General features: G+C 43.6%; 2 protein-coding genes and 1 non-coding gene across 10 annotated transcripts; all 3 read left to right on the top strand.

Moving 5' to 3' along the window:
* Positions 1–36043: 36043 nt before the first annotated feature.
* ELMO2 (engulfment and cell motility 2) lies at positions 36044–98596 on the top strand. 7 transcript variants are annotated; one of them, XM_060190935.1, is made up of 22 exons: positions 36044–36124; positions 57656–57781; positions 58483–58523; positions 61440–61512; positions 61884–61934; positions 65826–66007; positions 67621–67714; positions 68536–68687; positions 73438–73516; positions 74800–74835; positions 76740–76790; positions 82568–82690; positions 83043–83177; positions 83766–83870; positions 83956–84064; positions 84854–84990; positions 88722–88885; positions 88996–89108; positions 89285–89392; positions 90483–90565; positions 95633–95710; positions 97134–98596. In XM_060190935.1, exons 2-22 carry the CDS (start codon positions 57704–57706, stop codon positions 97332–97334), a joined length of 2193 nt encoding a protein of 730 aa, XP_060046918.1. In that variant the 5' UTR covers positions 36044–36124; positions 57656–57703; the 3' UTR covers positions 97335–98596. The 7 variants fall into 7 exon arrangements, with proteins under 7 accessions (XP_060046918.1, XP_007533105.1, XP_007533107.1 ...); XM_007533043.3 differs by having other exon boundaries at positions 67615–67714; XM_060190932.1 differs by lacking the exon at positions 36044–36124 and adding an exon at positions 38393–38486 and having other exon boundaries at positions 67615–67714.
* Positions 98597–100189: 1593 nt separating this feature from the next.
* SLC35C2 (solute carrier family 35 member C2) lies at positions 100190–112214 on the top strand. 2 transcript variants are annotated; one of them, XM_007533047.3, is made up of 10 exons: positions 100191–100308; positions 103491–103862; positions 104705–104855; positions 105717–105780; positions 106377–106449; positions 106998–107166; positions 107253–107336; positions 110340–110515; positions 111209–111338; positions 111623–112214. In XM_007533047.3, the coding sequence occupies exons 2-10, from the start codon at positions 103743–103745 to the stop codon at positions 111757–111759; spliced, it is 1104 nt and encodes a 367-aa protein (XP_007533109.1). In that variant the 5' UTR covers positions 100191–100308; positions 103491–103742; the 3' UTR covers positions 111760–112214. The 2 variants fall into 2 exon arrangements, with proteins under 2 accessions (XP_060046921.1, XP_007533109.1); XM_060190938.1 differs by lacking the exon at positions 111623–112214 and having other exon boundaries at positions 100190–100308; positions 111117–111246.
* Positions 112215–135708: 23494 nt separating this feature from the next.
* Positions 135709–135816, top strand: LOC132542737 (U6 spliceosomal RNA). Its single transcript, XR_009553711.1, has one exon. It is a non-coding gene; the product is annotated as a U6 spliceosomal RNA (small nuclear RNA).
* The last annotated feature ends 8363 nt before the right edge of the window (positions 135817–144179 follow it).

Raw genomic sequence — 144179 nt, 5'->3', positions numbered from 1 at the left:
TATTTCAATCCCTGAGTTGGAGCTCAGTGGTTTAAAAGCCTCTTTTTTTTCTTCCCTGTAGGCTATGGGAGCCTGAGGGCTTTTAAACTATCAATAGGCTTCTTAGCTTAATCACTGACTCCTGACCAAGAGATAAAGCAGGGTGTGGTAGAGATAATCCAGTGGTTATGCAAAGAGACTTTCACAGCCCCTCAGCTATGCCAATGAGGTATAGGTCTTCTCCTGAGTTTCCTGGTTAGATCTCTGTCCCCTGGTGTCCCTCCCTGTCACTGCTCCAGATTCTGAGGGTAGTAGCAATGGAGACTCAGAGTTGCACTTGGTGAGTCTCTGGGGAGTCCTCTCCTCCCTTAAGCTGTCCCCTTGTTGGTGGAGCAGACTGGAGATGGTGTCTCAACTGATAAACTGCTGAACTGTTAGCAGTCACTTAATCTCTCCCTGGGCTCATCTTTCCTCTCTGTCACCAGCCAGCCACACGTGTTTGTACTCACCGGTGATTTAGTGGGTTCCTGTGGTCATTCTAGTCCTGTCTTGTTTCGGTCCCAGGTGGTCTCCTTTGGTATTCCCAGTTCATCCGGGAGAGGAGAGGAGACTAGATCTAGTATTTCTTATGATGCTCTTACATCAGTTGGGTGGTTCAGCTGGTCTTCCTTAGACTCAACGCCTAAAGCAGAAATGTGCTGAAATCTTGGCTGGATACTCAATTGCTGGGGATCAACAACAGGGTCAGTCCCTAGAGTAACAGCCCAACATCTCTGCCCTTCTTGCTCAATGTCTGTCCAGCTAGCAAACTGTTGATCCCAGGAGGACTCCTTCTACTCTCTAGTGCCTTCAGCAGGCATCCTTCTAGGGGAGAGATGATTTGACTCACTTGTTGAACCTTCTCTACCCCTATCACCCACCCTTCCAGCACACACACCCCTACCAACACCACCACCACACACATACATAAACACACAGCTTTATGAGCACAGGACCAATAAGCCCAAAGATCCTTCCTGGGGCAGATGTAGCCTTTCCCACTGTAAGTACTGGGGTATCCACAAGCCAAGTGTTCCCAGATTCCACCACTTCCTTTTAACTCTCTCTCCAGAAATCTGTTCCCAGATTTCACCACTTCCTTCTAACTCTTCCTTCTAACTCTCTCTCTCTCTCTCTCTCCCTTCTAACTCTCTCTCTGTGCTTCTAGCCCTGGGTTCTCACTGGACCCTGAGATGAAAAATTGCTCTGCAATCTCCCTTCCTCTGGACCCCAGAGATGTACTACATCTTGTTTCTGCCCTAAATCTCATACATCATTTGCCTCAAAAAAAGGTTCAGTAATGAGTTTTAAATTAAAGTGTGTATTTAATCAGTCATCTCTCTAGGATATGCAGAGAAAATGTTGCTATATCCCAAAAGGCAGAAATTCTATTGCTGCAGTCATAGCCACAACACAATGATACTAGAACTCACCAACCAAAATAGCCAAGAAAATCTCATCACTACCATCACCAAAACCCTTATAAAGATAACTATTCAAATGTTACTCTTTTAGGTATCTACTGGGTAAAAGAGTAAATCAAAATAGAAACTTGTTGTATGCTTCACATTGGTTTTGGTCTCACCCCCCCACTCTGCCTCTGGGAGATTGTGGTATGGCCCCTGCTAGTTTTGCGGGCCCTCTTCTCCACGCCCCCGGAACCCCTACAGACATCAAGAGTTCTGGCCGCAGCTGCTGGAGGAGAAGGATGTAGGACAGATCTGTGTGGTGATTAGTTTGGGGAGTCCCCTCTCTGCCACCGGAGCAGTGGAGCAGAAAGACAGGAGAGCACATGTTTGCCTGCTTGTTCTCAGCTCAGCCATGTGTCTCTGGTCATCTCTGTCTACCACTGCGAAGTTAGCCCGGCCTGCTAGAGCCCTGAACTTTAATGACAAACGGCGCCCACGTGGACCCGACCTGCGCATCCCCCCAGATAAGTGAAGATTTTGCCTACCTATCTACAATGGCCTTCTTTTCTGCTTGTGAAGAGGTTTCCAAAGGCCTCTGCCCTTTCTTCATGAGACTGTTTCGCTGTTTCTGGAACATTTATCTCTGGACCACTCTGTGGTTTACACCCAATGCCAGCCCGCAGGAGCCCAACGCCAGCCCGCATGAGCCGGCTTTCCGACGCATGGCACGGGGCATTGGGCGTGGGCTCCCTCCATGCTGCTCGGCTGCTGAGCGCAGGGCAGCAGGCATGGCAGGCAAGGCTGCAGCCCATCATGGCCGCCACCCCACGCCTTCTGCACGGCCGGCCTGCCCACCCTCCTGCTATGAAGTCTGGACAGATCCCGGACCACCCAGAGACCGCGGGCTCCCTGCCAAAACTGGGCCCCCTGGCAGAGATCCCAAACTTGGGTCTGAAGGCAGACGAGCTAGAATATGCAGAGATTCGTCCAGAGATCGCAACCTACAATTCCTACAAGTGGAGCTGCACGGGAGGCCACCTCCGGATGGTGACCCCCCCAACAACTAAGACAGCATAGATCTAAATTCGTGTTTAAAATGACATGTCTTTGTAACAAAGGCTTCTCTCCTTGTGTATTAAAGACCATGTTTACGTGTGTGTTTAAAGTTTGGTAAACATTAACTTTAAGGTTAAAAATGTAACTTTAAGGCTATATTCTTACCAGACAGAGTTAAATGAAAAAGGTTTTCAACATAATTCTCATAAAGATAAAATTAACTTACATTTAAAGTCTGAGGTAAAAATTAGTTAAAAATCAATATATTTTAACTAAGTTAGTCTATAAAAAAAAAAAAACCTGTGCACACCTGGGGTGTGTCTCCATCTTGAATGGGTGTAACAAAAGGTTAAATAGACTTTTTGATATGTAAAACTCTCAAATTCCTTCTCAATGAGAAACGTTCGATTGTGCTATGGTTATGCTAATGATTCTCATGCATGAGGCTTTTTTCTTTCCATGCTTCTTATGTTTACCTTTCCACATTCTATTGTTTAAACTTTAAACAACCTTAAAATCATACTAAAAAAGACTTCCAATTGTAATAGAGTTATCAATTGTGATAAACTTCTAACCTGCTACAAGTTTTGTTTCATAGTAAGTAAATTGCAGCTGTCAAGTTCTCTTCAGAAAAGCGGAATTCCAGCAGCTGACCTTCCTCATACAATGTTCCACCCCCTGGAAATTCTTCGGTGGACATCTGCTTTGGACTGGCACTTCTATTGGACTCACTGGTACACCTCTTGGACACTTTGCACAAAAATAGCAGCTTCCCTTTATGCTGCTGGGTTTCTCAAAGACTGACTGCAGCAAGCTGCCTTGGGACTCTAGGCCATTCCCTGCCCCCATGCTAGAAAATGCCTGTTGAGGCAAGTAACGCCCCCCAGAGGCAAAAAAAAAAAAGGTCCCCCTCAGGCCTTCCCTTGGCAGCACACTGGTTCTTGTTGCTCACTTACATGTTCCTCCATGTTTGTGCCAGTTTCTTTTTTTAAAAAAAAATGCCTGTATGATATAGGTTTCTGTTCACCCCACACCCCTGATACTATGGTCATTTAGTTAAAAAGAAAAGAGAGAATTGTTGTATACTTCACATTGGTTTTGGTCTCCCCCCCCCCCCCCGCCTCTGGGAGATTGTGGTATGGCCCCTGCTAGTTTCACGGGCCCTCTTCTCCATGCCCCTGGAACCCCTATAGACATCGAGAGTTCTGGCTGCAACCGCCTGAGGAGAAGGATGCAGGACAGATCTGTGTGGTGATTAGTTTAAGGGTCTCTGCCTCCAGAGGAAAAAGATGGAGAAGCACATGGTGTGGTGATTTGCCCGCCCGTGAAAAAAGATTAAACTGCGTTCTCAGCTCAGCCGTTTGTCTCTGGTTATCTCTGTTACCTGCCCGTGAAGCCAGCCCCAGTTAAAACAACAGAAACTTTTAATTATTTTAATAACAATGAAAGCACAAAGATGAAAATATATAAGCTATGACCAAAAAAATTCAAGGAAGACATAACTAACCATTTTAGTCATTTAACTTAGTAATTAGTAGCTCTTACTAGCAATTAATAACTATTAATCAGTAATTAATAGTTATTTAGATAACTATTAGAGATGGCCCACAAACACATGAAAAAAGAGCAATTAATAACTATTAATCAGTAATTAATAGTTATTTAGATAACTATTAGAGATGGCCCACAAACACATGAAAAAAGACTCAATGTCCCATATTCTTAGGTAGATAAAAATTAAAACCACAAAGAGATATTACCTCATACCAGTGAAAAATGACCTACATCAAATACTGAAAACAACAAGTGTTGATAAGGATGTGGAAAAAAAAGGAAATCTGCTTCACGGAAAAAAGGAAATCTGCTTCACCGTTGGTGGGAATGCAAACTGGTGCAGGACCTATGGAAAATGCTATGGTGAGTCAAAAAAAAATACCTTATAATTTTGTGAGGCCACTTCAAGGTATTTATCTAAAGAATACAAAACCACTAATTCAGGTTAGATATACCTCTATGTTTATAACTATAGTTCACAATAACCAAAACATGAAATCAGCATAAATACCCACTGCAGATAATTAACTAGAAGCTGTGAAATATATTCTCTGTGGAAAGCTAATCACTCACTAAAAAAAAAAAATGGTCTTGCATCAACAACAGCAGAGAATGTTCCATCCTCTGAAGGGAGAATGGACAACATACTCTATCCTCCACCTGAGAAAGATGGGTCCTGAAATGGGGGCAGTTTGGAACGTTCTTACTCATGACCACAGAGTGTGAGCTCAGATCTACAAGAATGCAGAGGTCACACAGGCTCTTAAGCTGAATATGGGCCCTAGATCAGATCAAGTCGATGGGGTTTACAGTCAACAATATTTATAGACCTTTCCTATATTTGGGAGCTATGCTCTTTCCTGATCCAGCTTTTTGGTCCTTTTTCTAGCCATGACATCATCTCCCCAGACAATAACTTGGATCCACCTGCATATCAGATTTCAGGCTCAGGGAGAAAAGAAAAAACAACTAGTATAGTCACAGGACCTTTGGAATACAACTAAAATAGTCCTACTAGCTATCTACAAAATGGAGACCCCCAGCTCTTCATCTGCTTTATTCCAGCCTTTAGGTTCATGATCAGTCAACAACTTGTTTGGCTTTATATGTTAACTCTCTTTTCAGCCACCAGGTTCCAGGTGCCAGCATGATGCCAACCAGACTTCCCTGGACAGACAACCCCATCAATGTGTCCTGGAGCCCCAAATCCCCAGAGCTCCACCCCACTAGGGAAAGAGAGAGGCAGGCTGGGAATAAGGATCGACCTGTCAATGCCCATGTTCAGCAGGGAAACAATTACAGAAGCCAGACCTTCCACCTTCTGCATCCCATAATGACCCTGGGCCTATACTTCCAGAGGGATAAAGAATAAGAAAGCTATCAAGGGAGGGAATGGGATACAGAGTTCTGGTGGTGGGAATTGTGTGGAGTTGTACCCCTCTTATCCTATGGTTTTGTCAATGTTTCCTTTTTATAAAAAAAATAATAATAATAAAAGAAAAATGTAATAGGAAAAAAATGATATCATGCCTTTTAGGATAAAGTGGATGGAACTTCAAGTGATAATGCTAAATAAATTAATAAGGATGTGAAAGACAATAGCAGATGGTTTTTGCTCAAATGTGGAATGTTAATAACTAAAGCAAATGAACTTGCAAAAAACTTTTTGCAACTCTTAGGCTCAAAAAACAATGGTGGTCTTTTTCAGGACATGAGGAGGGGGTATTGGAGGGATAGGTCAAAGGATTTCACTGGAACTTTGGTGGAGTATATAGTGAGTCTTATATACATGTATATAGGTATGAAACTATACCCCCCAAAATTTTAATATTGTAAACTAATATTAAATCAATGAAAAAGAACACTTCAAATAACTATTAGAGAATAAGGAAAAATTGACAATAATGAAGAGATTTCAAGTAAAGGTAACAGACTGAATATTCAGGTCTAATTTTGCTCCCATTGAGATACCTACTAAAAAGGAAATATAGGAGGGGTCAGGCGGTAGTGCAGTGGGTTAAGCACACATGGCACGAAGTGCAAGGACCCGCATGAGAATCCCAGTTAGCTGGAGTAGGGCAACAAAGTAAAAACCCTGGGGTGAAGGTGAGGGTGGATATTTGGCTTGCTGGCATGGCGGGGGTGGTGGGTAGTATGGGACACAGTCTTTTGGTGGTGGGAATGGTGTTTATATACACTCCTATTAATTTGTAGTCATATAAATCACTAATTAATATGAGAGGGGAAAACTGATTGTATGTCTCAAACTTTTTAAAGCACAGACTGAATCTTTTTAATACATAGGCTGAGTCTTTGATATGTTGACTCTCTCAAAAACCTAGACCAGGGAGAATAGAAGCAACTGGTGGCACAAATGTATACAAATACTTTTAAAGGACATAAATTATGGTGATGTTGAGTATGATACAGCAAATCCTAACAAAGGGATTTTTCAAAGTTAACCCAATTACCAAATAATGTGATGATAACAATAACTATCCATTGTCTTCTTGAACCCTAAGACAGCAAAACCTCACATTTCCACTATAGAGCCTATATTTTCCCCAGTCCTGGAAACTTAGGGTGGGGTGTACTTTCCTACATGATTCTCTTAATTCATACCAAATAATACTGCATCCGCTGATCCCAACCTAATCAACTCAACGAGTGCCACCTCAGCATGCTTCACTTCAGACTGTGTCCAGAAACTTCAGGTGTGGAATGACAACCCTTGAGCATCATTACTCAGGTGACAGCTTTCCTTTCATAGTATTCTCTAATTCCATTCCAGGTGGTTCACTTCCTAACAAAGTCCCAAAACCTAGATATAGACCAGGTCCCCTGAGATAGAGCATATGTTCACATGTATCCATAAACTAGGGCAAAATATATACCTGAAAGCAAAAGTACACAATAGTCTGCAGTGAGTACCCTCCAACACTTCATCTGCACTATTCCAGCCTAGGTCCATGACTGGTCAACAATTTGTTTGGCTTTGTATGTTACCTCTCTTTTCAGCCACCAGGTTCCAGATGCCAGCATGATGCCGACCAGACTTCCCTGGACAGACACCCCACCAATGTGTCCTGGAGCTCTGCTTCCCCGGAGCCTCACCCTACTAGGGAAAGAGAGAGACAGGCTGGGAGTATGGACCGGCCAGCCAATGCCTATGTTTATTGGGGAAGCAATTAGAGAAGTCAGACCTTCCACCTTCTGCATCCCACAGTGACCTTGGTTCCATAATCCCAGAGGGATAAAGAATAGGATAGCTATCAAAGGAGGGGATGCAATACAGAAATATGGTGGTGATAATTGTGTGGAGTTGTACACCTCCTAGCCTATGGTTTTGTTACTGTATCCTTTTTTAAATAAATTTTAAAAAGTTAAATAATAATAATAATAATGTCAAAGTAAAAAAAAAAATCCCAGTATCCCATTTGGAGCCCCTGGCTGGCTTCCCACTTGCAGGGAAGTTGCTTCACAGGCAGTTAAGCAGGTCTGCAGGTGTCTGCCTTTAACTCCCCCTCTCTATCTGCCCTCCTCTCTGTCCTATTCAACATCAACAGCAATGACAACAATAATAATAATGACAACAATAAGGGCAATAAAATGGGAAAAATTGCCTCCAGGAGCAGTGGATTTGTAGTGCAGGCACCAAGCCCCAGCAATAATCCTGGAGATAAAAAAATATATATTTTTAAAGGAAATAGAGGAATCTTTTTTCACCTTTAGATTTTGTAAAATTTCAAATCCTCATTTAGGTATATGTGAAACTATACAAAGACTTTTTGTAAAACAACATTTGCCCCATAAAAATCAAATGAAAAAACAGACAAAAAACAAATATTTCTGTCCCCAGAAAGACAGAATCAACATCTATATATGAATTATCTAAAATCCAATTGTTATGACATTGCCACATTTGCTTTATTTCTGTTTCTCTTTATTCATATACAGATTTCTGAATCATTTGAGACAAATTACTAATATTATGACATTTCACTGTTGTATCCTAAAGAATAAGGATAATTTCCTATTGTTATAGCTGGGAAACCAGACAAAAGACTCTTAACAGGGAGTGCTATCAGGGCAAGTATTTAGGTGTGAAGTTGGTGAATCTGAAAGCTGGAAAGTGGTTGCTACATAGTGCATAAATCTAGTCTTGTACATCCCATTTCCTACACCTTTTAGATCCACTTTTACTTCCTTATATCAGAACAAGAAGCTTTCATTTCTCCCCTAGGAAGAGAGATGCAAGTCAGTCCTCTAATATGGTAGCTTATTACAGCTCTCAAAAAATAAGGAAAAAAAAACTTTAAAAAGCATTAGCAAACCAAGATGCTGGCTTCTGCAGCTGTAACACATCAGGATAATGATTTATCTGTAACACTGTTTTGTCACCCATCCTAGATAATTTTCTTTTCTGGAGACAATCATTTTAATTGATAACGTATTACTTGCCTGGTAGGGTAGCCCAGGCATTCCTCCTCAAAAGACCTGAGCTCTCACTTATAACACCCTTGTCCCAAGTCATATCTAGAGCTGGCTTGATGCAGAATCCTCCATTGTGCCTCTGTTGTCACTCCCATCATCACTAGTAACACAATCTTGATCTTGCAACTTTCATAGGATTGTCACTTTCAAAACCCACTGCCTGTGCCACCTGGGTCGATGGAAATGACAACCCTACATAGAAGTTGAGTCCTCATATAATTCATTTCCAGTTCATTCACAATGGTCAAGTACATGCATCTTTAACTGTGAGGGAGGCTGGGGATTCGAGTTCTTATTCTTACTCTAGAGATAGGACTCTCAAGATTATGCATTTCTTCAAATATAAAAGGACTGTTCAAAAGATGATGGGCAGTGATGAATAAGACAGATGTCTACTATATGCCATAAAATAGATATACTTCCCATGAGGGAGATAAAAGATAAGTGGAAAAGAACAAAAATGTTGAAGAAACAGTGCTGGTACATCTAGAGTGATGCTGTTTGATAAAAATAATGTATTCTGTGTATAACTTTTTCTAAAAGCCACATCAAAAAAAAAAGTAAAAGAGAAAGATGCAAAGTTAGTTTCATTATTTTATTTAATCCAATACCTCTAAAATATTATTTAAACATGTATCAACATGAAAGTTATCCATAATACATTTTAGACTCTTTTTTTTTCATATCAAGTCTTCAAAATACAGTGTATATGTTAGGGTCCATTTCAAGTCATAACACTTACATTTTAGGTGCTCAATAGTCACATGTGAGAAATAACTACTATGATGTGAGTGTCTAGATGAAAAAATAAAATCAGAACCCTAGTTTGCATGACTTCAACAAAAATAAATTCAAAATGAATCACAGATTTAAATTAAAAAAAAAAAAGGCCGGGTGATGGCACACATGGTTGAGAGCACATGTTACAATGCTCAAGGACCAAAGTTCAAGCCCCCCGTCCCCATCTTCAGGGAGAAAGCTTAGTAAATGGTGAAGTAATGCTGCAGGTGTCTCTTTGTCTCTCTCCATCTCTATCTCCCCCTACTCTAGATTTCTAGTAGTCTCTATCCAATAAATATAATTAAAATATTTTTTAAATAAATAACTAAAACTATCAAACTCTTAGAAGAAAGCATGGCACTATATGTACTGGATATGACCCCCTACCAATCTGCATGCAAATGGCAGGTGAAGGATTATAGTCTTAAAGACAAACGTTTTTTTGAATTAGTTAAGAATAAAAATGGTCAGAAGTTATAAATAGAGTATTCATAAAAGAACACACCCAAGATTGAATAAATGTAAAATGATATTTAGCTTCCCTCGAAGTCAGAGAAATGTAAATTAAACAATGAGCTATCACTATTCATATCCAACTAGCAAATCAGGAGCATGATAATATCTGCTACCACATCACAACAGCTATGACCTTGTTGGACAACAATCTGGCAATGTGTATCAGAGTAAAACAATCCCACATGTCCTTTAACCAAGCAATCCCACGCCTGGGAATCTATCCCATAGAAATAAAAGCAACAGAATACATGTGTGAATACTCACATCCAAAGTGAATTTATGGGAATTCTAGAGGCATGGCTATGGAATAGCAGCAACCACTTTTTGCTCTCCCCAGTCATCTAGGAAAAGCAACACAAATCACCTGAAAACTCAACAAAATACAGCCAAGATTTCTTCTCAACCTCACCAAGCCATCCATAGGTGAGTACAGACATGTGTGGCTCATGGACAGAAAAGGAGTGAAGGATAGATTCCTGGGACTAAAAGGCTGTACTCAGGGACAGCTGGCACCAGACTGTGAGAGTGACAGCTGAGGCACACCATTTCCAGGTCTGAGTCAAAGAAACAACTGTGAAAGAAAGAAAGAAAGAAAGAAAGAAAGAAAGAAAGAAAGAAAGGAAGGAAGGAAGGAAGGAAGGAAGGAAGGAAGGAAGGAAGGAAGGAAGGAAGGAAGGAAGAAAGAAAGAAAGAAAGAAAGAAAGAAAGAAAGAAAGAAAGAAAGAAAGAAAGAAAGAAAGAAAGAAAGGGGGAGGAAGGGATGTAGGAAGAGAGAGAGAGAGCGCTACCTAAGGCACACGTATCTTGTGGATAGAAAGTGAGTGAATCTCGGGGGTTGGGCGGTGGCGCAGTGGGTTAAGCGCATGTGGCGCAAAGCATGTGGTGCAAAGCATGTGGTGCAAAGCAACCACGGGCCTAAGGATCCCGGTTGGAGCCCCTAGCTCCCCACCTGCAGGGGAGTCGCTTCACAGGCGGTGAAGCAGGTCTGCAGGTGTCTATCTTTCTCTCCCTCTCTGTCTCCCCCTCCTCTCTCCATTTCTCTCTGTCCTAACAACATCAACAATGGCAATAATAATAACCACAACGAGGCTACAACAACAAGGGCAAAAAAGGGGGAAAAAATGGCCTCCAGGAGCAGTGGATTCATGGTGCAGGCATCGAGCCCAGCAATAACCCTGGAGGGAAAAAAAAAAGAAAGAAAGTGAGCGAATCTCAAGACTAAAAACCAGTGCTCAAGGATGGTTGGCACTGAATTGGGAGACTGTCAGCTGAGCCGCACCATTTCTGGATCTGAGTTTAAGCAAGAGAGAACTGTTAAAAAGAAGAAAAAAAAAAAAAAAAAAAAACAAGGGCCAGGTGGTGGCGCACCTGGTTGAGCGCACATGTTACAGTGCTCAAGGACCCGGGTTCAAGCCCCCAGTTTCTACCTGCAGAGGGAAAGCTTTGCAAGTGGTGAAGTAGTGCAGCAGGTGACTCTCCTCTCTCCCTCTCTATCTCCCCTACTCTCTTGATTTCTGGCTGTCTCTGTCCAATAAATAAAGATAATAAAAATTTTTTTTAAAAAAGAAAAGAAAAAACTGCCTAAAAACTCACCAATTTACAACTGACACACAGAAGTGGAAGAACATTCCTTGATCCTGGATTGGAAGAATAAACATTATTGAAATGGCCATTCTACCAAAAGCAATCCTCAGTTTTAATGCAATCCCTATCAAAATTCATTCAATGGCATTTTTTAAGCAAATTGAACAACTTGTCTAAAAACATGTGTGGACCCACAAAAGGCCATGAATTTGCCAAAGCACTCCTGAGAAAAAAGAAAAAATATGGAGGTATGGTGGATGTGGTGTGCACTGTAATCATACAATCTTGTATCATACTATCAATAACAAATAAAAAATGATAAATAAAAGTAACTTGTAAATTTTATTAGTGATTGAATATTGTTTTATAAAATTGTAAGATAATAGGGATATAACTCCATACAGTTTCCACCACTAGAGTTTTGTGTCCCATTGGAAACTGCAGTAGTTTACTCAAGGTAACTGATAAAGGCTGATTCTATAACTATGTAATCTATACATATATATTTTTTTTCAACTTTCCTGCCTTCACTTCCTTTCTAGTTCATCCCTACATCTATTACTACTTTCAAGTGTCTATCCTTTTTCCTCTTCTCTCTCAAGTTCTTTTTGGGGAGCAGAAGGTAGGAGTTCTGATTTCTATAATTGCTTCTCTGTTGGACATGAGATTTGGCAGGTCAATCCAAATCCTTAATCTGTTTTTATCTTTCCCTAATGAGGTAGGGATCTGAAAAGGTGAGTTTACCAGGACACATTTGTAAAGTTATCTGTCCAGGGAAGTCAGGATGGAATCATAGTGGCATATGGAACTTGGTGGCTGAAAAGCAGTAAGATGGAAAGCAGGACAATATGTTTAATAAACAGGAACCGTGCTTGAGCCTGATAGTTAGCATGGGGATGGACTAGAAATGTATCTGGGAAGATGGTATCAGAGTTGAGAATAGAACTAGAAAGCAGGATTATGGCAGAGAGTTGCTCCCAAACTTGAAGATAATACATAAATGCAATGAACTGTTTACCACAATGCTCTAACCTGGAGCCCATATCTATTTATATTTAGCACAAGAACCTGTGTAACCTCCAAGTCCCTGTCAGTCTGAGATTGCAGTGCATAGTCACAACTTAGAACAGTCTAGACTACACTCATTTCAAGACCAGTCTTCCTTGAATAACAGAGTAAGATGACCCAGCCTCCCTTCAGAGTGTGGGGCAGTCCCTACCATTGCAAGTTCATAGGGAGATCCTGTAGAAGCCCACAAAAGGGCTTATGATGATGTTCCCAATGGATGTGACCAGTGATGGTAGAGAGAGGAATCCATTAGAGGTCTAGGCTCAGATTATAAAGAAAATTTTTGTAAGGTTATCATATATGCTTGGAAAGAGAATTATTTTCTCTATTAATCTATTCAATGAGGCTTGCTTTTCAATGTATGCAAGTCCTCTGTGTTCCTTACTTGATTTTTTAAAATCTCTTTGCTCTATCCTATTGTTTTCTTTCTCTCTCTCTCTCTTTCTTTCTTTTTTTCTTTTTTTCTTTCTTTCTTCTTTCTTTTTACCAGAGCACTGTTTAGCTCTGGCTTATGGTGGTTCAGGGGATTAAACCTAGGGTTTTGGAGCCTCAGGCATGAGAGTCTCTGCATAACCTTTATGTTATCTACCCCTGCCCTCTAGTCTGTAGTTTTCTAACAAGTGTATTACAGTTCACTAGAGAGCTGTGGATTTAGCATTTTGTTCTTAAAAGTCTCTATTACAGAGTATAGTCTAATATTCTAACATTATAGTTTTCAATTTGATTTTACTAGACATATACATGCAGGCTACACTTATTAAAAAATTGAGTACTTTATCTGTATATATATTTTTTTCCAACTAATATTATTTTGCCTTAAAATTCAGATATCAGGTACTATGATTTATTTTTTTAAGATTTTTTTTTTTTACTTTATCCATTTACTTTGGTAGGACACAGAGAAGTTCAGGGGGGAAGAGGGGTAGAGAAGGAGAGACACTTGCAGCACTGTTTCACTGCTTGTGAACTTTCCCCTTGAAGATGGGGGCCAGGGGCTTAAACCCAGGTCCTTGAGTACAGTAATATGTGTACTTAACCAGGGGCACCACCACCTGGCCACTTACTAAAATTTCTTTTCCTAGTACGTGCCAGGTATAGCTATATCCACCCCAGTATTTTCAGTCCTTCTGCATTACTCTGACTTTTAAAAAATATATATTTACTAGGGAAAATATATATTATATTATTTTAGTTTATTTTAATGAGAGAAGGAGATATAGAGAGAAAAACACAGAATGATCAGAGCACTGCTCTGCTCTGGCTTATGGCAGTGCTGAGGATAGAACTAGGACCTGGGAACCTCAGACAAGAGAATCTTTTGCATAAACATTATGCAATGTATCCCCAGCTCCTGTTTTTTTTTTTTTAACATTTTCTTACCCAAATTATTTTTTTATTGCCACCACAATTATCACTGGGCTTAGTGCTGACACTACAAATCCATTGCTCCCAGCAGCCATTCTCTCCCCCCTCCCCATTTTCTTTTTTTTTTTTTTAATTCTTTCTTGGGAAATTAATGTTTTACATTCAACAGTAAATGCAATAGTTTGTACATTCATAACATTTCCCAGTTTTCCATATAACAATACAACCCCCACTAGGTCCTCTGTCATCCTTCTTGGATCTGTATTCTCCCCACCCACCCACCCCAGAGTCTTTTACTTTGGTGTAATATGCCAATTCCAGTTCAGGTTCTACTTGTGTTTTCTTTTCTGATCTTGTTTTTCAACTGCTGCCTGAGAGTGAGATCATCCCATATTCATCCTTCTGTTTCTGACTTATTTCACTTAACATGAATTTTTCAAAGTCCATCCAAGATCCGCTAAAAATGGTGAAGTCACCATTTTTTATAGCTGAGTACTATTCATATATATATATACCACAATTTGCTCAGCCACTCATCTGTTGTTGGACACCTGGGTTGCTTCCAGGTTTTGGCTATTACAAATAGTGCTTTTAGAACATATATGTACACAGATCTTTTTGGATGGGTGTATTGGGTTCCTTAGGATGTATCCCCAGGAAAGGAATTGCAGGATCATATGGTAGGTCCATTTCTTCCGAGAGTTCTCCAGACTATTCTCCACAGAGGCTGGACCAATTTACATTCCCACCAGCAGTGTAGGAAGGTTCCTTTGACCCCACAACCTCTGCAGCATTTGCTGCTGTTACCTTTTCTGATATATGACGTTCTCACAGGAGTGAAGTGGTATCTCGTTGTTGTCTTTATTTGCATTTCTCTGACAATCACAGACAGGGAACATTTTTTTCATGTGTTTCTCTGCCCTTTGGATCTCTTCTGTGGTGAATATTCTGTCCATGTCCTCCCCCCATTTTTGGATGGGGTTATTTGTTGTCTTTTTGTTAAGATTTGCAACTCTTTATATATTCTGGTTATTAGCCTCTTGTCTGATGTATGGCATGTAAAGATCTTCTCCCATTCTGTGAGGGGTCTCTAGGTTTGGGTAGTCATTTCTTTAGCTGTGCAGAAGCTTTTTAATTTGATGTAGTCCCATAGGTTTATACTTGCCTTAGTCTTCTTTGTAATTGGATTCATTTCATTGAAGATGTCTTTAAAATTTATGTGGAAAAGAGTTCTGCCAATATTTTCCTCTAAGTATCTGATAGTTTGTGGTCTAACATCCAAGTCCTTGATCCACTTGGAATTTACTTTTGTATTTGGTGAAATATAGTGGTTCAGTTTCATTCTTCTGCATGTTTCAACCCATTGTTTCCAACACCATTTGTTAAAGAGACTCTGCTTTCCTCATTTAATAGTCTGGGCACCTTTGTCAAAGATTAGATGTCCATAAGTGTAGGGGCTTACTTCTGGGCTCTCAATTCTATTCCACTGGTCAGTGTGTCTATTCATGTTCCAGTACCAAGCAGTTTTGATGACAATGGCCCTATAATACAATTTGAAATTTGGGAATGTGATACTTCCGGTTCTGTTCTTTTTTTCTCAAGATTGTTTTAGCAATTCTAGGTCTTTTCTGGTTCCAGATAAACATTTGTGGCATTTGTTCTATTCTCCTAAAAAATGTGGTTGGAATCTTGATGGGGATAGCATCAAATTTGTAGATAGCTCTGGGTAGTATATTAATTTTGATGATGTTAATTCTTCCAGCCCATGAACATGGAATATCTTTCCACTTCTTTGTGTCTTTTTCAATTTCTTTGAGTAGTGGCTCATAATTTTCAGTATACAAGTTTTTTACTTCTTTAGTTAGGTGTACTCATAGATATTTTATTGTTTTTGTTTCTATAGTAAAAGGAATTGATTTCTGGATTTCAATTTCTTCTAACTTAATGTTTGCATAGAGGAATGCCATTGACTTTTGAATGTTAATTTTGTAGCCTGGCACCTTACTGTATTGCCTGATGATTTCCAAAAGCTTCTTGCTGGATTACTTAGGTTTTTCTATGTATACTATTATGTCATCTGCAAATAGGGAGAGTTTGACTTCTTCTCTTCAAATCTGTATGCTTTTAATTCCTTGCTCCTGCATGATTGCTATGGCAAGAACTTCGAACACTATGTTGAATAATAATGGTGATAGTGGGCAGCCCTGTCTAGTACCTGATCTGAGGGGAAATGCTTCCAGTTTTTCACCATTGAGTATGATGTTGGCTGTAGGTTTGATAGATAGACTCCACTATCTTCAGGAATTTTCCATCTATTTCCATTTTTGTAGTGTTTTGATGATAAAGAGATGTTGTAGTTTGTCAAAGGCTTTCTCTGCATCTATTGATATGACCATGTGGTTTTTGGTCTTGCTTTTATTGATGTGATGGATCACGTTAATTGATTTACATACATTAAACCAACCTTGCATGCCTGGGATAAACCCCACTAGGTCATGATGAACAATCTTTTTAATATACTGCTGTATCCGGTTGGCTAGAATTTTGTTCAATATTTTCGCATCTATGTTCATCAGAGATATTGGTCTGTAGTTTTCTTTTTTGGTTGTGTCCCTGTCTGCTTTTGGTATCAGAGTGATGTTGGCTACATAGAAACTGGAAGGGAGTATTCCAGTGTCCTCAGTCTTCTGGAAGACTTTTAAAAGTAGAGGTATTAGTTCTTTTTTGAAGGTTTTGTAGGATTCATTTGTAAAACCATCTTTTGGTATGCTTCTAGTTCTGCTTCTGGGATCCCTTCTGTTACATTGCTTGACGTTGTGGTCTATTTACATGGTCATTCTGTTACATTGGTTTGTTCTCACTCCCAGCGGCTGACCTTCCTCATGCAACGTTCCACCCCCTGACAATTCTTCAGTGGACATCTGCTTTGAACTGGCACTTCTATCGGACTTAATGGTACACAACTCTACAGTAGCTTCCCTTTATGCTGCTGGGTTTCTCAAAGACTGACTGCAGCCAGCTGCCTTGGGACTCTATAGGCCATACCCTCCCTCCTTGGTTGGTAATGCCCACAGAGGCAGGAAATGCCCGTCGAGGCAAGAAAAGCCCACAGAAGCAGGAAATGTCCTTTAGCTTGATAAAGCCTTGCCCACAGAGGCAAGAAACACCCCCCTCAGGCCTTCCCTTGGCATCACACTGGTTCTTATTGCTCGCTTACTTGTTTGTGCCTCCATGTTTGTGGCAGTTTCTTTTTTGAAAATGCCTGTATGATATAGGTTTCTGTTCACCCCACACTCCTGATACTATAGTCAGTTAGTTAAAAATAAAAGGGGGAATTGTTGGTATGCTTCTAGTTCTGCTTCTGGGATCCCTTCTGTTACATTGCTTGACGTTGTGGTCTATTTACATGGTCATTCTGTTACATTGCTTTGGTCTCACTCCCCCTGCCTCCGGGAGATTTTGGTTTAGTCTATGCCTTTTCATGCTTCTTGCTTCTCACCGCCCCCTATCCTATATACTTCCTGGGTTCCGGACGCTGCTGCAGGAGGAGAGAGATGGAGGAGACCATTGTGTTGTGATTAGGTTGTGGGACTGCTTGCCTGCTCGTGAATAAAGATTAAACTGCGTTCTCAGCTCAGCCATCAGTTTCTGGTCATCTCTGTCTCCCACCCGTGAAGCCTGCCTGGAGAAAACAACAACCATCTGGTCCAGGACTTTTATTTTTGGGAAGATTTTTGATAACTGTTTCAATTTCATTAGCTGTGATGGGCCTGTTCATGTTATCTACTTCCTCTTTACTTAGTTTTGGAAGTTGGTAGGTATCAAGGAAATTGTCCATTTCTTCCAGGTTCTCTAGCTTGGTGGCATATAGTTGTTCATAGAGCCCTTGTTTATTTGCTTCATCTTATTAAACAACATGCATTTTGGGCTAAGAAAGTAGGTTATCAATAGAGAGCATAAAAGACAGAGACAGACCATCATAAATGGTGAAGACATGCCTCTCTCTCTCCCTTTCTTTCTCTAAGAAAACATAGAATTTAACTTTTTCACACAAGAGTCTTAGTATTTTACCAGTGAAGTTTATATTGACACCTACTGTGGATAATGATAAATCTGCACATCTTGTGCCAATTTACCTTGTGTTTTCTACTGTATATGCTGTTCTCATGTTTATTTTTCATCCTGTCTTTTGTTACTTTTTTTTCACCAGAGCACGGCTCAACTCTGGTGCCTGGGATTGAATCTGGGACCTTGGAGGTTCAGACATGAAAGTCTTTTGTATAACCATTATACTATCTCCCCAGCCTCATGATTTTTGTTATTCGAGAACAATTTATTTGTTCCTTATTAATTTTTCATCTAATGACTTGGAAAATATATATTCTGTTCTTATTATCTCTATTTTTAAAAATATTTATTTATTTTTTAAATTTTTTAATATTTATTTATTCCCTTTTGTTGCCCTTGTTTTATTGTTGTAGTTATTATTGATGTCATTGTTGTTGGGTAGGACAGAGAGAAATGGAGAGAGGAGGGAAAGACAGAGAGGGGGAGAGAAAGATAGACACCTGCAGACCTGCTTCACCGCTTGTGAAGTGACTCCCCTGCAGGTGGGGATCTGGGGGCTCGAACTGGGATCCTTAGGCCAGTCCTTGAGCTTTGCACCATGTGCATTTCTCCATTTTTTCATTTCTCCATTTCTCTCTGTCCTATCCAGCAACAATAACATCAACAACAACAACAATAATAATCACAGCAATGATAAAATAACAAGGGCAACACAAGGGGAAAAAGAATAGCTTCCAGGAGCAGTGGATTTGTGATGCAGGCACAGAGCCCCAGCAATAACCCTGGAGGCAAAAATAATAATAATAATAATAAAGAAAGAAAATGTCTTGAATTATTGCTTATTTCAAGGACTCTGATCCTTCTGTTTTCTCCCTCCCTATAATGTATATTAAGCAGAAGGCAGAACAATTATATCTCTCCTTCATGTCTATTTAACAATTATATCTCTCCTTCATGTCTAAAAATTGCTCATATACACATTCTCTGAGCTTCAGTCACTTCCCTTGAATTACATTCTGGGAGAATCTCATAGCTTGATCTTCAAGAAAAACTATGATTCAATCCATTTGGAATTGAGACTCCTTGGGGTCCCAAAGGTGTCTCAGCAGTTAGAGTGCATACCTGGAATCAGTCCCCAACACCATATTAAAGCACCATATAAAAGCAGATATAACCCTCTTCCTCCTCTTCATCCTTCTCTATCTCTCTCTCTGTCTCTCTCTCTCTCTTTCTCTCTCTCTCTCCCTCTCTCTCTCACACACACATACACATAAATCAAACTTTTTGTCTTACAGAACACTTTTGTGTTTTTAAAAGTGAATGCAGTAGGGGCTGGGTGGTAGCACACCTGGATGAGCATACATGTTACAGTGCACAAGGATCTGGGTTTGAGCCCCCAATACCCACCTGCAAGGAGTTTTGCAAATAGTGAAGCAATGCTGCAAGTGTCTCTCTGTCTCTATCTCCCTCTCAATTTCTGACTGTCTCTATCCAGCAAATAAAGATAATTTTTTTAAAAATTAAGTGAATGCAATAGATCTTTTTTTTTTTTTTTTTTTGCCTCCAGGGTTATCTCTGGGGCTCAGTGCCTGCACTACGAATCCACTGCTCCTGGAGGCCATTTTTCCCATTTTGTTGCCCTTGTTGTTATCCTTGTTGTCGTTATTATTATTGTTGTTGTTGTCATTGTTGATGTTGTTGGAGAGGACAGAGAGAAATCAAGAGAGGAGGGGGGACAGAGCCGGGGAGAGAGAGAGACCTGCAGACCTGCTTCACTGCCTGTGAAGCGACCCCCCTGCAGGTGGGGAGGCAGGGGCTCGAACCAGAGTCCTTACGCTTTTCACCACCTGTGCTTAACCCATTGCTCTACCACCAACTCCCTCAATAGACCTTTTCATTTATCCATGATACTAATTCTCTAGTCTGGTTCTATTTGCTCTCTTAACTCAGTTTCATCATTCATTAAACAGGAATAATAATACCCACCACTCAGTCTAATGACGATGATTAGAGTTAACATGATGCCTTGCCAGTTGTGCATTTACTACCTATTTGATGAACAAAGCAAAATAATATATGTAAAATACTTGGCACATACATAGTAGGCATTCATTAAATGGAAGCATACTGCCATTATCTTCATTATTAACATTCATGGAGACAATGACATTCAAGGATTTTACAGACTTGGTTTCAACTGTGTGAGAACAGCACCAATCCTCCCACCTCCAGATCTATGACACAGACTGCCTTCTAACTGCGAGCACGAATTTGAACTACAAATCACAAGGCTGGTGAGTAGGAGTGAGAATGTGCCCAGCATCTGTCTCCCAAAGTGGCTCTCTGTTTTTATTTAATGTATGAAGTCAGTTAACCCTCAGTTAACCCTCACAACCACCCTGAAAGGCATATGCCATGATCTCAGGTTGTTTTTTCTTTAATTTCTTTATTGAGGGATTAATGTTTTACATTTGACAGTAAATACAATAGTTTGTACATGCGTAACATTTCTCAGTTTTCCACATAGCAATACAACCGCCACTAGGTCCTCTGTCATCCTTTTTGGACCTGTACTCTCCCCCCCCCCACCAGAGTCTTTTACTTTGGTGCAATACACCAACTCCAGTTCAGGATCTACTTGTGTTTTCTCTTCTGATCTTGTTTTCAACTTCTTCTTGAGAGTATGATCTCAGGTTTTGTTTTTTTTTTTAAATCACTTTCTTGGGGGATATAATGATTTACAAGAGACCAGTGGCCAACATGAGTACAGCATCTTATCTCCCCATGATAGGTGCTTCCACACCACTCCCACGGCCAATTTGAGTCTTCTTCCATCATTGTGCACTGGGCTCCTACATCCTCCCAGCCACCTCCTGCCCTCCATCTCTAGAACCCTTGACTGTTGCAATAAACCACGTCTAGTCTGACTTTCACCCTGAGTTTTCCTTTCTTTGTTTCTTAAATTCTTTCCATGAGTGAGGCTATTATCCCAGCTTTACAGGCTAGGGCAAGCTGTAATTTCAGGGTAGTGGTTTGAGAATCTGGGCTAGGCAGTGAGCTGGGCTACTGACTGACTCTGTAAATGACTCTGAGTCTTGCTTTCTTCTATAAAGACCAGTCCTTTTTGCTGATTGTATTGGAAAGAATTGTTAACTAGGTTTAGAGCTGTTAAGTAAGTGCCTAAAAAAGGACTGGTGATCATAAGTAAATAAAACATTACAATGATCTCAGATGCTGGAAAGAACAAAGGCAAGACTTTGGAATTACTACAATTTAGGGAATAGGAGAGTGAGATAAAAGGATTCATTCTCACTTTCCCCACCCTAATGGACACACACACCAGTGGCCCAGGAGATGCTGAACCAAACAGCACATCAGATTTGAAAACTTGAGGTCCTGAGTTTGATCCCTGGCGCCACATATTCCAGAATGGTGCTCTGGTTCTTTCTCTCTTCATCTCCTAAATAAATAAATTGTCAAAAGCACACAGGACTAAATTCCTAGTCTACTTGTTTTACTCATGTAACTCCCTCATAAGCATCATGTGTAATTTCCACTATTCTCCTTAGTCTACACATCAGGATAATGAATTTGAAAGAGGTCAAGCCAGATGTACAAGGGCCCCCAGTAAAGATGCAGTAAGCTGTCGGCCACCAGAACCATACCAACTGTTATTGAAAGTCTTCCCTATTAGTTCTGCACTGTGGCTGCCTCAACCCCCTGTGCATTTTCCCACTTTGTCAGCAGCCTTGACCTCTCCTTCTATTCCCAACCCTTTCTCCTCTCTACACTCCGGTAGCTGTAAGGGTTAGCATATACAGGTAGAGGAGAAGCAGGGAAATCCCCTAGGAATCTCCCTAGGAGTTGTTGGTTCTGAACTGTCAATACTCATGCTTCACTGGTTGCCAAATACTTTGCATTATTATCTAGGATTCTCCACTTCTATTATAACCAAGGTCTTCCTGATGGAGAAGCAGATCCATGGGGGCAAGCTTAGTGCTTATCTTTGACTCAGACAGATGCAGTGGGCTGAAAGATCAGTCTCCGAGAGCAACCTACAAGCCTCAGCACCCCCTACCTCTTTTGCATTCTTAAATTATTAACCACCAAATTATAGCTCACTTGACATTTTCTAAGAAATTATTGAGCTATTGCTGTGTTTCTGCTGTGATATAGCTCCTCACAAGGGTACTTGCCAAAGGCTTCTCCAAACATAAAAAATGGCCATTTAGTACTTTGCAGAGCAAGGATATGAAGGTTAGAGACATGTTCAAGTCCCAGAGCTGCCACTTAATAGCTATATAGCAAATGACTCAAACTCTCTGCTTTATGAAAAATAGGAGTAATAATTAGGAATAAATAAATTAGTAATAAATAGGAATAATAATTCCTACTTCAGAGGGTTCAGGTGAGTGTTAAATTAGATACAATATGTAAAGTCCCTAAGACTAAATAAAATTAATATAAACCCCTTAAAACAGTGTCTGTTCCCTACTTATCTGGGTAAGTGGTGGCATTTATTTCTATTTACTGGGTGTGCTAGACATTTAAAACATCACATTGAATATGCTCCCCATATCCCACTCACCCCACTTAAACAGAGAGAGAAACAGTGTTTTGGGTTAAGAAGATGATTTGCTATGCCAGCAGGTGGCACTGGTCTCACACAGGAGGTTTGAGTCCTCTGCTGGGGCTGACAGCTGACTGCTCATAGGGGCTTCCAAGTCCCATGGCCCTCTTTCCTCTTCCACTGACACAAATACATGATAAACCCCAGTTCCTGGAAGAACAATCTCTACAAATTAAGTTATCATGAGTTATGTGAACCCCCAACCTGCAAGAGCCAATACTAGACTGGCTGTCTGCCTCCTGTCCTTTGCTTCCTACTTAAAGAACCAAGTCATCATGAATTTTCTTAATGATACTTTATTCGCTCGTTTTAGTCATTTTTCCTCTTTTTTTCCTCTCTGAGGCAGAGTTGTCTTAAGGTAGACAACAGAATATTGAAGAAAAGACCCAGGCTTTGCAAATAGATGGAATTGGATTTGAATACTAGAAATGCCACACCACCTAAATGCCAGTGCAAATGTCTAAACCTCTCTGGACCTCAGTTTCTTCACATGTATAAGAGAATGAGAGGATCACATAATATGAATTATATAAATACCTCAGCACAATGACTCATAGGTATTCACACTTAATAAGTGCCTGGGAAATAAGAAGAAAAAAAAGATGAAATGCCAGGTACTATTTTCATCAGATAATATAAAGAGAAAGACATGTGCACTAATGTCAGACTGACTTGGGTACCAAACAAACTACATGACCTCGGCAAGTTTCTTTGCATCTCTAAAACTCAATTTTCCTCATCTGCAAAATGGGCATTTTAATTCTCCTTAGAGAGAAAGAAGTGAAGAGGAAAAGCACTTTCCTGTTCTTTCTTTTTTATTCTGTTTTCTTTTTATTGGATAGAACAGAGAAAAGTTGAGAGGTGAGAGAGAGATAAAGAAGGAGAGATAGAGAGAAACACCTGAAGACCTGCTTCATTGCTTGTGAAGCGACCCCCCTTTAAGTGAGGAGTCAGGAGCTAGAACCTGGATCCTCGCACAGGTCCTTGCACTTAAATGGTGTGCCACTGCCTGGCCCCAAGAGGCACTTTTTTTTGGGGGGGGAGTGATTTCCCTGCTCCCTGCTCCATACTAATAGTTTTAAAAGAGGTAGTTTATGCAGTAGTCCCCAGCAGAGGTCTTGGAGTGTAATAGACTCACAATAAATGGTGACTCTTACTAATTTAGCAGATAAGTGTAGATTTTAACATTTATGCATCACTATGTCAGATGTCAGAAATCCTGATGTGATGGCAGGAGTTATATTTTAGGAGTAACTGAGAGAAAGGCATGTTTATCTTTATTTTTTAAATTCATTTATAAGGCTGAGAAGGAGAGAATAAAAGAGAGAGAGCAAGGACCAGACTTCCACTCTGGTACATAGGATGCCAGGGATCAAACCGGGGATCTCATACTTGATAATCCACTTCTTTATCCACTGTGCCGCCTCCCAGGCCACAGCATGCTTATCTTTTTGAGAACTTAGGAAATTTCAAACATAACATGAGTCTAGTTCATATAGATCCTCCATTTGCCCACAGTTTCTTTGTATTTGTTATTCAATGGTATAATCAATGAAATACTGACCACCTACAATGTGTTTAGTGTTAAGGATATTGCCAGGAACAAGACTGTGAGCATTCTTGCTGTTGTGGAACTCATACCTAAAGTAGAACTGATTTAAAAAAAAGAAAAAAGAAAAATGGGGCAGGGAGGAGAGGGAAAGGTTAAAGGTGGTGCACTGGGTTAAGTGCACATAATATGAAGCACAAGGATCCATGCAAGGATCCTGGTTAGAAGCCCCGGTTCCCCACCTGCAGGGGGCTAGATCACTTTACAAGCAGGTCTGCAGGTGTCTATCTTTCTCTCTCCTTCTTTAACTCCCCCTTCTCTATCTTATCAAAATAGCCTGGTACTGGAACAAAAATAGGTACACAGACCAGTGGAACATAACTGAAAGCCCAGAACTAAACCTCCACACCTATGGAAATCTAATTTTTTATAAAGGGGCCCAAATTATTAAATGGAGGAAGGAGGCTCTCTTCAACAAATGGTGCTGGAGAAGCTGGGTTGAAACATGCACAAGAATGAAACTGAACCACTTTATCTCACCAGAAACAAAGTCAACTCCAAATGGATCAAGGACATGGATGTTAGACCAGAAACTATCAAATACTTAAAGGAAAATATTAGTGGAACACTTTCCCACCTAAACCTCTTTGATGATACAAACCCAATTGCAAGGAAAACTAAAACAAAAACAAATCAATGGGACTACATCAGATTGAAAAGCTTCTGCACAGCAAAAGTAACCATCATCCAAACAAAGAGACCCCTCACAGAAATGGGAGAAGATCTTCACATGCCACACATCAGACAAGAGTCTAATAACTAAAATATATAAAGAGCTCACAAAACTTAGCAACAAAAAAGCAAATGACCCCATCCAAAAATGGGCAGAAGATGTGAACAGAATCTTCACTAAAGAAGATATCTAAAAGGCCAACAAACATATGAATAATTGCTCCAGGTCACTGTTTGTCAGAGAAATGCAAATATAGACAACAATGAGATACCACCTCACCCCTTTGAGAATGTCATACATCAAAAATGACAGCAGCAGCAAATGCTGAAGAGGTTATGAGGACAAAAGAACTCTCCTGCACTGCTGGTGGGAATGTAAATAGTCCAACCCTTGTGGAGAGCAGTCTGGAGAACACTCACAAGGCTAGTAATAGACCTCCCATATGACCCAGTAATTCCTCTCCTAGGGATATATCCTAAGGATTCCATAACACCCAACCAAAAAGATATGTGTACATCTATGTTCATAGCAGCACAATTTGTAATAGCTAAAACCTGGAAGCAACCTAGGTGTCCAATAAAAGATGAATAGCTGAGAAAATTGTGGTATATTTACACAATGGAATACTACACAGCTATTCCTTTTTCTATTTCCCACCTTTTCTGACCCATATTGGATGGAGCTAGAAGGAATATGTTAAGTGAGGTAAGTCAGAAAGAGAAAGCCAAGTATGGATGACCTCACTCATAAACAGAACTGAAGAAAGAAGAATAGAAAGGGAAACCCAAAGCAGAATCTGCCTGAGTTTGGACTACGGCACCAAAGTAAAAATCTCCAGGTGGAGGGTGAAGGAAGATGGTTGGCTTCACTGGGGATGTGGGGGTGGGGGACACAGACCTTTGGTGGTGGGAATGGTGTTAATATACACTCCTATTAATTTAGTCTTACAAATCACTATTTTATTAATATGAGAGGGAGAAAATGGATTGAATGTCTCTTTTTTGATGCGTAGTTCCCAGTTCTGAGTATATATTCCTTCAATCTAAGTACTTAAGACTTCAAATTTGTAATCAGATTGAATTTTAACAGTGGGCTCAAATCATTAGTACATTCATAATAATGACTTACGCTTTGAAATATTTAATCACTTATAAGCTTAGACAGGGAGAACAGAAACAACTGGTGGTGTTACTTTATAAGATACAGCTATATGTAAATAGTATTAAAGGACATAAATTATGGTGAGGTCTTGTATGATACAGCAAATCCTAACAATGGGATTTTCAAAGTTAACCCAATTGCCAAATAATTTTGTTATAGCTATAACTACCAATTGCCTTCTTAAACCCTAAGACAGCAGGAACCTTCCCCATTCTCTACAAAACCCATATTTCTCCCAGTACTGGAACATCTGGGGTGGGGCTTGCTTCCCTGCATGTTTCTCTCAGTCATACCAATTAATACTGTATCTGCTGATCTCAACTAAGTCAGTGCAACCAGTATCACCTCAGCATGTTACACTTTGGACTGTGTCCAGAGACATCAGGCGTGGAATGTCAACTCTTTAGCTTCATTACTTTGGTGAGACCTTTCCTAGCTCATAGAACTCCTTAATTGTATTTCAGGTGGTGCACTTCCTAACAAAGCCTCAAAACCTAGATACAGAGAAAGGCCCATGAGATAGTGTATTTGTACATGTATCCATAAGTGAGGGGAAAATATATACTTTAAAGCAAAAGTGTGCAATAGTTTGCAGTGAGTCAATAAATGCAGCAAGTAGAAAGACCTAGAAAATGACACACAAAAATACTATCAAATAGTTTCTACTCAGACCTAGATACCCTACTCACCTACTTCCTATTTAACTTCCTTCACTCACTCCAAAGCTAACCTTGTCAGACAAAGTAAACACTACAAAAATTGGATAAGGTCAAGAGACTGGCATACTTTGATGATGACTATTTGGTCACTACCAGGCTACCCCATCACCAGGGGCCCTAGTCAGGGAGTCCTGGGATTCCCACACAGACATGATGGGCTTAAACCTCTAACAGATCCTTCTCACCACTGTCACAGGTCATCTCCATCAGGAATAACATAATGGACCCCTTTTTGGGCCCCTATAGGAACTTGCCCTCAATGTGAATGAACAATGGTAGGGTTAGGGAACCGAAGGGAGGTTGGGCAACATACTCTATCACTTGAGGAAAATGGATCCTAAAATTATTGCAGCCTAGAATGTTCCTAGCCATGACCACAAAATGTGAGCTCAGACATACAGGGATGCAGAGGTTACACAGGCTCCTGTGCTGACTATGGGCCCCAGATCAAATCGGTGGGGTTTACAGTTAACAATATTTATATACTTTCCCCATATTTGGGCGCTACCCTCTTCCCTGATCCAGCTTTCTAGCCCTTTTTTTAAAAAAAATATTTTTACTTATTTATTCCCTCTTGTTGCCCTTATTGTTTTATTGTTGTAGTTGTTGTTATTGATGTCGTCGTTGTTGGACAGGACAGAGAGAAATGGAGAGAGGAGGGGAAGATAAAGGGGGAGAGAAAGACAGACACCTAAAGACCTGCTTCACCACTTGTGAAGTGACTCCCGTACAGGTGGGGAGCCAGGGGCTCTAACCGGGATTCTTATGCCAGTCCTTGCACTTCGCACCATCTGTGCTTAACCCGCTGCCTGACTCCCCTTTATAGTCCTTTTTCCAACTATAACTTGGGTCCACCTGCATGTTAGCTGTCAGGCTCAGGCAAAAACCAGTAAATTCATTGACCCCTTGGAATATATCTAAAATAGACCTACTAGCTTTTTCCAAAATGGAGACCCCAAATCTCATCTGTAGTATTCTTGCCTTTAGGTTCATGATTAACCAACAATTTGTTCTGATTTATATCTTAATTTTTTTTAGCCACCAGGTTCCAGATGCTACCATGATGCCAACCTGAGTTCCCTGGGCAGACAACCCCACCAGTGTGTCCTGGAGCCCTACCTCCCCAGAGCCCTGCCCCACTAGGGAAAGAGAGAGACAGGTTGGGAGTATGGATTGGCCTGCCAACACCCATGCTCAGCGGAGAAGCAATTACAGGAGCCAGACCTTCCACCTTTTGCACCCAAAAATGACCCTGGGTCCATACTCCCAGAGGGATAAAGAACAGGAAAGCTGTCAAGAGAGGTGATGGGATAATAGTGGTGGAAATTGTGGTGGTGGTGGGAATTGTTTGGAATTGTACCCCTCTTATCCTACAGTCTTGTCAACATTTCCATTTTATAAATTAAAAAAAAATAGAGCTGATTAAAAAAAAATGGGACTGGGGGTTGGGCGGTGGCGCAGTGGGTTAAGTGCATGTGGCACAAAGCGCAGGGACCGCCTAAAGATCCCCACCTGCAGGGGAGTCGCTTCACAGGCGGTGAAGCAGGTCTGTAGGTGTCTATCTTTCTCTCCCCCTCCTCTCTCCATTTCTCTCTGCCCTATCCAACAACGAACAAGATCAACAATGGCAATAATAACCACAACGAGGCTACAACAACAAGGGCAACAAAAAGGAAAAAAAAATGGGTGGTGGGAATTGTGTGGAGTTGTACCCCTCCTACCTTATGCTTTTGTTCACTAATCCTTTCTTAAATTAAAAATTTAAATAAAAAAAAAATAAAAATAAAAATAAAAAAAAAAGAGGTCACAACTTAATTTAAATTTTAAATTAAAAATTAATTTTAATTTTAAAAAAAAAAAAAAAAGGAAAAAAAATGGCCTCCAGGAGTGGTGGAATCATGGTGGCAGACACCGAGCCCAGCAGTAACCCTGGAGGGAAAAAAAAAAAAAAAGGGACGAGGGGAGGGGCGGACGGTGGTACACTGGGTTAAGTGCACATAGTTAAGGACCTGTGCAAGGATACCAGTTCGAGGCCCAGGTTCCCCACTTGACAAGTGGTGAAGCAGATCTGCAGGTATCTGTCTTTCTCTCCCCTTCTCTGTCTCCCTCTCCTTTCTCAATTCCTTTCTGTCTGATTCATTAAAAAAATGGGGAAAATAGCCACAAGGAGTAGTGGATTCGTAGTGCCGGTAAGGAGACTCAGCAATAACCCAGGAGGCAAAAAAAAAAAAAGAGATGGGGGAGCTGCGCATCTGGTTAAGCACACACAATACTGCGTACAAGGACCCAAGTTGGAGCTTTCTGTCTTATCATATAAAGAAATAAAAGATGGCTATTAGGATCAGGGAGGTTGATGTGCAGGCACTGAGCCCCAGTAATAGCCCTGGTTGCAATAAAAAAATTTAAAAAATAAAAAGGACCAGGCAGTGGCACACCTAGTTGAGTATACATGTTACTATCCTCAAGGACCCAGGTTCAAGCCTCTGGTCACCACCTATAGGAGGGAAGTTTCACAAGTAGTGAAGTAGTGCTGCAGGTATCTCTGTTTCTCTCCTCTCCCTCCCCCTCTTCTTTCAATTTCTCTCTTTCCTATCAAATATAAGAAAATAAAATACTATGAGAATATCATACATCAAAAAGGATAGTAACAACAAATTTTGGAGAGGTGGGTATGGGAACCCATCTGCACTGCTGGTGGGAATGTAAATTGCTCCAAACCCTATGGAGAACAGTCTGGAGAACTATCAGAAGACCTGACCTGTAGCCCAACAATTCTTCTCCTGGGGATATAGAATCAAACACACTCATCCAAAAAGATGTGTGTATACCTATGTTCATAGCAGCACAGTTTGTAATAGCCAAAACCTGGAAGCATCCTAGATGTCCAACAACAAATTAGTGTCAGGAAATTGTGAGGATGTGGTAGAGCCTGGCAGGGCTTGACCTGAGGATTGTGTCTATCCTATCAGTCTCTCTATCTACCAAGAGGCTGAGCAAGGAGGGATAGGAGTAACCCCAAAGGTTTTCCCCGTCTTATCAGACTCCCTGCCTTACAAAGCACCCCACATTCCTGATACTATGGCCATTAGATAAAAATAAAGGGGGAGATGTCGGGAAATTGTGAGGAGCCTCACACAGCACCCTGCATTTTTCTGCCTCCAGGAGCCTGGCATTCCTTAAAACATTAAGCCAGCTCCCCCTGCTCCACCCTGCATTCCTGATACTATGGCTTATCTACATAATCATTGCTTTGCCTGAAAGATCCCCACCCATTTCATTCCTTTGATCTATCTTCTTTCTACTCTCAAGACCCTCCCTGCCTGCAGGGTAGTATTAATCCTACCAGTTAAAACCCTCGCAACAGTTGCTAAGGAAGTTTCTACCTTACAGCCCCCTTTTGCTTTTCTCCGCCCCTTTCCTAGACATTTCCATTTCTGACTTCCGGGTCTGCCCTTTAAAAGCCTTGGCTCTCTGATCAATAAAGAATTGCACTGCCTTGCCGCCATGTGTTTGGTTCCTGAGTCATTTCCCTCGCGTTGCTGAGTGAGTAGCAGCCCAGGCTGGCTCCAGTCGAGTTCTCTCCAACCCAGAGAGTATACGCCCAGGAAGAGGCACCCCCATGCTAGTCTGGCAAATGAGTAGTACTGTGATTTAAAAATAAAAAGAGTAGGAACATTCCATGCTGCCCCAGTATCGAATGTTCCTACTCATGACCACAGAATGTGAGCTCAGATCTAGAGGGATGCAGAGGTCACACAGCCTCCTAAGCTAATTATGGGCCTCAGATCACACCAAATCGCTGAGGTTTACAGTCAACAACATTTATACACTTTTCCCATATTAGAGAACTACTCTCTTCCCTGATCCAGTTTTCTGGTCCTTTTCCCAGCCATGGCATCATCTTCCCAGACAATAATTAGGATCCACCTGCATATCAGATTTCAGGCTCAGGCAAAAAAAAAAAAAAGAAGAAAAAAAAAAACATTAGTATAGCTATAGGCCTTCAAAATATAACTAAAATATGTCAAGAATATATCAAAAAATATATCAAAAAATATATCAAAAATATATCAAGAAGGCTATGATAGGGAGAATTTAAAAAAATATTTATTTATTTATTCCCTTTTGTCACCCTTGTTGTTTTATTGTTGTAGTTATTGATGTCGTTGTTGTTGGACAGGACAGAGAGAAATGGAGATAGGAGGGGAAGATAGAGAAGGGAGAGAAAGACACCTGCAGATCTGCTTCATCGCTTATGAAGTGACTCCCCATGCAGGTAGGGAGCCAGGGACTCAAACCAACAGGGATAATTTTTTAGGAGAGGAAGTATCAAGTGCAAAGATACAGGTGGGAAGAATACATCCAAGGAATGAAAAATTAGATCTGTAAGACTCAAGCAAAGTGACTTTGGGGGTGATGAAAATAGAGTAAATCAAAGTAGCCAAATACCAGATTATCTAGGGTCTTATAGACTGTGATGAAAAAAAAAAAAAAGTCTTTCCAAGCTGCCCACCCGTCTATAACAGAGGTGGATGCTGATGAGAATGACAAGAGTGCTGATACAGCAAACTTTCTGAGTAAAAGAGAGAAGATGAACATAACCTGAAGATGAACTGTAAACTGAAGCTGTTGCAGAGGATCAGAAGAGGTGCTTATCCCATATTATTCTGGGTCCATGCTCCCAAAGGGGTAAAGAACAGGAAAGTTTCCAGTGGAGGAAATGGGATATGGAACCCTGGTGGTGGGAATTGTGTGGAATTGTACCTCTCTTATCCTAGGGTCTTGTCGATCATTATTAAATCAATTTAAAAAATAAGGGGTGCTTAATAAGTGCTGAAGGGGGCAGGGAGAACAAAATGAAGACTTAGATGACCAGATGTTTTTAGTGTGTGGTATAAAGAAAAAGATGTATGTTGGCGTTCAGGAAAATAAGGTAGGATGCAAGATCATTGATGACTGATGAACTTGGAAATGAGAAAAGGAGATAGTTTCCTTCTTTCTTTATTTGTTAGAGAGGTAAGAAGGCTATCAGCTGAGAATGAGGAGCTGAAGGCAGAAGAGAAGATACAAGCTAGCCTCTGGGCAAAGGAGAGTGAACTGCCAAGGTAAATAATTCTGTAGGATTGCTTCCACAGCAAAATGATCCATTCTAGTCAGAAAAGTTCTGTTTTTTTCTTCAGCCGCATGAATTTCTGGACATTGGTGGTAAGCTGGAGCTAAGTAGAATTAGGCTTTCCCAGGTGGATAGATGGAAACAGAAGGAACACAGGAGCTGAAGATGAACATAAGGGGGTGGTTTTAGTGAAGACGGGGGTTCTAAACTGAATAAAGAAGGAAGTGAAGCCACAGAGGGGACAACAGACTATAAATGTGGAAGGTCAGTGGATTAGAGAACTGGAAGGGAGGGTATTTCTACATATTCCACTTTCAGTTGTGATTTCAGAGAAACTCAAAATGTTATAAATAGATCAACTTAGGATCTATAATTTATTGAGTACTCATTATGGGCCAGGTACTGCACCATGTTCTACATTTATTGTGTCTTATTTCACTTCTTTAATAATCCATCAAGGTCATGGTGTTATTACTCCCACTGTGCAGAGGAAGAAACTGAGAGGTGAGGGTAGATATCATAATGGTTATGCAAAGACACTCTCATGCCTGAGGCTCCAAAGTCCAGGTTCAATCCCCTGCTCTATCATAAACCAGAACTGATAAATGTTCTGGTAAAAAAAATAAAATAAAATAAAAACAAGGGAGGAGACTTAGGTTCACGGAACTCTGGTAACTGACACAAGAATGAATAGCTAGTAACTGCATGATTAAAAAGCCTTGGTATCCCATTGATTGATTGACTGATTGACAAGAGCCACAGAGAACCAGAACATCACTACAGCACATGCAATGTTAGTTTAAGGGTTGATCTGGGAACCTCATGCTTGAGAGTCCAATGCTGTATTTTTTTTTTTTTTGCCTCCAGGGTTATTGCTGGGGCTCGGTGCTTGCATCACAAATCCACTGCTCCTGGAGACCATTTTTTCCCCTTTTGTTGCCCTTGGTTTTTTTGTTTTTTTTTAAATCATCGTTGTGGTTATTGTTGTTGTTGCTGTCGTTGGATAGGAAAGAGAAATGGAGAGAGGAGAGGAAGACAGAGAGGTGGAGAGAAAGACACCTGCAGACCTGCTTCACCACCTGTGAAGCAATAGCCCCTACAGGCGGGAAGGGGGGGGCGGGGCGTGGGGGTGGGTGGGAGGGGAGCTTGAACTGGGATCCTTCAGCAGGTCCTTGCACTTTATGCCACGTGCACTTAACCCACTGCACTACCGCCCGACTCCTTCAATGCTTTATTTTCTTTACACCTCCAGAGCTGCAAGTCTAGGGAATCTTAACTACTATGCTCTACAATGTGTCAGGTTCTTGTCATCATGATATTCGGCTTTAAGTCCTTCTTCTACTTGATCCCAGCAATAGTTGCTCAGGGATAGCAGTGGGGAGTGGAGGTGGAGGCATTTGGAATTCCCTGCTTATGTGTAGTCTTAGTGTAGTTGTCAACCAAGTCACCTGCCCTCTTTAGCTAAAGGGAGATATGCCCTCCTTAGCTATAGGGAAACAGAACTCAAACAAAAATACTCTTGTTCCAGGGACTTTGGCTCTGATTAAAGAAATATCCAATCAATAAAAGAGAAAAAAGGCTGGAACTGATTCAATTTGACCACTTAAACAACTCAAGGCATCTCCAGACCTTCTCTAAGCCTAGTTCTCCAGACTTCTGTCATGTCTGTGAATTAGCCACCAGCATGCCAATAAACTTCTTTTGTGCTAATATTAGCTAGAATTTGTTTCTGAGACATGCAATTAAAGAATTTGCTCTAGCTTATGAAGGGGCAGGGCAGGGGGTGAGGTGGTGGGAGGGAGAGAGACAGTATTGTTAAACTTGAATGATTTATTTCTGGGCCAGAAGGAGGATGAGGGAAGTGAGGCACAAAATTCAAGGAGGTGTTCATTTGCCTTAAGTGATTGAAGGGCACAATAAATAGTTGCCTCCCTCCCTCTAAAAAACATGCCTTAAAGAACAAAAAAGACTACTTCTCTTTTTGCACAAGACTATGAAATGCATATTCCAAGTCACTAGGCAGCTTTCTACTATGTGACACATGTGCACATGTCAAGGGATCCTGACAGCATCTGGGTGGTGGCATTGACATCCCCCTACACATCCTCATGATCACAAGTTTAAGACTGGAATCAGCTGGTAAGAAAGAGAAGGAGCAGAGAGGAAGCAGACCCAGCCAACAGAAACTGCAAACTACTGGATAGAAGTGAGGCATATCTGGACATCCTATGCCTGTGGGAGGCAGAGAAAAGGGACAGTCACCAGCCCGTACTACAGACTCTGCCTACATGAAGCCTGTATCTCAGCAGATACTATGCTAATATGAAAGGCAGCAGGATGAAAACAGCATGGACTCAGAGCGTAAAGTGTTCATGAGTTGCAGTAGAAGAGGGCAGAGAGGATGGAAGATTATTCCTGTGGGTGGGAATTACAGAGAGAATCCTGAAGTCAAGGAAAGGTGATACGAACAAGACCCCTGTTTTCTGTTTACTAGAGCAAGATCAGCTTGAGGGCAGAGGGCAATCATGGAATCTCACAACACAATGTGATCAAATGAATTGAGGAAAGAGAACCTAAGCACAGGTGAATCTTGGGTAAATCCTTAGCCTAACCACCCCTTAGATTCCTGCTTTGTAAGTGGATGTTAACACCATCAACAGCAACAACAGTATGAATAATAACAAAATTGCTATTAGGATCACACAAAGCTAAAGCCTATAAAAGGCTTTGGTATCCAACCAAGCTAAGATCAGGGTTAGGTAAACTACAGTCACTGCCCCCAATATTGGGGGGAAAAACATATATCCACAGTGCAGCAGCAGAAGTGATTAAATAGTGAGGAAGACAGATTGTCTGACCAAAAGTATTTTTACTACCTGGACCTTCATAGAAAGCTTGCTGACCACCTCTACAAGAGCTGTTGTAATGACACTAGATTTTCGTTAAACCTCAACCTCCCTGAGCAGTGACTTAATTGGCTGGCCAAGTAGGACTAGTGTTAAAACTGGTCTTAGGTCAAATGGACTCAATGTCTGTAGTACTTTTTTTTAAAAAAATTTTAATCTTTTTTTAAATCTTTATTTGTTGGATAGAGACAGTCAGAAATTGAGAGGGAAGGGAGCAATAGAGAGGGAGAGAGACAGAGAGACTCCTGCAGCACTGCTTCACCACTTGTGAAGCTTTCCCCCTTCAGGTGGGGACCAGGGGCTTGAACCTGGGTCCTAGAGCACTGTAACACGCGCGCTCAAGCAGGTGCACCACCACCTGCCCCCCAGTAGTACTTCTTTGTAGACACTTTGCAGACTGAAGAGCCATACCCATGGTGGTTCTTATTTAGTCTCTTTGATAAGTATCTAAAGCCGCAGATTCCTATCTTTTGGAATTGCAATGATTTGTAAGGTGAAATGGTTACAGCACAAACTTAGGAGTTGTATAAAAACAGGCTGGTGTCCCACCGGGCCTGTCTGTCACAAATTGTGTAATCACCAGCCCTCTGGAGTCTCAGTTTCCTCATCTGTATCGCTGAGATCAGTATAATACCGACACCAGGGTTGCCGCGAGTCTAAAGGGAACTAGCACGAGCGGGGCCCTGGCTGGATGCCTGCTTTGTTCCCATCCGCAGGTGCAGTGACGAATGCCACCTCCCACGGGTCTTTACCAACAGTACATCTGAGCTGCACCCCTCTGCCTCTGCTCAGCGCCCACGGTCAGACCCGGGTGCCGGTATAATTAGCTCCATCTCGGTGGTGAGCAGTCGAGCGGCTGCTCACAGCCTGTGACACGACTGTCACCTCCCACTCAGTCCCCCAAGCCACAGGCACCCCACTGTGGAGTGTGCCTTGCATGCCTGCTGGGCACGAAGCTGAGCATCACCAGAAGACCACTCAGCTCTCTGGAACTACTGATTTGTCACAAAGAACCAGAGCCTTCTCCTGAATTCCAGGGCTGCACCAAAAGAAAAGTTTGAGATGGAAAGCGATGCGGGCTTTTACCTTTGTTGAGAAATTCTTTACCTCCTGTCCACTTATAGCCCGCGGCGGGAAAAGCAGCCTGTTTCTTTAAGAGCTTGAGGCTATGGAGGCGGGGACCACAGACGTTTCCCCTGGCAGCTGGACCCGCCCTCTCTTGAGTGACAGGCAAATGGCCCAATTAAAAAAAGAATTTTCACCGTGATGGCGGAACAGAGCAATAAGAGCTCGGGTTAGCCTGCGTGGGGCGGGACCTTGGGAAGGCGGGGCCAGGAGTAGGCTGGAGCTCTGGGGGCTGTGAGACCTGGGCGCGGGAGTTGGGCCTAGGTCTGCACCCTGGTGAGTGCCGGGCGCTCCGGGGACTGGGGTGCGTTGAGCTCGGAGAGGGTTCTGATCCGAGGGGTGCTGGGGGGAGAGCCTGAGCCGGGAGGACCCTGGCGACTGCGCCTGCATCAGCCCTGGGAACGGAGGGGCTGGAGAGGGCGGGCCTGGGTTGCTCCGCTATGCCTCTCGCAGGGGCCAGGCCACAAGGGTGCATAGGGTGCCCCTCCTGGAGGGCGGTCGAGTGGGGTGAGGATGGGTCGGGCAGGTCTCAAAGAGGGGATGCTGGAGCGGCCAGAGGTCCTTGGGAGAAGGGTAGGAGGCCAGAGCCCGGGGGCGCGACGAGAAAGGGGGGAGGGCAGGGGGGAGCGGGTGTTCGGGGCTGTGAGGCACATTCCCACACCCGGGTGGGCGGGGCGGGCGGGGATCTTGATATCAGCTCCCTCCCCAGAGAAACACTCATCACCCGGTCATCCAATCCAGTGGGCCTTGAGTCCCCGGTCCCATCTCATTCTCAGCTCACTTTCCATCTCTGTTCTGGCCACTCGCCTCTGGCCTGGACGCTGCCTGTGCCTTATCGAGTCTGTCCATTGGCCATTCATCTGTCGGCTTTGCACCGGGGCTAGAAGCATCTTTTTCATAATAGAGAACCGATCGGGATCTCTGCTGCTTAAAACTAGCTGGCCTCCCGCTGCTTGCGGGTTCTTCTCCAGATCCACACCCTACACCTAGAGGTCTGACCCACTGACTTCTCCCTGGTCTCAGCCTACTAGTACTAACTTTCTCAGTACTTTTTTGCACACTGGATTGTGTCCCCTTCCTTTTACTTAGCAAGTTCTGGTCTTCCTCACGTTCTGTACATTTGTGCTCCTTCTCCCTGGCCTGTTTTCTAGTAAACTCCTCTTCATCCTTCAACATCCCACTCAAGTATCACTTCCCTGGGAAGCAGCCCTACTCTTTTGCTCCCTGATGGAGTGATTCCTCTACTTTTATCGTCTTGTCTGTCTCACCTTCTCAAAACTTGTACAGCTCTAATATCTCTCCAGATCATCATGGTAGATAGTATCTGACTTTGCCTCTCTTGTATATTTGCTTCTTTCATCTTGCACAAGACTAGACACTGTAAATGCTAGAGAACTGATGAATAGAGAACCTGAATTTGGCAGGAGAAAGGAGATGTGAGTTGTGGTCCCCAGTGCGGGAAGGGATACTTTTTTGTGTGCTAGAGTGATGTTATTCAGTAGCAATATAATGTAAGATATATATCATTAAATAAATTCTTAGTAGCCACATTAAGAAGTAAAAAAGAATCAGTTGTATTTTTGTCACACACACACACACACACACACACACACACACACACACACACACACACACACACGATACAGAGGTAGAGAGAGTGAAAGAAACCATAGCACAGCACTGAGACTTCTTTCAATATGTTGGTGGTCAGGCTCCAACCTGGCTTGTGCTCATGGCAAAACAGCACACTATCTAAATGAGTTATTTCACAGGTTTTTTGTAATGTATTTACTTCACCTAACACTTTCCAAAATATTAGCTTGATATGTAATCAGTTTAAAAACACCATTAATGAGATATTTTATATTTTTGTGTGTACTCAGATTTGACATCTGGTGTGTGCTCTGCACTTAATACAGTTCTTAGTAGCCACATATCAAGTGCACAATGCATTGATCACAATGGACTAACTCTTCAGTGCTAGACAATTTAAAGCCTATTACATTTAATTCCCCTCTAGAGTCTTTTGATGTTATTATTATTATCTCCATTTTACTCATAAAAATAGCAAGCTCCTAAATTCCTAAATGGAATAGTCAGGATTAGGACCAGGATCCTCCACTTATACACTTGGAATCTGGTATTTTTATACCTTATACTGTCTCTAGGAGGTGCCACAGAAGTTTGGAGGTTAAACAGTGTAGGGGCTAAACTTGGAAACAGTGGCTCCATTGGGTATATAGCATATTCTAGCCTGTTCCGTGCCAAAGTAGCATCAGTAGCAGCTGCCCACATAGCTCAGGAACAACCATACTAGATGCCGAAGAGAAAATCTGCAAGATAAGTTCTCTTTAACCCAGATCCTGGGTAGAAAAGATTACATGCTCTGCAGCTCAAAGATAATAGAAAATAAACTTGAGTTAACAGCCTGACTGTTTTAGTACAATGCTTGCGGGTTGCCAAGTGAGGGAGACCAACCCTATCCTGAGTCAGTTAGGGAGTTTAGGGAGTATAAGTTACAGCGCTATCTTCCTTATGTTTCCAGTACCTGGGAAGATAAGACAAGATCACCTAAAATGATTAGGTGATTTTCAAGACACCCTGTGGTGTGAAGAACCTGAATCATGGTGAGCCAGAGGCAAGTGCTTTTAGATGTTGAATTTGAACTCCTTCAAGCAGAATGACTATTTTGCAGTTTGCCCAATTTTTCACTTGCCTGCCTGCTCATGGCATCAAAATGTATAACCCCATTAGACATGCTGGGTTTTAAAAATTTTTTTTATTTTCCATTTTGTTGCCCTAGGTTTTTTTTGTTGTTGTAGTTATTGTTGTTGTTGTTGATGCCATTGTTGTTAGATAGGACAGAGAGAAATGGAGGGAGGAGGGAAGACAGAGGGGGAGAGAAAGATAGACACCTGCAGACCTGCTTCACCACCTGTGAAGTGACCCCCCTATAGGTGGGGAGCCGGGGGCTCAAACCAGGATCCTTCCACCGATCCTTATGCTTTGTGCCATGTGTGCTTAACCTGCTGTGCTACCGCCCAACTCCCAGACATGCTGGTTTTGTTCTAGTTACTAAAAAAAGTCTTGTTGAGTACCTACTATGTACTAACCACTATATTTACAGCTACTGTGGAATTAATTATAAAACTTTTTTTTTCTTCCTGATAGAGAAGTTGAGAGGGAAAGGCGAGATAGGGTGAGAGAAAGAGAGATACCTGCAGCACTACTTCACTGCTTGTTACATTTCCCCCTCTACCGAGAGGGGTTGGGAACTTGAACCCAGGTCCTTACAAATGGGTGCTTTACCAGGTGTGCCCCTGCCTGACCCTATAAAACTCTGTAAGTTTCTTCTTCGGAAAACAATAATAAAGATGATAATAACAATGGAACTATATCACTAGTAGTGGTTTTCCCCCCTTTTTCTTTTGATCTTTTTTCCTGATTGTCTTCTTATTCTCTTACTTTGCAGTCAGCATACCCCAGCCTGGCAGGTAGGGTTTCTTCACACTGGAGAAATATGGTTATTGTGTTTTGTAACTTCTTCAAGTTCACACAGTTGAAATTTTGCATATTCTGTGCCAGATACTATGCATAAATGCTTTACCTATATTATCCCACTTAACGTATATAGCAACTTTATAAAGGAGGAGTGATTCATATCGCCATTTTACATATAACAAATCTGTTAGAGCTAGGATTCAAATCCAAGTCTGCTGCATGCCAAAACACAAGCTTTTAATTGTTAAGTTATATGGTTTCACTAGAGAACCAAGGTAGGAAGAGAATCTAAAAGCATCTAGGATAGAGGAGATAGCATAATGGTTATGCAGAGACTTTCATACCTGAAGCACTGAAGTCCCAGGTTTAATCCCTGGTACCACCATAAACCAGAGTTAAGTAGTGTTGTAGTCTCATTAAAATAATAATAATAAATAAATAAATAAATATATTTGTACAAAGTCTAGTCCAGGGCCAAGAAGATAGTTCACTTGGATAGTGACCTTGCATTGTCATATGCACGACCCAGGTTCAAGCCTAGCCCTCACCACACTGAAGGAAGCTTCAATGCTGTAGTGTCTTTCTGTTCGTTTCTCAATCTGAAAAAGCTGGTCTGGATCGATGAAGCCTCAGTGACAACAAAAATAAAACATCTTGTCCAACCTTACATAAATCACAACCTGAGGTTCAGAGAGGCTTGTGCTCATGGCAGTTGGATCATCAGGTCTCTTGTCCTCCTGGGGGTGAAGGTGGGGAACAGAGCTAGAGTGGTGAGGTGGGGGTGGTAGACCTTTTGTCCCTGACAAGTGGTGTGTTCTTGCCAGCCTCTCTGAACCTCCGATCCCTTATTTACAAAATGAAAAGCCTTGGCCTGATTTTATAAGAACAATGTAATATTGTTAGGATATGTATTGAAAGTCAGGCCCACAGTCAGTGGGGCCTGATTCCAGTTATAACCATGACCTCTTCTTAGTTTGTCACACTTGCTCACTGAACAAACTCTGCCTCCCTAGTAAGACCATATAGTAAACCTATTGTAGGGGAAGAGCTTATTAAATGCCGTCTACGTTTCATCTCTGTTTCTGTTTCCTTTCATTCATAACCATTGAGGCTAGTGGTCTGTCAACACCAACCCCATTTGAAACCCATCTCCCTGATGGTTATAGTTAGGGATTTGTGCAGTTCTAGGTAATAGATAGTCCTTTGTGACTAGTGTTTTTGTTCTCTTTTTGAGGCAGTTAGTTCTGGAGACATCCTGGAGGGTAGTTTTGGTATGGAACTCAATGGGTACAATTATGTGCCAGGCTCTATTCTTCAGACTTCATGGGAAAGTGGGCAGGGAATTGACACTATTTTGTTGGGTCTTTCCCCATATATTGCTAATGGTCCTGGAATTACAGCCCTCAGTCCTGTCGAGGACCACTCTTTGGAGTGGCCTGGATAGGTACTTAACAATACACAAGCAGGCCTAGTGTCTGCTTCTCAGACTGTAACATGTTTGAAGACCAGTTCTGCTGCTATAGGCCTGGATTAGAGATGGGGATTCCGTATAGTGCAGGTTCCAGGCAGTACTGATACTGCTGGTGTGCGGGTCCTGCTTGCTCTGGCAAGGGGAATGACTTGCCACAGAACATTATTACTCTATGAAAGTTTGTATGATAGGGTATAGTTAATTTTGCCTCAGGTGAAAGAATAACTTACAAAGAGGAGTGATTGAGCTGAGCCTTAAAGAAGAGTAGTAGTTTGTCAGCTTCGTAAGTTAAAAGAATAATGTCACAGACCAGATACAGAGTTAGCGGATCTTGATGTTTGAGGGGAAAAGATAGATGGTGTCAGAGGGTCTATAAGAGTGTTTCCAACTGTGGAACTGGAGCACACGGAATATTGTGTTAGGGAGCTAAAGTTCTTTTCTGTCGGTACAGGAATGCCACAGAAGGTTTCTGTGTAGGCTAAGCAGACTCCTACACTGCTCTTTGATAAGTGTTAAGGGCTGAAACCCAGATAGTTAGTAAGCTTGGACATCCTTCTTTACCGTTACCTCTGGCTCCACTTAAGTACACTTTCAATCATACACATTTGGGTGAGTTCTGTCTAACAAATTTCAACAAATAGAAGAAGCTTCAGCTGTTATTGCTGTGATGATCAGTCTCGGCCTTTCTGACAATAAGTGGATTGGTTCTCTGCTAGCCAAATTCCCCTCTTCCATATCTCACAGCTTCATCCTTATTCTGAGGTCTAAACTAAGGGAAGTTGAGTCACTTCTGAGGTGAGAAGATTTCAGAGGGAGAAGCCTTTATTTACTGAGATGGTATTTCTGATTAGAACCACTACTTGCTTTCCTGGTATGATATATTCTGTTGCAGGAAACACAAACCAGATTTACCCATGTTGTCCCCACTAAAGAAGTAAAAGCAAAAGTAAAAAACAAAAAGTGTCTTAGTCCTGTTATTAAAGGAATGAGGGGACTGGAGGAGCAGGAAATCTGGCATTCTCCATTCTGAATTCCTTACTAATATGAGGGGATCATCTTTCACACCCTTTCTTAAGATGAGTTTCTACCCTGATAACATAATCCAGCTCCCAGCAGTCTCTCCTGGGCCAATTGGTTGACAAAACTCTGTGGTGCCTTTTATAAAGTGTAGATTTTAGAAGCACATCTACCAGAAGCCATTAGAGAATGCTCTGTTCTATTTTTCTCCTGCTTACTTTGAAAACCTGGGCTTTCATTCTCATGCCTGATGGTAGAATTATCTTCTTCAGATCAGTGTATGCCTCTTTTCTGTTTAGGCATTTTCGAGTTGCCAACTCTTTGTATCTGCTATTCTTTTAAGAGAGTGGGAGGGTAAGGGATGGAGAGTTGTTTAATCTAGAAGGGGTATATTAGTTCTTTGCTTCCTGGACCTGCATGTGGAACTCCTAACTTCTGTCTCTTGGCTGTTTGCAGGTTGAATTCTGTAGTACTGCTGAGTGGTGAAGACTATAACCCTGAGAATTTTGCAATGTTATTGAATTGCTTCGACCTAATTTCCACTTCTTTTCTAAAATGAAAATGGAAAAGGATAAGTAAGCAAGTGCTGGAAGGAAGGATTCCCCACTAGGAAATCCTTTACCCTGGGGATATTATCTGGGGACTGTTCTCTATTCTCCTGTTTCTTGGTGTTCCCATAAGGAGAAAAGCCAAGCAGTATTACACCCTTTCTTTTAGTTAGTCAGGAAGTTCTAAATCTGATTTTCCAGTGAGAAACAATCTAATGTTAGATAAGAAAATAAAAATGTAAGTACTGAAAATACTGAGTAGTTGGAAGGTGACGGCATATGCAGAGAACAACAGGCAACTAAGACAATTCCTGCTAGTCCTTTTCCACTTAGAGACACTGGTGATTCATGTAGGATTTGACAAAGTCAGAGTTGTTGGGTTTGAGTATACAGAGATGCTTACTGAACCTTGATGGTATGCTAAAATTATGAAATTATGGGGTTGTACCTTCCTTGGAGAAGCTAATGAAGAAAAGCAATGTGAAAATGCATAATTAGAACACAGTAGGATAAGAGTCTTCATAGTAATGAACAGAATTCTCTGGGAATACAGTGGACCTTGTCCTATTTCATTTTGCTAGAGAAAGGTGGGGAAATCTAAGAGTGTCCCAGAGAGGAAGTAGAATCTAAACTGGGCTGTGAAACTTGAGTAGAGGAGAATTTGTACAGTTTTTTTTAAAAAAAAAAAAAAAAAAGGAAGAGGATGCACAAATGGACAGAAGATATGAAAGAACATAATCTGCTTCAGAGAAATAATAGTTCAGTGAGATCTGACTAGACTACCTGGTGAGGAGTATCACCTTTGTTAGTGTTGAGTAGTGAGCTCTTGTTTGCTGTATGTGTGTGTCTTGGCTTTGGTGTGTTGTGCTATAACATACCAAAAATCCCCACCAAGCACTTGCTATGGGCAAAGTATAGGCCATCTGCTTTCATGTGTTTTTCAAGTAGTATAAGACTATATGGAATCAAATTCTGGCTGTCCTGTGTATTAGTCATGTGACTGAGCATGTTATTTTTTTCTGCACCTCTATTTTCTTATCTGTAAAATGAGGCAACAATATACCACACAAGATTGTTGTGTACATTAAGTTGTTACTTATACTACACATATATGTATGTGTTAGTCTGTGTGTGTGTGTCAGAGAGAGGGAGAGGGAGAGAGAGATATCCTTAGAACATACTTTGGACTATTAACTGTTTACTATCATCATTATTGAAGTGAATATCGTTTAGAGAGAAGAAAGTTAACTTTGAAAGCATAGGACCCTGCCTAGAGACCAGCTCTGATGTGATTTCTCTCCCTTTTAGGGGAACTTGAATTGTGGGAAGGATGTATATGGAGGACAAGTCTCTTGACTCATTGAGCTCTAACTGGCTTACCTCTGCAGTGGGGATGATTTTCAGGGTTCTTGTGAGTGTCAACAGTGATGATGTTAAAGAAGTGAGTGATTAACTATAAAGAGGCTATCTTGTGGATTACTGTTAACAGATATGGTGATTACTCAAAGTCACCATAGAACTGATGAGTTTTTAACCATATTACTAGGCAGCTTTTTGAAAAAAAAAACAAAAAACTTTTTTTTATTTACATATTATTGGATTATAGACAGAGATAAATTGAGAGGGGAGGGGGCAGGTAGAGAGGGAGAGACAGAGAGTCACCTGCAGCCCTGCTTCACCACTTGTGAAGCTTTCCTCCTGCAGGTAGGGACCAGGAGCTTGAACCTGGATCCTTGCACACTGTAATGTGTGTGCTTAACCAGTTGCACCACCCAGTTGCGCCACCTCCTGGCCCCACTAGGCAACTTTTGCTCATTAATTCAGCCAGCCTTAAGGGATTGTTTAGTGTCATCATCATATCCCTACTATGCTACTATGTATTCAGACCTCCATTTAAAGTTCTCCCACAGTTTATAGTCAGTCTTAGGCTCAGGCATTTTAGTTGCAATGAATAGAAACATGACTAGGAATATTTGTTGACAGGATACAAAGAAATTCATTTCAGATACCCTTCATAAGAAGTATAGCCGGGGGTCGAGCGGTGGCGCAGTGGGTTAAGCGCATGTGGCACAAAGCGCAGGGACCGGCATAAGGATCCCGGTTCGAGCCCCCGGCTCCCCACCTGCAGGGGAGTCGCTTCACAGGCGGTGAAGCAGGTCTGCAGGTGTCTATCTTTCTCTCCCCTTCTCTGTCCTCCCCTCCTCTCTCCATTTCTCTCTGTCCTATCCAACAACGAATTGCGTCAACAAGGGCAATAATAATAACCACAACGAAGCTACAACAAGGGCAACAAAAGGGGGGAAAGAAAAAATGGCCTCCAGGAGCGGTGGATTCATGGTGCAGGCACCGAGCCCAGCAATAACCCTGGAGGAGGAAAGATAAAAAAAAAAAAAAGTATAGCCATGGGTGGCTGGGCAGTAGCACACCAGGGTAAGCACACATAGTACGAAGCCTTCGCAACCACTGGATCCCGGTTTGAGCGCTCAGCTTCCCATCTGCAGGGGGTCGCTTCGCAAGTTGTGAGGCAGGTTTGCAAATGTCTGTCTTTCTTTCCCCCTCTCTGTCTTCCCCTCCTCTCTCAATTTCTCTCTGTCCTATCCAACAATAACAACAGCAGCAACAACAATGGAAAAGAGATGGCCACCAGGAGTAGTGGATTCGTAGTGCAGGCACCAAGTAGTACAGTGATAGCCCTGTAGACAAAAATAGATAAATAGATAGATAGATAGATAGATAGATAGATAGATAGATAAAATAGTCCTGGACTCTGGAAATTCAGCACTTTTTTGTTTGTTTTTTTTTTCTTCCCTCTTTCTGGGACTTGGCATCTGGCCTAAACATTTCTTTATCTGTACTACGGAACAGCTTCCTCCACAAAGCTCTTGGTTTCCCATGGTACTATGTAACTGTGACCTTTCTGTGATAGGAACCTTCTCATCTAACTCCACCAGTTTGTGTCTTTAAAGTTCAAGAGAAACAGTTGGATTTAATCCAGCTAAGGTTGGGTGTTCCCCTGGTTTCCATCAGCTGTGGTAGGGTTAGGGCGACTGTCATTTTATAGGCTACTTGGGCCGAGTCACTAGTAATGGCTTATAATATCTCTTGCTTAGACCTGGCAGTGTCAAATTCGGAGACTTTAAAGAGGATATGAAGTTTTGCAACAGCCAAGAATTACTCAGGGCTTACTTACTAGAGAAAGATACAGTCAATACAGGAAAAGTAAACATGTGATTTGGGGTTATAGTGATGAGCTTTAGCCAGTTTATCTATGAACAGTGTCCAGAATTGACTTCCAGAAATATGATTTGTTTCTTAGTAGTGCCCATGAAATAATCCTGTAGTTTCTTTGATAAGGACTTTGAAAGAAGCAGTCCTCATGAGAATTTTTTTTTCAATTTCTTATTAGGGGTTCAAAAGATTATAAGATAATAATGGGTATAATTCTATACCACTCCCACCATCAAAGTTTCATGTTCCCACTTCTCATGTAAATTAATTTGCATGGTTTCATTATTTAAATCGTATAAGAGAGAGAAACCAGAGTACTACTCTGGCATATAGGGTAACAGAGATAAAACTGGGAATCTCAGGCATGGAAGTCCTGTACTCTGCCAGCTGAGCTGTTTTCCCTGACCACTTTCCTGAGAGGAGAACACCACAGCACTGTTTCACCATCCATGGATATGTTGACATGTGTCGTCCATGGTTTTCCCATGTGGTTCTGGGTCTCAAACTCATGCATGGTAAGGCATAAACTCCACCAGGTGAGCTATCTCCAGGCCACCTCATGATATTTAAATCATGGATATTTAAACTTAGAAGGCACCAACACCCATGTCCAGTGGAGGAGCAATTATGAAAGCCAGAACTCCCACCTTCTGCATCCCATAAAGAATTTTGCTCCGTACTCCCAGAGGGGGAGAAGTGTTAGGGGAAGATGACCAGAGGGCTCTGAACTCCAATTTCATCAGGACCTGGAGAGAGAAAAGCAAAAAAGGAAGGACATTCAGAAATAGTAATAGGTGTAGGTGTGACTTAGTAAGGAAGAGAAGGCAGGACCATAGAAAAAAATGGGCATATATAGTCATAGGAATAGTCAACCCATATCTGTGACCTTGGGAGAATTATTGTATTTTCCAATGTAGGGAATAAGGACGGGTACAGGACTCTGGTGATGGGAATGGTATGGAATTATACCCCTATTATCTCATAATTTTGTAAATCAATATTATGTCACTAATACAGTTAAAAATAAATAATAAAAATGCTTTTGGCAGTTAAAAAAAAAGACATCTCAGAAGGTACCTGCACATATTTTAGTGAAAAACTCATCTTTTACTACAAAAGAAAATTGGGTCTTGGGTGGGGGTAGATAGCATAATGGTTATGCAAATAGACTCTTATGCCTGAGGCTTCGTCAAGTTCCAGGTTCAGTCCCCCGCACCACCATAAGCCAGAGCTGAGTAGTGCTCTGGTAAAAAAAAAAAAGAAAAAAAAAAAGAAGAAAAAAAGAAAATTGAGTCTTGAGTAAAGCCAGGCTATAGACATTACCCAGATACTTGGGGTAGAACTGTAACTAGGTCTAGAGTCCTATGGCTCTAAATTCAGCTCTTGTCTTAAACAGGAAAAGTTATTTTCCAACCCAGCCCATTTTATATTGTACCTACACTGCCTCGTTTTATTTTATTTTATTTTATTTTATTTTATTTTATTTTATTTTATTTTATTACCAGAGCATTACTGAGCTCTGGCTTATAATCCTGTGGGGGAAACTGTACATGGGACCTCAGAGCCTCAGGTAAGAGAGTCTCTTTGAGTAACCATTATGCTATTTCCCCTGCCCTACCATCTTATTTTATAAAGTAGAAAAAAGTTGAACTAAGCACCAAATTATCTATAAAGTCATACAGAAGCAAGTAAAACTCATGTGCATTGTAGTCAGAAAGAAGTTGCCTCGTGGAAGACTAGAAAGTAAGGAATTGACCTGAAGGAGGTATGAAGGAACTTTCTGGGATGATGAAAATGTTTAAAGTAAGAACTATCTGGAGGCACACCTGGTTGAGAGCACATAACACTGTTGTTGTGGTGGTCTGGTGTCGGGCTGCACCGCGGAGAAGAGAGCGGACGTCCAGAGCAAAGGGGTACACAAATCTTTATTATAGGATGGGGGGGGTTGGTTCAGACCACGTGGAGCCAGCCAGCAATGGCCGTCCCCACTACCTGACCACGGGGGAGAGCAGGGAGCGAGACCTCAGAGAGGGAGAGCTGAGAGCCCAGAGAGGGGGGGGGGGTGAGGGGGCTTTTTATTGGGCGACAACCAGGGGTGACGTGTAGGGCCAGGATTGGTTGAAGGGGCACTCTAGGATTTCGCGGGGCGTAGAAAAACCTGGGGGTGGAGACTGCATCAGAATAACTCCTCAGCAACATCTCCTATCCCTTTATATCTAAATGGACATAGTAAAGAAAAATGGAATGGAGCAGGCTTAAATGTTTTAGAGGAATGCCATACTCAGGTGGGAAGATGTAGGACTTTCTGTGGAGGAGGGAAGGCTTAAATGGCTGCAAACCTTGTGAGATTTATGCGTCCTCCTGTGCTCAACCCCTCTTTAGAGAGAGAGACTTACCTGGAGAGACTCATCTCATAGGTTTAAGCGCAGCCTGCTCAACCATCTCTTCACAATATCTCTACATCTTTTCTATCTTTCTATCTAGTAATTGCATAAGATGTACAAAGTCTGTAAAAGACTATCATGGGGCAGAAACCTTTTGGGCATAAGCCTAAATGATATAACAAAATAGGAAGGGACAAGTAGGGGAGTAGTAAAAGCCAGTGTGGTGTGAAGGGAAGGATTGGTGTTTAAAGGAACATTCCCTGCTTGGGTGGGGAAAGGGGCAAGGGTACATAATTAGGAGGAGGCGGGAGGCATGACCCACCAAACAGAGGGGCTATTTGGCATTGTATAGTCCTCAAGGCAACAGTCTGTAAAGTCTATGAATTACTCAGGATCAGTCTATGAAAAACCAGCAGCGTGAAGGGAAATAAACTGCTTCAAAATTGTGTAAAATGTATATAGGGTATGTCAGAAAGTCCGATACAAGTCTCAGTCCGAAGTAGATAGCTAGGGGAAGAATTGGCAGGGGATGCAACGCTGCATGAGGGAGGTCAGCCGCTGGAATGTTGCTTTTCTGTAGATAGCCAGCTGGAACTGCCAACACATGACAAGCAGGTCAGAAGCAGGAACGGTAACCAGGCATGAAGAAAGTTCTGTCCTTGGAGTCTGTGTATCAGGTTCTTCAGATCGCGTTGAGTGACATCTAGGGTTTCGGGGGGTGTGCCACGGTAGTCGTGCCATCTAGTGGGTGACGTCAGGGTGTGCAGGGGTTCAGATGGTTTTTCCGGGATTCCTGTGAAAGAAACACAAACAATCTGCTTCTCGTGGTTAATTTGAACTTGTAACAAGTTATAGGTTTGTTATAGTTGATACCTCGATGATTATAATTGGTTTAGAATCTCTTTATGATTTTATTTAAAGGCCATCTAATGTGACCTCCTGTAGCAGCCTCTACCGCAGGATCTTGAGACCAATTTTAGCTAAAATATGTATTTTAAACAGACTCAAATTGCTTAGAGAGTTAACGCATATTCGTGACAATGATTTTAACGTTTACAGTGCCAGATTGATGCCAGATCTGTTGTGGATTAATTTCCACAAGATAGTTTACAGGGCACCTTTGGGGGCCCTTCAAAGGTGTCCTGTATATAAAATTTATATAGTTTAGTTTTGGGAATGAATAGTCACGTTGAACATTTAGACTTTTACCTAAATAGTAACTTACCTTAACAAATTAATTTTTACCTTGTCTGGTAAAAGTGTAGCTGTAGGGTTACACTTTTGACCGTTAAGTTAGTGTTACCAAACTTGAGACATACCCATAAACATTTAGTTATAACAAACTGGAGGAAAAAGAACTTTTGTTATAAAAACACATTATTTAAAAACAAGTTTAAATCTGTCATTAGTCACACAGTTTAAGACTAAACACTTACATATACACCAAAACTATATATAAAATTCAAAAGAGGGAGAAAGAAAAAAATCTTTTGGAATGTTTCTGGACATCTCCAGAAACTTTGGCTGTGTCCAGCATTTTTATATAAAGCCAATTACCTTTTAGAGTACTCCAAGCAGATGGGTCATGCAAAAAATTTTTTTTTGTCATTCAACACACTCACTCACAAAAACAACTGGCCAGTTATAACATAAGACATACAGGGAAAGGGTAGGAGAGAGGTCTCTGTGAGCCAGATTTTGTAGGTTCTGCCATGTCGTATTACGGGTCCTGGGATGTATCCTGCATCTGGTCCTCTTGTAGTATTTCTTGTTCTTCAGGAATAACAGTGCCATCCTGTGGGTATTGTTGGGCATGGCGGGCAGGAACCCAGACAGGTTTAGAGAAATTTTGAGGAAAAATGCATGCGAAACCCCTTCCCATGGTCAATAATTGGTCAGGCCCTTTCCAAATTTTATCGAGTGGGTCTCTCCATTTGACCTTAATAGATGGGAGGGTAGATGGTGTTTGCCAGTGAAGAATAATAGGGGGTAAGGCCGAGTTATTGTAAATATTAAAGAGATTTAACGTAGTTAAGGCTTTTGCTAGCTGGATATTGGGGGGATATGTTCCTCCTTTATCTTTATTTAGTTGAGCCTTCAGAGTTTGATGGGCCCTCTCGACAATGCCTTGTCCCTGTGGATTGTAGGGAATGCCCATGGTATATTCCAGAGGGAACAAAAATCTTTAAATTATTTGCTTGTAAACATAGGTGTATTGTCTGTTTTCAAAAATAATGGGACCCCCATAATGGCAAAACAAGAGAGCATATGGCTTACAAGCTTTTTAGCACTTTCTCCTGTCTGAGCTGTAGCCCACATAAATTTAGAAAAGGTATCAATTGAGACAAACACATATTTTTGTTTACCAAAGTTTGGTATGTGGGTGACATCAATTTGCCAAATAGCATTAGCTTTTAAACCTCGGGGGTTAACCCCAAGGGTCTGGATAGCAGGTGTCTTTATGAGACTTTCACAAGAAGAGCATGTAGCGAGGATATGTTTTCACTGTGTTACAGGAACATCAGGGAATCAAGCTCGAACGCCTTTAAGATTAACATGGGTTAGAGAATGAAAATTAGCAGGATCAGAGACAGAGACTGGGAAAGTTCCTGTGGAGGCAAGGTGGTCAACTGCGGCATTCCCTTCAGACAGGGAACCAGGAAGAGGGCTGTGGGAACGAAGGTGTTGAATATACAGTGGTTGGGTTCGAGAACAGAGCATAGAGGCAATTTGAATCAAGAGAGGGGAAAGTGGGTTGTCATAAATTTTCACATAAGAACGAGCAAGCCATGGAAGTAAGTTAACAGTATACACACTGTCAGAAAAAAAGGTTGAAGGATTCTGGTACAGCTTTTAGTGCAAGAAAAACAGCATAAAGTTCTTTGTACTGAGGGGAATTATCAGGAAGCTCAGCAAAGAGAGGTTTAGGAGATTGTTTGTCTGGGTAATATATAAGGGCAGCAGCTCCCCTTTTTCCGCCATCAGTAAAGATTGTAGGAGCAGAGGGAATGGGATCCCGAGAGAAAAGTTTAGGTGCTAGTAGAGGCAGAAGAGGTAAAGAAGCTATCAATTTATTAGAAGGAAAATGGTTATCTATTTGTCCTGGAAACCCCATGAAGCTTATGGCAAAGCGGGAATGATGGCGTATAAGCCACTCTGTATCTGTGAGAGAAAAGGGCAGAATGATTAAATCTGGTTCCTTCCTTAAGACCTGCACAGACCTATTTCTCCCTTGGCGAACCATGAATGCTAACGCGTCTATCTCAGTGAGGAGTCTTGGAGCTCCTCCTACTGGCGTGTGAAGCCATTCGAGAACCCCATGGTCTTGCCACAGTGCCCCTACTACTGTGGGGGTGGAGTTGAAGATTAGAAGGTTTACTGGAGAGGAGGGGGAGAATCGAACAAGGTGCATGTCCTGGAGGGCCTGGTTAACCCTTTCCAGTGCCAAGGAGGCCTCAGGAGTTAACTTACATTTTGAAGAGGGCTGTTTGTTTCCTTTCAACAGGTCAAACAGTGGTTGGAGGCAGCTTGTGGGCAGATAGAGATACTGCCTAAGCCAATTTAAATTTCCTAGAAAACTTTGTAAAGAAGCAAGAGTAAGGTTAGAAGGGAAGGTAACATTAGGTTTTAAGGGACGAATTTGCATTAGAGAAATCTCTGAACCTAGGAAGGATATTGGAGGGATTAGCTGTATCTTCTCAGGGGCTACATTAAGGCCGCTTTTCTTTAATGCAGGAATGAGAAAATCACGTAAGGCATAGAGATCTGTATCTGATTTTCCCCATATTAAAATATCATCTGTATAATGAAAAATATTAAGGCCCTTATGAATATATGGGACAAGGGCAGATTTAACAGCCTCCTGACAAATTGTAGGACTATTGGCCATACCCTGGGGCAGCACCACCCATTCAAATCAATCAGCAGGGCTGGCGTTATTAATAGATGGAACAGAGAAGGCAAAATGTTTACAATCTCGCGGATGCAAGGGGATAGAGGAAAAACAATCTTGTATATCAATAGCTATGATTGGAATTCCCATGGGAATTGCAGAAGCAAGAGACAAACCCCTTTGGGGGGAGCCCCAGACCTGCATGGTTTTATTTACTGCACGGAGATCTTGAAGGAGGCGCCATTTTCCCGAGCGCTTTTTAATCACAAAGACAGTAGTATTCCACGGGCTTTGAGAATGACGAATGTGTCCCAAGGACAACTGCTCTCGGACGAGCTCTTTTAAAATTTTTAGCTTATCCCTAGGTAAAGGCCACTGTTCCACCCAGACAGGCTCATTAGAAAGCCAGCTTAAGCGGGGTGTTTGGCTACGAATAGTGGCATTTAGTATTGGGGGTGCTGAATAGACCTGGTATCTCGGGAATGAGTTTTACGCTCTGCAGAGGCGTCTGTGGATATCCTACCATCAAGACATTCCAGAAGATCCCTGCCCAGTAAGTTGGTGCTAATATTAGCTACCAAAGGGCGGAAGTGTCCGGTAGAACCTTCTGGGTCTTCCCACATGAGCGAGTCTTGTGTGCAAAATGCTCTGGTCATCCCTCCTATTCCATGTAAACTGGGTCCAGGGATAAGTTCCCAATCTTGGGGAACCTCTTCTTGCCTTAAAATCATCTTTTCTGCCCCCGTGTCAATCAATAATTTAAAAGGAATATTGCCAATCTTTACTGTCATAGAAGGGTGGCCCCATTCTAAAACAGGAGTGGTCCACAAAATCTCAGGCCCCGAATTTGTACCATTCAGGGGCGAACCATCTTTATGAAATTGGGACCAACACTCTCTCTTCCAATGAAACCCCTTACGACATTTTGGACAAACAGTACGTGGTCTCTGGCTCCCTGACTGAAAGCGGGGTTGCTCTGGCTGGAGGCATGGTTTCCCTGACTGGAGGCATGGTCGCAACTTATCAGGACATTTGTTACACCAATGTCCTTGGCGACCGCACTGAAAGCAGGCCCCATTTTGCTTACGTGGGGCAACTGCATAGACCTGCGTCGTAGCGGGTGCCCCATAATTGCCTGATGTAAGTTCCTGTGTCACTAGAATCCAATTATCTGGGTGTAGGTGTTTAAGATTAAGGCATACCTGACGGAATTGTGGTGTCATGCCTTCCCAGACAATAGAGCGCAGGAGTAGTGTGCGGACGTCAGGATTATAAACCTTTCTCTCTAAGCTTCTCTTCATCCTTGAGATGAAGCTCGCCAATGATTCATCAGAGCCTTGGTGAAAAGAGTTAATGGGAGCTGACGGATCTACATCGGGTGTGGTCACCCTTTCCCATGCTTGTGTTGCACAGATGCGTACCTGTTCAAAATAACCGGTTGGAAACCTGGCTTCTGCCTGATGAGCTCCAGATTCATAAGCTCCTGCTCCAAACAAAGCATCAGAATTCCATTCTACCTGTTTGTTACTATTTTCCTGCGATTGCCTAGAGCACTCATCGCGGAAGCATGCCTGCTACTGAAGATAGAGTGGGTCTGGGAGTGCAGCAAGAGCCAGATCTTTCCAGTCTTGTGGTGTATTTAAATGCTGGTAAAAACTCCTCAAGACGGACTTGGTCCATGGAGAATGCATTCCGTCCTCCCTGACTGCTTGTCTGAGTGTTCTAAGATCTAGAGGAATATGGCTGCCATGGCTGAGGGTTTTGTTTAGAAGGGGTCAAGTTTACCGGGAATGTGTGGATTTGGTCCGATGGCGCCGGAGAGGGAGCTACAGAAGTGGAAAGTGCCGTAGAAACTGATGTAGTGGCTGCAGGGGAGACTAAACGCATAGCTACGGGGACGGAGTTCCCGGGGTGGACTGCACATGGTTTAAAATCCTTAAATGCTGAAAAAATATCCTTTAGCTCTCGTATCTCAGCCACTAGGTCCTTTAATGGTGACGTATCAGCAGGGGGCGGGGTCAGGGACGAGGAAGCCTCAGGCAGAGCTGAAACCGCAGTGGCAGGGGCCGGGGGCGGGGTCAGGAACGCAGAAGCTGCAGGCGGAGCCGAAACCAGGGCAGCAGGGGCGGGGGGGGGGGGGGGGTTCAGGAACGCAGAAGCTGCAGGCGGAGCTGAAACCGGGGCGGCAGGGGCCGGGGGCGGGGTCAGGAACACGGAAGCTGCAGGCGGAGCTGAAATCAGGGCGGCAGGGGCAGGGGGGGTTCAGGGACGCAGAAACCTCAGGCGGAGCTGACACCGGGGCGGAAGGGGGCGGGGTCAGAGGAGGAGCGTCCAAACACGTGTGCGTGTCTGTGGGAACGGAATTCTTGGGTTTAGCCGCTGATCGCTTAGGATGTCTAAGTCTTAAGCACATGTGATTTAACTCTCGTACCTCAGCCTCAAGGTCACTTATCCTTATGGCATACCACGTTTTACATATCTTGAAAGTGGCGACCACAGTTAAAAAAATCCAAGGGGTATCTAAAATTAAACCGTTTATGACAGCGCGAATCTGTCCCAGGTCAAGAGATAATGACTGGGACACCTCCTCATAAAATGAGAAATTTCCCATGGTGGAGGGAAACGCAGGGCCACAGAAGTGGGCGGATGCCACTTACCTGTGTCTGGGCAGTTTCGGAGACCTCAGGCCGGGCGTGGTGTGGGTACGGAACACGATGGGCGCCAGATGTTGTTGTGGTGGTCTGGTGTCGGGCTGCACCGCGGAGAAGAGAGTGGACGTCCAGAGCAAAGGGGTACACAAATCTTTATTATAGGATGGGGGGGTTGTTCAGACCATGTGGAGCCAGCCAGCAATGGCCGTCCCTACTATCTGACCATGGGGGAGAGCAGGGAGCGAGACCTCAGAGAGGGAGAGCTGAGAGCCCAGAGAGAAGGGGGGGTGAGGGGGCTTTTTATTGGGCGACAACCAGGGGTGACGTGTAGGGCCAGGATTGGTTGAAGGGGGGCACTCTAGGATTTTGCGGGGCGTAGAAAAACCTGGGGGCAGAGACTGCATCATAATAACTCCTCAGCAACATCACACCATGCACAAGGACCCAGTTCAAGCTCCTGGTCTCTACCTGCATGGGAAATCTTCACTAGTAAGGAAGCATGCTACAGGCATCTCTCTCTTTCCCTCTTGATTTCTCTCTGTCTCTGTCCAGTAAAATAAAAACATCTTTTAAAAAAGAAAATGTTTAAAGTCTTTTTTTTTGGGTACTGTTTACTGGGTTATGTGAGTATTAGATAAGATAAATGCATACATGTATATTGTATGGTTTATTGTATGTAAATATACCTCATTTATTTGTTTATACTTTTCTGCTGATGAGTCAAATGTTTCATCCACTGTGTCTTAGACTTATTTACATAAAAGTTTTTATGGAAGACCAAATCACTATTCATCTCTCGCTTATGGTGCCATCAGGGATTGAACCTGAGGCCTCATTCATGTCTCTTAAAAGGACCTCACAACTGTCCAGTTATACCTCCAAATTGTGGCAGGTTTATCAATTTGGATAAGAATTCCTCTTATTTACTGTGTCACCAGAACAGAATATTTCAATTAATATTTATTTTAATGCTACCAATTTCTTTTCAGAAGTTTGTTTTGTGTCTAGGTACATAAAAATTACACAGGGAAAAAAACAGTACCTGAAGCCGTAGACGAGTGTGTGTGTGCGTGTGTGTTCTAGGGTAGCTAGCCAGTCCACTGCAATCCCTTTGAATATGATTTAGTTGCAATGAGCAGACACCCTGGATTTCTTGGTGGGAGGTGAAGAACACTGACCAAAGTTGGCTCCAAGTTCTGTACACTTTACTTAATAGCTGAATGAACTTGGCTAACACAATCAAACTCTGAGCTTCAATTTTGTCTTATTTCATAAGCCTGCTGATAGAAGTCAACAAACTTAAGGCACTTTGAAGGCCATCTATTTTACATTTGTGCATTCTGGAACTGATGCTACTTAAAAATTTTTTTAATTTATTTATAAAAGGAGACATTATCAAAACCATAGGATGAGAGGGGTACAACTCCACACAATCCCACCACCAGATAACCATATCTCATCCCCTCCCCTGATAGCTTTCCTATTCTTTAACCCTCTGGGAGTATGGACCCAAGGTCATTGTGGGTTGCAGAAGGTGGAAGGTCTGGCTTCTGTAATTGCTTCCCCACTGAACTTGGGCGTTGACAGGTCGATCCAAACTCCCAGCCTGCCTCTCTCTTTCCCTAGTAGGGTGGGGCTCTGGGGAAGCAGAGCTCCAGGACACATTGGTGGGGTCGTCTGTCCAGGGATGTCTGGTCGGCATCATGCTAGCATCTGGAACCTGGTGGCTGAAAAGAGAGTTAACATACAAAGTCAAACAAATTGTTGAACAAACATGGACCTAAAGGCTGGAATAGTGTAGATGAAGTGTGTGTGGGGGGGAGTCCTCCATTTTGTAGGTAGCTAGTAGGCATATTTTAGTTATATTTCAAAGAGCCTGTACTCTGATGGTATTTTTAACAGTTGACTTCTGAAGCAGGCCTCCCTGATCAGGTAATGGTCATAAATTCTCCCCTCTTTCTGAAACCTATGGGTTTGTGAGAGAGGGAACTTTTGCCTCTTTTCACCATAAAGATTTATATTTACAAGGTTGAGAGAACTAGCATCATATTTGGGCTGAAAAATTGAGAGCATTCATGAATAACAGCTTAGGAGCAGCTATGCCACATATTCTTGGAGAGGCAAGGCAGTCTATTAGGCATGAATGCAGCTGAGTGGTTAAAGCTGAAGAATGTGGGGAGAAAGGTCTTTTTTATTGAGAGACTTCTCCTGAACCTGTAGGCAAGGAGTGTAAATATACATAGAAAGAATTCATCAGTTGAGTGACTTCCCTTCATCAGACCTTGGAAAGATTTGTTAGCTACTGCTTGGAGTAGCACTAAAGCTAGCAGAGTTGCCTAGGATACCAGTCACATGAGCCCATCTTCAAGACATGTTTGTTCATAAATTATTTGTTTTTCTTTATTTTGGAGAGTAGTGTGGGGGAGGGGGTCAGAAGTACTTCCTAAGACTTTTTCCTATAGAAGGGCCTTTGTATGTGAGTGCCCACACCTCCCTACACTCCAACTCTCAGTAGCCCTTGCCGTTGGCAGTTGGGACTAAAATAGCATTTCCTGCCCCAGTTCTCTTCCCAATTTTCTGAACTCTGCCTCATCCCACACAGAAAAGGCTCCACATTGTGCCCTTTGAGGGGGAAGGAATTGCAGCAGTAACTAAGGAGGAGGCAAAAGAACATAGCTGGGCCCTGCTGATTCTGGGATCTTAAAATGATGGCAGAACAGAAGTAAGCCTACTCCTTCAGCTAGCCACTCAACCAAGAAAAGATTGTGTCTATTCTTATCTGTCTCAGAACATATGGTTCTCCCTCTCAAGGTCCCAAGACGGGAGTTTGCAATAAATAAGCTCTTTTCTCTTCTACTACAGAGTCCTCTTGACCCTTAAACCGAAGTGTCACACTGGTTGATCTTAATTCCTTACTTGCTGATTTAATCTTAAGAGACAAAGACAAAACACATAAGGAAAGGTTCTGGTGTCATACAGAAAAATTCAAGCCTAGTAGTCCCAGGTGTTCTCTGGACACTGCCTTCTTATTCTCCAAAATAAAAATAAAGAATGAAACATGAAGGCAAATTTGTGATTTTTCTTTCCTTTTTTTTATTTCTCTCTTTCTCCCCAGAGAGCTGTGTCTGTGTGTGTGCTGGAGAAGTAGGCCCCATTGGGAGCAATGCCACCACCATCAGACATCGTCAAAGTGGCCATTGAGTGGCCAGGTGCTAATGCCCAACTCCTTGAAATTGACCAGGTAAGCTCTTGAAATGAAAATCTGTGAGAGGGATGTGGGCAATTCACAGCAGAGAATGTCTTTAGGGATAAGGAATAAGAATAGCAGCAAGAGGACTGGCAGAATAGCTCACTTGAATAGTGTGCTGCTTTGCCATGCATACAACCTAGCCCCCACTGCACTGAAGGGAGCTTTGGTGCTATGGTCCTTCCCTCCCTCTTTCCTTTGCTGTCTCTAAAAAAAAAAAAGAAAAGAAAAAAAAATCAACAATAAAGCTGAGGCCTTGTCCTACCCTCTGAAAAGTTGGTCACCATAACTTGGGAGAGGCTTCCTCTTCAGCCTCATACATGGAGGAAGAAGGCCATACTTAGGGGCTCAAGTTGATCCCATTTGGCTTCCCCTTTCTTTTTCTTCTTCTTTTTTTATTATTTGTTAATTTTTATTATCTCTATTTAGTTATTGGATAGAGACAGCCAGAAATCAAGAGGAAGGGGGGGGCGGTGATATAGACAAGAGAGAGACACCTGTAACCTTGCTTCACCACTTGCAAAGCTTCCCCCCTGCAGGTGGGGACTGGGGGCTCAAACCTGGGTCCTTGAGCATTGTAACATGTGTGCTCAGCCAGATGCACCACCACCCAGCCCCTTGGCTCCCCCTTTCATCAGAGCCTTGATATGGATAAGATATGGTGCTACTGAATAATATCACTCTTTTTCTTTCAGAAACGGCCACTGGCATCCATCATCAAGGAAGTTTGTGATGGGTAAGTTGAAACTGCCCTGATTTCAGACAATGGCCAGCCACAGACTAAAGGAGAATTGGCAGACCTTGAAAAGGATCTTCAGTTAGTCCTGCTTTTCGTTAGATTGCCTGACTGAAGGAAGCAGTTGCTGATGAAGATGCCCCTAGGCCTCCAGTCAATCTTTTATGTTTTCCTTTTAGCCCAGGAATACCTTAACTGAGGTCCTAGTGGGATCTGACACCTACACTTAACTGTATGTGCCACCTTTTGAGGTGCCAATCTGTAGTAAAGGCTGAGGAGCTTGTTTTTTCAACATGTTTGATTTTTAGTAATATACATTTGAAATCTGTATGCTGTTATCAACATAATGCAATGATTCTTCAATTAAAAAAAAGTGCATTTTTTACAGTTTTTCACAATTTACAGTTTTTAACTTACTCTTTATTTTTTATTAATAATATGTTACAAGGTTGGAAGATTACAGTGTATAGTTCCACACCACATCTACCACCAAAGTTCTGTATCTCCACCCTCCCAAAGATAACCACTGTAGTTCTCACAAGTCTTACAAATAGTTTGCTTACTTCTGTCCCCCCTCCAAGTTTATGTGTATCTGTTTAGATCCCACATACAAGTGAAACCATCTGGTAGTTGTTTTTCATCTCTTTATTTATTTTGCTAAGCATAATCACCTCCAGTTCCCTCCATTTTGTCCCAAAGGAGACAATACCATCTTCTTTCATTGCAGAATAATATTCCGTGGAGTATATGTCCCATAAATTCTTTAGCCATGATAATCATCTGTTGATGGGCATTTAAGCTGCTTCCATTCTTTGGCTTCTGTGAATAATGCACCTATGAACATAGGGGTGCATATGTCCTTTCAAATTAGTGTTTCAGTGTTCTTTGTTTAAATGCATAAGAGTGGGACTGCTGAATCATAAGGCAGTTCATTTTTATTTGTTGTTTTTTTGTTTTGTTTTGTCTTGTTTTTTGCCTCCAGGGTTATTGTTGGGGCTGGGTGCCTGCACTATGAATCCACTGCTCCTGGAGGCCATTTTCCCCATTTTGTTGCTGTTGTTGGTGTTACTGATGCCATTGCTTTTGTTGTTGCATAGGACAGAGAAAAATTGAGAGAGGAGGGGAAGAGTTCCTTTTTCTCCACAACCTCTCCAACATCTGTCATTTCCTGGTTTGTTGATGTAAGCCATTCTCTCAGGTGTGAGATGTTATCTCCCTAAGTGTAATTTTAATTTGCATTTCTCTAATGATAAATAGAGCATTTCTTCATGTGTCTATGGGCTATGTGTATCTCTTCTTTGGAAAACTGTTTAGTTCAGAAAATGTGTGTGTGTGTGTGTGTGTGTGTGTGTGTGTGTGTGTGTGTTTATCTCAACCTAAAGCTTTGGTTTAATTCCTCTGTACTTCATGCCTATTTTTTTTATTTTTATTTTAAAGTCTGTTGTGTCAGTGATGAGAATAGTGTTTCTGCCCTTTTTTTGTTGTCCATTAGCTTGTATGATAGTTTTCCATCCTTTCACTTTGAGTTTGTGTTTTTCTTACTGGGTCACATGGGATTCTTGCAGACAGCATATGGTTGGGTTGTATTTTCTGATCCATTTTCCTATTCTGTGCCTTTTAATTGTGAATTTGAGCCATTGAAATTTACTGATATTATATATTTAAGGTGTTGCAGTGCCATTATTCAACCGTTTTTTGTTTGTTGTGATATATGGCAAGTTTCTTGGTGATTTTGTTCATGCTTATAGGAGGCCTTATGAAACCTCTTTCAGGGCAGGCTTGGTGATAGTTGCCTCCTTTAACTGTTGCTTGTCTGAGAAGGATTTTATCCCTCCATCTAATCTGAATGACAGTCTAGCAGAATATACTATACTTGGTTGAAACTGTTTTTCATTGAGAGCTTAATAAATATCTTGCCATTCTCTTCTGGCTTTTAGGGTTTGTGTGGAGAAGTCTATATGTGACTTTTTGTTTTTCTCTTGCAGCCTTCAGGATCCTTTCTTTATCCTTACTTCTTTCCATTGTAACTATGATGTGTAATAGTGTCTTCAGGTCTGAGTTGATTCTGTTTGGGACTCTCTGGGTCTCTTGAATCTTAATGCTTTTTCTGTTGTTTGGGGCTGGGAAGTTTTTTTCTATTATTTCCTCTAGGATGTTTGTCTTCCCCTTTCTCTTCTTCCTCTGATAGGCCAGTTATGCATATGTTACTTCTCTTGAGGTCATCCCATATGTCTCTATTGCTGTTTTCAGCTTCTGTTTATGAGTGGGATCATCCCTTACTTGACTTTGGGAACATCCCATACTTGTCTTTGTCTTTCTGACTTACTTCACTTAACATAATTCCTTCTAGCTTCATCCAAGATGGGTCAGAGAAGGTGCATTCATTATTCTTAAAAGCTGAGTAATATTCCATTGTGTATATATGCCACAACTTTCTCAGCCATTCATCTTTTGTTGGGCATTTAGGTTGCTTCCAGGTTTTTAGCTATTACAAATTATGCTGCTATGCACATAGGTGTACATATATCTTTTTGGGTGAATGTGACTGAGTCCTTAGGATATATCACTAGGAGAGGAATTATTGGGTCATAAGGTTCATTTATAGCCTTATGAGGGATCTCCAGACTGCTCACCACAGATGTTGGACCAATTTACATTCCCACCAGCAGTGCAGGAGGGTTTCTTTGTCCCCCCAATCTTTTAAGTATTTGTTGCTGTTATTGTTTTTGATGTATGACATTCTCACAGGGGAGGGGTGGTATCTCATTGTTGTCTTTGCATTTCTCAGTGACCTGGAGCAATTTTTCATATGTCTGTTAGGTCAGTTAGTTTCTTAAACAGCATATATATATTTGTAGCTTCTAGACAATCTCTGAGGACAGGCCAAATGGGCTGTACTACTTTTCTTTTATATAGGTGGTCATTGCCAAACCCGGAATATTACACCCTCCGTTATGCAGATGGTCCCCAGTTCTACATCACCGAGCAGGTTAGTACAGGGAGAAGTACAGTCAATCCCAGCATTGCTTTGAGGTCAAACCTCACGAGGACTGTTTACCTTAACTGTCATGCAAGTAACTTCTACTTATTGGGTAAATGACTGCTTCTTGGGCAGATCAGGGGATACCAACCCTCATTCACCTCTATTGAGTAGGGAAATAGAGGAAGGAGGGTAATTTAAGGGCCCAGGTGTTTGAAGAAAATCTTAGAAGTTCTTTGGCAAGAAATCAACACAAAAGGACCTTAGTGACGAGTGGGTTATGTCTCCTTCAAAAATGACAAAAAATTCTTATAGACTCCAATTATTTGTACAATTTAATGCTTTGTCTTAGTTTTTCTTTTTCTGTCTTTGCTGTCCAGACTCGTAGTGACATTAAGAATGGAACAATCTTACAGCTGGCTATCTCCCCGGTAGGTATCCTGCTTTCTTTAACAGTTCATTTACATAACATCTATGAGCACCCATGGGACAGAACAGATTATTGATACTGAAAAGTCAATCTTTGTTTTATAGCCTATTTATAAATAAAGATACAGATGGGATAAAAGAAAAAAATGTTGTTTAGGAGTTGGGGACTCAGAAAAAAAAAATAGCTAACTCAACTTGAAGATTTCTAGGAAGCTTTCACAGAGAAGGGAGCCTTAGATAAGATGTTGAAAGATAAGCAAGAATTAGCCAGAGAGGCCCAAGAAGTAACATAGCATGTAGAATGTTAACAGGTTGAAGGACCAGGTTCAAGCTTTGATTGCATATGCCATCAATCCTTTGGTTCTCTCTCTACCTTGTTAGATAAGCAAATTAATTTTTTAAAAAGCTAACCAGAGGAATTGAAAGTATAGTAAGTGTATTGATGTAATTTGTTGGAGGAAACAGGAGAGCTGGGTGACTGAGATCTATGGGAGTCAGTAAGAAGCTAAATAGTAAAAGTTCCTGGATCTATCTGTAGGTTTAGACTTTATCCTTTATGGATAAAGTCTAAACCTACAGATCGATGAGGATATTGAAAGTCTTTAAGCAGAAAGGCACATATACTTAGAGCTAAATATTAGTAATTGTGGAAGATGGTCTGAAAGAAAAAAGTAAGGTTGGCAGTAGGAGGAATCTTTTAGAAACTAGTGGAAATGTTGATAGCCCATGGAAGCAAATGGCATTAGAAATTCAAGAAGATGGGAGTTGGGAGTCGGCGGTAGCGCAATAGGTTAAGTGCACATGGCACAAAGTGCAAGGACCGGCGTAAAGATCCCGGTTCGAGCCCCCGGCTCCTCACCTGCAGGGGAGTCGCTTCACAGGCGGTGAAGCAGGTCTGCAGGTGTCTGTCTTTCTCTCCTTCTCTCTGTCTTCCCTTCCTCTCTCCATTTCTCTCTGTCCTATCCAACAATGACATAACAATAACTACGACAGCAAAACAACAAGGGCAACAAAAAGAAATAAATATAATAAATAAATAAACTTAAAAAAAAAAAAGAAGAAGATGGGAGTTGGGTGGTAGCACAGCGGGTTAAGCGCATGTGGCGTGGACCGGCGTAAGGATCCCAGTTCAAGCCCTCGCCTCCCCACATGCAGGGGTCACTTCACAGGTGGTGAAGCAGGTCTGCAGGTGTCTATCTTTCTCTCCCCCTCTCTGTCTTCCCCTCCTCTCTCCATTTCTCTGTCCTATCTAACAACGACGACATCAACAACAACAACAATAATAACTACAACAATAAAACAACAAGGACAAAAGGGAATAAATAAATAAATAAATATTTTTTAAAAAGGAATTAAAGACGTTGGTCATGAAAAATATATAGGAAGTAACTTGGATGGTGTGTGAAAGTAAAGGGTAGAATCCAAAGTGAATCCCTGGTTTCTGTAATGTGACTAGGAAGCAACCCAAATGATACAAGGAAAATCAGGAGCATGAAATGACTTTAGACCTGAAGATAAGAAGAGTGTCAGTATAGAGGAAATTTGATCTGCAGTGACAGAGAACGTAGAACAGAAAAGCTGGGAAGTTGAGAGGTCTCTGCTGATCATGAGGGCAGCCATTTTGTGGTGGGTTAAATAAAAGAATGAGGGGAAGAGAGGACCTTGAATCATAATGCAGTGGCATTATGGAGAAATATGGTTATCAGATGAAGTAGAAAGGGACGGTAATAAATAAGTCAGGAATGTGGAATCAGAAAGATGTATCTTTTGAAAGAGAACAAAACACTCATGGACTTCAAAAAATCAAATGAGTTAACGATGATGTAATGAAAAGTTCCCACTTCTATCCTTCATCCACCTAGTTCTGCAACTCCTTTTGCCCTTTACATTTGTGACTTTTGTTGAGATTTGTTATGTGTCCTTGAGAATATGATAAGATAGGAGAGAAGACTGAAGGTGCAGAAAAGAGAGATAACTAATGGAATAAGACTTTACTGGATGATAACAGGAAGGAACTAAAGTGCAGGTATAGAAATTCAACATAACTGCTTGACCCCAGGGAAGACAGTCATTATGGGAGCAAATTTGTAGAATAGCTGCTTTAAATTTAAGGACACGATGACACCTATTTGTTGAGATGAAGGAAGAAAAGGCAAGGAATAAAAGAGCTGACATTTACTGAACACCTCTATTTTGCTAACTTTACATGTATTGAATCATTTAACCCTGGCAAACACCCATTTTGATGGTTTGTCTTGATGGTTTCATTTTGCAGATAAAAGGACAAAGACAGGGTAATATAAATTCTCATTCATTACACAGCTAAAAATGTGGCAAAGCTTGCTCTCAAACCCAGGTCTGTCTGACTCTAGACCAGTGTTCTTACCACCAGGCTCATCTCCTTCCTTCTCTCCTCCTGAACTTTGTCATCCTAAGGATTTCACTTCCCCCCTCCTGAGCTCTCCTAATATGGCAGATGGGAGTTACTTTACTCACTTTTATAGAAGTGCTGAAGCATTTTATAGACCTTGTGTGCACAGAGTAGTTAATTTTCCCAGAAGCACATCTCTGGAGCAGTAGGCAACAGCACAGAATGCTGTCCTGGGAGAAAAATAAACATTTGGAGCTAGAAGTTTCTAAGTGTGATACAGACCAGCACTCTTCAAATTATTCTATCCTGTGACCTTTTTTTGTGGAGCAAATTTTCTCTGCATTAGATATTTCTTAGGATTTCTGTGTCATCACAAGCAGTGTGCTGTTTAAGAGCCATTTGAAAAGAGGAGAGGTGGGGCTGGGTGGCAGTGCACCCAGTTAAGTGCATATAATACAAAACACAATGACTTGCACAAGGATCCAGGTTTGAGCCCCCAGATCCCCACCTGCAGGGGGGACACTTCACAAGTGGTGAAGCAAGGCTACAGGTGTCTCTTTTTCTCCCTTTCTATCTCCCCCTCCTCTCTCAATTTCTCTCTGTCCTATACAATAAAATAGAAAAAATGGGGGACCGGTGGGGCACACACTACAATGTGCAAGGATTCAGGTTCAAGCCCCTGGTCCCCACCTGCAGTGGAAAGGCTTCATGAGAGGTGAAGCAGCACTGCAGGTGTCTGTCTCTTTCCCTCTCTATCTTCCCCTTCACTCTCAATTTCTAACTGTTTCTACTCATAAATAAATAAAGATAATAAAAATTATTTTAAAAAAGAAAAAATGGCCACCAGGAGCAGTGGATTCATAGTGCTGGCACTGAGCCCCAGCAATAACCCTGGAGGCAAATAAATAAATAAATAAATAAAAAAGAAGAGAGGAGAGGCAAGGATAAGAGATATTCAGGCCTTCTAGAGGTGTAGCAATCATCAGTGACAACCATGGGAACAGCTTCTGTGGCACAGGGGCCAACAGATGCCAATGAGGTAGGAAGTGGGTTCCACTCCATTTATCAGTTGTAAGAAAAAATAAAGATGACTAAAGTGCTTTTTGATTTTCAGGATTTTCCATGCCAGCAGAGAATATCAGATTAACACACAATGTAGAGAAAGAGAGAGAGAGAATGGCAAAATGATAAATTGTGAAACATTGACTATAAAGTTAAAAAGTTCAACAGAAGGAAGACTGCATGAAAACTAGAGAAAGAATTGTGACTCTTGCTTACAGAAAAGTGGCTATCATCCTATTAGGAAAAAAAAAATTATGTACTTTAGTCAGGTGGCTTTGCCTTTACCAGCCATCATTTTTCAAAAAATGATGTATAAACAATTACTTAGCAAATCTTAAGCACTGTGAAAAAGTAATTCTGCTTCAGGCTTGGGTCCACAGAATGGCCTCTTTGAGCTACCCATAAAACAGTAACCTGCTGCAAGGAGCAGGTGACATAGATTTTGTCCCTGGTCTCCTAGTCTCGGGCTGCAAGACAGCTGATGGAGAGGATCCAGTCATCCAACATGGAGACACGGCTAGATGCTATGAAGGAGCTAGCCAAACTCTCTGCTGATGTGACCTTCGCCACTGAGTTCATCAATATGGATGGCATCGTTGTACTGACACGGCTTGTGGAAAGTGGAACCAAGCTCTTATCCCAGTGAGTTACTAAGGTCTTGTTTGGGACTTTCAGAGACTTTTTTACACTCCACAGATCATCCTGATCTCGTTTCCATTGAGTCAAATGAGTTAATTTGTACAAGCACTTTTTGCATACATAACAGTGTGCTAACCACTAGATTCCTACAGAGGGGTATAATTTGCTTTTGTGGCCCTAAATCATGTAGTCAATTTGAGCTCTTGTGAACTGTCAGTACAAAGCAGTACTTCATGTGAATATAAAAGGAGGGGGGGTTATAGAAGTCAGGACGAGAGAGGCTTCAATTCCTCTTAATTTATGGAAAATAATTGGCCTACTAGAAGTTAGTTCATAATCCACTAGAACATGCATCTGTCTATTCTTATCCATCTATTTCCCCTGCCTTTTCAGTGCCCACCACCACCACCACTACACACACACACACACACACACACACACACACACACACACCCTTTTATGTTCACTATAGTTTACCACTTACTCATTCACCATTTCCTCATCATCCATTTTCACAGGGAGGAGGTGATCCAGAACTTTGTGATGCACAAACATCTTTGTGAAACTCCAATTATGCACTGTGATCAGCAGTGAATAGAAGATGTTTAATTTGCCTTCTAAACCTGTGGAGCACTAACTAGAAGAGAGGGGCTCAGATATATTTTAGCTAGTAGATCATCTATGGAAATTTTCAACCAAACCAAGCAACTAATCATGGGTATTTGTTTTTAAGTCTTGGATTTCCAGCTGTGCTGAAATCCTAAAGTCTTTGGCTACATCAAACCTGACCCAGGAGTTTTATACTCTCCTGGGAGTACAGGATTATGGATTATCCTACCCTTCATTTCCTCCTCTTTAAAATAGAGATAATACCTAAATGGCTATGTTGTTGTGGGGAGTGCATTAATTAGAAAGGATCTCAAGGTGTTTTGCATATGTGAATTTAAGTAGTACATTAATTACAAAGTGCCACACAGAATTCATTGTATAAATAGGAACAACCAGGGAGAGAACTCATTAATCTTTACTTTCTTCTCTATCTACATTATGGCAAAAGCTTTGCACATATTGTCATCTTGTCCCTCTCCATAACCCAGTGAAATTAATGAAGTGAGATTAACTTAGTTTTACAGAGAAAGAGAAGTTTGCAAAGATAAAGGTGGCACAGTTACTAATAGTCAAATACAAATTGAACCAACATCCAAAATACATGCTCTTTCTTCTTCACTCTGCAGTCTCTTGGCCTAAAGAATAGCCAGAAAGACAAGCTTTACTAGATACCCCCACAAGGTGTTAGAGTTTGACAGAGGTTTGATATCCTTTTTATTCTTGGGAAGTAGGTAAGTGATTGTTTACCTGAGATGAGGTGATAGAGAGAAGGAAAGCCTGGCCACCCAGTGGAACCCCCCCTCCCCTGCCCTGTCCCTTGGGCAGAATCTGCTGCACATATTGCTAGATGTACAGACAAGTGCTTACAGCTGCATCAGGCAGCTTTCACATTGGGTGTTTGCACTGAAATTTGCCCCTATTGTGACTGCCTTCACACCTGTGCTCCCCAGTTCTGAATCTTTGTGTTGTTTTGTGTGTGTTGTATTTTGCACGTGTCTCAGCTACAGCGAGATGCTGGCATTCACCCTGACTGCCTTCTTAGAACTCATGGATCATGGCATTGTCTCCTGGGACATGGTTTCAATCACCTTTATTAAGCAGGTAAGGCCTCCAACATTCTATCTTTTTCTCCCTCCCTCAATTGCCAAAGTTCTCAGGCTTAAAGATCAGGCAGTACAGCCAATCTAGTGAGGGTTCACTTTAAGTTCATTTTATTTACCTTGTTACACAAATCTTTCTGTTTGCAAATCTACAAATAAGGTAGCTGATTTCAGTTATCATACAGAGCTCAATGGTTGAAGGGAAGGTACTTCTGGTTTTGTTCTCTTACTTCTTGCAGTATAAGACTGTTACTTTAGGAAACAGAACTAAAACCAATGAATTCTATACTTGCTGGCCGAGAATTTTAGCTATCATTAATTTAGGACATTGAAAACTTCCTGATGCAGAAGGTACTTGGGCAAAAGTGAAATTATCATGTGTTGAGGATATTATAATTGTTTTTAAGAAGAGGAATTAGATTACACAACCTCCAGATTCTTTCTGCTTGTTAAAGTCTCTGCTGTTATATGTGTGTATAGGGGGAAAGTGTATGTCAGAAGAAGAATACATAGAGATAAAATGAGATCCCAGTATGAGTAGAATTCTTTGCTTCCTGCATTTAACTTTATTACAACTGAGACCTGATTTTGAATAATTAAGCCCTTAAATTTTGAGAAAGCATAATTGATTAGATCCTGTAATTTGAAATTGAGTTACCCATGCCTGGGAATTCCTAGCATAATGGTAACATTATCTGGATTCCACTGTTCACCTGGAGATAGCTGTCCAAATGTGGGTATCCAGCTTGCATCAGATACCTAAGCCAGCCAATTTTCTTGGCCTCTGTGCTTCTTGATTTATTTGCCCGTCTCTGGCTACAGATTGCAGGGTACGTGAGCCAGCCCATGGTAGATGTGTCAATCCTTCAGAGGTCGCTGGCCATCCTGGAGAGCATGGTCTTGAATAGCCAGAGTCTGTATCAGAAAATAGCAGAGGAAATCACCGTGGGACAGCTCATCTCTCATCTCCAGGTGTGAGTAAGAGACCCTGCCCCAACCTCCATGCCCTTGTTTGTTCTTTTCTCTCCCTTTACTCTGTTAAGTTTTCTAATCCTACTTTTGCTTTGCTATATTCTAAGCTGCTCATTCATTCATCATCTCTTCCACAATTCTACTGTCACAGTTCTACCCATAATTTAGATCTGATCATGTCACACTCCTGTTTAAAATCCTTTGTAGCTCTCTTTGCCCCTTAGGATACAGCCTTTCTTTACCATGTGGTATCAGACAGAATTAGATGCAGTCTACTCTATGGGCCAAAAAGACTGTATATACCTATCATAATGATTATATTTCTATATAGTTACTGTATTTTTATTATGAAATTCATTTTAACTTTGACCTCTCTGGGAATTAAGTTTTGTGGCATACCCTGCTTTGAAATAAATAACATACTCTCTTAGTCTTCATTGAATGAACACTTAGTTAACAATATACTGTGTAGTGAAGCAAGGATATAAATTACAGCACAGGCTAGGGCCGTGTGGTGGCATACCTGGTTGAGCACACATTACACTGCACAAGGATCTGGGTTCAAGCCCCTGGTCCCCACCTTCAGGGGGAAAGCTTTGCAAATGGTGAAGCAGTGCTGCAGGTGTCTTTCTCCCTCCCTATCTCCCCTTACTCTCTTGATTTCTGGCTATCTCTATCCAATAAATAAAGATAATAAAAAAGTAATAATAAAAAATAAATAAGTAGTATGGAGTTGTGCCCCTCTTGTCCTACAATCTTGTCAATCATTACTAAGTCAATTAAAAACAATTAATTAATTAAAATTCAGGCTCTACTGTATAGTGAGTCTCTTCAGTGAGTTGACTAGTCTCTCCTGGTCTTAGTTTTCTCATCTCTAAACTGGGGTTAACCATCACACCGCCCAGACTTTTGAAGACTAAATATGCTTTTATAAAAGGTTCAACAAGGGGCTGGGCAGTGGTACACCTTGTTAAGCACAGATATTATGTGCAAGGGCCTGGGTTCAAAGGGGGGTGTTTCACAAGTGGTGAAGCAGGTCCGCAGGTTTCTTTTCTTTCTCTACCTTCTCCCCTCTCAATTAAATTAAATTAAATCAAATTAAAACAAAATTTAAAAGGTAAAAATGGCCACTGGGAGCAGTGGAATTGTAGTACTGGCACCAAGCACCAAAGATAACCCTGGTGGCAATAATAATATAAAATAATAATAATAATAAAAGGTTCAACATCAGTAGTCAGTAAATTCAGCTTTTTTTAAACTTTTTTTTTTAAAGCTAATTATATTCTGGGCTGGGGAAACAGCAAAACACTTTTCATGCTTGAGGCTCCAAGATCCCAGGTTCAGTCTCTAGCACCACCATAAGCAAGAGCTGATTAGTGCTCTGGTCTTTCTTTCTTTTTTATTTATTGTTATTTATTTTCCCTTTTGTTGCTCTTGTTGTTTTGTTGTTGTAGTAGTTATTATTGTTGTTGTTATTATTGATGTCGGTGTTGTTGCATAGGACAGAGAGAAATGGAGAGAAGAGGGGAAAGCAAAGAGGGGAAGAGAAAGATAGACACCTGCAGACCTGCTTCACCACTTGTGAAGCGACTCCCCTGCAGGTAGGAAGCCAGGGCCTTGAACCGGGATCCTTATACCAGTCCTTGTGCTTCTGCGCTTAACCCGCTGTGCTACCACCCAACTTGGTCTTTTTTTTCTGTACCTACCTATATCCCCCACACCCCACTAAAATAAACAAAATATTTTAAAAGTGTATTATATTATAAAGCACTACGCAATAATAAAGCCAGAGGACAGATGAACCTTTGCAGCATTATTTTCTCTTCTCCATTCTTCTTATTTTCACTTTCAGACATTCAGTATGTTTAAGGAGACTGGACTTAAAAGAACAAATGCTTATACTTTTGAATCCTTTTGTTACTATTGGTATCTTCTAGCATATTGGATATTACCAGAATGCTGCTAGAATCTATTGCCTGCCCCAGGGGAAGCCATGACTCCCAGATCTAGTTGTTTATAGTAGACTTATCTTCACTCATCTGTGCTTCCTACCTATTCCTCTCCATTAACCCATGTAGAAAGAAGGCAGTTTTGAATTTTCTTTATCACTTTTTAAAAATTTTTTAAATTTTTTATTTATTCCCTTTTGTTGACCTTGTTTTATTATTATAGTTATTATTGTTGTTGTTATTGATGTTGTTGTTGTTGGATAGGACAGAGAGAAATGGAGAGAGGAGGGGAAGACAGCAAGGGGGAGAGAAAGACGCCTGTAGACCTGCTTCACCACTTGTGAAGCGACTCCCCTGCAGGTGGGGAGCTAGGGGCTCAAACCAGGATCCTTATGCTGGTCCTTGTGCTTTGTGCCACCTGTGCTTAACTTGCTGCGCTACCGCTTAACTCCCTTCTTTATCACTCTTAAGGAATTCTTCCTTTAACCTTCATCCTTATATTCCAAAAGCCAAAAATGTTAGTGCATTATAAACTCTATCTGGGGAGTTCTGGTTTCCCTGACCTCTTCTTAGCTCTGTTAGTCTTTGACTTAGGAATATCTAGTAGCATCTCTAAGGATGACAGAAGATCATGACATTTCTTAGGGTATGGTCCATAAGAACTTTCTGCCCATAACTGTCACCAGAAGTTTGTGTCCTCTGCTGTTTGGGCTGAGACACACTTAATGCCCCACATTAGACATTCAGTGTGCCTCTGCCTGCCCAGAAAGCCCATATGCACCTCTGTAAAAATCCATAGAGTATGAACTGGCAAAATAGCTCACTTGGGAAGGAGCCTGTTTTACATTATGTATAGCTGGGTTCAACCCCATCTCCCAACACACTGGGGAAGATTTGAGTGCTGTGATGTTTTCCATGTTTCTCTATCTCTGCTCTGTCTGGGGGGAAGGAAGGGGGGGAGTTGGTTCAAAGTCCTGAAGCCAGCCCCAGCAGCAGCAACAACAAGAAGGGAAGGGGAAGGAGAAGGCGAAAGAGAAGAGGAAGAAGAATATACCCATGCCATGCATGTGGAGACATCTTGTCAACATTATGTCAGAGAATATTTACAGTTACTTTGTGTTTGCAGGTCAGGAGACTATTCTGTGTTTTCAAAGTCTTTGAACCTGCAAACACAAAGGAAAAAAATGAATGGTTTGATCCCCTGACATAATTAATATCTCATCTCCAGACATAAACTTTGCTAACACTGGCTGTCCTGATAGAGTTTGAAAAAAAGATTAGGCCCACAATGACCCTGGTTCCATGCTCCCAGAGGAATAGAGAATGGCAAACTATTGGGAAGGGGTTGGGATATGGAGATTGGGTGGCGGGAATTGTGTGAAGCTGTACCCACCCCCCATCCTATGATTTTGTTAATGTCTCCTTTCTTAAAAAAAAAAAAAAAAAAAAAAAAGATTAGGGTCTTACTATGTATATTATGAGTACCTTGTATTTTTGACTGAATATTATATCCTGAACTGGGCTAGGGAACCTTGCCTGCCATGCTGAGGCCCTGGTATCCATCCCGGCACTGGAAACAAATAGAGGACATCATTATTTTCTCTTTGGTCTTTCCTAAACAAAACAAAACAAACAAACAAAAAAAGGTGAAAATATATATATCTTGAACATATTTCCATTTTTTAAATTTTCTTCTGAAGGACTAGTTCTCAATCTTCTTTTACATCCTATGTGCCTTTATTTTTACCAGAGCACTGCTCAACTCTGGCTTATGGTGCAGGGAGTTGAACCTGGGACTTTGGAGCCTCAGGCATGAGAGTCTCTTTGCATAACCATTATGCTATCTTCCCTGCCCCTACATCTCATATGCCTTTGAAAAATCCAATAATACAGATTCTCATCCCTTAAGAAAGACTATTACATACTCAACTACATAGAAAATTTTATGGACCATTTTAATGATTCACAGATACTCAACTCTTCCTCCTGAATTCCAAGTTAAGAACCTTTCCTCTAAAACATGGTTTTTAGTTATATATATATATATATATATATATATATATATATATATATACACACACACACACACACACACAAATACACACAATGACAGTATCAACATTTGGGTTAGTGAAAAACCTTGCCATTAAATCTGCTTTTAGAAAATTGTTGGGAGTCAGGCGGTAGCACAAAGCACAAGGACTGGCGGAAGGATTTCGGTTCGAACCCTGGCTCCCCATCTACAGGGGAGTTGCTTCACAAGCGGTGAAGCAGGTCTGCAGGTGTCTATCTTTCTCTCCCCCTCTCTGTCTTCCCCTCCTCTCTCCGTTTCTTTCTGTCCTATCCAACAATGACAACATCAACAACAACAACAATAATAACTACAACAACAATAAAAACAACAAGGGCAACAAAAAGGAAATAAATAAATATTTTTTTAAAAGGAGACATTAAAAAAATTGTTTATTTCTCTTATGAGAAAGAGAAAGATGCCAGAGCATCATCCTATCATATGTGGTGCTGAGACCTTAGTTTGCAGCACCACATATGATACTTTGAAGCACTCTATCCACTGAACCAACTCCCTAGCCTCATTGCCATTAAATAAGTATAGCACAGTTCTCTTATTATTGACTTCAGATAAATTCCTATTAGTGGAACTACTAAGTCAATGCATATACCACTTTTCAGGATTTTGAGGCATAACTCCAGATGATAAATTGATTACAGTCTGTGAGTGATTGTTTTAAACCATTGCTAGTATCGGTCTCCTAATCTTCTGTTTCTTTCTTCATTGATACAGCTCCAACCAGGAGATTCAGACCTACGCCATTGCACTGATCAATGCACTTTTTCTGAAGGCTCCTGAGGATAAGCGACAGGTCTGTGGCTGCCTTTTTAAATGTTTCATTTGAAATTTTCCAAGAGAATTTTCACCCACCCACCCTTCACTGTGGAGACAGGAAAACTCACCCATTTTCTTTTCTTTTTTCAGAGCAGAGCACTGCTCAGCTCTGGTTTATAGTGGTGTGGGGGATTGAACCTGGGACTTTGGAACATCAGGCATGAAAGTCTTTTTCTTTAGAGTCCTTCTGTCCTTAAGCATAGCCTGCCAGTGTGACTCTGCCGAAGAAGTAGAAGCAGGAGTCCTACAAAGGTTTTCCTCTAGAAGACAAGACAGTAAATATTTTTCACTTTGAATGAAGCAACATTACCTTGCAATTATAGCCTAAAGCAGCGTTAGGCAGTGAATAAACAAAGGGCTATGGCTGTAAGATCTTATCTACCCACCCTTCACTGTGGAAACAGGGAAAACTCACCCATTTTCTTTTCTTTTTCAGACCAGAGCACTGCTCAGCTCTGGCTTATAGTGGTGTGGGGGATTGAACTTGGATCTTTGGACCATCAGGCGTGAAAGCCTTGTAACAAGCCTAACTTGACCTTAGTTTGCAGATCCTTGGGCTAAAAGACAAACGAATGAGCCCTTACTTAATGAAGTAGGAGTGGAAGGCACAAAGTTTCTTTGGTCCAGGTTCTAAATTTTTTTCTTCCCAGATTAATTTGCTACATGTCATTATATAAATCTCTACCCCTCTGAACTTTAGTTTCCTTGTCTGTAACATATGAGCAACAGTGTCTGCAATGTTTACTTCAAGAGGTTTCCATGAGGAAAATTAAGGTCCCTGTTTTACAAGTGAGGAAACTAGGTATCAGATGGGCAGTGAACCAGCTGGGACCTAGAAGCCAGGGCCCCAGGGTGAAGATTTCCTTCTGCTGATGGGGAAAGTGCTTTAACTAACTCTCTGGGCCTCAGTTTCTTTTTCTGTAAAGTTAAAAGGCCAGATAAAGCTATCTCTAAGAGCCCTTCCAAAACTAACATTCTATATTTTTCTGGCAAAAGCCCAAGTGGCATGCAAAAGAAAGGCTTTTTTAAATTTGTCAATATCCTTGTCTCAGTAAGTGGAAATTCATGTGGGATCATGTACCAAGGCTCTTGGTAGATTCCAGTGGGAGGATCAAGAGCATCTGTGGTTCTGTGTGTCCTTGTCTTCCTTGGATTGCTTTGCTCTGTTAATCTCTTCCTTCCTAGTCCTGTGTTGAATGTAAGCTGAAAGCTCATTCTTCCATCTGCTTCTCTCTGTGCTTTTTTGCTTTCTGCCAGCAGGACAAGCACCTTAATCCTCTAGACCTGCCTGTCACTGTAAGTAGCACTACTGCGTGAATAGTGCTCTGACTCTCTTGTAGGTGGGGAGGTCAAAGTTGGGCAAGACTCTTACTATATCTGGTCTAGATGTTCAGAGAACTCTAAGACAGAGGGAAGATTATATGCCAAAAATCTCATTTGTCCAGACACTTAGGGAAGGGTAGCAGGTAAGAGCCACATAAAGGATTAAGGGGCTGCCTGTCCCAGGGAATATGGCCCAGTCCTTTCTTTGTAACTTGTGTTTACCTGTGTTCAGGGAGGGTCAGATTCAGAAATAGCCTGTGGGTTTCCTCTAGACAATCCTAGGATGCCTTACATTTCCAGTTTATAGCAAGGAGTAAAGGTAAATTCATGACCTTTTGGATGCTTGCTATAGCAAGGAGTAAAGGTAAATCCATGCCCTTTTCGATGCTTACCAGACCAAAGGAATTTGAAAAGGTTTAGATAAGTTAACAAAGGCGAGTTTAGATCATCGTTTCTTGGCTAGAAGGGGCTTTAGAGAGGTCAGCTTTATGAGAATATGAAAAAAGAATGAGTGCTTTCCCCCAGCACCACAGAAAAGCTTTTGGTCTAAGACATTTATATTGTACTAGCACTGCCAATTACCCACTTTGTGAGTTGTCTGCAGCAAGATTTAACCTCAGGCCAACTCCTAGAGCTATCAGAGTTTCTAGCCACCTTCATCCTCTGCTAACCAATGTGTGCTTGAGGGTTGCAAAGTAAAACTTAATGTTCCTAGCATTGTCAGCCTTTTGCATTGTGGCTAGATATCTAGGAGAGAGAAAGACCTTTTGGTTCTGGAAAAAATTACAGAGCTTATGGATATTGCTCCATTGTAGAGGTGTGACAGCTCCCTCAGGCCCATTGATTTAAAATTATCTATAAAATTAAATTAACACAGCAATTTAGAAAGTGAAGTCATACTAATTAACATTAGTAAGAAGTTATGGCTGACATTGGAAGAAAGAGACAAAAAGAATTATGAAAAGCTGTCAGAAAAATTAAAAGCATAGTAATCTGGGGCCATTTTGTTTGCGGGAAAATGGCTTCACATTTCAATAGTTCCTTAGGGTATTAATAATGTCATAACAGAATAATAACTTGATGTTCTTTTTGATGAAGCCAAGTCCTTGGCAGTGATTAAATTACAATCATTGTAGTCCTTTCAGCAATAACAAATGCATATAATATATTTTTAGAAGATTTGCATAAGAATGATCAAAATAATGATTATGAGAGGACCCTTAAAGCTGTGTTCCCTGGAATATGCACTTATGTAGGATACATTATTTCCTGAGTGTGCTAAATAAATAAAGCATTACTGTCAAAATCTGAATTAAATATAATTTAAAAAATGGCCCCACTATAAAAAATTACCCCAAAGTACCCAACACATTGTCCTCTGAACCAGTCAGTGGGAATCATGTTGTCAGGTTTTCTGCACCGCAGCTCCATGTGCTAGTACAGGAGGAGGGAGGAAGGCACATTGACCCTCTTCTCGGTTTGGTGTCTGTGCTTCACTACAGTCCCATCCAGCCTTGGTGGTATCTGCCTGGGTGGATATGGCTTGGGAACCATCATGCCACCCTGTGCTCCATGCGCATTGTGCATTGCCTGGTATCCTGTAACACTGGTGTCTCGTCCTAAACAGTCTGTGTTCCTCTTTGAAGATAATGCAATTGATTGTCATTGGAAAGAGAACTCATTTGAATTAATTTACACTAAAAAAAAATAGGGAATTTTTCAGGGTACAAAATACATTTAATGGTCAGTGAGTTGTTTTTCCATTTGCCTTCTTTGTGAAGGGAAGCAATATTTTTTTAAAAAGCTATAAAGCTGTGACATCCTTTCCTCTTTGATAGTTGCTACCCTGCCTTATATTTGCTTACTTTTCTCAATAGGATATGGCCAATGCCTTTGCACAGAAGCACCTTCGGTCTATAATCCTGAATGTAAGTTCCTGAAACAAGCTGTATTTTGTTACTATTACTGTTTTGTTACTATTCGTAGCAATTACCACTACTATTGTTGTTGAAATTCCATTTGAGTGGGAGGTTCTCAGAGGGAATTTGCCAGCATGTATTAAGCACTTCTTAGGCTTGAAACTTTTTAAAAAAATTCCTTCTAAGTATAGATGTCTCTAGAAAGCTGTCCCAGTAGAAGTTGCAGAGCCTCTCAGGAATTTCTAAGGTCTGTTGTGCTGTTTATTGTCCTGCAACTCTAAAATTGTCTGTCCAGTGTTAAAATATTAAAATAGACACTAAAGGGGAAAATAATTCATTCAACTAACAGTCATAAGTCTGAAATAAGTGGGACTGCAGCAGAAAAGATAATGTCTTCATTCCCAAAGAACTTCCAGTCAGGTTAGAAAAGTGAGTGGTGGGTCTGGGTGGTGGCACACCTGGTTGAGCACACATGTTACAGTGTGGAAGAACCCAGGTTCGAGTCCCCTGTCCCCACCTGCAGGGGGAAAGCTTCATGAGAGGTGAAGGAGGGCTATAGGTGTCTCTCTATCCTCTCTCCCTCTCTATCACCCCCTTCCCTCTCAATTTGTGGTTTTCTTTATCCAATAAATAAATAAAGATAATAAAAAATAATTTAAAAGTGAGTGGTCATAGCTCTGTATGGTTGGGGGTTCCAGGGAGAGGAGCAATCCAGGAGCAGTCAGTCTTGCCTACAAGGAAGAGTTGGGAGGCCTGTAGAGGAATGAATGTGATCAGGGAAACCTGGGGATGAATGCAGACCAGGAAGAAAAGGAGTTCCAGACAGTGTGACTGAACCCCTAGAAATAGATGGTTGTGTCAAAGACAGATTTATAATAAGACTGGAGAGGTTGCAGACACCAAATCACAGAAAGTCCTCATTTTCCTTCCCGGGGCAGCTGATGGAATTTAATCCAGATTGTGAAATCATCAAACTGGAACTTTTTTGAGTGATCTCATTACAAACTTCTGTTATTTGAAAGGTATATAAGGAATGAAAGCCAAGTAAGGGTTGGTAAGTAGGGAGGGGGGAGAATCTGAAAGGAGGTCTAGTTCCCTGTTACCAGTGTGGGATATAGAGTACAGAGTCTAAGGTGAGGGGTGTAACAGTGGGAGCCCAGAGGAGATCCAGTGTTTCATCTGCTATCAAAAATAATGCAGAACTGAGAGACCACAGTAAAGGGAGTAACATGATAAATCAAGAGTCATGTGTGAAAGACTTCATTCTGAACACGAATTTCAGACTCACTAGCACCCACTCTACCATTAACCAGTCTTTCATCTTGAGCAATTCACTTAACTTCTGTGGGCTTCAATTTGTTCATCTGGATGAGAAGACTAAATGAACTAATATATATACAGCTCTTAGCAGGATACCTGGCACTTGGTAAGGGCTTCACTCATATTGGCAGTCTTGTACTGTGAATAGGATACAAAGGTGATAGAATTCAAGAAGTAAGCTTGGAGCACTTAAAAAGGATTTGCTGCTGTAAACACACAGAACCTGCTAAATATCACCTTGCTCTTCCTTGTTGGCCACTTCTCAGGTCACAGTCCCACTGACAAGGTCCCTCCTCTGGCAGAGAAGTGCTCAAATGCTTGAACACTGCATACAAGTGAGAGGGAGTTCAGAGTGCCCATGCAATCTTGTCTACATTCCTGAGCAGCTGTCCTGAGTGATGTCCTCTGAATGCATGGGAGTAAGGGTACCCATCTGAGGGATATATAATTAATTCAAGGCTTATTACCACCTGAATAGGGTCAGAAGTTAAACTCATGCAGCCTAGAAGGTGCCACAGTAGATAAAAAAGCATTGAACTCTCAAGTGTGAGGTCCTGAGTTTGATCCCCAGCAATACATGTGCCAGAGTGCTGCTCTGGTTATCTCTGTCTCCCACTTAATTTCTCATTAGCAAATAAATATCTTTTTAAATAAGTCAAACTTATTTCTGGACAAGTCTTGTGAACAAGCAAAGATCCACTATAGAAGACAGTTTAGTGTTAGGACTCATGACTAGAATGCTCTACTAAGAAGTAGTTTTGTCAGGGACTTAACTCAGTCAAATTAAAGTATAGACCTTGAGATATTTGAAAGTCAAGTAAGACTTTTTTTTTTACATTTTTTTTTCAAGTAAGCCTTTAAAACCTCTGAAAGTATAACTCACTATACTGGAGCTGTAATAAGCTGTTGGTGACTTCAATAATAATAAAACTTCTTGATCTAATGTCTCTAAATTTGAGAGAGAGAGAGATTAAAGTGAATGAAACCCAATATGTTAACTTCTCTTCAAAGTGGTTTTATGACTTATATAGAAAAGTGAAGATGGAGAAATTGGAGATAGACATGTGGGGAGAAATAAGAATGACAGAAAAAGGAGCAGATTTGGAGTGAGGCAAAAGAGATATAGCAAAAATAACCATGGCAGAGAAAAGACCCTGGTTGGTGAGGATCAGGGGAGAAGATCAAGGGAAACCAAAGAAGGATGAAGAACTGTGCTGGGATAGCCTGAGGGTGCTTCTTCCTGAGCAAGTGCTCTCTGGGTTGGAGAGAACTTGACTGGCACCAACCTAGGCTGCTTCGTGGGAGAGGGATCAGGAACTCGTGCTGGGCTAGCTTCGCAGGAGAGAGACTCTGGGACTCTGGGAGCCGGAAGGCAATCTAATGTTTAATCAGAAGAGCATCTGTATTTATGCTCGCCAAGAAGGAAATAGTAGGGTGGAAAACAGGATGTGACATAGAGAGGGTGGAGCAAAAAGAGAGTGCAAACTAGTGGTGGAAAACAGGGTGTGACTAGGAGAGGGGGCGGAGCAAAAAGAGAGTTCGAACCAGTGAGATTAAACCAGTACCTGCAGGCAGGGCGGTTCTCAGGTAAAACAGTGATTATGTAAATAGACCACAGCGTTAAGCAGGGGGGAGCTGGCACAATGCCCAACAGAACGGAGCAAAGAATAAACATGTAAGCTTGGGGAGAGAAGCACAGACTGTGCTAAGAGAACAATCTCATGCTCACCAGAGAGCATGTCTGACAGAGAGCTAAATTGGATTGGAAATAGTCACCATTCAGAGTGGATGAAGGCTGAGCACAAATGGTCAAGAAAGCAAGATCAGCAGTCAAGTAGGACATTGTGTGACTCTGAAATTGCTGTCCAGAATGGTAGTCAATGGTTATGTTTGGCCATTGTGCACTTGAGATGTGTGTATTGTCACTTAGGAACTGAATTGTAGTTTTATGTAATTTCAGTTTAAGTTCAAATCCCCATATGTAGCTACTCTATTGGACTGCGCACATCTAGAGAAAAACTGAGTAGTGGATAGTACTCCAGAGTTTCACAGTAAGGAAAGGAGGCCTAGAACACTATCGTCCAATGGACATAAGATGTGAACCACTTATTTTCTGGCAAATATTCTAATAGTGGCATTTAAAGTAGCGTAGAAGAAACTAATTTCAATGATAAATTTCATTTAGTTCAGTATATCAAAAAATACTATGATTTAATTGACAGAATAAGTCGCTTTATGAAACTTTTTTTTAATACTAAGGCTTTGAGATCTGGTGTATATTTTCCATGTATAACACATATCAATTTGCCTTAATCATGCTGCAAGTATTTAGCAGTTTCATGACTAGTGTCTACCAAATTAGACTGTACAGGCTTAAAAAGATTGATCTGGAACCACAGCAAGCTCTAGGGAATTGATAGGAAGAGAATAGGAAAGCTATCAGGGGAGGGGATGGGATACGGAGATCTGGTGGTGGGAATTGTGTGGATTTGTACCCCTCTTATCCTATAATTTTGTCAACGTTTCCTTTTTTTAATTTCTTTATTGGGGAATTAATGTTTTACATTCGACAGTAAGTACAATAGTTTGTACATGCATAACATTTCTTAGTTTTCCATATAACAATACAACCCCCTCTAGGTCCTCTGTCATCCTTCTTGGACCTGTACTCTCCCCCTCCACCCACCCCAGAGTCTTTTACTTTGGTGCACAATGTTTCCTTTTTATAAATTAAAAAATAGAGAGAAAGCAAACAAAGAAAGTCCAAGAACTGAATGGAGAATTTCAAGAAATCTAGAGGAACAAAAGAACGATAAATCAGACAAGCAAATTTTGTAAATAAAAATAAAATTTTAAAATTATAGTACTAAACAAAAATAAAATTGTATTACACATTGAAAAAATACTGAGAGAGAGAGCTCTAGAGTAGTGTTATCTGCTAGGACTTCATGTGAAAATGAAAATGATCTATATCTACCCTATCATTGGATGATTGCCACATGTAACTTTTCAGCTCAAAATGTGGCTTGTGTGAGACTAGGGATATACCTCAGTGATAGAGAACATATGCTGGACCTGGTTCCCTGGCATTCCCAAAACAAAACAAACAAAAAAACAAAAACACATGGCTAGTGTGACAGAGGACCTGAATTTGTGATGTAAATTGATTTTAAGTCACTTAATTGCCAATAGTCACTATAGCTGATAGCTCCCTCCCATACTGAACAGCATAGCTCCTGAAACAAACAGCTGAACATGAAGGACATTATACATGTGGGAAGGTAGTCGAGAAAAGACTAATGTGACAGGATTCAAAGTGGTGGAGATGGAGCAAGAAATACAAGGAAGCAAGCAGGGAAGAGTGATCTGTCGTGGAAGTGAGAGCAGGATAACAAGAGACCAGAATAAAGCCAGGCATTGATCAGAACAGGGAATCATAGCTTTCAGGAAAATTTCAAAATAGAGCATAAGACAAGGAAAAGGGATGCTAATTGGGGGAAGGGGAGTAAACATCAAGGGGACAAAAGGAAGAGGTGATGAACTGAGAAGGAGAGATGTGCAGCCATGGAAAGAGTCAAGAGAACAGAGGAGAGGGAGTAGCATGGTGTGGCACAGAGGAAAGGAGACTTACTCAAAGTGACAGGAGACAAGAAAATGCACAATGTAGGAGAGAAAGGAGTGGGTAGTGAGGGGTTGGAAATTGCACAAGGAGCTTTAGATCCCTCCCCCCTTTGTGTCTCTATGACACTGAAGGAAAATGGCCTTGTCTAAAGCCTCTAATGAAGCCATTCAAAATATTTTATTTTTGCTAATGGGGGACAGAATAGCCTGATTCTGCAAGTGAATATTTTTTTCATATAAAATTTTTTATTATTTTTATTTATTGGATAGAGACAGCCAGAATTTGAGAGGGAAAGGGGAGATCTAGAGGGAGAGAGACAGAGAGACACCTGCAGCACTGCTTCTCCATTTGTGAAGTTTTCCCCCTGCAGGTGAGACCAGGGGCTTGAACCTTTGTCCTTGTGCATTATAACATGTGCACTCAACAAGATGTGCTACCGCCAGGGCCTCTCACATGAATCTTTTACCATGCACACTATCTATTGTTTTGGATTCAGGGGTCTTTGGGGTTCTAATTGGAGTCATTCCTCACCACTGACTTTCCATATCATGACCTCAGCCCTCGTCTGTGGCACAGCTGGCAATAGCTTCCACTCCTCATTCCATTTTCTCTTTCCCAGAGGAGTACATAGAAAGGGATGTTTCCCTTCAGAGCTGCATTGGATTATATCTGAATCAAGCCCCTTCTTGCTTCATCCCCTTCTAGAACATGGGGTTCCTGTATAAGGGGAGGGAAAAAATCCCTGTTCCCTGTCTAGCATACTTTCTTCTTTACCAGCTGATGTGACTCCCCAGTAAAAGAGAATCAGTTATGTATTATTATTATTATTATTATTAATTTCCAGCATGTGATTCGAGGGAACCGCCCAATCAAAACTGAGATGGCCCATCAACTGTATGTCCTCCAAGTCCTGACCTTTAACCTTCTGGAAGAAAGGATGATGACAAAGATGGATCCCAATGACCAGGTAGGCACTAAGTGGGGCAGAGCTTTCCTGGCTTAAATTGTATGCTGTTTTCTCATGGGTGTAGTGTTTTCTAGCCTTAGTCTGTGTCTTAAGTACCTGCTATGCGCTAGGCACTGTGCCTGATTATATCTGCAGAACTGTTTTCTGTCTGCTCTGGCAAAGCTAATCCAGTGCCTCACCACAATCTCTTTTGCTGGCTAACTAGGCCACACCCATTTCTGTCCTGTGAAAGTAGAGATGCTATTTCCTGAGAGCCATTGAGCCTAGAGTTCTTCCCAGAAAAGCCTGACCCACTTCTTTTCTTTGCTTCCCTTCGTCAGCTGATTTATCTCTTATTCATTTTGTCTTTTAGGCTCAAAGAGACATAATATTTGAACTGAGGAGAATTGCATTTGATGCAGAGTCTGACCCTAGTAATGTGCCCGGAAGTGGGACTGAAAAACGCAAAGCTATGTATACCAAGGATTACAAAATGCTGGGGTTTACTGTAAGTTTCCCAGTGCACAGATGGTGGTAGGTCTTACCCCCCCAACAGGAAATCAGATGCCCCACCTAAACAGAACCCCTGAGAATCCCTCCTTTAGACTGGTAGCCTGAAATAGATGACTAAGAAGCTGGAGGGACATTGGCACTTGGTTGGCTTCAGCAATGGGAGGTTCACAAGTTTATGTTCAGCATTTGACACTATGAAATAAATGACCTGTAGGCTAACCCGGGGGCTCAACCAAACAGGTCTAGAGGGTCTTGTCCTCTTGCTAAAACAGTTAGGTTCTTTGATAATCTGGAGTGGGTATATTGTGATGGGACAGAGCTTGAGGGTGAATTTAATTCAAATAAATATTTTTTACTCACCTACACAGTACCCAGCAGTGTGCTAGACTCTGAAGAGACAAGATGAATCAGCCACAGTCTAGTGATCAAGACCTCATAGTCTCTAAACAAAGGTGTATATGAGAAGAGCCATGTTTGTGGGAAGTATAAGGTTCCAGGGCATATAGGTTAGGGGCTTCTCTTCAGGTAGTACTACACAAAGGGAGACGACCTAATCTCAAACCTGGTTTCTTTATTTCTCCAGAACCATATCAACCCAGCAATGGACTTTACTCAGACTCCTCCTGGAATGCTAGCCTTGGACAACATGCTGTACTTGGCTAAATTCCATCAGGACACTTACATCCGGGTAAAGACTGAGGGCCAGCTATCGCATTGCCAGGGAAAAGTTGCCTGCCTCCCTTCCTCACCTCCCTTTTCTCTCCCGGCCACAGATTGTCTTGGAGAATAGCAGCCGAGAAGACAAGCATGAATGCCCCTTTGGCCGCAGTGCCATTGAACTCACCAAAATGCTCTGTGAAATTCTGCAGGTTGGAGAATTACGTGAGTTTGCTTAGCTCTCGCTCTTCCTTCAGACATCCTTATAATTAATTAAGAGCCCAATGTCAGTGAGGCTGGACCTTATTGTATTTTTGTTTGCCATCACTGAGTGAGCTATAATCCATCTTACCATTATAGCTATTGCTTTTTTTTTTTTTTTTGCCCCCAGGGTTATTGCTGGGGCTCGGTACCTGCACTATGAATCCACTGCTCTTGGAGGCTATTTTTACCCTTTTGTTGCCCTTGTTGTTTATTGTTGTTATTTTTATTATTCCTGTTACGATTGTTCGATAGGACAGAGAGAAATTGAGAGAGGAGGGGGAGACAGAGAGGGGTCAAGAAAGATAGACACCTCCAGACCTGCTTCACCGCCTGTAAAGCGACTCCCCTGCAGGGGGGCAGCCAGGGCCTCCTACAGGGATCTTTATGCTGGTCCTTGCGCTTCGCGCCATGTGTACTTAGTCCGTTGTGCCACCGCACGGCGCCCAGCTATTGTTTTTTTATGGGTTGGCAAGTTAAGCTGTGATCAGAAGCTTCACCACTATCCATTTGCTCTCACATATAAGGGCTAGAGGAGTAACAGAATAGAGTCAGACTAATAACAGTGCTCTAAAGCTAAGCAGGTGGAGAGAGACCCATCCCACACTCCTCATTGAACCCTGGCTTAGATCTGGTTTTGGTCCTAGTACACTAATGCCGTGAACCCAAAGTTTCAGTATGTGAACTCTCAGCTTAATCTTTTCTCTGTTTCTCTCTCTCTCTCTCTCTCTCTCTCTCTCTCTCTCTTTGTAGCTAATGAAGGACGCAATGACTACCATCCCATGTTCTTTACCCATGATCGAGCATTTGAAGAGCTCTTTGGAATCTGCATCCAGCTGTTGAACAAAACCTGGAAGGAGATGAGGGCAACAGCTGAAGACTTCAACAAGGTCAGTGTTACAGAAGTACTGCGAGACCCACAGGCTCAGACCATTGAAAGTCTGTGACAGCTGTCTAGAGCCTGGGGAATCCCTGAACTGGAAAACCAGCTTTGTCTGCAACACTGGTTACAAGGCTGAGGCATTGGCAAACTTCAAGGCCATCTGGCTGTGTGCATGAGCAACCTTGAGTAGGAGGCTTTGTCTTGGTGCTCTGGGCCTCTCTTTTGCTCAAGTCTTTCTTAAGGGACAGAAGAATAAGTTAATAGTAATGCTTTTGCTTATTGAACTTAACTGTGTACAAGAACTGTTGTAATTTCATGAACAAGGAAATGTGGAGGAGAGGTAGAGAGGATCAGCATGTCATGGGTGCTTAGTCAGGAGTCACTCTTCAGTACTTTCTGAGTGTTCATTCTATAGCACTGCTAGGCCCTCTATAACTGGCAGTCTAGGAATTGAGTATACTAAAACAGCTTATTTCATTTTTTTATTTTTATTTATTTATTATTGGGTAAAGACAGAGAGACATTGAGAAGGGAGGGGGAGGTAGGGAGAGAGACAGAGACACCTACAGTCTTGCTTCACCACTTGTGAAGCTTTTCCTCCTACAGGTGGGGACCAGGGGCTTGAACTTGGGTCTTTGCATACCGTAATGTATGCGCTTAACCATGTGTGCAACCACCTGGCCCCTTCAGCTTTTTTCACTGGGGAAAAAAAAAGCCAAGTATAAAGAAGGGAATTTATCTACAGTGCTACAACCCAGCAGCAACCGTTCTTATAAGTTTACCTATAGTAGTCTTTCTCCCTTTACTGGTATAGATGGATTTGGATGTGCAGTAATGCAGTATGGTATTCTGTTTTTGTTTTCTTTTTAAACTATTGTTTTAGGGGAATGAATCATTTTTAACACATAACAGTGTGCCAAGAACTACATTCATCGAGCATCTCATATTCTTTTTTTCTTTTTCTGTATTTATACTAATGTTTATTGCCTTTTTCTTTTTATTTATTTCTTTATTGGGGGATTAATGTTTTAAGTCGACAGTAAATACAATAGTTTGTACATGCATAATATTTCTCAGTATTCCACATAACAATACAACCCCCCCTAGGTCCTCTGTCATCCTTTTCCAGGACCTGTACTTCCCCACCCATCCACCCACCCACCCCAGAGTCTTTTACTTTGTTGCAACACACCAACTCCAGTTTAGGTTCTACTTGTGTTTTCTCTTCTTATCTTGTTTTTCAACTTCTGCCTAAGAGTGAGATCATCCCATATTCATCCTTCTGTTTCTGACTTATTTCACTTAACATGAATTTTTCAGGGTCCATCCAAGATTGACTTAAAATGGTGAAGTCACTATTTTTTATAGCTGAGTAGTATTCCATTGTGTATATATACCACAACTTGCTTAGTCACTCATCTGTTGTTGGACACCTGGGTTGCTTCCAGGTTTGGGCTATTACAAATTGTGCTGCTATGATCATAGGTATACACAAATCTTTTTGGATGTATGTGTTGGATTCCTTAGGATATATCCCCAGGAGAGGAATTGCAGGATCATAGGGTAGGTCTATTTCTAGCCTTTTGAGAGTTCTCCAGGTTGTTCTCCACAAAGGATGGACCAATTGACATTCCTACCAGCAGTGCAGGAGGGTTCCTTTGACCCCACAACCTCTCCAGCATTTGTTTCTGCTACTTTTCCTGATGTATGACATCAGATTGTTGTCTTTATTTGCATTTCTCTGACAATCACAGACATGGAGCATTTTTTCATGTGTTTCTCAGCCTTTTGGATCTCTTCTGCAGTGAATATTCTGTCCATGTCCTCTCCCCATTTTTGGATAGGGTCATTTGTTTTCTTGTGGTTGAGTTTGGCAAGCTCTTTATATGTTTTGGTTATTAGCCCCTTGTCTGATGTATGGCATGTAAAGACCCATTCTGTGAAGGGTCTCTTGGTCTGGGTAGTGGTTTCTTTTGCTATGCAGAAGCTTTTTAATTTTTAATTTAGTCCCATAGGTTTATGCTTGCCTTAGTTTTCTTTGTAATTGGATTCATTTCATTGAAGACATCTTTAAATGTTATGCAGAAAAGAGTTCTGCCAATATTTTCCTCTAAGTATCTGATAGTTTGTGGTCTAACATCCAAGTCCTTGATCCACTTGGAGTTTACTTTAGTGTTTGGTGAAATATAGTGGTTCAGTTTCATTCTTCTGTATGTTTCAACCCATTTTTTCCAACACCATTTGTTGAAGAGACCCTGCTTTCCCCATTTAATCATCTGGGCACCTTTGTCAAAGATCAGTTGTCTGTAGGTGTGGGGGCTTACTTCTGTGCTCTCAGTTCTATTCCACTGGTCAGTGTGTCTATTCATGTTCCAGTACCAGGCAGTTTTGATTACAGTGGCCCTATAATACAATCAGAGCATCTCATATTCTGAGCAGCAGCGTGTTCAGGTTGTGTCTTCCTTTCACTCACTTTAAAGATGGCAGGTGAGACATGGCTCAGTGATTATAGCACAGGACTTACATGTGTGACATGGTTCAGTCTCTGGCACTGTATATGCCAGAATAATACTGTGGGGTGTGTGTGTGTTTGTGTGTCTCATAAAAATAAACAAATAATTTTACATTCCTATACAAATAAACAAATACGTGTTTGTTTTATTATTTTTCCTCCAAATCACTGTATTGGAAAGTAGTGATTTATAAAACAGTTTTAACAGGAGAACATTTTATTTCCTCTTGGTAAATGTCTGTGATCCACTCCCACCACTCACCTAAGTCTTCCTCTACTATCATGCCCTGAATTCCCAAAACCTTCTCAACCGCTTCCCTTCTCCCTTTACCCCCAGTACAGTACTTGTCTCTACAGCAGTAGACCACAGTAACCTTGAATACTGCTCAGCTATAAGAATGAAGAGAACTTCTCTTTGACACATCTGGGTTGGAATTTAAAGGAACCACTTTTTTTTTTTCTTTGTTTGTTTGGTTGGTTTTTTGTTTTTTTTCCTTTTTTTACCAGAGCACTACTCAGCTCTGGCTTATGGCAGTGTGGAGGACTGAACCTGGGACTTGAAAGCCTTAGGAATGAAAGTCTCTTTGCATAACCATTATGCTATACCCCCACCCAAGGAACTATGTCAAGTGAGACAAACCAGGTCAAATACCTCATCACCTCACTCATAGGTGGAACTTTTATATATATATATATATATATAATTTATTGTTGTTATTGACGTCATCGTTATTGTGTAGGACAGAAAGAAATGGAGAGAGGAGGGGAAGACAGAGAGGCAGGAGAAAGACAGACACTTGCAGACCTGCCTCACCACTCATGAGGCAACTCCCCTACAGGTGGGGAGCTGGGGGCTCGAATCAGGATCTTTGTGCCGTCCTTGTGCTTTGTGCCACATGCACTTACTCCACTGCACTACCGCCCGACTCCGAAATATTTATATTTTTTAAAATATGAGTAGACATAGGCCTAGGAATTTTAAGTAGCTTCCTTAAGGAACTTAATTCATTTCTCTCTGACTCCCAGGACATGCTTATTGTACCCCAATACTAACTCATTGAAGTATATGAGACAGAGTTTTTCACTGTCAGCCATTTGTCCCAAGAAACCATCCCTGAAGGTGTGTATCAGAAAGGATACTCACACTCACCCAACATTCATACTCCAGGACAGACCTCTTTGACCTCAGAAGCAGGATGAGATGACGGCCTTCTTTCTATCCTTAGGTTATGCAAGTAGTTCGGGAGCAGATTACTCGAGCTTTGCCCTCCAAACCCAACTCTTTGGATCAGTTTAAGAGCAAACTGCGTAGCTTGAGCTACTCAGAGATTTTGCGACTGCGCCAGTCAGAGAGAATGAGTCAGGATGATTTCCAGTCCCCACCAATTGTGTAAGTGCCGTTATGGAGGGAGAAGTGGGGAAGGTAGCACCATTTTTCCCTATCTTTAGAAACTCTGCCAACCCCATGCACTTCTTAACTCCTGTGCATGTTCAACCCAGGGAGCTGAGGGAGAAGATCCAGCCTGAGATCCTTGAATTAATCAAGCAGCAGCGCTTGAACCGGCTCTGTGAGGGTAGCAGTTTTCGAAAGATTGGAAACCGCCGAAGGCAAGGTAAGAGCAGGCAGGGACACTGGTTGGTCTTTCTGTCTAGCATCACTGTTCAGGGAGGGGGTCAGTCTGCATGGTCCCTGTAGGGAGTAGGGACCTTTTGTCTTTCATCTTTTATGTGCCTGTGCCCTTTTTCAGAACTGCCCTTACTTACTTACCTGGATTCTGTTGTGTTCCAGAACGTTTCTGGTATTGTCGCTTGGCATTGAACCATAAGGTCCTGCATTATGGTGATTTGGATGACAACCCTCAAGGGGAGGTGACATTTGAATCTCTGCAGGAGAAAAGTAAGTTCATTCTGTTGATGTTCTAGTCCTGACTTCTAGTCCTGGCTGTTTAAATTTGATTATCTGGTCTTGGACCAGTTATCTCTTTGGACCTGTTTCCTTATATCTTAGAGGTTATTTCTACCTGGCCTACTTCACATAACTGTTGGTAAATTTAATGAGATCACAAGTTTGAGGTGGTTTTTGTTGTTATTGTTGTTTGTTTGTTTTTGTTTTGTCTCCAGGGTTATCGCTGGGGCCTGGTGTCTGCACTACAAATCCACTGCTCCTGGCGGCCATTTTTTCCATTTTATTGGATAGGACAGAGAGAAATTGAGAGAGGAGGGGGAAATAGAAAGGGAAAAAAAGACACCTGCAGACCTGCTTCACTGCTTATGAGGCATTTCTCCTGCAGGTGGGGAGCCGGGGGCTCAAATCCAGATCGTTGCATGGGCACTTACTCTTAGTACTAGATGCACATAACTGGGTACACCACCACCCCAACCCCTAGGTGTGATTTTTGTAGATGCTGAAGATAATGATGCAAAGTTAAATGGGAAGGTGATATTTAAGAGTCAATGTTGAAGTCAGACTGCTTGAATTCAGCCTGACTTCATTCCTAATTAATAGTTAATTCTAATTTGCATTCTAATTCTAATCTTTTGCAGATTAATTCTTCCCCCTCTCTCTGAGTTTGTCTCCATAAAATGGGTATAATAGCTACATTTCCCTTGACAATAGGATTGAATGGATAATGTATGTAAAGCTTGTAGAGCTGAGGCTCAAGAGTACCACGCAGACCTGTTAGCTGGAACCATTGCCATTGATTATGGTGGCATTGCCACCTCATTACTGTGCAGTCAATGTGAGACGAGTGCCCACAGACTCATTCCTTAGGGTGATAATCCAGAACCAACCTCTTGTTAGACTTGACACAGCCTGATAGGCCATGGTTCATGGAAGTGATCTTAGAGGAGGGAACAATACAAGGTCATCCTCCGTGAACTAATAGAACTCTTAGATTCTGGGGGCTGGATCTCCCTTTTGGGAACTGATACAAGGCCCATCTTGCAGCATGAAGTTTCAGAAACTAATTGCCTTCATTTATCAGTTCCAGTTGCAGACATTAAAGCCATTGTCACTGGGAAAGATTGTCCCCACATGAAAGAGAAAAGTGCTCTGAAACAGAACAAGGTGAGTGGAGAGGTAATCCTGAATCTGAGTCTTTTGTCTTCTTGGTCCCTGGAGAGCATAGATTTTCTCTTCTAAATTTTCTGTCTTTCTTTAAATGACTCCTGAACATTTGTTAAGAATTTTGAACATAACGGCCAGGCATTGGCACACCTCACATCACAATGCACAAAGACCCAGGTTCAAGCCTCTGGTCCCTACCTGCAGGAGGAAAGCTTAACAAGTGGTGGAGCGGGTTGCAGGTAAAATCTACCCATTCACTTCTCCCTCTCCTTTTATACTTATAAGAAAATCCTAGGCCAGGTGGTGGCACACCTGGTTAAGCGCACGCATAACAGGGCGCAAGGATCCAGGTTCAAGCCCCCAGTCCCCACCTGCATTGGGAAAGATTCACAAGTGGTGAAGCAGAGCTGCAGGTATCTGTCTCTTTCCCTCTCTACCTCCTCCCTCTCTCTCAATTTCTCTTTGTCTTTATCCAACAATAAATAAAAATATAATTTAAAAAAGACAGAAAAATCCTAAAAATTAAGCCATTTCATCTATAAGTATTTAGAATGTATCTCTAAACTTTAATGATTCTTTTAACATAGTCACAATACAATTATTACACCTAAAAAGGAACAAAAAGTTATTTGCTATCAAATATCCCTTTCATATTTGACTTTGTGCTATCTTATAAATATCATATCATCTGTGCACAAATGAAAACCCTGACAGGGTCTGCAGGACATGATTAGTTTCTTAATTCATAAGTTCCTTCTCTATCTCTTTTTCTTACTATTTGCATTTTTGTTGGTTGAAGAAACCAAATTGCTTGTTTGTTAGTTTCCCAGACTCTGAATTTTGCTTTGCCTCCCCATGGTACATAGTTCAACTTGTTCCTTTGTCCCAGATCTGTAAAGAACTAGAATGATTTAGAAGTTTGACTCAGTTTGGATTTGACCTTTATTATTGGATTTTTTTTCCCCAGTGTATTAAGATGAAGTTTACTAGAAAAGGATACATCCTTAGGAAAAAGAGAGTCAGCAGGAAGAGCGTCTACTCTGGTTTTGTTGTTGTTTTGTTTGTTTGTTTTTACCTTTTAAAGACTATTTTCTAGATTAAATTGTGCTATAGTATTAGAATGTGTGGGTATCTTTCTCTTATGATAGTAGTAGATTGTTGGACTGACTGCTGATGCTCAATATCTCATTCCATTAGTAAATTAAGATTTTATTTTATTTTATTTATTTGTGATTAATAGTAGGCTACATGATTGTAAGATTATACCCACCATCAAAGTTCTGTATTCCCATCCTCCCACCTTCCAATGATAACCACTATAGTTCTCATGAGTCTTAGAAACAAATTGCTTGCTTCTGGGGTCTTTTTTTTTTTTTTGGTGGGTGGGGGTGTTTGTTTGTTTTTCAAGTTCATATGCTTCAGTCTCTAGATTCCACATATGAGTGAAACCATCTGGTAGTTGACTTTCTTCTCCTTACTTATTTCGCTAAGCATAGTCACATCCAGATCTGTCCACTTTGTCCCAAAGGACACAATATCATTTCTTTTTATTGCAGAGTAATATTCCATGGAATATATATATCCCATAAATTCTTTAGCTAATCATCTGTTGATGGGTATTTAGGCTGCTTCCACTCTGGCTATTGTGAATGTGAATAATGCATCTATGAACACAGCAGTGCATATGTCCCTTCAAATTAGTGTTTCAGTGTCCACTGGATAAATGCCTGAGAGTGCTGTTGCTGGATCATAAAGTATTTCCATTTTTATTTGTTTAAGGACGGACTCTCCATACAGTCTTCCAAAGGGGCTGCACCAATTTGCATTCCTACCAGCAGTGTAGCAGAGTTTCTTTTTCTCCACAACCTCTCCAACACCTGTTATTTCCTGGTTTGTTGATGTAAGCCATTCTCTCAGGTGTGAGATGTTATCTCCCTCAGTGTAGTTTTAATTTGCATTTTTTCTAATGATAAGTGAAGTAGAGCATTTCTTCACGTAACTGGGCCATGTATATCTATCTCTTCTTTAAAAACATTAGTTCTTTGGTCCACTTTTTTATTGGATATTTTTGCTTCTTTTGTAGATGTTTGATATCAGTCATTTGTCTGATGTATGAGGTGCAAATTTCTTTTCACATTTATTAGGTTGCCTGGTTATCCTTATGTAGTTTGTTTTCAATGTGTAGAAGCTTTTTAGTTTCATGTAATCCCATTTATTTGCTCCTGTTTTCATTCCCATGCCCAGGGGGTTGAGTCTCAAAAAAACCTCTCTGATGTGAAGGTACAGAAAAGTTTCACCAACATTTTCTTTGATACATTTTAGTTTCAGGTCTAATATTTAGAACTCTAATCCATTTTGATTTGACTATGGTGTTAGGTGATGGTCTAGTTTCACTTTTCTACATGTGACTGTCCAATTTTCCCAGTGCCATCTGTTGAAGAGACCTTCTTTACCCCTATTGAATGGTTTTGGCCCCTTTGTCATATATTAGGTGGTTGTATATGTGTGGGCTCATTTCTGGGCTTTCAATTCTGCTCCATTAATCTGTCTTTTTTTTATTGCAATACCATGCTGTTTTGATTATATTATTTTTTAATATAAAATGAAGTTAGGAAGCATGATCTCTCCATATTTTTCCTTTTTTCTCCGTGTTTCCACAGAAATTTTTGGACAAGTTGTTTGATTTTCTTGAAAATATGCCATTGGGGTCTTGATAGGAATTGTATTAAAATTGGAGATTGCTTTAGGTAGAATGGCCATTTTAATATTGTTTATTCTTCCAATCCAGGGACAAGAAATGTTACTCCACTTCTGTGTATCCTTCTTTGTTTCTTTTAGCAGTGTCTTATAGTTTTTGTTGTAAAGGTCCTTCATTTCCTTTGTCCGATTTACCTCAAGGTATTTTATCTTTTGCGGTTCATTTGGAAATAGGTTTGACTCTTTTCTTTCCCTTTTGTCTGATTGCTTGTTTGTATATAGAAATGCCACAGATTTATGTGTATTCATTTTGTATCCTGCTACTTTATTGAATTTATTAATTATTTCCAGTAATTTTTTGGTGAGTCTTGGGGCTCTCTAGGTATATTATCATATCATCAACAGATAGTGGTAGTTTGATTTCTCCCTTCCCAATATGTATGCCTTTGATATCTCTTTCTTGTCTTACTGCAGTGGCAAGGCCTTCAAAGACTATGTTGACTAATAGTTGAGGTAGTGGGCACTATCCTTATCTGGTTCCCGATTTTAGGGAGAAAACTTTCAGCTTTTCTCCAAGCCCCTGGTCCCCATCTGCAGGGGGAAAGCTTTGCAAGTGGTGAAGCAATGCTACAGGTGCCTCTTTCCCTGTCTCCCTTCCTTAATTTCTGCTTCTATCCAATAAATAAATAAAGATAAAAAAAATAAACTTTTAAAAAATGATGTTAACTGTGGGTTTGTCATAAATGGTATTTATTATGTTGAGGAATTGTCCTTCTACTCCCAGTTTCAGGAGGATCTTTATCATAAATGGGTGTTGGATTTTGTCAACTGCTTTTTTTGGCATTAATATGACTATGTGATTTTTATCTCTCTTTTTGTTGATATGATGAATTATATTGATTGACTTGCAGATGTTGAACCATTCCAGCTTCCTAGGGACAAATCCCACTTAGTCTTGGTAAATTATTCTCTTAATATGTTGTTGGATCAATTTGCCTAGATCTCATTTAGGATCTTTGTATCAATGTTCATCAGGGATATAAGCCTATAGTTTTCTCTTCTTATAGAGTCATTTCTTGCTTTGGGATCAGAATGATGTTATCCTTGTAGAACAAGTTTGGGAGTGATGTTTGGGAGTTGCTCTTCAATTTTCTGGAAGTGTTTGAGGAAGGGGGCTAGACAGTAGTGCACCAGATCATGGTTTGAGCCCCCAGCTCCTCACCTACAGTGGGGGTCACTTCACAAGCAGTGAAGCAGGTCTACAGCTTTCTCTCTTCTTCTCTATCTTCCCCTCCTCTTAGTTTCTCTCTGTCTTATCTAAAAAATTGAAAAAAATGGCCACAGGAGCAGTGGATTTATAGTGCAGGCACTGAGCCCCAGTGATAACCCTGGAGGCAAAAAAAAAAAAAAAAGAAAAAAGAAAAAAGGAAAAAAAGGAAGAAGGAGGAGTCGAGGAAAATCAGTGTTAGTTCTAATTTGAAAGTCTAAATTAAGATTTTCAAATTAGTGGCTTTCTAATGCAGTCATTTATTTGCATTTATTATCTGAGTTCTTCTTTAAACAGAAATTTACTATTTCTAAAGAGAGACTTGCCATCATCTGCTGCTGGCTTTCCACTGGCACAGTTTCCTAAAAGAAAGGAGGATAAATACTTGATTCTTTCCTTATGTACCTTCTTTAAAAAGAATAAGTCAGTTTCCTGATATAATCTAACAGTGACCAATTGTGTGTATGTTTTGTTTTGTTTTTCTGTAGTATTAAGAGCTCATGAATCTAAGCAGATTATATTTATTTCAGCCCTTTACAGTTATGTTGTTGATATTCATGTTGTCCTTTGGCCACAACTTACTTTTACTATGGCAGTTTAAATTTTTTTATTAATTTATTTTCTATAGGGAGACACCGGAACACTGCTCAGCTCTGGCATATGGTTATATCAGAGCTTGAACTCTAGACCCCTGGAACTACAGGCATGCAAATGTAGTACACTACCACTCCATGAGCTCTCCAGCTCTGTTGTGTTTTTTTTTTTTTTTTTCAAGTTCAGACCTTCAGCTTAATTACCATGATATATTTAACATAATTATATCCATGACATTCAAAAGGTTCTGAGTGTTGAGAAGTAACTTTTCTCCAGTCTTAAAAGCACCACTACATTTCAGGCATGACTTTGGCAGGGAGCATAAGGTAAGGTTGACTACTATGGAGCCTCACCTCTAGCCACATACATTCACAAGCCATTGCTGACATAACACCTGAATTAGTGCATGTAATGGTTTGGCCACGCTAGTAGGCCTTTGCCCAAGGTCTTGCTGTGCAGAACCCCAGCCATTCCAGTGCTACTAGTAATTGAAACCCTTTCTTCTTCAGGAGGTGTTAGAATTGGCTTTCTCCATCCTGTATGACCCTGATGAGACCTTAAACTTCATTGCACCTAATAAGTATGAGGTGAGCAATGTGGCTCTGCTTTGAGCATCTGAACCATCTCTACACTCCTTAGCCAGTGGGGAGGAGTGGGCTGAATGGAAGCATCACCCTAAGGTAGTGGCCACCACCTGCCATGAGGCTGTTTGACATTGTAGATCTGCTGCAATCTGCCCTTCCCCATAAGCTGCACTCTCCCAGTTACTCTTTAGCAGCTATACATCATCATTAGAAAGACGGGGTCAACTAGAGATAACATGCTTGCCTGGGGCTAGGAGAATTTTCTCCTGTTTAGTTTTCCTGTGACCACTTATTAAGTAAACTTGACAGATCCTCCCTCCTCAAGACTCCTAGTCACATGTTATAATGAACACAGCCTGAGTGTTGAAACCAGCTGGATCTAGTGCTGCTCCCATGGGACTGACAGTTTTGCTGCCCAACTGGAAGATACTTGACAGCAGGTGTCACTTGAATATGGTTGAGACCATACATGTCTGATGAATTCTAAGAGCCATCCAAGGGACCTAGAGATAGAGTTTCAAGGAGAGGTGGGAAAACATGAGCAAAAGCAGGGGAAATGAAGATAATACTGGAGGATATGTGGACTTATCAAGGGGTAGGATGAGAATTCTCTTGTTGTTCCCTCTGATGCGACCCTTGTTCACTTTCTCTAGTGTTTGTTTTTAACATTTATCAACTTCTTATTTTAATTTACTTTTTAAAACAAAATTGAGATCCTACAGTGATTCCTTGTGTGCCTTGCTTTTTTCACCTAGTAAACATTTGCCACTACCATTACTAATGCAACTGATATCCGGCACTCAAATTTTGTTTTTCTGTATTAATTTTTTAAATCATATTTCATATTACCTTAAGTTTTTTTTAATGATTTTATTTATTTATTAATGAGAAATATAGGAGAGAGAGAAAGAACCAGACATCACATGTACTGCCGGGGATTGAACTCAGGACCTCATGCTTGAGAGTCCAGTGCTTTATTTACTGTACCACCTCCCGGACCACATTACCTTAAATTTTAAGTGTGAATTCCTTATAAAACCTGAAAACTCTCTGGGAGGTAGGACTGGGGGGAGGGGTATGTGTATCAAGGCCTAGCAAATATATAATTTTATTATTCCCTTGCTGACATTTTCACTCAGAGACAGGGAGAGATATCACAACATGAGAGAGTCCGCTGGTATTACAGTACTCCCATGTGGTCCTAGGATATGCTCCCTATTCAATAAGCTATCTGTAAGCCCCTGGAAGATCTTTTGAGTAATATCACCTCTAAGTTTAACTTTGCTATCCTACCCCCCACTGCATCTTACCTGTTCTAAACAGTGCCAAAGAGACTTGTGAGATTCCTTCAGAAGAAGGACCATGACAGCATTTCCTGCTGACCTCAGGAACCATCATATAACATTTTTCAACTTGTTCTCCACAGTACTGCATCTGGATTGATGGTCTCAGTGCCCTTCTGGGAAAGGATATGTCCAGTGAGCTGACCAAGAGTGATTTGGACACCTTGCTGAGCATGGAGATGAAACTGCGCCTCCTAGACTTGGAGAACATCCAGATCCCCGAAGCCCCACCACCAGTGCCCAAGGAGCCCAGCAGCTATGACTTTGTCTATCACTATGGCTGAGCCTGGAGCCAGAGACAGTAGTACCCAGGAAGGGATTTGGGGCCCAGGAGAAACACTCACAGTCTGGTGCCTTGTCTTTTGCTGTATAGAATCTATAGTGATCTTGGTGGCCAGTAAATGCCAGTCATTCCTCCAGCCCACCGTGGACCACCCAGAGCTTCCTTCTAGTCCCTGTTCACTAAGTCATGAAGGCAAGGTACTCTGCTCTCCCTATCACCAGGGAGCCTGGGTTCCAACCTTGAGGAATGAACATACTCTTTGCCTTCCAGCCCAAGAAACTGCTTCTGGGGGTCTGGATTTAACAATAGCCACTCACTTTTTCTTCCTGAGCCTGCTTTCCAGTTCGCTGGATCCCACTGTGGGCAAGAGCTGACCCAGGAAATACTGCCTGCAGAGAACTAATGTGTTGGGCATGTTGAGAACCTTGAAGAGACAGCCTCTGGGAAACCCAGCCTTTGCTTTTGTTGTCTTGTGAGGGCTCACTCCAGCCTCAATCGGTGCCAAGGTATCAAGATGCTGCTACTTTTGAAGTATGGCTTTCACATCTCTGATCTCTGGAGCTACCAGATCTCTTGCCTACACAACTTGTCAAGTCAGATGGAAATTTCTCCATACAAGCACTCAATTTCGCACCCTTGTCAATCAAAGACATACGGGCTAAGTCCCACCCTCTTAGATTCAAAGAACTCTACAGGGTGAGCATGGATAAGGCCTGGGCCTGGACTGTGGTGAGGTCTCTAGATTTCACTCCCTTTTCCCCACATGCATTTTTTCCTTCCTTGGAGAGAAATACCCTGCCTAACCTAAACTATATCCCTTCAGTTTGTTTTCCTTTGGCCTTCTAGACCTCAGAAAATTAGCCTTCCCTCCCTCCCCTCCCATTGGCCGTGATTTCAGGCTGAGGCCACAGCTGTGCCAAAGGGGCTTCCTTGGTGCTGCAGCACTTATGAACCACATGCACAGCCTCTTCCCTTGGGCATGTGTGAGCACGGTGGCATTCAGTATTAGTAGCCTGGCATGGTAGGTACTGCCCAATAAAGAGTGTACTATATATTTTCTTTACTATAGGCCATACTTATACAGACTTGTGTATATATATTTATATAAGATCTACCTATCCTAGAACGAAATGTTTGAGGGAAAATAAAATTGGAGGCCAAAAAAATAATAACATTTTCCGCTATGAGCCAAGATGGTAATCTGAGATCAACCAGGAGCTGACAAGTAACCATGTTTTCAATAAATACTCTTTCATGTACAAACTATGGTTCCTATTAATAGCTGTTTTTCTATCCTTGCTCTCTGCCTAGGTCTCAGAGCTTTTACCTTGACAAGCTTTCATTTCACTGTGGAGCTCTCCAGCTGAAGCTCTTAGCCACCTTCCAAGAGCCTCTTCCTCCTCTTCCACCAACCAGCTCCTCAAACTGCTCCCCCCCCACCCCGCCCCGCCACGCACATCTGCTGATTAAACATTCTCACAGATCGTCACACCAGGACAGAGTGTTTTCTGCTCAGGTCTCCCTAGCAGGGAAAGGCATACTGCCTAGCAGGGAAAGGCATCTCCATATGACCTCCCTCTTCTCTCTGCCAGAGACCCTGCCAGGGTACAGCTCTCACATATGTGTCCCTTACAGAGAAGTCACCATCTTCACCCCTTGTATTGCCAGAGCTTAGTGCCCATCCTTCCAGCTGGTATAGGCTGTTGCTCCAAACCTCAGCCTCAGTAGCAAAGACAATTGAATAAGGGTGGTGATGAAAGTGGACACTTTCTCTTGTCTCAGAGAGGAGAGACCAAGGACACATTCTTTCAAAAGGAATAGAACATGCATTCAGTACAGGCCTTGAGGACTGAATAGAGCCAAGACCTTGGGCAGTGATGGTTGCCACTATAGGTGTGTGGTAATCGCTGAATGAATTAACGTCTGTATGATGCCTGCTGGCTGTGACAGGAAAATAACATTTTGCTGTACTTTATCCTTGAGTCTTATGTTCACAGAGGCCAGGGAACCCACTCAAGTCACTTGTAAGGATCAACTTGTCTTAGAGCCAGAGTCCAGAGGGGGTTGGAGGAGTGCAAAACGCCTCAAGCCAACACTCAAGTTTGCAACTGTAACCTACAGTTGTAATTGTAAATGCCTCTTTCAATGTAGCCTTACAGGGTAAGATCTTAACTCCCTGCTATTTTGCGGACCACTGCTCCTTGGCTGCTTTTCCAAAAGTTTTGTTACTCTCAAAAATAGTGGACTTCTGTACAGATTTGGGCCTCCTCATCCACTCTATTTCCTGAGATCATCTCGTACTCAGTCTCTAGAAATTGAGACTTTCTATTAAAATTTCAGGTGCACAGGAACTGTTTCACAAATGCTTATCATGTATTAACCTCCCATGAGTTTTCTCAGCCCTACAATGTGATTCCCCTAACTCCTCACTCCCCGGTTAACATAAGCACACATAAGATGTGTTTTTGTTTTTATATTTATTCATTTTCCCTTTTGTTGCCATTGTTTTTTATGTTGTTGTAGTTATTATTGTTGTTTGATAGGACAGAGAGAAAGATGAGAGAGATGAGGGGAAGACAGAGGGGGAGAGAAAGACACCTGCAGACCTGCTTCACCGCCTCTGTGAAGTGACTCCCCTGCAGGTGGGGAGCCTGGGACTCCTTATGCCGGTCCTTGCGCTTCCTGCCACCTGCGCTTAACCCGCTGCCCTACTCCCGAGATCTGTTTTTGTAGTTCGCTCCGTGGTTGCCCTGCAGAGGTGTAGTGCGCGGGGGGTGCAGAGTAAAACTGCCAGGGCGCTGAAGCCGCTCAGACACTGCAACCTAGGCTGTGCATCATGGGTTCCGGCACCGAGAAGGGTGCGCCAGCCGCCTCATCCCTCGGCGGCTTCCGCCGGAAGTGCCCTCCCTTGCGGACTTGCCCCGCTCTGGACTTCCGACTGGAGAGAGGCTCTTCCCCGAGCGCGCGAGGCCGTGGTGAGTGGGCGCGCGCCCGTGGGCGGGCTGGGCCGGGAGCGGGGCCCCAGATGGGCGCTGTGGGGCGCGTCCGGCCGCCGCCCCTCCGGGGCTGGCGTCCCCCGCCTGCAGCCGCTGCAGCGGCCCTACGCGCTCCCTCCCCGCCAGCTCTGAGCTGCGACGTGCAGGGCCAGCACCCCAGCGGCGATCGCGAAGCACCGCCCGGCTGCCGCCGCCCTGAAAAGAGGCGGGAGCGGGGTCCGAACAAACATGGGTGGGCATGAAGGTGGAAGCCCTGGGGGACTTCTGCCCAGTCTGGGTGTGTGTGCAGCAGCGTCCTAGCAGAGGGAGCGGCAAGTGCAAAGGTCTCGGGCTGGACTGACAGCCTCCGGGGCCAGCGTGGCGCGCGGGGTGCGAGGCCGGCAGGGGGAGGCGAGGCCGGGCCGCCGCGGGGCTGGGGGCTGGGGGCTGGGGCCAGCCCACGAGGGGAGCGCAGCCGGCTTCTCTCTGGCCGCCTAGCTCTAGGGGGGACGGGAGAGACAGGAAACCGGCACCCCACCCGGCTTTGAGACTGGAAATCTGCAGGGTGGGAGAAATGGAGGAGTGGAACTCACGGGACAGGAGGGAGGGAGTCAAGGATGACTTCATCACTGAGTGGGGGTTCAGGCAGACGTAACCAAGTATATTATGACTTTGGAAGAGGTTGGGGGCGTAAATCAAGAAACCTGCTTGGGCACCTTGGCTTTCAGTTGTCACCATGGATGGACCTACCAACTAGACAGATGTATTAAAGCTTTCAGAGGAGAAGGGAGTACGAAGGCAGTGTAGGGGGGCTCTGGGGAGATTTTGCTCTAAAGGGCCAGGAGGAGAAAGAGCTACCCTGAACCAACCTTAGGTTGGTTCTGCCTGATGCCAGTGACTCCCTTCCCCAGGAGGTAGAGAGTTTTGTCCTTTATAATTGGGGAAACTGTGGGCCAGAGGTCAGGAAATCTAAGGTTACAAAGTGGTGAGTAGAGGACTTCAGGCTTTGATTTCTTATTTCATGCCTACACTTTCAAGCACTAAGTGCACTGATGTGTTACTCTTGGGGAGGTTGAGGGGAGCCAGATTTCTGTAGGAACACTGAAGATATGACTACTGCTGCCACCCAGGCTGCCCCTGAGAATATATGGCAGAATATGACATTCCTGGACAAGTAAGAGTTGAAAAATGACATTTGTCCCTTTAAGCCTGACTTTCCTTATCAGAAAATATGGGTGGAGACCTTACCTGTTTCATATTCTATCTAAAATACTAGTTATATACAGATGCTTATTAACTGCACTTTGAGTAGGTAGCAAGGTGATTTTCAAGAGCCATTCTAGCTGAGGTCTTACTTTATGTTTGAATGTAGGTGACTTGCCAGATGGTAAGAGATGAGAATTATAAACTTTGATTCGGTGTTCCATGTGGGCTGGGGCAGTCACAGAGACTTCCTGGAGAGTTTAGACTGGTGGTTTTTTTTTTTGTTTTTTGTTTTTTGTTTTTTTACCAGAGCACTGCTCAGCTCTGGCTTAAGGTGGTTCAGGAGATTGAACCTGGGACTTTGAAGCCTCAGGCATGAGAGTCTCTAACCATTATGCTATCTACCCCTTCCCTAGACTGGCTCTTAGAAGATTAGAACAATGGACTGAAAACATGCAGTATTACAGCAGGGCCTGCCTCAGAAGCAGAAGGTGCAGGAAGCTAACTCCCAGAATGGTTCAGTCTACCTTGGTTTGGCAGTGGATAGGCACCATGGGGATAGAGTCCTGGGAGAAAACTTTCCACACTGGCTAAGCTATGGTTGCCTTGGGTTGTGAGGAGTGACCAGCAAGAAGCAGCTTTGCCCCCACACGTGGCATGTGACAATGTGTAACAGCATGTTTAGTTGTTACAACTTGCAATGAGGGGAAAGCATTGCTACCTCTTATGGGAAGAAGCTAGGATGCTTCTAAACACCCTACAGTACATCAGTCATGTTGCTGGTAGCTCAAAAACCACATATGATATAATGGTTTTTCCAAACTGGAAAGTTTGGGAAATAATTATTGTGCAGTTATCATTGTTTTGCCAAAATCACTTCATTCAGCCCCCCCCCTCCCCATACAGTGTACACAGCAAATATGTGCTTGGCAAGGTTCATGCCTAGGCCTAGGGAAAACTGGTCTGTGCTTACATGTAAAACAAAATACTCAGGCTAGTCAGCTGCTCTCTCACCTACAGGATATTGAAGTCATGCAGATAACAGTTCTTCTTTAAGTGCACTGACTTTTTTACCCCTATTTAGCAAAAGCTAAAGCATCCACCCCAGTAGCCATCCCCAAAGGAGCCTATAGCCAGTGTTGTCCTTTGGGCAAAGCCTCATGCCAGGTGGCAGTTTGTCTTGGGGGAAGGGAAGTGAAAACCCAGTTCTAGTGTACACAACAGAACTTAATTATTCCCTGACGGAGGGAGGAAGGGTATATCTAATCAGGTGAGTGGATCCAGGGAGGTTTCATGGAAGTGGTGCTTCAACAGAGTGGAAATGACTGAAAGAAAGAAGAGGGTGAGGGCCCGGCATCTTGCAGTGAAAGTCTCACAGACACCTTCCGGTGTGCCAGGTGAGCGTGGGGCTAACGTGGATAGAGGAGTCTCCAAATAGCTCACAGCTTCCTTGGGGACAAACACCACATACATCATCAGTGCCCTGCACAAGTACAGTGAAGGAAAAGTAGGGGAGTCATCAGAATAATCTGTCTTGGGGACCGTGAAGGGAGAGTGGTTCCTGGGAAGTAGCATTTGAGCTGAAGACAACTAGAAAGGAAGCTGGCAGAATATTCAGTTCCTGCAGGACACAGGGGAGAATCAGCTGTGTTTGGGAAACTGAAAGGTGGGTGGGTTTGGGCTTGCACAACCTGAAGCTGAGGCCAAACAGACTTCAGACTAGATCAGACTTCATCAGCCACAGGAAGGTTGTTAGCCTTTGTTGTAAGAACACTGGAAGGCACTGGACAGCTTTATGCAGTGTTTTGCTATGATCAGATGGCAATTCCTGAAGAACAGCCTGAGCCTGTGAGAGAGAGGTGAAGGGACTGCCTGTGTCATGTGTGTATCCTTCCTCTATTCTGTCTGTCCCAGTGAGAGCAGAGCCAGACAACCCTCACTCTGCCAGACCCATCCAATTTGCCTTTTCATCCTTCCAGCCTCAGCCTGGCGACCCTGCATTCAGTTAACCATGGCAGTGGTCAGTTTGCACCAACAGCCCCTTAGGTGAGGATTCTGCTGGGACCTCCAGTGTTCATTCACTCTGAATCATGGAAGCCAAGAGGACCTCTCTAGCCTGGAGACATTCTTGCTGAGTGGTGTTGCCCAGGTCAACTGGCTCTCCCCACAACTATCTTAAGGAGAGGTGCTGCCCTCACTGACCCAGAGCTGGGGTTCTGCAGCCACCACGGATGGGGAGGTGGGCCCTTGACGTGGCCTTTGTGTGGAAGGCAGTGTTGACCCTGGGCCTCGTCCTTCTCTACTACTGCTTCTCCATTGGCATCACCTTCTACAACAAATGGCTGACAAAGGTAACGAGGGGAATCTGGATCTGGAAGCAGGGAGGAACAAGTGATTAGGAGGCATAAAGCAAACTGCTAGAGAAATATATATATGTACATTTTTTTTGTTTTGTCACCAGGGTTATTGCTGGGGCTCAGTGTCTACACAACACTTTCACTGCTCCTGGTGGCCTTTATTTTTTTTCCCCTCTCTCTCTTTAATAAAGACAGAAAGAAATAGGGAGAAAGGGGAAGCCACAAAGAGAGACACCTGCAACACTGCTCCACTACTCCCGAAGCTTCCCCTACAGCTGGTGACTGGAGGATTCTGGGCAGGTCCTCGAGCATGGTACCATGTGTACACAACTGGTGCCCTGCCCCATAACATTTTGTTAGCATGTGTGGTTCTACTTCTCCGAGACTCATTTCTTATTTCAGAGAGGGAGAGACACTATGGCACTACTCCACCTTTGTGGAACTTCCCCCCATGCCATGGTGCTTGAACCCAGTGCCTCCTGCATGTTAAGGCAAGTGCACCACTGGGTGAGATGTCTCAGTCCTGATATTTTCATATTTTTTAAGTATTGGTACCCAGTAGAGGCCCACATTGCCAGTTACCCAAATATAAGCACTGGAGAGGAACTGATCAGGCAGCAAACAATCAAAATGATGGAGTCAGCACTGTGTGACCTCCAAACTTGGGGACCAAGACTCCAATCGCAGGTAGTCATAATGTGGGTAAAAGCCCTACCACAGTGCGGTGGACTTTTGTACACACTGAGTGAGCATCACTGCCACAGGTAAAGGCAGGGGAGCAGGAGGGACCCAGGAGGGTCAGCTGACTGAGGCTATCTGCTTTGGTTTCTGCACAGAGCTTCCACTTCCCGCTCTTCATGACCATGCTGCACCTGGCTGTGATCTTCCTGTTCTCCGCCCTGTCCAGGGTATTGGTTCAGTGCTCCAGCCACAGGGCCCGTGTGGTACTCAGCTGGACCGACTACCTCAGAAAAGTAGCTCCAACAGGTACCTGCCTGGGACAAGCCCTGGAGAAGAGGAGACTTGCAGGCCAAGAATGCAAGCAAGTCTTAGAGCTTAAAAATGTAGGCCTACGCTGTACCCACTGCTCACTGCCTACCTCCCCCTCTCCACTTGTGCCTCTGACATACTCCACATCTCCCCCCACTTCCTCAAAAGCACCTGGGGAAAGTCCTAATGATAGCAGTGGCCTTGAAGTACCCTTGCCTTAGAACATGTATTAAGGTCTGGAGAGAGTGGAGAGCAGAGTATATCATCCTGCCCTTCCTGTCTTTGCCCCTTGCCTGTGGCTAGATAGGGAGGGCTTCCCAGAGCCAGTCTCTGAGGCCTGGAGGGAGCAGTTCAAATCTAAGGCCTCGTGCATAAAGGCAGCTGCTGTACCACTGAGCCACCTCCCCAGTCTGGAGCTGGCCATTCTGGAATGGGAGAACACTATGCCTGAAAAGGGAACTGGAAATGCCTCAGGATGGTGAGGAGGCTGCAGGGTTGTGCTCTCTCTGAGGGGAGGTGGAAACCCTTTGACTTGAGCAAATTCAGGCACCTCTGGGGGAGGAGGGATTCAGAATATTTAAAACAGGCTCCAACCAATCAAACTGCTGAACAGAGGCCTCAATCCTGGTACAGGGCTAATGCTAAGCATCCCCCCCCCTCCCCATTTTCTTAGAGGAAAGCCAGGAGTTAACCCTTCAACTACAGAGTAAAAAGATAGGTCTGGGGGCCTTAAAGAAAGAATAGGAGGTGTGTGTGTGGGGGGGTGTTATACTCAGTTCCTCAGGGAAGCCTTTTTATAGCTGGCACACTCATGCTGGCCTGACCTGGTGGGTCTGGGGGGTGCTCCTTTCTCCACAGCACTGGCAACGGCACTTGATGTGGGTTTGTCTAACTGGAGCTTCCTGTACATCACTGTCTCACTGTGAGTACCAGCAGGTACCCCCAGCCCCTTTCAGGGTCAGGCTCTCTCCACCCAGCCTCTTCCTGGCACCAGTCCTCACTCTCCCCAAGCCTAGCAACACCCCCAGAAGTCACCAGCCTCCTCCCTTGGGCCAGCACAGGGGCTGCCTGTGGCACTCAAAGCAAAACAAAGGGCACTGGCAGAGAGGGATGCAGGCAGTTGTTCTTTCTTATCTGATTTAGTGCTTCAGTGAGCACAGTCCCAGCTCCCTCTTTTTCTCTCATCCTTCTTATCCTGGTCTCCATCTTTATTCTGCCCTGAGGGCTAGGTAAATAATAGGACCCTAGAAGCTCAGAGTCAGACCAGCAGCCATTTCCCCATGCTGATAATGGGAGGCCTTTCAGTCAGTGATGTCTTCCCGGTAAAGGTCACAGATCCGCCACTACTTAGGCCTCCTCCTTTTGTATCCACTTTGCTGTGCTGCTCCAAGCAGAGCCAACTGCCCTCAGGGAAATCAAGGATCCCTCCCCCTTCTCTAGCCTGTCAGGTCTCCTTTCTTGGCTATGGTTCTGTGCCTGGGGCTACAGCAGTGCATTGTGGGTCATTTTCACTTCCAGGTACACAATGACCAAATCCTCTGCTGTCCTCTTCATTTTGATCTTCTCTCTGATCTTCAAGCTGGAGGAGTTGGTGAGGCCCTGGCTTCCCTTTTGTCCCTCCTACCCCATGCAGATGCTAAGAATAAAAAGGGAGCTCTGAGTCCAATGACTTGTCACTGCATGTGACAGAGGTGACAAGCCCATCCCAGGGGGAAGTACCATCTGTCTCTGAGGAGGGTCCTAGACATAGAGCACTGCTGAAGAGATCTGGAAACTAGTACGGTAGGGGGAATGCTCAGAGGAGAAGGGTTCAAGACGAGGGGCCAGAGGGCCAGATCAAGCTCCCTGGTATATGACATAGTGGCCCCTTCATTTGCTGGAGCCAGGGGTAGGAAAGCACTGTAGGATTTCCGGTCATACAGGGGATGCCAGCTGAGAATCAGCCCTACATTCTTGGGATGGAGCTGGCTTGGACGCCCCCCCACCCCCCAGGGTGTGAGGAAGAGGGGGAGAAGGATGTCTTGCCTCAGGGGCAGCCAAGGTGGCTGCTAACTCCCCCAACTCCAAGTGTGATAATCTCTTGACCCTTGAGGCCCCTAAATTCATTGCATCTGCCCCCCCCCCCCCATTCCTAAATAGCGTGCAGCACTGGTTCTGGTGGTCCTCCTCATCGCCGGTGGCCTCTTCATGTTCACCTACAAATCCACACAGTTCAACATCGAAGGCTTTGCCTTGGTGCTAGGGGCCTCCTTCCTCGGTGGCATTCGCTGGACTCTCACCCAGATGCTCCTGCAGAAGCCTGAACTCGGTAAGAGAAGGTCATGGGCACCAGGCAGGGTGGAGCCACCAAGACCAGGCCAGGCCTGAAGGCTGTCCCCTATCCCAATCCCGCAGGGCTCCATAATCCCATTGACACCATGTTCCACCTACAACCGCTCATGTTCCTGGGACTCTTCCCGCTCTTTGCCATATTTGAAGGTATGTTGATTCTTTCACCTCAAGGACAGGCCCGCCCTCCCTATTCTGTCTACAGAAGTCACAGAGATCAAAGATAAGTCTCCTCCCCCAAGTAGTGCCTGGTCTGAAGACTGAATGGATTTAAACTAAAAGGATAGAATACAGCCTGATAAATATTGTACAACACATGGCTGTAAAATGCAGTGAACCCTAATGAGAGTATTAGAAGTCTGCAGGGATGCCTCCATCCTTGACACTCCTCCTTTATAGCCTGTGCACCAATACTGTTATTAGCCTCCGTCTTCTTTTTTTCTTTCTTTTTTTTACCAGGACACTGCTCAGCTCTGGCTTATGGTGGTGCGGGGGATTGAAACTGGGACTATGAGCCTCAAGCATGAGAGTCTGTTTGCATAACCATTATGCCATCTACTACCTAAACCCGCCCACCCCCATTTTTCAGGTGGGGAAATTGAGGCCCAGAGAGGTCAAGATAATATTGCCCAAGGTGCCACCATTCATGAACAGGCCAGAATGGAATTCCAGCCTCTGGCTGCCAAGTCCATTTACTTAGTAATGCCAGAACCTCCTGGGGGGTTGAAGGAAAGGGTGTGGGAGTATCCAGAATTGTTTCAGGGTGGTGGTGTGTGGAAGGACCATGCATTGGGCTGGATGAGTGGGAGTCAGAGGAGCTAATGGGGCTAGGGCATCAGATGTGGAAACGGTAAGATGCAGACTGTGAGGGACGTGATGGACCTGCTAGTTGGAGGTGACACATTGGATAGGGGTGCATTTCTCCCCCATTTTCATCCCCAGAGAGAAGCATAGGTGGGAATTATCTATGCAGGAAGTATGGTGCCACCTTCCTGTAGTGTTTGGGGATTAGTCTTTGCCTCCTTTCTGTTTATCCTTCCTCCCAGAGCCCCTTCTATCCTCAGGGTCATTTCAGAGAATTTTGTCCCACATCCATTTAGGTCGCAAGCAGTGAAGCGTCTCAAGCCTCTCTGAGAAAATTATTCTGCTACTCTGTTGTCCAGGAAACTTCTGCTCTGCAGCCTCGTTTCCCCCCACCCCCTTTTAAAAATCTCTTCCCCTTCCTTCATTATGGATCCTGCACCGAAAGCCATACGCTCCCTCCTTTCCTGGGTGTTTATACCAATCCCCAGCTCTGCAAACTCTCATCCGAAAGCCCCTGGTAGTAGTCACTTAGCAAAGCTGCATGGATTTAGCTCCTTTAATCTTTTCTGGTAAATTAATCCCCCAAGCGCCCTCATTACTTCTGTTGCTCTTCCCCGAATTCCCTTCAATTTGCCGATGCCTTTGCAGTACTGCTGAGCCCAGCGCCAGACAAGCTGTCCTACATCCGGAAGGCTGTTTGCCTGGGAGGCACTGTCACTCTGCATCTCTCTGGTGCTTCCCTCCAAAAAGTCTCAAAAGCATTTGGCCAGACTCAGCTCCCGCAGGTGTCTCCATGTACATAGTATGGGGCTCACGCTAATACCTAATGCAGCATAGGACTTCCTTGCACAGAGGAAGCCCAGGAGTCAACCTTCTAGAGAGACAGCAGTGTAGGGCCAAGAAGCCTTTCAAATCTGAACAAGGTTTGGTGTGTAGAACTGGTGTGCGTGTCTCTGGAACATGATTTTTATAATGCATGTGGTGTGTATGTTCGCTTTTTTTTTTTTTTTTGGACTCTTCATCAAATCATATTTTCTGTTTCAGAAAAGTGAGTGTAATAATCCCTGTGCTGTCATTTTATCAGTGAGGGAACTGGGAGTATAGCTTAGACTAGTCCCACAGCCATGTAATGAGGTCTGTATTTTAATGAGAGAGAAAGAAACACTAGAGCACTGTTCAGCTCTTGCTTGTGTTGTTGCTGAGGACTGAACCTGGAACCTCAGAGCCTCAGGCATAAAAGTCTGTTATGTAACTACTGTTCTATCTCCCCAACCCAGAGTGGGATTGGGGAGGGCCAAGGAGGTTTGGTAAGGATAGCGTTTGTCCATTTATAGGTGGCTTACCTGGAATTAAGAACAAGCAGTGAGGGAGCAGGTAGTGTGGCACACCTGGTTAAGTGCTCATATTACAGTACATAAGGACCCAGGTTCAAGCCCCTGGTCCCCACCTACAAGAGGAAAAGCTTCATGATTGGTGAAGCAGGGCTGCAGGTGTCTCTCTGTTTCTCTCCCTCTCTATCTCCCCCCTCTCAATTTCTGTCTCTATCCAATAATAAATAAATAAAAATATTTTTAAAAGAAAGAAAGAACAAACAGTGGTCCAGAGCACTACCAGTGCTCACTGGAAGGGCTGTCCCAGCTCCCTATGACTGTTATCAGAAGTACAAAGGCCACATGAAGTCATTGTCTCCTCAAAGCAGGCTGTAAATACTGTCTCAGGGAGTGGGGTGCTTCTGTCCAGTTTTCTCCAGTACCTTCTGTCTCTCCTTCAACCCAAGGGTTCAAAAGACCTTCTGGGAGTTGGGCAGTAGTGCAGCAGGTTAAGCGCAGGTGGTGCAATGTGCAAGGACTGGCGTAAGGGCCCCGGTTCCAGCCCCTAGCTCCCCACCTGCAGGGGAGTCACTTCACAGGAAGTGAAGCAGGTCTGCAGGTGTCTAACTTTCTCTCCCCCTCTCAGTCTTCCCCTCCTCTGTCCATTTTCTCTTTGCCCTTTCCAACAACAACGACATCAATAACAACAATAAAACAACAAGGGCAACAAAAGGGAAAATAAATAAATAAAAATTTAAAAATTCAAAAGACCTTCCAACCCATCCCTGCCGGGCTGTGTGGTTTATATAGCCAGACTTTCTGATGATCATCACTGCTTCCCAGACTTACCCCAGTTTCAGGCTGTCTGTACAGGATTATTCACTCCTCACACCTTTTTTTCTTAGGTTTCAGATAGTCAGCAGGTGCTCATGGAGTTCACACCTGGAGAGTAGAGATCACCCCAGCTGATGGGCAGGCAGTCCAGCAGGATGTGGTCTCCCACTCTCTCTCCCTACCCCCCCCCCCCCATTGCTTTCAGGTCTTCATTTGTCCACGTCTGAGAAAATCTTTCGTGCCCAGGACACGGGACTGCTCCTGTGGGTACTGGGGAGCCTTTTCCTGGGCGGGATTCTCGCCTTTGGTTTGGGCTTCTCCGAGTTCCTCCTGGTCTCCAGAACCTCCAGCCTCACTCTCTCCATTGCCGGCATTTTTAAGGTACAAACCCAGAGGTGCCCCAAGTCCTGTCTTAGAGAAGAGCCTCAGAAGACTCTTCTCATTGTACCCTAAGGGCTGTCTGAGGAAAAGGCAGGAATGTTTTCCCCCCATTTCTCAGCTGGGGAAATGGGAAGAGCTGCTCCTACCCAAGGAAACAGCTAGGAGCTGGCTGAGCTGGGATTCAGAGCCAAATTCACTTCTCCAAGACAATGTTGGGAGTTTTCTCTTTGACCAGGCAGATAGAGAAACTAGCATCAGATTTCCTAAAAATAAGAAAAGGCCATCTTGCCAGAGGTCTTCTGGCCGCTATCCATATGCTACAGCATAAGCTACAGTTCTAAGAATGAATGCCCTCACCAGTCCCATTTGCAGCCTCTAGCTCATGTGGGTCCCTTTGTGGCAGATGGGGGCATGGAGGAGGGTAACTTCTGGAAAAGCAGCTATCATTCTCTATGACTAAGACTCTGATTTTCCCCTTCATGAAAGGTTAGGGTAAAAAGCACATTCTTTATTGTAACTCAGTAATACAAACACAAAGGGGAAAGAGCATTGCAGCAGGCCTGTTCCTCCCAGCTAAAAGAAATCATCTTTTGCCCTGAAGACTAGCCTGTCCTGCCTGGACCCTGTGAGGTGTGGGGAGGCCTGCTCTTGCTGACCAGCTCCCCCCCCCCCCCCCTGCCCCTCTGCCCACAGGAAGTCTGCACTTTGCTGTTAGCGGCTCATCTGCTAGGTGATCAGATCAGCCTCGTGAACTGGATGGGTTTTGCCCTCTGTCTCTCGGGCATATCCCTGCACGTGGGCCTCAAAACCCTCAACTCCAGAGGTAACCTGAGCCCATCTCAGATGCCCATGATTTCTGGCCCCTCCTATTTGCTAGGGCAAAGCAAGTGGCTCTTTACTTCCCCAAAGCAGTTCTAGTCTAACAGCTCTCTTCTGCACAGTTCAGCCGCCTCTGCATTGTCTATTCCTCTCAGGAAATGAATATGCCTAGTGGTTTGAGATGCCATAGGGGTCATCTGGAGAGAACGGGTGGGTGGGGCTGGGGAGACTTAGGACACACTGGGAAAGCCATTACTGGGCCTGTAACTAACCTCTCTTTCTCCTTAGGTGATGGTGGCCCTAAACCTGTGAAGGGATTAGGTTCCAACCCAGACCTGGAACTGCTGCTCCGCAGTAGCCAACAGGAGGAAGATGACAATGTGGAGGAGGAAGAACAGTACTTTGTGGCCCAGGGGCAGCAGTGAATAGCTCCACTTCCTCCTGGGAAACTGGCCCTTCCCTAACCCTCACTACACAGTAGCTGGGGAGGCCCAGTGGCTCTTTCACAGCAGTGTGGGAATGGAAGACCCAAGAGTGGCCAGGATTGAGCCTCTAGTAGCACATGGCCGTGTGGCAGGACTTAGGGTAGGAACCTTGTCAAGCAAGAGTCAGCACTCTCACCACCTCAGACCTGGCCAGAACTGGGCCCAGGCTGTGCTGGAGTTCCAGCTACAGGAGGAGTGGCCATTATCCACTTCTCTCCAAACCCTGAAGCCAAGCTGTGTTTTCAGAGGCCTCAAGGGTTTGTTGTTTTTTTTATAAAAGACTAGGTCTGAACTGCAGAGCAGTTGGGGAGGGGAAGCAGATAGGCTGGGGCCTCATCTGCAAAAAGAACAGATCTATTTATAGTTTGAAAATAAAGGGTTTCCGGTCCACTGGTCACCTTGTATTGCCTGGAGGTGTGGGGGCAGGGAGGAGTGGTTGGGCCTGCACTCTTCCTCACTCTCCATGCCCAATGCGCCCCAGGCCTCTCATGTCTCAAAGGAACCCTAGTACCCCCTCTTGGAACCCCAACACACCCACAGGCATGACACATTTTATTACTGATTCACTCATCTTCTGGAGATATAAATGCTTTCACAGCCTGGTTTTGAATTCTTACTAGCTGTGTGACTTTAATCAAATTACTTAACCTCTCTGTACCACGGTTTCCCACCCGTGAAATGGAAACCATCATCTCAGTTTTGTTCTGAAGATTAAGTCAAGGTTGTTAACAGCTTAAATGTTAATGCAAGTGTTCATTGTTGTCTCCAGGGCTTCACCATTCTGGGTTGACTATTTCAGAGAGAGAGAGAGAGAGAACAGCAGTGTGGTGGGATCCAGTCTCCAACCTGGACTGCACATAAAGCAGAACAACACACTATCCAGATGAGCTATTTTGCTGCCCAGGGTGTTTTCAAAGCTATTAACTATGGAAGCAAAGCCTTCTTCCTAGGTTAAGCTGGGACAAAGAACATATACAGGAGATTTTGTAGCCTCTGGAACCTGGGCCTTCCACTTACCTTCTCTGTATGAGTCACATAGATCCTCTAGACTAAATGTTTTAAAGCCAAGGCAGGAGAGAACAAGATCCTACCTCTGGTGCGCTGTGGTTCTGAGGCTGGTTGATGAAGTCTGCTGATCACAGCAGTCCAGTCCTTCCAGGCAGACGTGCTTCCAGGCCTTCACAGCAGGTGGCGCCATGGCACCACACTGCAACTCCCACAACTGCCCAACCTGCCTTGGAGCTCAGAATCCTGGCCCTGGGGCGTGAGGGTGGGCAGTTCTCTGGAAGAAAACATTGGGTGTCTATGGATAGGAACCAGGATGAAGCCCTTGTGGCTAGTTCTCATCAGACAAGAGCCAGGAAAGCTTACTGTTCAGCCTAGGAGAATACTTCATAAATGGGTTAGCAAACTTTCTGGGAAAGACCAGATAGTAAATATTGCAGATTGAAGGCCATATGGTCTCTGTCACAGCTACTTAGTCTGTCACTAGCACAAAAGCAGTCAGAAGCTTTGAATCAGAAACTGCATTCCAACAAACCTTATATACAAAAATAGGGTTCATCTTAGTGACAATAGTTTTGACAACCCCTGCTTCATTGAAGACTCAAAAATTATTAAGTCCAACTCCAGCTCTTATAGCTAGGGAAACAGATCCAGGAGGGGGTAGTGACTAGCCTCAGTCTCCAAGCTCAGGAATTAGAACCCAGACTTCCTGTGTCCAGTTCAACTCTACAACGCATACCCCCCCAGTGGAGATATTGGCACCTAAAGTGCCCCTGAGGTGGTGCCTTATCTGCTTCCTGCACCTCTGTCTCCTAAGGATTCAGCAGGCTCAGAGGCTAGGATTAAAGAAAGCTCACACTCCATATCAGATGACAAATGACATAGGAGAGCCAGCAGGAAGGAGGGGTGCAGGAGCTCCTTGCTTCTGCTGGAGAGCCTGCTTGGGATGCAGGAGGCTGGGTGGTAGAGAGCCTGCCAGAGTCCCGCTGGCTCAGGTGGCAAAGAGCTTCCTGCCTGCTTCCCCCTCCATTCTCTCCCGCACAGGGAGCAAGCACTACTGTCTGGTGCAGTAATTACAGGGTGTAGATCAGGGGCCCTCACCACCCGCATGTTGGGTTCAATGACAGCCCCTCACTTAGTGGCAATTACTGGCTGAGCCTAGAGGAGGGCTTCCTCTCCTGCTTGCCCACCCAGTCCGCCCCATCTTCTGGCCTCTTGGGCCAGAGCGTCCATCCTTCAGTGTGGCGCTCTAAAAGCACCCATGCTGTCTGCAGTCAACACAGGACTGCGGCATCACCATGGCAACTCGGAGCTAGCACAGGTTAAAGGAAGCCTAGGATGTAACTTGTCTCTCCAGGGCTGTGGTGTCTGTCCCCAAGCAGCCTCTGGTGCTGGGGTTTCTTCAGAAGAGGGAGGAGGGAAGGAGGGCTGACCTTAGTACTTACATGCCCACTGCCTCTCCCAGGAGCCTCTGGTGGAAGGAAGGTGAATGCCCCAAATATAAAAGGATTTCTGTAGTTGGGGTCATGATGGGGATGAGAACATACTGGAGCATGCCAATGGGGAACACCTGACACATCAGCCTGGACTTAGAAAACCTTCGTGTTCGTGCCGACACCCTTTCCTGCCCAGGAGGGCTTAAGGAATCCTGTCCATCTATTCTGACTCCATTGTGCTGAGTAAAACCCCAATATTTCAATGACAAGAGTAGGGGCCATGTGATGCTGTGAGAATTATCTCAGTGGCTCTTGCCACAGCTGTCTGCATAATAAAGGAATGATACACAGAATTGTGCCCCCCCCCCATTTGCCATCCATAGACCTGAAGGCAGGAGTCCCAGATCATCCTGTTGGGTCAATAGTTCAGTGAATGCAGACCAGCCTCTGGGCTGGACTCTGTCCAGATGTTGTCCTTGGAGAGATGGCAAACAGCCTTCCTACTGGCCTGAGGAAGTACTGAAGCAGGATGAGGAAAACTGGATGGTATGTCTCTGGAGACCTGCCTAGCCTCTCACAGAGATTACTGAATCCTCAACAGCCCCGTATAGGACATGATACAGCTATTTCATGACTATGGGACCTAAATTAGAGGCGAGATATGAAGGTGCTGGGAAACAAACTCAGGAGTCTAGCAGACTGTCCCTGTGATGACTATGTGACCTTGGGCATGGAGCAGAGCCCCCTGAGCCTGTCCCCTCACTTATACAGTAGGAATAATAGGGCTGGTGAGAGAAGATACCTGCTTTGTCAAGTACACAGCTCAAGTCAGTCCCCAGCCCCTATGCTCTGGGGAAAACTTTGGTGCTACAATCTGTCTCCATATATATGTACACATACATACAAAAATACATGTGTATATATATCTGAAAAATTCCAGGGACGGCAGTACACACCTGGTTGAGCATAGATGTTATATACAAGGACCTGTGTTCAAGCCCCTGGTTTCCACCTGTAGAGGGAAGCTTCAAGAGAGGTGAGGAAATGTTGCAGGACTGTCTCTCCCCCTCCTCTCCTTTCTCTCTGTCTTTATCAAGAAAAAGAGAAAATAAAGGAACCAAAGAAGGACCCACCAGGAACAGTGAATTTTCATGCAAGCACCAAGCTCCAGCAATAGCCCTAGTGGCAATTTTTTTTAAAAAATTTTTTTTTGTTTGTTTTGTTTAGAGCAGTACAGTCCTGGTGACAGCAAAAAAAAAAAAAAAAGTGTAATATCTATGATCCTCCAAGTGAAGCTGTTGTAATATGAGATAATAATGCAAACAAAGCAGTTAGCACAGTGCTGGGCACACTGCAACTGCCACTTTGCAAAGGCCAGTGAATTTTCTCAGGCGAGAAAGCAAGTGAGAGGGGAAAACACCTTTCCAGGTCCCCAAACTTGCTACAACGACTGACACAGTGGGGTCACTTAATGGGTATTTGTTCTGTGAAGGAATTTCCAATAATGGAAACTCAAGGGGGGGGGGTGTCAGATTCCAGGGACCAGTCTAACCTCAGTGATTTGCCCTGTGGCACCATTAGTGCCCATCCTGCCAACCTCTAGCCTCCCAACCCCCTCCCATTGAGCCTTCATCCTGCCCTGACATCAGCCAGGCCCCTTTAACCCTGCCTTGTAGTAACCAATTAGCTTGATTTCTGTTCCCATGATTATTTACAGTTCTGCAGACAACTAGTATATTTCACAGAAACAGGCCCACAGCCCCAGCCCTGCTGGCATCCAGGTGGGCTCAATCCTTCCTGAATGTCTGACGAGAACTTGCCTGCTGGGACAATAGAGGGACAGAACAGAGAACTAGGAGAAAAATGCATTTAAATGCATTCAATAAAAGTCTCTGGTACATCTACAATGCTCCCTGCCCAGTGAGAGCTGCTGGAGATAAAGAAGTTATGAAGATGCTGTCCTCAAGGAACTTTTTTTTTTTAATATTTATTTATTTTTTCCCTTTTGCTGCCCTTGTTTTTTATTGTTGTAGTTATTACTGTTGTTATTGATGTTGTTGTTGTTAGGTAGGACAGAGAGAAATGGAGAGAGGAGGAGAAGACAGGGAGAGAGAAAGATAGACACCTGCAGACCTGCTTCACCACCTGTGAAGCAACTCCCCTGAAGGTGGGGAGCCGTGGCTTGTACTGGATCCTTCCGCCAGTCCTTGCGCTTAACCCACTGTGCTACCACCCGACTCCCCTCAAGGAACTTCTGTGGAGCTTTTTACTCCAGTGGTTTCCTAGGAAGCAGACTAGAAAATGGAGATTCAAGTTTAAGATGCTGTTCAGAAAGTGGTCCTGGAAAACCATCCGTGGATGAAAGGAAAGGGTCTGAACAGAAGGAAGTTGGACTGCAAGACTTCAGTCAACCTCACAGAAGGCTGGGGGACAAGGATAACCCTTCAGCATTGCTTCAAGTTGGGAAATGAGGTTTGGGCCTTCCTACTTTGACACTGATGGGCCTAGTCCTGAAAGGTGTGACTTTGGATAAGGCAGCTTCATCTCCAAAGATAGCCAACAAGTGAGGCTGTTATCCAGCCTCCCATTCACTGGGTGAGGAAATCATCACAAATTTTTTTGTTTGTTTTTGTCATTGCTTTTTGTTGTTGTTGTTGTTTGGTTTTGTCATTGCACTGGGCCAACTTTTTCAGGTAGAAAAGACAGAGATAGAGAAACAGAGAGAAAGACTGTAGCACCAAAGTTTCCTCCAGTGCAAGAGAGGCTGATTGTGAACCTGGGTTATACACAGGATCTTATCTTGTTGACCCTATCTTTCCCACCACCCCTTTTTCCTCCCTCACGCTCTTCCTCCCTTTCCTTCCTTCCTCCCTTTCCTTCCTTCCTCCCTTCCTTCTTTCTTTTTACCACCAGGGCTATTGCTAGGGTCTGATACCTGTACAATAAATCTATCAATGATCCCATCAGCCATCCTCACCCTTTTTCCCCCTTTATTTTATTTGATAGAGACAGGAAAAAAAGTGGGGGAGAAACAGAAAGGGGAAGAGAGAAAAGAGATGTCTACTGGTCCACCACTGGTAAAACTTCTGCCCAGCAGGTGGGGAATGAGGGTTTGGCTTGAACCCAGGTCCTCAAGTATACATACATGTATACTCTACCTGGTGTATTAGCCTTCATGTTCTCTCTCTCCTTCCCTCCCTCCCACCTCCATTTTAGAAATTTCATTTTTTTTCTATTTTTTATTGGGGAATTAATGTTTTACATTCAACAGTAATGAAATTTCATTTTTTTAAAGATTGATTTATTAACAAGAGAAATAATAATAGAATCACTTGGGCACATGAGATCCTGGAGATTAAGCTTGGAACCTCATTTTTTTTAAAACAATGCACATATTTTTTTCAATTATTCCCTTTTTGTTGCCCTTGTTGTTTTATTGTTGTTATTGATGTCATCGTTGCTGGATAGGACAGAGAGAAATGGAGAGATGAGGGAAAGACAGAGAGGGGGAGAGAAAGACAGACAGCTGCAGACCTGCTTCACCACTTGTGAAGTGACTCCCCTGCAGGTGTGGAGCCAGGGGTTCAAACCAGGATCCTTATGCCGGTCCTTGCGCTTTGCTCCACGTGCACTTAACTGGCTGCACTACCACCCAACTCCTGGAATGTGCTCAGCTTTGGTTTATGGCGGTGTGGGAGATTGAACCTGGGACTTGAGAGCCTTAGGCATGAAAGTTTTTTGCATAACCATTATACTATACCCCCACCCCGAACCTCATTCTTAAGAGTACTACCTCCTAGGCTCCAACCATCTTCCATTTTCTTTTAACATTTTATTTATTTTAATAAGAGAGATACAGAGGGTGCTGGGATTGAACCTGGGATCTCAGAGCCTCAGGCATGTAAGTCTCTTTGCATAATCACTATGCTGTCTCTCCAGTCCCCACCTTTCACTTTCCTTTTTTTTTTAATATTTATTTATTTATTTATTTATTTTTCCTTTTGTTGCCCTTGTTTTTCATTGTTGTAATTATTGTTGTTGTTATTGATATCATCATTGTTAGATAGGACAGAGAAAAATGGAGAGAGGAGGGGAAGACAGAGGGGAGTGAAAGACAGACACCTGCAGACCTGCTTCACCGCCTGTGAAGCGACTGCCCTGCAGGTGGGGAGCTGGACTTGAACCAGGATCCTTAAGCCAGCCCTCGAGCTTTGTGCCACACGCACTTAACCTGCTGCACTACCCCCCGGCTCCCTCACTTTCCTTTTTAAAAATATTTTATTTGTTTATTTATTTATTGTATAAAGAAAGAGAGAAACTGAGATAGAAATGAGATACAGAGAGGGAGGGAGAAAGAGACACCTGCAGCACTACTTCACCACTTGTGAAGCTTCCCTCCTGCAGGTGGCAACCAGAGGCTTGAACCCAGATCCTTACACATAGTAACGTGTGCTCAACCAAGTGCACCAGCACAGAGCTCCCTATCTTTCATTTTCAAAAAGGGGTCTGAGCAGTCCATCACACAATTCACTATACCCAGGATCCACAACCTGGATTCAAGGATGACCAGAGGTCCCTGCAAAGGAAGCAACATCTGGCTTCTATCTGTATATTTGTGTTCTTCTAGAGGAATCTTTGACCCCCAAAATATTTTTAAAACATTGGTAAATTTACCCCCAGCTCCCCACCTGCAGAAGAGTCGCTTTACAAGTGGTGAAGCAGGCCTGCAGGTGTCAATATCTTTCTCTCCCCCTCTCTGTCTTCCTCTCCTCTCTCCATTTCTCTCTGTCCTATGTAACAACAACAACAGCAACAGCAACAACAATAATAAAACAAGAGCAATAAAAGGGAATAAATATTTTAAAGAAACTTATAATCAGATATGTATACTGTAAGTGTTTAGTAAATATGAATGGAAGGGCCAATAGGTTGGTAATAGGTGGATGGATGGTTGATGCATAATAAATGGAAGGGTGACCTGATGGATGAATGATGAATGGATGGATAGGTGACTAGATGAATATGTGAGTGTAAGAATGATAGATTGGCAGGTGGGTGCATGCATGAGTGAATGGATGCATGGGTGGATATATGGAAGTTGGATTGATGGGTTAATAAATGGGTGATAGATGGGTAGGCAGATGGATGAACGGACAGATGCCATAAAGAAGAATGTGTGGGAGGCACAAAAATGGAGCATCCACTTCTGCTTGGGGCAGGGAGAGAGGAAGAATTCCAGGAGAAACTGACTCCTTTGAACTGAGCCCAGAAGACTGAGCAGGCATTGCCAAGCAGGCAGGAGAAAGGCATATCAGGCAGGGAAGAGCTGGTGCAAAGGCACAGGAGCATGTTTGAGCTGGAGGATGGCATCTTTGGGTGCCATAGTGACTAGTGGCTGGCCAGAGGTACAGATGGGCAAAAGAAGGGCTCACAGAGCCCCAGGTAGCAATAGTTCTAGGCTGCCTAGCAGGTATCTCTCCTTTCTCCACCAACACTCAGCCATTGTCTGGAGAGGAGAGCAGAGGATACTAATGATAATGCCATACTGGTGAAGAACATTGGGTCATCCTTCTAGGTCCTGGGCTTCCATTATTCTCCTTAGAGCAAGGTGTTAGCCACCCCACTTTCCAGAAACAAGCTCTGTAAGCCTGGGTGGTTTGCCCAAGGCCACCAGGGGCTCTCCTGCTAGGATGCACAGCTCTCTTCCCACATCTCTCCATAGTGAAGCCCTGGATAGATGCCAGCCAGTCTCCTGGCCCTTTTGGGATTAGGCTTTTCTGGTTAGGGGCTAATAAATACCCCCACCCCCTTGCCCCCCACCCCCCTCTGCAGGGAGCAGAGGGCCTGTCAGGGGTCGCACCCTGCTGGCAGTATTTTGCTCAGGGAGGAATCTCCCACTGAGCCTAAGCCCAGTCCTGTTCCAGGGTTGCCCCATGAATTAAACATGCCCCCATGGTTAACTCAGTAATACTTTTATTAATAGTTAATTACTCAATGCGCACTGGGGAAATGAAACTCACTCAGGCCTCGTAAATTAAGGCAGTGATCTTGTGAAGGAAACCAATAGGAGTTCATTACCCAGGCCCCTCCTGCCAGGGCACCTCTGGGCCAGCCATTTAGCAATGCAGAGGGGTGGGAAGGCCTTCCTGGATAGAGATGAGAACACATCCCAAATTTCCTGGGAGAGAAGGGGCCTGGGGGGAATCACAGGGCAGAAGGGGCAGCTAGCAAAATATTCCTGCACTGTGGCAGCTTGTCCTCAGCGTGGGTTCCTATCACTGTTGGGACTCCTAGACAAGGGAGTTTTTTATTTTGGTTTTGTGTGTGTGTGTGTGTGTGTGGGGGGGGGTCCTGGTTCAGTGGGCATGCAGAGAGGTGCAGATCCTAGGATCTTCTCCCTGTAGCCATTAGCCTCCCTCCTATCTCCTTCCCTGCCTGCCGCCTGCCAGACAGGTCTTTCTCATTTCACAAGTGTCCAGACTCACCCTCTAGGTTCTGCTGTGGCTGACGCCAATTTCCTGTCATAATTTTGCAGCTGAACTGTATCAGGGGCTTGTTCTAACCTGGTTTGCCTCCGCAAAATTTAACTTTTTCCATGGGGTGTTCCCCAAGAGATAAAAGTTGTCCCCCCACCCCCCCCACACACTATTTTTCTTCCTGGGAGATGTGAGACCATAGCGTGTGTGTGTATGTGTGTGTGTGTGTGTGTGTGTGTGTGTGTGTATACACTCGCACGCCAGGGCCTGTCCCACTGATGCATGTCAACCAGCTCTCATTTTCAACCAGTGACTCTGAACCAGGGAGTCCACTGCCCTTTGTCTCCAGTTCTTCCTCTGAAGCTGGAATGGCTCATTCCTGTGTCTGGGGTTCCTGTGATAATTAAACAAAGTAATGTAAGTCTTTAAAACACTGGTTAGCACATGGAAAGTTCTAGATGGCTATCATTCTCACTATTTCTTCACAACCCTGTTGCCATTTCAGAGAGAGACAAACTGAGAGTTTCCTTCTTTGACTTGCAAGAGGACAATAGGACCCAGAACTTCACCCTATCTGAGCAAATCACATTCCTTTCTTCAAGGCCAAGTAGAGAGCCAGTTGCCCTTCCAGGGGAAAAAAAAAAAAAAAAGCATACACACACTAGTGTTCCACTGGGGGGGGGGGGGGGAGTCAAGTCAGACACTTAGTGGTCATATCAACTCCAGGGTGCTCAGTTCCCCCTCAGGCAAAATGGGTTTAGGGTAACAGCTCCCTCCTGAGGTGCAAAGTGCTGGGCTTCTTCACTTAGGGAAGGCAACAAGCCTCCCTCACTGGGTCCTGCTGAGATAATAGGAGCCAGTGAAATAGGTGATTGGCTGGGGATCATGGCCAAGGGCCCTCAAAGACAGGGACTTCACAAGAGCCCCTGGGGATACAATGACCCCCCAGTCTGATGATTAGCCCTCCAGGTTCAGATGGTGCTTAGGACCGGGGCACATGGCCTCCCTACACTCACATGGGTCACCAGCAGCTTTGTAGGTGGAGATTTAGCTCTCCTCTGCAAACCCCCCCACCCTACACACACACACACACACACACACACACACACACACACACAGGGGAACATGGACTCTGGGGGGCAGGAGATTAAAGCCTGTCTCCCCCCACCCCCACCGCTCATTGGGGAGCACAGGTCACTGAGGAGTGTGGTTCTGGGTTCATATATAATATGTAGCGTCAGATTTAAATGTCACTGCTGCAGGCAGCTGACCTGGGTTCCCACACAATGGACCATGAGGGGTGCCTACACCGCCTCTTCATCTTCCTGGCGGTAGCTGACCAAAGAGAGGGAGATTTGGTTTCTTAAAAAACTAAACAGTTGTTGAGCACTCTGGCGTTGCCTGGGCAACAGCCAGAGGGGGAGAAAGAAGCATCTTATTGTTTAAAGTTATTCTTGCTCCATTTCAAAGGGCGGCTCTGGGAAAAAAAAAAAAAAAACCATTCTCCAAGCAGGCGCTTGGTCTCTTTCCCTACATTCCCAGCTTCTGCCCTCCCACTGCCAGCATCCCACTCTCCAGCCCAGGGGTCCTGTAAGACTCCCAGTAGCAGAGACAACTTCCCCAGGCCAGCAGGGCTTCTGCAGAATAAATACACCAAGGGCACTAGGAGGAGGATTCCTGCCCCCCCCTCCGCCTCCCCTCCCCCCAGCCACAAGCTGTGCTCCCGCCAGCCCTGTCCTGGGCTCGCAGACACAAATGTGGCTTCATGACTTAGGGTGCAGCTGACACAAGTGCCTCAATTTGGAGAGAGAGGTCTTGGTCACTTGAGCTCCAGAAGTGTGTCTCTTGATTTCGAAGCCCACCCGCAGACCTGCCACCCTTCCTTGGGGGCTGTAGCTGAGTGCCACCTGCAGGATCAGAAGCATCCTGTAACCTTTTGCTTCCAGGTGACACCACACAGGATTTGTTTACTTGGATTTGTCTCTTCCCTAGGAGCCTGTCAGTTTCCTGACAGCAGGGCTGCCTCTCCATTTCCCTGTGATCACGTAAGCTGTCTCAGACTCTTCTAAGAGTGAGGTGAGTTCTGAGAATCCAGATGAGATGTACATATGCTTTTAATTAAAAATGTTTAGCTAGTGAATATACATACCTGGTACAAAACTCAAAAGGCATAAAAGGAATGCCTACCTGCATCTGCTGATTCCCAGTCTCTCTCTGTGGGGACAGTCATGGTTCTTAACTTCCAGGGTCCCCTTCTAAAGATATTACACTTGCATAGAAGCAAACAAGTGGCAAGTGAAATATATTATTCATGGCTCTAGTCTCAGTGTTTGTCACAGTATCTAGTACAAAGCACATACTTGATCAAAATGTAGGAGGATAGATAGTTACATAGGCAAATTGATGGATGGATGGTTGGATGGATGGATGGATGGATGGATGGATGGATGGATGGATGGATGGATGGATGGATATTTGAATGGATGCGTAGATGGGTGGGTGAAAGGGACCCTTTCTCCTAGCTCTGCCCTGGTCCAAGTCAAGCTCAGAGTACATTTCTCTGTCTGACGTTCAAAATGATCCCTGAATCAGTGAATCAGAATGCACAGTCCCCTTTCTGGCTCACCCAGAATGTACCCCCAGGTCCTCACTGAGGCCTGTGAGGCTCCAGCCCCTCCCCCACTGCCCATGCCCAGCTGTCAGTTACAATGGCTTCCCTGCTTTGTTCACTCCTAAGGCCTCTGACTAGCTGTTCCTTTGACTCAGAGTGAATTTCACTCAGAACCTTCAGTGGCAGTCTTTTGGCCTCCTGCAAGTCGCTGCTCAAATATCACTTCCCCAGGGAGGTCCTGGCCACTCTACCTGTGTCTCCTAGCCTTCAATGCTCTCCTGCTGGACTTAACCCATTTGAAGCCGTGGCTCACTTGGCATTTGATGAAGCCAACAGACCCCCCCCCCCTTTCTCAGAAGCATGGTTAGGGGGAAAAATACATAGAATTACAAAGGAAGTCAATTATATTGAAACATAGTTTTCAAAATATTTACAAAACAAATGTACACTGTAGTCCTATATGTGTTTACTAATGGATTAAATAACAAGCAGCTGCTCTGTTAACCACCACAGTTTTGAAGCAGTGATGAGCATAAATGATATTTTGAAATGTGTGCAACAACTGTAATGTGATAGGAAATATCTGATCCCTGCTGGTGACAAAGCCACAGACATCACGAATGCAATTGCCGTGTGTTTCCAGCATTTATAATTGAAGAGATATGCCGTATCTCACTTAGAACTTTGTGAACTAAAGATGTCATTTTCACCCCTCTAACTTCACTGACCTCCCCCCCTACCCCCGCAGAATATATGCTTTGTGAGGAAGGAGAGGGGTGAGGTAAGTCTGAGGATTTTGTTGTTGTTTTGCTTTTGATGTGAAGCCCCTTTCTCAGCCCAACATCACACAGCGATTTGTTAACTTGTTTACTATCAGCTCCTCCAGGAGGGCAGAGCTCCTGTCTGCTCTGTTCTCTGCTGTGTCTGCCATGCTTAGAATGCTGCCAGGCACACAAGTGATCAATACATAGTTTTTCAAAAAACCAGCAAGTGAGGGATGAGGCTGCTCTCAGGAGGCAGGGAAGCTGGAACTAGATGTGCTGGGCCTTGAATGTCACTCTCAGGAAAATGACTGACAGATGAGGCTGAACTCACCCTGAGAGGAAGATTGTCCGGGAGGTCATGGTGCCAATGACTGAGGAGGAGACTGAGTCTACTGCCCACAGTAGCTTTGTGAGGAAGGCTCAGATGTAAACAACTGGGCATCAAAGGCAAAGGGCAGCAGCCACTTCACTCTCCACTTGCCTGCTTCCTCCTCTTGGCCTCTCTGGATGTTAAACAGGGACCTTGAAGAAGTGAGGCTCCAAGTGCTGTCATTATTCTTCAGTGTTTCCCAGGCAGTAGTGGTGTGCCAGGATGTGTGTGTGTGTGTGGGGGGGGGGAGCTGAGGAGACAGTCTTGTGACTTCCCTTGGGGATGGCTCACTGATGGCTACTGCAGTGGGACCTAGTTTATCAGACCTTGGATCACCTCAGACTCTGGGTCTATGGATTTTTTTTAAGAATTTTTAAAATATTTTTTATTCCCTTTTGTTGCCCTTGTTGTTTTATTGTTGTAGTTATTGTTGGATAGGACAGAGATAAATGGAGAGAGGAGGGGAAGACAGAGGGGGAGAGCAACTCCCCATGCAGGCGGGGAACTGGGGGCTCGAACCGGTATCCCTGCGCCGATCCTTGTGCTTTACACCACCTGCACTTAACCCGCTGTGCTATCACCCAACTCCCGGGTCCATGGATTTTACAGAGAACTAGGAACCTGAGGAAGCAGCAAACTTCTGGAGTCAGACCAAGCTGGGTGGTATCCCAGGCAGGCCATAAGTTTCTTAATTGCCTACTAGCCTTGAATTAATCATATGACCACTCCACACCTCCAAAATGTGGTGGTGAGTACTCACAGGAATAAGTTGTGCACCAAAAGCAGCCAGTTCAGTGTCAGCTGCTTGGTATGCAGCCAACAAATGGTTGCCATTGACTCTCATATATATAGGGAGTGACTGGACAATGGGATCAGTAGTCCCTCAGAGGCTAGCAGTTCCTAATAATCTGCCTCTCACCCTGCTTGGAAAGGGAGCTGGGAGGAGACAGTGGCATCCCAGGAGTTGATAAGTGGGGAGCAAAGAGGAAAAATGGGTTCTGGAATCAATCTGGGTATAAATCCCAACTCTATAGTGTACAGCTATGTGGCCTTAGGTGACCTGTGTCACCTCTCTGAACTTCAGTTTTTCCACTCCTAAACAAGGAGTGTCTTCCTCAGGAGGACTAGACAAGAGTGATGTGTGAAAGGCCCCAGGGACAGATCAGTGCCCCCTGCATACTAACTCCATGATCACAGCCCAGCCCAGTGCAAAGCACAAAGCAGGCAAGTAATAGTAAAAAGCTCTCACTTTTGTCAAACAGTTCACACTTCAGAAAGTATTCTGTCACATCCATCACTGCATCTGAGCCTCCCTTCAGCACTTTGGGATAACCAGGCTTGAGAGTCTGATCCACATTTGACAAGGAGGACACAGCTCAAGTGGTGATGGACTCCTGGAAGTATTCTGATGAGGCCTGGGGTAAGGTTATGAACTAGGTAACTCAGCTTGTGTTTCTTTTCAAGCCAGCCACTAGAGAGTTATTCACTCCACAGATATTCTCCAATCTAAGCGCCAGGAAAACGAACAGCCCTGACTTCTGCCCAGAGAAGCTCACAGCCAACTGGGCTGAGTACAGAGTCCTCTCCTCCTAGTGTAGTCATGCCACTGTTCACCAATCACAAACCAGGAGGCCCCTAAGTTCAGAGTCTCCACTCCCTGTGCCCATCTTGGGCAGTGTACAGGAATAGAAGAGCTTTCTTGCCTTGGGGATAAAATTCACTCACTAATAAGCCAGAGATAGATCTTAGGATCCCAGCAGGGACAAGTGTTCTAAAATATAAGATTGCATGGTCAAGTGCACTATGGAGAAGGCCCACTGACCCTACTGTTTCTGAGTGTCACATTGCTCTGGAACACAAAGACTCTCTTGAGCAAAAGAAATGGCTACAACCCCAGGCTTTCTATATATGCCTGATCACGTCAACCTTTATTCAAGCAGCATAGGCTATGCATTGTGTAAGAGCACTGTGTAAGCAGCATAGGCTATGCATTGTGTAATGAGGAGAAACTACATTGTGCATCAGCGACTTGAGTTTGAGGTCACACCTGTCACACCTTAGATGTAACGGGCACTTGATAAACCATGAAAGCATTACCAGCTTTCATGGTGAGGGAAGGAAATTACTTGCCCAAAACCACTTAGCTTCAGACCTAGAGGCCAGATTTTGAAGCATTAATATACCATGAAGGGTCGAAGGGGTCTTAAGCCACATACTTCTCTGCTTCCCCTCTAGCAGGGGTGGTCCTGAAACTTGCCAGGTGGAGGTGAGTTTGGGCTTACTAGTCATGACAGTGCCTTTGCACAGATTACATACAACATGGTGCCTCCTTCTCATAGGTCAGCAGAATCCAGCACTGGGGCATGCAGATTGATAAAGCATCACACAGGTTACACTCCAATTCCCATGTGCCCCATGTGCAGGATGTAGCATGGACAACTGTACCAGGCAACACTTATTAGCCTTGTCTCATTCCTCCTCACCCCTTTCACCCTCTTCCCTTTCATGTGAGCTGCTCCCCCACAGAGTGCCCTGCTGAGGTCTGGTACGGGGACATCTTAGTCGCTGGGCTGCAATTCCTCAGCCCCAAAGCAGCAAATGGCCAAAGGTGCTGACTCAGCAAACTTTAATTTATCTCACAGGCCAGGGGTGCGAGTGAAGCAATTAGTGAAATAATGGTTATGTCGCACTAAAAATTATTTATAGAGTCACCATGCACACAGCTGTGATTAAATTAGACAACCAGGGGGATTTTAACTGCCAATGGAGCTGGCATCCAAGGTCTAGACTCCGGCAGACTGGGACTGGGACTGAGGTAGGGTCACTACTCCTGTTTACTCACCCCCTGCCAGACAGGGACACCAACTCTGACCTAAGCAGGATACAAAGGGTTTCCATGGACAGGGCTCTGGTAAGGGATCCCCATTCCAGATGATCTTGGGTTACCAGGACCTTTGGATAAGCTAAGGGTTCCATATTTCTGAAGTTTAACAATGGCTGAGACCCTTGCAAATTGAGCCCTCAGTGGATTGAAGAGAGGTGGTTTAGATGAAAGATAGTCCATGGGTGGAGGAGATAGCATAATGGTTATGCAAAAAGACTCTCATGCCTGAGGTTCTTACACCCCAGGTTCATTCCCACACTACCATAAGCCACAGCTGAGCAGTGCTTTGGTATAAATAAATAAATATTTTAAAAGGGAGGGAGTCTGGTGGTGGCTTACTGGGTTAAGCACACATAGTACAAAGCACAAGGACCTGCACAAGGATCCCAGTTCGAGCCCCCTACTCCCCACCTGCATGGGGGTAGTTTCACAAATGGTGAAGCAGGTCTGCAGGTGTCTCTCTGTCTCCCTCTCTACCTTCCACTCCTCTCTCAATTTCTCTCTGTCCTATCCAATAAAAATGAAAAATGGCTCCAATAGCACAGCTATATACAAGATACTGGATACTGTACAGCAAACCATAACAAAAGGACTTTTCAAAGTTAACCCAATTACCAAATAATGTGATGATAACATTAACTATCGATTGTCTTTTTGAACCCTAAGACAGCAGGAACCTCATATCTCCACTCTAGAACCCCTACTTCCCCCAGTCCTGGAACCCTTGGATAGGGCCCACTTTCCCGTATGCCTCTCCCAATCCATACCAAATAATATTGCATCCGCCAATCACAACCTAACCAACACAACGACTGCCACCTCAACATGCTTCACCTCAGACTGTGTCCAGAGACCTCACGTGTGGAATGACAACCCTTCAGCTACATTACTCGGGTGAGACCTTTCCTTTTATAGTACACTCTAATTTCATCTCAGGTGGTTCACTTTCTAACAAAGTTCCATAACCTAGATATACACCAGTTTCTGTGAGAGAGAGCTTATGTTCACACGTATCCATAAACTACTGCAAAATATATACCTGAAAGCAGAAGTACACTAGAGTTTGCAGTGAGTACCTCCCTAACACTTCCTCTCCACTATTCCAAGCTTTGGGTCCATGATTGCTCAACAATTTGTTTGGCTTCGTATGTTAACTCTCTTTTCAATCACCAGGTTCCAGATGCCACCAGGATGCTGGCCAGGCTTCCCTGGATTGAAGACCCCACCAATGTGTCCTGGAGCTCAGCTTCCCCAGAGACACACCCTACTAGGGAAAGAGAGAGGCAGACTGGGAGTATGGACCAACCAGTCAACGCCCATGTTCCGCAGGGAAGCAATTACAGAAGCCAGACCTTCTACCTTCTGCAACCCTCAATGACCCTGGGTCCATGCTCCCAGAGGGATAGAGAATGGGAAAGGGATCAGGGGAGGGGGTGGGTTATGGAGATTGGGTGGTGGGAATTGTGTGGAGTTGTACCCCTCCTACCTTATGTTTTTGTTCATTAATCCTTTCTTAAATAAAAAAAAAAATGGCTGCCAGGAGCAGTGGATTCATGGTGCCAGCTGAAGCCCCAGTGATAACCCTGGAGGAAAAAAAATTTTAAAAAGAAAGAAAAGAAAAAGAAAAAAATAAAAGTCCTGGGGCCTGCAAATAGCTCACCTGGACAGAGTACTGCTTTGCCATGCATACAACCCAGGTTCAAGTCTGGCTTTGGTGCTATGGTTTCTTCTCCCCACTTTCTGGAGCCTCATCAACTCCCAACAAACAGTGATCCCTGAGAGTCCAGACTCCAATTGAAAACCATGGATTAACCCACCCCTATCCTTTTATAGGTAGGGAAGTTGAGATCTGTGAATTATAACTCTCTTGCCTCCTGGAAAACATCAAGAGACATCTGCTCCAGTCTGAGTCCTAGGTGAATCCTTTACCCTAGCCTGCACCTCAGTGTAACACTTGCAATAGTGTTGGACAGGTAGCATCTACAGGAGGGAAAGGCTTTTTATCAAGCATCTACTGCATATGAGACACAGCTATTTTATTGTTTTAGTGTGTTCACAAGTAGTGTGTGTGTGTGTTTGTGTGTGTGTATGTGTGTGTTTGTCCAATCTAGAGTCTTGTGAATGTGCATTCCCACTGGTCTACCTTTCTGGCTCAACTTTTTTCTATTTTCTAGAAGGATACAGAGAGAGAGAGAGGGGATATAAAACATTGTTGTACTATTTGTTGAGTTCCTGATGCTCCCAAGTGGTACTGAAAGTCAAACACAGAGCTTCATGCATTTAAGGCAGACACTCCACCATGGAGCTGCCTTCCCAGTCCATATGTTTATATTCTTATTTCTATCCTATTGCTATAAGCTAAGTACTCTCTTTTCAGCTTTATAGACAGAAAATCGGAGGCTCAGAGAGGTACAAGCATTTGCCTACAGCTACTTAGCAAATGAAACAGAGTTATTTTTCTAAAGGCCCATCAGACTGCAAGCATGAAACATCATGGTACACTGAGTGTCAGCCTGAGGGTGGGGTGCATTTGAGTGCCCTGCACTATACTGGGTATGATGCTCACAAGGCTTCCTTGACTCTAGACACTGGGCCAAACACTAAGCTCTGACTTCATCAGCAGTCTCATGGGTGCATATGGGGAAACTGAGTCACAGAGTGTACCAAGAATGACCTTTAAATCAATATCCTGTGAATGTCAGAGCTGGCGTTTTTTCAGTAGGTCCCTACCTCTCACTGTGATGCAGGCTGTACCCCATTCACTTTTAAACCCCCACACAAGGAGTTGCAGATCTTTGCCCAAAGCCTGGAGCTACAGGTAGGGCCCCAGGAACAAGCTGGCAGCCCTGAGGGGTGACAACTGGCATGGTGTGGGGTTTCAGTCTGGAGGCCCTCGGAGAAGAGTGTTTGGCTCTAAGCCTGGCGCCAGCTCAAACCCCATGTCTCTGGCACATCCACCTCTCCTCCCTCTTTGAGCTAAGGAAGCTTTCAGACCATTTCACAAGCATCCTAGATGTGGTCATCTTTTAGCAGTCAGGGTGCTCTCCAGACCTCACTGGGCTTAGCTCCAAATGGTCCCTGCAGTGTCAGAGCAGCTGGGCAACTAAGCAGCCCCATAGTTTCCCTTCTCCCCCTCCTCCCACCTAGCACTTTTCCTCTGCCTCCCCCATAAGCCCCTTCCCACCCTCATGCACAAACCAGCCTATTCCATCATGACAGCTCCACCCTGGCCCATGGCGCACATTCAGGGATGCTCATATGGCCCTTCCTGGGACACCAAGGAAGAAGGGTTTCCTAGGGAGTGAGCACAGAATCAAAATAGGAGCTGGATGACTCCATCTCTTAGGAATCCCCTAAGAAGGAGTAACCCCAAAAGTACCCCCCCTCCCAGAAGAAGTAACCGCTGACACCAGGGCATGTGTTTTCCCTCATCTAAACTGGGCTGTGGATTTTCCTGGGCGTGCCTGGTCTAGGCCCCTCTGCTGGAACTATCCTGAGTCTGCTGCTGCCTCTGGTCACTTAGCATGCAGCCTGGGTTGTTCTGGCTGCAGCAACCAAATGAGATTAGCTTGCTTGCTAAAGCAAGTCCCCACTCACCACCACCCACATCCCTGCACAGTTGCCAGCTGTTCTGGGGAGCTTCATACAGCTGGGCCAGGCCCCTGGCACCTTGATACCCATAGAATGTGAGGCCAACATGGGACAGCTGGAAAGAGGATGATGAGTTGGCCCAACTTTGTAGTGCTGCCCTCTCTCCTCACACAGAGCTTCTCAAGTCAGCAAATAGGGATGTATATGTTGGGGTGGGGGTGGCGAGGGAGTCAGAGGGAGACAAACAGAATGAAGGCTCTTCATTGCATTATATCCATGGCCAGTTTCCCTCTCTTACACTTCCTGGGGAGTGCCAAAAGGACACCAGACCCTGTCACTTCTCTTCCCATTAAACCCACCATGGATTGCTGTCAGGAAGCAAACAAGAGGCAGGGTCTGGCCCAGCTATGCTGTCTCATCTCTGTGTGCTCAGGTCCCAGGAGCCAAGCAGGAAAGTCTGCCCTTGCCTTGGGCCTCCCTGCCACCCTCATACACAGGCAAGGCAGGCGGCAGGGAGGACCCAACTCCACCTGCCAGCTCCAGTGCGGCTGGTGCTCCTGCCCTTTTGCTTCCTGGAAGATTCTAGGGGGCCTGTGGAGATATCTGGCAGGAAGCCTGATTCAACAAACAGGCCCCTAGAGAAGTGAGGCCTACCTCTGATGGCAGAACTTCCTTGGGAGGCAGGAGTCTTTGTCTCATAAAGGGGTGGGGTATGGAAGAGACCCTGCCTGGGTTCCTGCAGCTTCAGTGCCCCCCAAACACCGCCCAATGTCACCCAGCTTCCCAGTAACAACCTTTTTCCTTGTTCCCATTGTCCAGTCTCCACTTCACCCACTACCTACCCAGTGATGGGTGCCAAGGACACCTGGAGCTGCAGTTTTGGCTGGCATCCCACATAGTCATGCCCCCAAAAGTCTGGGACTAACACTTGCTGGCTAAGGGTGGCAGGTACCACTCTGCTTCCCCATCTACCTAGCTAGTCCAACTTGGACTAGTTGGGTAGAAGGGCCTCATTGTGAGGAAGGAGTAGAATGCCTCTTTGACTAATCTCCCATGAAACTTTTTTTTTTAAAAAATTATTATCTTTATTTATGTATTGGATAGAGACAACCAGAAATTGAGAGGAAGGGGGAGACAGAGAGGGAAAGAGACAGAGAGACACCTACAGCACTGCTTCACCACTTGCAAAGCTTTCCCCCTGCAGCGTACTGGGAGCTTGAACCAGTTCCTTGTGCACTTTAGCATGTACACTCAACCAGGTGTGCCACCACCCAGCACCCCATGAAACTTTTTACAATGCACACTTCTCCTCCATCCCCTGCCAGACTCCCTTCCCAAACCCCCACAACCCCAGCAACTCAGGCTGCCACTTCATGTTCTATACACTCCACTTTGGTCTTCTCCCTACACATGCTCACTGTGCAACCTTATGAAAATCACTGAACCTCTCTGAGCTTAATTTTCCCTAATGGCAAAATGGGTATGATCCTTACTCACCTCAAGGGTGGCTGTATGTCTCAAACAGGACCCCACAGGAACTTAGGTTTCATCTGGGCTTGCTGGCCTTTTGATCACAGAAGGTCACCATACCTTCATCCCAGTGCTCTTGATATTCCACAGCTGGATAACTCGGGGAGTAAAGGTTCCTCTATGACCCCCTACTGGCCTGAGCTCTGGGCAAAGTAAGGAGCCAGGTAAGGTACATACAGGAGGGTGTGGATTAGAAGCCCCTGGGGAAATGGCTTTCTTATCACACCATGACCTGAATTGACTGCACCAAGTCTGGAAATGGAATTGCCTCTCCCTCTCTTGCCTGTACTCTAGCCTCCTCCCTCTGCTGCCCATTCCCTCCTCAGCTCCCATCTTTGAAATCCCAGTTAAGAGACAGTGAGAGACAGATATTGAGGAGAGACAGAAGACAGAGAAGAAAATGAGGTGGGGAGAGATAGTACTCCAAAGTGATAGGAAACATATGGAGCCACATAGGGCCTTCAGCAGAGAGGAGGGGGCCAACCCGATGGTTTTCTACCTGCCTCTCTCTGCACCCAGCTAGCCAGATTGGTGCCTTCCTTCCCTGGCCCCACTCCAGCCCCCACCTTGGCGCCTCTGCTGGGCCAAGGGCAAGGCCCTGATGACTGGGGCAAAACCTGGGCAGCAGCCCACAGGGTGCCTGGAAGTGGCCCCAGTGAGTTCCTGGCAGAGCCGGGCTGCAGGTGGTAGGGATGGGCCACTGGGGACCAGGGGAAGCCAGCTGTGTAATCAGGCAGCTTTTGCCATGTCCAGCCCAGGCAGGAGGTAGGCAAGGTGGGACAGAGGTAAGCAGAGGAAGGATAGCCCGCTTACCTGTTCACCTCCCCTGGATCAGGAAACTATGGAGGGCCACAGGAGTCTGGGAAACTAGAGTATCTTCTCTATAGCCCTCTTGATGCAGTCTAGCCCAGATTCCTGGCCTGATGGAACATCAGAAGCTCAGTACTGCTGCCTTCCAGCCTGATCTTGTCTAGACTCCCCTGGAGATGGTCAGTATCTCTGTTCACAGCCTGATATTCTAAGCCTTCATTAACTAGCACTTGGACCAGTTCTTCTTGTGCCCCCCCCCCCCATCACTGGTAGTGAAATGCAGACTTACTGGGGGTGGGCAGTCCAGAAGTCTGCAGCCCTAGTAGGTGGAGGACCCTAGTCAGGTCAAGTGGCACATAATCCAGACCTTCCCCCACTTTGCCAATCACACATACACACACACACACACACACACACACACACACACACACACACACACACATACACACACACACACACTTTTTGAATCATTCAGAATATATTGTTGATTCTTAGGTTCATATATTATAAGCTCCAAAGACCACTCTTAAACTAACCTTCACTTTATAAGTAGAAAAACTGAGTCCCAGGGAGAAAATGTATTTGTTTAAAGCCATTTGACAAGTAAAACCCTCTATACCCCAGCCAATCCCTCCTACAGAGGGAACCTCTGCTGACTCCCCTCCAGACCACAAAACTCTCCTCCAACCCTCCCAGTTCTCTGAACTCTCCCTCTCCTTGTCAACTTACCTGTAAGTCTCAAACTTGGCCAATTGCTGGGCCCCCAAGTTAATAAATCAAGGTGACTTTGGGGACAAGAATTGGCCTCTTTCTTTCTTGTCCCTCCCATTTGCATAATCCTGGCTGGCAATATGATAATGATGTTTGTTAAAGACAGAGCACAATAAATTAATACTGTTAAGTTGTTGCTGCAAAATGCAAAGCAGGTAATTTACTGCCAGTGAGGAACGGAGCCTTTAAACTGTAATGGATTAACTTTCCTAGCAGCAAATATGTCCCCCAGGGGAGGGGTGATGCAGGGGTGGGGCTGCATTCATGGCTTGCTTCCTTGCCAGTGTCTGGGGCTTGGGTGTCCAGCCCCTCATCTCAGGTCTCCACTGGATGTCAACCCCTCCCCCATTGTACAGAAGAGGAAACTGAGGCCTGAGTGGGAAAGGGAGCAGTAAAAGCCCATAATGAGGCATGTGCTGGTGCTGGTGACCTGGGGCCTCCTATGATTTTCCATGTGAGGAGGGGCTGCAGACACCCCAGTACACACATACTCTGGGCCTCCAGTACAGACCCTTCTTTCTTGCAGGTGACTAGAGTGGTTCTGTCAGGCCTCATCTCAAACCCACAAGTTATAGAGCCCCAGCCTGAGTCAGTCCTGGCAAGGTCCCCACCCTGGCAAGGAGGGGAGAGACCTGGATTTGGTTGGGGCCAGAGGGAGGAGGCAATCAGGGGGAGGGGTGCACCAAGAATGGAGAGTCAGACCACTCCCAGTTCCCCTCAGATTCTGGGAGGGGAGGGAGTTTGGGGGAGGGGGATCAGGAAGGAGACATTTGCTCCATCTGTTAGAGAGACTAGGAGGGCAGGGCAGAAGCAGTGAGGGAATGGGGGGGCGGGGGTGGTGGATAGGAAGGTAGGTGGTAGGGGACCAGCCTGGATCATGTTCCTCAGCAGCAGTTCTTGGGGGCAGCTACCCATTATGACTCAGCTCAGTTGGTCCCACAGAGATTGCTGCAGACTCAGTTCAGGGCGGGCCTGCAGGCAGGTCTGGGGACCCCAACAGAATTCTAATTTCCCATTTATCTCTGCAGTTTCTCCAGCTATATTAAAGGGGTGATGCTTCGCAGTCAGCTCCCAGGCTAATTGGATTTGGGTCTCCTCTCACTCCTGGGCCAGGGAGGGGGTTGGGGCTGGGGCTGGGAAGGCTCCCACTGGCTGGGGGAGGGGATTCTGGGGACCTGGATGGAGGCTGGGCTCAATGTGGGTGGCTGTGGTTCTGGAGTCCAGATGTCCAGGCCCAGGTTACAGTCCTCACTGCTGTGGCATTAAGCAAGCCTCTGACCTATCTATACCCCCATGCTACCTCCTTTGAGATGATGGTGGTAATGCTAATAATACTCACAGCAGAGTTCCCTCTCTGAGGGTCTGAGGTCCCCAGGTACAATCCTCAGTACCACCATAAACCAGAACTGAGCAGTGCTGAGAGAGAGAGAGAGAGAAAGAGAGAGAGAGAGAATGGGAAGGAATGAAAGAGATAAAGAATAAAAAAGAAAAAAAAGACGAAGGAAGGAAGGAAGGAAGGAAGGAAGGAAGGAAGGAAGGAAGGAAGGAAGGAAGGAAAGAAGGTAGATTACAGCAAAAACAGCATCCATCACTCACACTAAATTTCATGGATACCAAACGCTGTTCAAAATGTGACACATTGTGCTCGCTTCGGCAGCCCATATACTAAAATTGGAACGATGCAGAGAAGATTAGCATGGCCCCTGTGCAAGGATGACACGCAAAATGTGACACATGACAGCACTCCTCAAGGACAGTAGCAGCCCCATGCAGTCAGTACTATTATTTCTCATGGTCTAGAATAGTAAACTGAAGCAAAGAGGTACTCGGTGATCTGCTCAATGTCTAGACAGTGCCCACAAGGAAACTTTCAAATTGCCTGAAGTCCCAACTTTAAAAGCCCAATTACATCCAAATACACCTGGGGTGGGAAGTCCTCACTTGTGTCTATTTTTCAGATGCAGACACTGAGATCTGGCCCTCAGCTGTTTTTGACTTTAGGTTGATGTCACTCCTCCCCTAGGGTCCAGGACTGGCATTTTCAGAACAGCAGGCTAGGACATCAGAAGGTATATTCACAGAGAGCAGGTGCAGGTGCCTGACTTTACCTTTCTTCTATTCCTCTTTCCCTTGGATGGACTCAGGTCTCAATTCCTAATTCTCAAGGTCTGCTGGGCCCCTGGTCCCACACATGCCTGGAAGGAAGGAGATCCTCACTTCCTTCCTGCACCCATTCTTTTCCACCCAAGAAGCAAATCACAGACCTCTCCAAAGTCCAGAGTGGAAGTACAAGGAGGGAAGGCTGAACCCCTGGTGATCCTAGAACCTAGTCCTTTACACATCAGACCATGCTGCCTCTTCACAACTGCCCCCATGAGTCAATGCAATCCACCCATTTTATAGACACAGAAGCCAAGGCTCCTGTGAAGTGCGTTAGGCCAGTCTTGGTGAAGATCTGGCTGAGCTGAAATTACAACCCTGGAACCCAACATCAGGCAAAAGTAGAAGACCAGATAGCCACAGTGCAAGTGGACTGGATCGAAATCTCTGCTTAGTCCCACTTTCTCTGAGATGTGATAGCAGCACACCTTACAGGTACTGCAAGTTTGGTTCTAGAGCATTGTGATAAGGCTAGCATTCCACTAAGCTGGGTGAGACTTTTAAAAAAATATTTATTTATTTTCTTTTTGTTGCCCTTGTTTTTACTGTTGTTGTAGTTATTATTGTTGTTGATGTTGTCCTTGTTGGATAGGACAGAGAGAAATGGAGAGAGGAAGGGAAGACAGAGGGGGAGAGAAAGATAGACACCTACAGACCTGCTTCACTGCCTGTGAAGTGACTCCCCTGCAGGTGGGGAGTGGGGGGCTTGAACTGGGATCCTTCTGCTGGTCCTTGCACTTTGCGCCATGTGTGCTTAACCCACTGCGCTACTGCCCAACTCCCAAGATCCACATTTTTTTAATGACAGCATATAGAAGTTATACTCATACTATAATAATAACTTTAATGTATTAAGTGTGTAATAATATTACATCTAAAAATTGTATATACCCTCATTAAAAGACTTTCCTTCCTTCCTTCCTTCTTTCTTCCCTTTCTTTCTTTTTTCTTCTTTCTTTCTTTCTCCCTTAGAGTTGGTAGAGAGTGAAAAGGACCATGGAAACTCCTTTCAATGTAGTGGGGGCTGGGCTTGAACCTAAATTAAAATACTAGCAGTCAGAGAGGTTCCCCAGCTAAGGAGTGCAGAACCTAGATCCATGATGACCTGAGTTCAATACCTGGTACCACATGTACCAGAGTGGTGCTTTGGTTCCTTCTCTCAATCAATCAATGTAAAATATTTTATTGTTAATAAATACTAACCTTCATCTGATCCTCAGTGAATCATTATCTGTTTGTTGGTGGAAGGTCTTATGAAAGACACAATATCTTTTAAGTGCAATAAAACAATGCATAATAAAACAAGGTGTGCCTGGACTTGACTTCTCTGAACCTAAAGGTCAAATAGGGAGAATAGTTGCTACTTTACAGAGCAACTATAAGCATTAGATGAAGTATAAATTAAGCATTTGTTGTACCTTGCATGAGCTTGATTAAAGTCAGCTATAGTTGTAAATGGGAACACTGAGGCCCCATTGGAATCAGTGTTGTTACAGTGAATAGCATGGCTGGACTCAGCCCCAAGTCTCTGGCCGCCCTGTGTGTCTGCATCTGTCTGTCCCGACAGCCCTCCCAAGGAGGCCAGCTGGATAGCTGACCTTGGCAGTCCTTTTTAGTTCAGGCTCTGGCAGTAAGCAGCCTGGATAAATGCAAAGAGACCCCCCCTCTGGAGGCTGTTTTTGCCTTGTCCCCTGTCCACATGTTAATTTTTCCAGGGCCTTGAAAAATCTGTTTTCTCCCTCCACCTGAGACATAATTTCATCTTATTAAGGGGTGATACTTCCGCCCCTTCATATCAACTATCAGTTTCAGATGGCGCCCAAAGTGGAGAGCAATGAAGAATCAGGGCCTGTTTACTTCCTCCTTGTGCTACCCAGCCCCTCCCTTAAAGTCAGTAAGGACTTCCCAGTGGAGACAGTGTCACCTGACACTCCATAAGCTTGGGAAGAAGTGTCAGGATTGTGCCCTACTCCTCCCTCTCAGCATTTCAGTGCTCACCTGCATCTCCCTGGAGGCTTACTCAGGCCTCTAAAGCCACTTTGATGCCCACATGGAAGAGCCATGGAATGACTGTTGTTCTTAGTGGGCAAACTAAGACATTCAGTAGACTTTTGTTTAGCAGCTCAGGATGTGATGCATTCTAGTCAGCAATGGAAATACAAAGATGTTTAGTAAATGCCAACTATGTGGATCTCGTGTGTGTGTGTGTGTGTGTGTGTGTGTGTGTGTGTGTGTGTGTGAGAGAGAGAGAGAGAGAGAGAGAGAGGGGTGGGGGTGGGGTGGATGGTTTCTGTCTCAATTCTGCAGATGAGGAAACACAAGTTTAAAGAAATGAAGTGATTTACACAAGGTTACACAAACAGCTAATGAAAAATTCAATATCCAAACTCAGACAACCTGTGATCTCATTCACTCAACCTCTTCTGGGTAGAGGAGGGAAGTGAAGCCAGGACCCACTTCAGGTATGATCACTGCTCGGTTGGGATCATTTTCTCTGAGGGATTATGATAAGACAGCCTCCTGTAAAGTTCCTGGTCTGGGAAGACAACCTGATGATTATGCAAAAAGATGTTCATGCCTGAGGCACTAAAGATTCCAGGTTTAAGCACCACCATGTGCCAGAACTGTGGTAAAAATAAAATAAAGTAAATAAAATAAAATAAAATAAAGTAAAATCAGCTCATGCTATCAAAGAGACTAGACCAATTGTGAAACATAATATGACCAGGAATCCTTCCAAAATGCACTATATAGTCTTCCCTGCAAGATCCTCTTAGAGTCACAAAACTTCCCTGCCTAGAGACAATCCAATCTCACTTGATGGTTACATTTAGATCTAGAGACTCTCCCAAGGTTGACTCTAGAGCTAGGCTTTTGTCTTTGAATTCTGCTGATCATCACTTACCTAACCCAGTGCTCAAGATAATTAGTGAGGAGTTGGGCGGTAGCACAGCGGGTTAAGTGCACGTGGCACAAAGTGCAAGGACTGGCGTGAGAATCCCAGTTTGAGCCCCTGGCTCCCCACCTGCAGGGGAGTCGCTTCACAAGCGGTGAAGCAGGTCTGCAGGTGTCTTTCTCTCCTCCTCTCTGTATTCCCCCTCCTCTCTCCATTTCTCTCTGTCCTATCCAACAATGACGACATCAATAACAACAATAACTACAACAATAAAAACAAGGGCGACAAAAGGTAATAAATAAATAAATAAATATTTTTTAAAAAGATAATTAGTTCCCATAACCTAGATATACACCAGTTTCTGTGAGAGAGAGCTTATGTTCACACGTATCCATAAACTACTGCAAAATATATACCTGAAAGCAGAAGTACACTAGAGTTTGCAGTGAGTACCTCCCTAACACTTCCTCTCCACTATTCCAAGCTTGGGATCCATGATTGCTCAACAATTTGTTTGGCTTCGTATGTTAACTCTCTTTTCAATCACCAGGTTCCAGATGCCACCAGGATGCTGGCCAGGCTTCCCTGGATTGAAGACCCCACCAATGTGTCCTAGAGCTCAGTTTCCCCAGAGACACACCTTACTAGGGAAAGAGAGAGGCAGACTGGGAGTATGGACCGACCAGTCAACGCCCATGTTCCGCAGGGAAGCAATTACAGAAGCCAGACCTTCTACCTTCTGCAACCCTCAATGACCCTGGGTCCATGCTCCCAGAGGGCTAGAGAATGGGAAAGCTATCAGGGGAGGGGGTGGGTTATGGAGATTGGGTGGTGGGAATTGTGTGGAGTTGTACCCCTCCTACCTTATGGTTTTGTTCATTAATCCTTTCTTAAACAAAAAATTTAAAAAAAGATAATTAGTGAGCTCAAAAGCCTCCAAGTTGATAAAAGGAAAAAAAAGAATAGAAAAAGATACAGCATAAATTTTCTATAATGGGACCCTTATATCAGGGAATCCTTTGTTCCCCCCATAGGTTCAATTGGCTTAGACCTCTAATAAATCCCTCTCTCTACCACCACTGGTCACTTCCATCAGGAATGACATTGTAAGCCCTCTTATGGGCTTCTTCAAGACCATACCCTGACTGTGAACTCTGAAGGGAGGTTGGGCCATCCTACTTTGCCACTCGAGGAAAACTGGTCTTGAAATGAATGCAGCCTAGGAAATTTCCAGCTGTGACCATGGGCTACAAACATAGACTGACAGGGACTCAGAAGTTATATAGGCTCCTTTGTTAAATATGAATATGCATGGGCCCCAGGTCCAATAGCCTGATAAATAAATAGTTCATTGTATTTATATATTTTCTTTAAGGTTGGGAGCTACTCTCTACCCTAATCCAGCTTTCTAGTCCTATTCGCAACTGTGATACCATCTTCTCAGATAACATTTTTAGTCCACCTGCATGTTATCTATCAAGCTCCAGCAAAAATTACCATAGTCATGGACCCCTAGGAACATACCTAAAATAGATTAGCTTTTATACACTCTAAAATCCCTATTCCCATCTGCTCTATTCCTACTTTATGGTTCCTGTTCATTAAACATTGTGTCCTGCTTTATATCTTACTGTATTTTAGCCACCAAGTTGCAAATGCTCCTATGATTTTATCCTAAACCACCTGGGCAGATGGCCTCACAAATGTTTCCTGGGACCTCACCTCTACAGAACCCTACCCCAAATAGGGAAAGATAGAAACAAGATGGGAGTGTAACAAATGCCAATGTCCAGTGGAGAAACAATTACAAAAGCCAGACTTTCCACCTTTTGCACCCTATAAAGAATTTTGTTCATACTCCCAGAGGGGTAAATGTTAGGGGAAGATGACTCCGAACTCCAGTATTCCATCAGGTCCCAGACAGAAAAGAGGGGAAGGGGAGGGCCACTCAGAAGTAGTAGGTGTGACTTAGAAGGAAAGAGAAGGCAGGACTATAGAAAGAAATGGGGTGGTCCAGGAGGTGGTGCAGTGGATAAAGCACTAGATTCTCAACCATGAGGTCCTGAGTTCAATCCCTGGCAGCACATATACCAGAATGATGTTTGGTTCTTTCTCTCTCTGCCTATCTTTCTCATGAATAAATAAATTCTTTCAAAAAAAGAAAGAAATGGGCAAGTATATATAAATATAGATAGATAGTTATAGAAATAATAGTCAGCGCATATCTGTGATCTTAGGAAAACTAATGCAGTTTCCAGTGGAGGGAATAGGAACACACAACTCTGGTGGTGAGAAAGATATGGAATTATATCCCTGTTACCTTATAATTTTGTAAATCAACATTAAATCACTAATAAAAATTTTAAATGTTTTCTATAAAAATCTAAAAAAATTAATGTGCAGACTTAGGAAATATTTCCATAAAGCAGGTAAAGGGCTAATGGCTTTAATATACAAAGAGTGTTTGCCAGTCAATAACAGAAAGACAATTAGAGAGGTGGAAATGAGCAAAGGATACAATTAGGGGGTGCCAGTCTAAGAAGTAAAAAAGCTTTGGGTTTCCAAAGATCCCTAGGGTGGCAAAGCCATTATTACTTGCTAAATAAATGCTTATTCATTATTAAAAGATCCATTCATGTGGGTTGTACATTACTGCTTGTTAAACCTGCTGAAGTACTGGGAATTCTCCCAGATGTCTTATTTACAATTACAATTGTGGAAGGTGGCTAAATGCCAGAGCCACAGCCACGTGGTAGAGCTACTCCTTATCCCTCCCCTAGTCCTGTGACTATAGTATCTCATTCCCAAGCAGAATGGTCTCAGAACTTTAATCGTCTCAGGGGAGGCAAGATGCCTAGGCTCAGCTTCTGGCCCTGACCCTGTCTATATGGAGCTCTGCACCCATGTCTAGACTTGAATTTTCCTGGATGTACAATGGGTGGGGTAGACTGATGTGCCACCCAGCATGGGCATATAGCCAGAGATCATCCAACATGAATAAATTAACATTCAGGAAGTGGGAGTTAAGTGGCATGGGAGAAACTTAGCACCTGTCCTTGCCTCTGTACAGAAACTCAGCCGCTGACCCACTGAACTGGAAAAATCATTAAAGAATCCTTTGGAGTGACTCAGGACAAAGACCCCACTTTACAGACAGAAAGCTGGAGGCCCCAGAAAAGCAGAGACTCACATAAAGCTCCCAAGGCCAATCAGAACTAGAGCTAGGACCTGGCCTGCCTCCTTTCCCTCCAGGAAAGGAAACAGAAAAGCCAAAATGTGTGCTCCCTACATACAGAAAGATCTCTGCCTCCTTGATGATGTGGGTCCCCAGACAGTCAGGACTCTGAGCACCTTGCAGCAGGAAAGTCATAGATTCAAACTTTATACTGCCTGCATGTTGCTATTTGCTGCACGGTTGGTCCTTCTGGTTAAACAGTATCTCCTCTGCAAGTCGCTAGTCCTAGTGAGCACCTGCTTAGCTTTATTGCCTTTATCTCCCTGAATCCTCTTTTGTGGCTCCCAAAGGAGTCAGTGTGGGTCCCTTGCTGGGTGAGAGGCAATCAGGGTTGGCAGCCAGGTTCTACCACTTACTGTGTGACTCCAAGCAAGTCAGTAACCTCTCTGAATGCTTCAGTGCCCAGGGCTGCTGTGAAGAATTAGATAACAAATAACAGGAATTAGTGTGGTACACAACACACAAGAGAGGTCAATAAAGAGTAGCAGCTAGTGGTATCAGAAAAATGGGATTAATAATATCCACTTGAGGGTTCTTGAAAGGAGGTAATGAGACAATGCATCTAAAACATATGGCAAAATAGCAGGCACCCATTTCATTCCATTCCAGGGCACTGGGGCAGGACAGAATGTGACAGTAGTGGCTGAGGCAGGGGTGCTGATCAATGTCCAAAGGGCCCATCCCAATGTTCCAATGCCTACCAGGAAGATGACCATTTACTTTATAAGTTCCTGCCTGGGACTGCTCGTAGAACAGGAACATGGTAGTGGGTAAGTGGTGAGGGAGGTCAGGGGCAGGGGGCTGGCCCAAGTTGGGGCTCCCAGCATTGGGTGGGCAGGAGCCTGAGGAGCCTGGAGCCGAGGCAAACACACATGATCAATACTAAGCCAATCTCTTACAAGATTACCCTGGCCTCTGGTATCCAGTCATAAAGAAAATCACTCAGCACACTAGGGAGATGTGAAAAATGCCACGGATTACGGTTTGGGATGTTCCAAGTGAGAGTAAGTAAGTCCGGGATTGTTTCCTGCAGTAAATAATTCATCCACTTAAAATTTCATTTTTTTCTTGCCAGTGCCTTCCCTCCCTCTGCCTGACTGACTCTCCTGCCAGCTTCTACTCCAGCCCAGCTCACCCCCAGGCTCTCGTCTCCACCTCTATCCAGGGGATCCCCCCATCTCCCCACCCTCTCAGCAGCAAGGATTTCATAATATAAATGTTTTGAGTCTGTTAAGGACACTAATCTCTTTCCCTGCTAATTAGTAACGCTGCCAAGAAAAACTTCTTTGTTACCAAGGCCAAGGACCACCCAGGCAAGAAAACCTCACTGGGGCCTCCATGGAAAAGCTATGGCTTCACTGGGAGCCGGGCACTGGATATGGTATCAGGAAGAGTTGGTCTGCTGAACAGAGAGCAGTGTGACCAGTGGACAACCTTGCCATGGAGGCCCTTGTCATCAGCTCCATCTGTTATGCCAATCAGAGGCCACTGCTAGGCTGTGAGTGGGGGAGAGTAGGGGATGTTGGGAGCTGACTGGAGGCAAAGAAAAGAACATTCAGGTCCCCAAGTTGACCCCAAGCATGGGTTAGCTGGAATCTAAGAGTTGATTCTGAGATTCAGAGCTCAGAAGTAACTGACTGAGGTGGGAATCTCACCAGTCTCTGGGTCTCCAGCCAATAACCACTCAATAATGCAATCCTGGGGAGGGTCTGGGTATCCCCAAACAGATCAGACTCTGCCCTGATCTCCAGGAACTGATAAGACTGGTGTGGGGAGATAATAACAGTCAAAGGGGTGCAGATGTAGGATAATGGTTATGCA

Source organism: Erinaceus europaeus, chromosome 1, assembly GCF_950295315.1.
Source record: "Erinaceus europaeus chromosome 1, mEriEur2.1, whole genome shotgun sequence".
NCBI lineage: Eukaryota > Metazoa > Chordata > Mammalia > Eulipotyphla > Erinaceidae > Erinaceus > Erinaceus europaeus.
Note: the sequence above shows the minus strand (reverse complement) of the source record. Positions and strands in the feature narration are given on the sequence as shown.

Coding starts and splice junctions, on each gene's coding strand:
- ELMO2 (XM_007533043.3), top strand. CDS start 57,704: ATGCCACCACCATCAGACATCGTCAAAGTGGCCATTGAGTGGCCAGGT. Junction 58,524..61,439: donor ATCAAGGAAGTTTGTGATGG/GTAAGTTGAAAC, acceptor TCTTTTATATAG/GTGGTCATTGCCAAACCCGG. Junction 88,886..88,995: donor TTCCAGTCCCCACCAATTGT/GTAAGTGCCGTT, acceptor TGTTCAACCCAG/GGAGCTGAGGGAGAAGATCC.
- SLC35C2 (XM_007533047.3), top strand. CDS start 103,743: ATGGGGAGGTGGGCCCTTGACGTGGCCTTTGTGTGGAAGGCAGTGTTG. Junction 105,781..106,376: donor CTGTACATCACTGTCTCACT/GTGAGTACCAGC, acceptor TTTCACTTCCAG/GTACACAATGACCAAATCCT. Junction 111,339..111,622: donor CAAAACCCTCAACTCCAGAG/GTAACCTGAGCC, acceptor CTTTCTCCTTAG/GTGATGGTGGCCCTAAACCT.